The sequence below is a fragment of the Wolffia australiana genome, chromosome 3, assembly GCF_029677425.1.
Source record: "Wolffia australiana isolate 7733 chromosome 3, ASM2967742v1".
Lineage (NCBI taxonomy): Eukaryota > Viridiplantae > Streptophyta > Magnoliopsida > Alismatales > Araceae > Wolffia > Wolffia australiana.
The window spans coordinates 3,031,264-3,162,500 of record NC_135837.1 but is presented as its reverse complement, the minus strand read 5'-3'; the positions used below and the strand labels follow the sequence as shown (position 1 = coordinate 3,162,500).

The 131,237-nt window shown below is 38.0% G+C and overlaps 7 protein-coding genes across 10 annotated transcripts in view; 5 read left to right on the top strand and 2 right to left on the bottom strand.

The window, feature by feature from the left end:
• The first annotated feature begins 32,945 nt into the window (after nucleotides 1-32,945).
• Nucleotides 32,946-34,763, top strand: LOC144700636 (DGCR14-like protein). Its single transcript, XM_078572083.1, has one exon. It carries the CDS (start codon nucleotides 33,075-33,077, stop codon nucleotides 34,605-34,607), a length of 1,533 nt encoding a protein of 510 aa, XP_078428209.1. The 5' UTR covers nucleotides 32,946-33,074; the 3' UTR covers nucleotides 34,608-34,763.
• A 23,626-nt stretch (nucleotides 34,764-58,389) lies between these two features.
• GH9B15 (glycosyl hydrolase 9B15) lies at nucleotides 58,390-66,150 on the top strand. Its single transcript, XM_078572082.1, is given in 8 exon segments — nucleotides 58,390-58,848; nucleotides 59,407-59,614; nucleotides 60,509-60,709; nucleotides 61,829-61,906; nucleotides 61,994-62,146; nucleotides 63,889-63,997; nucleotides 64,137-64,294; nucleotides 65,246-66,150. Coding segments are annotated over 8 exon segments (1,479 nt in total). The 5' UTR covers nucleotides 58,390-58,591; the 3' UTR covers nucleotides 65,561-66,150.
• LOC144700634 (smr (Small MutS Related) domain-containing protein) lies at nucleotides 64,063-70,511 on the bottom strand. 3 transcript variants are annotated; one of them, XR_013580808.1, is made up of 12 exons: nucleotides 69,817-70,511; nucleotides 69,506-69,531; nucleotides 68,445-68,582; nucleotides 67,147-67,229; nucleotides 66,612-66,832; nucleotides 66,445-66,521; nucleotides 66,315-66,371; nucleotides 66,156-66,223; nucleotides 65,974-66,080; nucleotides 65,831-65,901; nucleotides 65,118-65,741; nucleotides 64,063-64,307 (listed from the first exon to the last, which is right to left on the bottom strand). XR_013580808.1 is itself a non-coding variant. In XM_078572081.1 (12 exons), exons 2-12 carry the CDS (start codon nucleotides 69,905-69,907, stop codon nucleotides 65,613-65,615), a joined length of 1,068 nt encoding a protein of 355 aa, XP_078428207.1. In that variant the 5' UTR covers nucleotides 69,908-69,963; nucleotides 70,154-70,294; the 3' UTR covers nucleotides 64,063-65,612. The 3 variants fall into 3 exon arrangements, 2 of the variants coding, with proteins under 2 accessions (XP_078428207.1, XP_078428206.1); XM_078572081.1 differs by having other exon boundaries at nucleotides 64,063-65,741; nucleotides 69,817-69,963; nucleotides 70,154-70,294; XM_078572080.1 differs by having other exon boundaries at nucleotides 64,063-65,741.
• A 1,770-nt stretch (nucleotides 70,512-72,281) lies between these two features.
• On the top strand, nucleotides 72,282-77,208 carry LOC144700633 (ATP binding microtubule motor family protein). The gene is made up of 12 exons (XM_078572078.1): nucleotides 72,282-72,470; nucleotides 72,567-72,758; nucleotides 73,252-73,437; nucleotides 73,735-73,842; nucleotides 74,008-74,085; nucleotides 74,176-74,257; nucleotides 74,328-74,487; nucleotides 74,567-74,869; nucleotides 75,043-75,261; nucleotides 75,870-76,242; nucleotides 76,337-76,402; nucleotides 76,893-77,208. The coding sequence occupies exons 1-12, from the start codon at nucleotides 72,333-72,335 to the stop codon at nucleotides 77,070-77,072; spliced, it is 2,085 nt and encodes a 694-aa protein (XP_078428204.1). The 5' UTR covers nucleotides 72,282-72,332; the 3' UTR covers nucleotides 77,073-77,208.
• A 10,924-nt stretch (nucleotides 77,209-88,132) lies between these two features.
• LOC144700631 (Pentatricopeptide repeat (PPR-like) superfamily protein) lies at nucleotides 88,133-93,125 on the top strand. 2 transcript variants are annotated; one of them, XR_013580807.1, is made up of 3 exons: nucleotides 88,133-88,862; nucleotides 88,965-91,675; nucleotides 91,812-93,125. XR_013580807.1 is itself a non-coding variant. In XM_078572076.1 (2 exons), exons 1-2 carry the CDS (start codon nucleotides 88,748-88,750, stop codon nucleotides 90,788-90,790), a joined length of 1,941 nt encoding a protein of 646 aa, XP_078428202.1. In that variant the 5' UTR covers nucleotides 88,133-88,747; the 3' UTR covers nucleotides 90,791-93,125. The 2 variants fall into 2 exon arrangements, 1 of the variants encoding a protein (XP_078428202.1); XM_078572076.1 differs by having other exon boundaries at nucleotides 88,965-93,125.
• On the bottom strand, nucleotides 90,901-94,124 carry LOC144700632 (AAA-type ATPase family protein / ankyrin repeat family protein). The gene is made up of 7 exons (XM_078572077.1): nucleotides 93,841-94,124; nucleotides 92,829-92,939; nucleotides 92,643-92,741; nucleotides 92,443-92,553; nucleotides 92,046-92,358; nucleotides 91,832-91,971; nucleotides 90,901-91,655 (listed from the first exon to the last, which is right to left on the bottom strand). Exons 1-7 carry the CDS (start codon nucleotides 93,976-93,978, stop codon nucleotides 91,122-91,124), a joined length of 1,446 nt encoding a protein of 481 aa, XP_078428203.1. The 5' UTR covers nucleotides 93,979-94,124; the 3' UTR covers nucleotides 90,901-91,121.
• A 33,498-nt stretch (nucleotides 94,125-127,622) lies between these two features.
• The window catches only part of LOC144700630 (proline-rich receptor-like protein kinase PERK15), a 6,240-nt gene continuing 2,625 nt past the window's right edge, over nucleotides 127,623-131,237 (top strand). The window contains exons 1-7 of the mRNA XM_078572075.1: nucleotides 127,623-127,644; nucleotides 127,798-128,508; nucleotides 129,523-130,047; nucleotides 130,130-130,216; nucleotides 130,329-130,399; nucleotides 130,583-130,659; nucleotides 131,036-131,183. Of these exons, the coding sequence (XP_078428201.1) occupies nucleotides 127,638-127,644; nucleotides 127,798-128,508; nucleotides 129,523-130,047; nucleotides 130,130-130,216; nucleotides 130,329-130,399; nucleotides 130,583-130,659; nucleotides 131,036-131,183 (1,626 nt within the window). The 5' untranslated portion in view covers nucleotides 127,623-127,637. The remainder of the gene's footprint in view (nucleotides 127,645-127,797; nucleotides 128,509-129,522; nucleotides 130,048-130,129; nucleotides 130,217-130,328; nucleotides 130,400-130,582; nucleotides 130,660-131,035; nucleotides 131,184-131,237) is intronic.

Here is a 131,237-nt window from a genome sequence, read left to right as displayed (position 1 = left end):
TTCAAATAAATGATAATTTTTTCTTTCATTTGCTTTGGGAGAACATAAAGTTTAATGCGAAGTAATATTAAATGAGAACGAAGCGAACAATCTTCATGCATTCTAAGCATCATGTCTTCTTCTGTAGTTTCATTATGGTGAGATTTCTGCATTTCCTCTCTACTCTTGTTCGTAAACTTAAATTTATTTTGAGACTAACATTTACCCCTTCTAACTAGGTGTTTGAATATCAGATACTTCCGATACCTCATTGGACCTAATTTGAAGCAAATCCAAGGTGATAAAACTGATTATCTCTACAAAATAATGATACACTCGTTCCAAAGTTTAATAAACAGGCTTGGAAAAAAGTGTACTGTTGACATTTCACCCTCCGTACATGTAACTTAAATTAAAATTATCTTAAAGACCCCTCTAATCAAAATGGTGAAATTTACAGTTGAAAATGAATAGTAAAGATAATTCAAATAATTAGTGCAATCCACATATTAAAGCCCATTCTGGTTAAATACGTAGTAAAATATAGCAAAAGGTTAGGTAGGTAGTGCAGACCCTCTGACTTCTACGAGCTTCCTCTGCCAGGCATCGAACATTCCTGTTATTTATGCTTTTGATTTGTGACTGCATAACATCATTCAGAACATAGTTTTGGAAATAAAACCTAGAGTTTGGAAGGCTCTTGCGACGAACGGCACCCTTTATAATTATGACAGAGTACATAAAGGATCTGAATGAAACGAGAGAATGAAAAATTGAATTTATTATAATTCAACTAAATGATAATAATTAATTTGGATTTGGAATAGGGTATTCGGAGAGTCACATATTTCAGGGTGATAGAGGACATTCTTAGGTTCATTCCGTAAGAGTTGTTATAGCCATTGGCCATTTTCTTTGACTGCATCCCAGCCTTCGGATTAAAAATAAAATCAGTTGCATAATAGTATAATCTGATTATTTTCAAAACTTCACCATCCTGTTTATGAGTTTATTTTTAAGGCGTTCGATATTTGTTATTATTGTTACATTCTTTATTTTATTTTATTCACAAAATATTGAGAATTTATCATAAAAATCTTGAAGTTTTGAATTGTAACATCGGTACGTATCATAACATCACAAATTTTGAAACTTCCTTGTCATGGAGAATAAAGTTCCCTAACTAATAATATCCTAGTCTGTATTGGGCTCCAATTATCTTTGCAAACTAATATTAAATTTAAAAAATTATGTAATGGGACATTCCTTGAGTTTTTGGCTATTTGTATGTCCACAGGGCGTCACAAATTCTTTTTCTTCATACTTTTACCATATAGTTTTATTGGCCTTTCTATTTAGTCTTTATATCACAATTTCTAGATACTTCTTTATTTTTTGGATGTAGAGTCAGCCACCTTTCTAACCTTTTGTTAAATCTGCAGAAAACATTTTTTAAGTGAGATAATCTATAAGTAAAAGTACGCTCGAACATATATGTAGAGGAACTAAGTTGATACTAGATTATATTATTAATTTCTATCGTTGATGCTCACAGGGAGGAAATGTACTAAGCTGGTAAGAGAGTCCTTCAAAATAGTTTATTTATAACATAAAATATTATTATCTAGTTGTGTAATTTATACTTTAATTTCTTTAAATCGCCTCAATCCCAAATCTAGCCGAAATAGAAAATCAACATAAACATGGATCTTATAATGTTGATCCTCTATATCTGTCAATAAAATGCATGGAAATCCAACTAAAAAGATCACGACTTTTTGATGCCACGTAATATTGGCTTTTATGTTATTTCATTTATATATTTATTCCATATCCATATCTCTATTTTATATCAAACTCATTCCAAGATTTGACTCTCATTATGCCCTAATTCTTAACTCTTCTTCGTTCAAAATTGAAATGAGCTATTCCACTTTTAATTTACTGATATAATAATTATAATTCCTTGTGTATCTAACAGTATATGATGAAGAAATAAATTTCAATAATTCTCTTTAATGTTTTTTATCAAAGTTTCTAAATATATGAACTTCACCACTTATTATATTTATATGTTAATATGGCAATTTAGTTAAGTGATTAAGTGCCAAAATTACTGGCATTTCCATGTCTATTTATTTTTACATCGTGTAAATATTAATAAATAAAAAAATATAGCTTAAACTAGGTAAATAAACCCAAAAGTATTTGTTCCGAATAATTTTTCACAGGATTGATTAGTACCAATTACAGTTCAGTAATTAATGTTTTTATTATTGATTGTTCCAGGATGGTCTAGGCACGTTCTCACGGGTTGCCATTATTTGAAAAGGGCCAAAAGGCATTGACAAAATGATGATAAGTGCATCTCGAAACTCAGCCAAGAAAGCTCTAACTTAAGCATTCATCACAACGTACACCTAGACCACTTAAGTCAATCAATCAGAGTTCATTCTTTAATATGGTCCTTTAATGAATTTAAAAGCCTTAAGGGATTTATTTCACCATCAATTATCAATACCATCTACTTCACCTGCATTTTTCTCACAGCTGTCCCGGTTTTTGATTGAAAGAAAACAGACAATCTGGGCTCCCACTCAGTAAGAGCCCCCTATTTTTAAGAAAAGGACTACTTCATATAACCTGAAGTGGCACTGCCTGCTAATCACATTTGGCAAAGATACATCTTGGGGTATTTCTCCTAGGAAAAATCTAGAGCACGGAGCAATGAAGTACTGGGCATTCAATCATGATCATCCACTTAATAGCAAAATCCGAGTGGGTGATGGGTTATTTTCTGCGCTTCTCATGCAGAGATGGGTTGGTGGAAGTAGAGGTTGTAAACAAAGTTTCTTCCCACTAAGATGGAAGCGAGAGGATACACATCCAGGTACCTCTGTATATTCTCCAGCCGATGCCCTCTGCACAAAGAAAGTCTCTGGTTCAGGGGATCGTGAGGAGTTAGAACAACCAAACCAATGCAAACAAATGACGCGATTAAAGAATGTTCGACAGGGTTTCTCAGGCGGTCACCTTCACAAGGAATTCATAAACTTGCATTTATTCAATAATGACCGTGAATACTATCTTCCGAGAGTGGACAGGGAATGATAAAAGGATTACTGGAGCCCACAAATCCGGGATTTGCTAAGGCTGCTTTGCTTCCTGGCAAAATCTATCAAAGGAACGTATCGATGTGAATCTGTATCGTAGTCTACGTCTCTATTCTTGCCCGGAGAGAGAGATACACAGAGAAAGAGAGAGAGGTTTAAAAATTAAAAGTAGGTAGGTGGTGCTTGAAAAAGTTGATATAGTATGCCGTAAGGAATGGGGAGAAAAGCGATGGAGATGGCAAGGTAGACAGCTGGAATAGGACGGAGGGATAAAGCTGTCCCAGGGGGCGTCGTAGTGGCCACGTTACGACATCTATAGGGAGAGAGAGATAATGAGAGAGAGACTGAGAGGGAAAGAGAGCGATAGGGAGAGATGCAGAGAGTTAGGGAGACAGAGAGACACAGAACGAAGGAGATTGAGAGAGACACGCTTAGGTAGAGAGGCATAGAGATTGGGAGAGAGGGAGAGATAGAGCGAGAGATAGGACGAGACAGAGAGTAGAGAGAGACTCATAGGGAGAGAGGGAGAGATAGAGCGAGACAGAGAGTAGAGAGAGACTCATAGGGAGAGAGACAGAGAGATAGGGCGAGAGGGAATGATAGAGAAAGAAAGAGAGAGCTAGAGAGAGAGAGGAGAGTGAGACTCATAGGGAGAGAAACAGAGAGATAGGGCGAGAGGGAGGGATATAGAAAGAAAGCGAGAGGGAGAGAGGAGAGAGAGACGCATAGGGAGAGAGACAGTGAGATAGGGAGATAGGGGGAGGTAGGGAGAGAGAGGCGCATAGGGAGATAGACAGAGATAGGGCGAGAGGGAGGGACATATAAAGAAAGCAAGAGAGAGAGAGAGGAGAGAGAGACGCATTGGGAGAGAGACAGCGAGATAGGGAGATAGGGGGAGATAGGGAATGAGAGAGAGAGAGAGAGAGAGAGAGAGAGAGAGAGAGAGAGAGAGAGAGAGACAGCGAGATAGGGAGATAGGGGGAGATAGGGAATGAGAGAGAGAGACAGCGAGATAGTGAGAGAGGCGGAGATAGGGGGAGCGAGAGAGGAGAGAGACTCATAGGGAGAGGACGATAGGGAGAGACAAAGAGAAATAGGGAGAGAGACATATGGAAAGAGAGAGAGAGAGAGAGAGAGAGAGAGAGAGAGAGAGAGAGGAGAGTAAGAATTGTAGGGGGAGAGAGAGAGGAGAGAGGGTCAGAAGAAGAGAGAGAAAGAGAGAGAGACGTAGAAGGAGCGGGAGATGTAGTTTTATCAATCGATTTAGTCTTACGTATTTACTTAAGTCATAATTGGTATGATCTGATTGACCAAAGGCCTACGAGCTGTTATCTAGTAAGGAAGTAAATGCAGTTTAAAGTAAACGAAGAAATTAGTGTAGAGACCATTTCAACAAGGTCTTAATCTTAAAATCAAACGTTAATCCAATGCACTTATCAAAATAAATATAAACTGCAGACTTCTGTGTCGACACCCTGGACATTACCATACTTTGATGGGCAGGATAGGAACTTAGGCATAAACGTAAGTAAGCCTTTTTGACGTGGGCTCAATGATGTTTCCATTGAAACCGGCTCTTATTTTATACACGAAGGGCGTCTGACCTGGATAGAAATAAATGTAACTTGTTAGATATAAATGTTACTAGTTGACTTCTAAAAGCTTAGCAATTAAACTACACGAGGGGAAAATTTGATTTTTCAAAAATCAATGTCTTAAGAATGGTTTCCCCTTTAACTTATCCACTTTAGTTTGTCAGAGATTCCCCAAAGTAGAACTTCCTAACTTCTCAATGCTATAGACTCTTGATCTCATGAAGATCAATTAGTCCCAATTATTGAAGGTAGTATGTGTGGCATATGTTTGAGGACATCTGCATTTTTTGCATGGTGGTCATGGTGTTAGTACAACAAAAATAACATTATTTAACATTTTTATTTTGACTTTGTTCCTCTTTAATTTTTACTAATCATCAATTGTGTTATTTGGTTTGAGTCAACAATAAAATCATTGGGAAATAATATCAAATTAGAAAAAAGTGAAATAACTACATGCATCCTAAGTATCGGCTTGTTCCGTAGTTTCTTTATGGTGAGATTTCTGTATTTCCTTTTTAAATTTCTTCCTAAAATAAAATTTATTTTGAGACAAACATTTACTCCTTTTATCTAGCCTTTTTAAGAAGGGATACTTTCTACACCTCATTGGGCCTTTTTAAAAAAAGCATATTCTAGGTGATATAACTGGTTATATCTACCAAAATATTGATACACTTGAGCCAATGTTTAATGAACAGGCTTGGAAAAATTGTACTCCGAAAATTGTCACTCTATGTTTAAATACTTGAAAAATATAACTATCATAGATATCGTTTTGATCCAATGGTGAAATTTACAGATGAAAGAAAAGTAAAAGATAACCTAAATGATTAGTTCAAACCACATAGTGAAGCTCATTATAGTTACATACATTGTGAAATATAATAAAAGTTAGGTAGGTAGTATAGACCCTCTAACTTCCAACCCCATGTGGTACAGCTCGGGCAAAGTGAATAAAGGGGAGCTCTGCAAGCTTCCTCTGCCAGGCACGACTTTAGGAGCAGAGAGAAGAAGGCATGGATCAAGAGTTCAACAATAAAAGACTAAAAAACTTCTTTTCTTCTGAATTGTTGTTTCTTTGCACTTTGAGATATCATCAAACATTTGTTTTATTCATCCTTTGCTTTGTGACTGACGAGCATCATTCAGAAGATTTGTTCTGAGATAGATGTTTAAGTTATGAGATAGATGTTTCCTTTTATTTATTATGAACTCATTTGTTTGGCTGATTCTTATGGTCTCTTGTATTTTTTTAAATGTAGACAGTGCATATTGAACTACCAATGGATAAAAATGTGATGCATAAATCAATACCGATAAGGTGGATTGAACCAACTCGTACCTCACTGAATTCATTAAAATTATAGGCTCCCACTATGGTCAATATTTTTATTTTTGTTTTATTGCAAAAGTAGATACTTTACCTTGACAAAGCTGAAAATTAAACATCGTTATCATTATTTCGTTCTGTGGCATCCTTAACCAAATAAATAAGATTTTAAATTGAATGTTTAATTATCCCTCTTATCTTTATGTTTCTACCATCTAACAAACTTTGCAAAAGTATCCATAAAAAATGATAACGATTTTCAACATAATATTATAAAAAATAATACACATACAAACTTTTAAAAGTGCAGAATTGTTTTTTGTAATAATGAAAATTTTCAATATAATATTCTACATATAACTTAATCATATTTCCACGACTGAAAATATGGCCATTTATTTATGTGATTAACATAAAATGGCTGTCATAAGGATTTCTATATAATTTTACATTATATAAACTTCAATACTGAACATAAGTAGACATTAAATTAGGTAAATAAACCTAATTATTTGACTCCAATAAATGTTAAAATATACATAGTTTCATTTTGTGTGAAAAGTAATCTAGAAGATTAAATGATCAATGTATTTAAATACTTAGGGTATAAAAACACTTGGAATATGACTATCATTGAAATTTCTGATATCATTATAATTATAAAGGTATGACATACCAAATATATTTCAGTCCAAAATGGTGTATTCTTATTTTTTTAAAATTCTAAGATGATCTTCATGTTCCTAAGGGTTTCCCTTATTTGAATAGATTCAATGGATTCGACAATGGTTAATTAGTCCATTTCAAACTTCAGGAAATAAAGCTCTAACTTTAGCATTCATCACAACATACACTTAGACCTCTAAAGTCAATCACTCAGAGGTCAATCCTGAATATGCCCCTCTTTTTGAATTAAAAAAACTTGAGGGATTTATTTCAACATGTAGTGTCAATACCATATACGCCATCTGTGTTTCCCCCACATTTATCTGTTCTTTGATTAGAAGAGAAAAGATAGTCCAGGCTCCCACTTAGTACTGTCAATGAGAACTCCCAACTTTTGCGAAAACAACTACTTCACATAGCACTACCTGCTAATCACATTTGGACATACGTATCTTGGGGTATTTCTGCTACGAAAAATCTAGAGCTTGGAGCGATGAAGTACTGAGTATTCAATCAGAATCATCCATTTAATAGAATACTTATAACAACAAAAGCAATTCATACAAATGATAGACTAAAAAATGTTAGACATGGTTTGTCAAGGCATTCCCTTCTTAGGGAATTATAAAGTTGCATTTATTTGATAAGGACCATGTATATTATCTTCTGCGAGTTGGCAGGGAATGAGAAAATATCACTAGACCCACACCTTTAGGATTTTCGGGCTATTCTATCTGACCGAGGCTGCCTTGTTTCTTGAAAAAATCTTTCTAAGGAACATACACATGAGTCTCTATATGGTTCTATAAGCTTTTATTGTTTGAAATAAATAGACACAAATAGAGAGAGGGAGAGAGAGACATACAGACATACAGTGAAAGATAGAGGGTTTTTTAAATTAAAACTAGGTAGCTAGTGGTCTAAAATGTTGAGATAGAATTCTGTAGGAGATGAGATGGAAAGCGATGGAGATGGTAAGGTAGCCAGCTGGAGTAGGACAGCGGGAAAATGATGCCCTAAGGGTTGTCGTAGTGGCCATATTAGGACACAGAGAGAGAGATAGATAGATAGTTAGATAGATAGATAGATAGATAGATAGATAGAGAGAGAGAGAGAGAGAGAGAGAGAGAGAGAGAGAGAGAGATTGGGAGATACATCAATAGGGTGAGAGACAGAGATGGGAAGAGAGGAGAGATGGAGAGAGAGACACAATAGGGTGATAGACAGACAGACAGACAGACAGACAGACAGAGAGACAGACATATAAAAGCTTTATATATAAGATAGATAGATATATAGGTAGATTAGATATATAGACAGACAGACAGACAGACAGACAGACAGATAGATAGATAGATAGATAGATAGATAGATAGATAGAATGATAGATAGATAGACAGATTGATTGATTGATAGAGACATGAGAGAGTATTGAGAAACGGGGAGTGGAGAATGATACAGGATGAATAAAAAGGATACTAGATGAGCAGCACAGAGAGGTAGAAGAAGACAGTGAGAGGAAACAAGATGAAACACTTTACAATCTGAGAGAACAGGTTCATCCTCTATTTATAGAGGACCATTCTGACAAGCATTAAAGGAATATGGAACATCTAGAGCCTGAAATGTCTTGTGTCTTTCATATCCCCACCAATAGGTGACAGAATTTTTTCAATATTCTTGAACGAGTTATCTTCAATAGTGAGAGAGAGAGAGAGGAGAGAGAGGCATAGGAAGAGAGAGAGATAGGGAGAGCAAGCTAAAGAACAATATGGAAGAGAGACGAATAGGGCGAGATGTATACGGATAGAGAGAGTGATAAATATGTATGGATAGAGGGAGGGAGAGAGGAGCTATATATATGGATAGAGAGAGAGTTAGATATACATGGATAGAGAGAGGGAGAAATATATATGGATAGAAGTAGAGAAGAGAGAGAGAGAGATGTCGCAATTTCTTATACCATCAGTTTTGCATATTTACTTAAGTCAAAATTGTATGATCTGATAGACTAAAGACCTCTGAGTTGATTTATGTTAATGAATTAAAGCCGGTTTAAATTATCTGAAGAAATTAGTGTAAATACCATTTGAGCATGGTATTAATCTGAAAATAAGATGTCAAGGGAATACAGTTATTTTTCAAACTGGCACATATTGAATCTAAGAAGCACATCAAAATAAATATACCACGTAAACTTCTAAAAGTAAAGACAAACTGTATGACGATTATATCTGATTTCAAAATTTTAGTATTTGAAAAAATTGTTTCCTTCTAACTTATCTACTTTGGCTGCCCATAGATTCCTCAAAAGAGCCTCATCATTAACTTATTTCTCAATGGTACACACTCTCGGTCCAATTAAGACCAATTAATTCAAATTCTTGGAGGTATCTTATTTGGCTTAAGCATGAATATGGTATTAGAATTTTTGGAATAGTGGTCATGGATTCAGTACACAGAGAAGAATAATGTTTTACTTTCTCCTCTTTTATTTGTCTCATTTCTAGATCCCTCATGCTTTGCTCTGCTTTTTTCGGGGCTACATAATAGGAATTAAGGTCATATGAAGGGACAAACTCTTCATTCATTCTAGGGTTTATTGGTATTATCCCCTAGTTTATACATTTAGATTTACACTTCTTTTATTATTTATCAACCTAAACTATTATATGTTTCAAATAACATTTACCCTTCACTGATAACCCTCATGGAAATGGGATAGTTCCAATACATCAACTAGGCCTAGTTTCAAGCATTTAAAACAATACCAATTTTTTTCGTTTACCATAGAAATATTTTTTAGATTTTATTTATGGAGATAAAACTCCACATGTTATTTGGATGAATTCGAAGTTAAAACAAATTATGGCTCTCAACATATTTGAGTTCCATCGTCCACACCATCATATAGCATGAGATAAAGCATTACATTTTATAAAATATATTCCTGTATTTTTATGTTCATTGCGTTTACAGAGTTGTTTCAACCTCCTCATATCAACTACTAGTTGATGCTCCGTGATTTTTGTATATATGGTATCCTTTGAACTGGTAATGGGGATTCCAAATAATAGTCACATATTATGCTGACACGTCTCATTTATCTCCCTTACATTGACTGAGAAACAAATGAATCTCTGGTAGATATTGTTTTCTCACCAATTACAACCTGTGGCAGGGATCTGCATTCAGGATATAATGCCTTTCTAATATCTCACTTAATTCCGTTACTCTTGATTTTAGAGACTTATGAATGATCTCATATTTCCATTGAGCACAAGAACATGCTTTGGCATGGCATAACTTTTTCATCAGATTCCTCTATTTGGAGTCCATAAACATCCAAAGGGGACAAAGAGACAAATTTCATTTTAAAGGGAAATGTATTTCCATCCATTTCAATCAAAATACCATAACTCTTTATGTTACTGTGCTTCATGCAGAGACATAGACCAAAACTTTCAGACAAATATCGGACCAATTTATTTTTACCATGTGAAAAAATTATAAACCTCCTCCATGAAGCCATCCATAGATCAGTTTCACTTTTAGCCTCTATCCCCCTCCTTTAGCCGGAAACATCTTGAAACATCATCTCCTCAACAACCCTCTTCACTGTCAATCATTTCTAGGATATTTTACTAAAAATCTACACTATCCCTATAGGTCTAGTTATATATATATATATGTAAACTAAATTTCAATCTTGACTATCCTCTTCATATGTTGATGATTTTTTTATATCTTAACTTCATCTAATTATTCAATTCAAATATAAAATATGTCATCCCATTTTAATCACAATCAGACATCAATGTTGATAATATTCTATAACTGAAAAATTAAACTCTCACAAATTTAACCCCAAAGGTCTCAAGCAACTTTGTTTCTCAATATTTCAGAGTTCCGATACTGATTATATAATAATTTAGTGTACTTTTGTTGATAGTTTCTTGAAAGATAACCAAATTATACTTAAAATAACTTCAAACATATAGCTGGAGGAGCTTATAGGAAGGGGATAAAATATGCCTAACTTCTAGGATATGGATCCATGAAGATTAAATCGATCAACCATGCCTATTGGGTATTTTATAAATCCATTTTAAGGAGTTAGAATACTAATTTTGTTTCAAAATGCACCAATGAAATAATAGTTATCATGTTCACCTTAAACACTTCTAAGTAATGCGTAAGGATTTAAAAAATGTGTTGCAATTTCTGGAAAAAATAGGAAACATATAGATTTTGAACAAGGAATGAAAAAGCTGAGAAAATGATAATCAAAATGATATTTTCTTGCCACATGCAGGTATGCACAGATAGAAATTATCGATTGTGTGTACAAACATGTCCACTTTACATTCAATGCACACACTTATGATGTACACATCTGTTGTGTGCATTGCATGCACATGCTGAACCCGTGCATTATATGGTTGATGTACTAAAACAGGCATACACTAAATTTTGTATTTGTTTCCACATTGGTTAGTCTACATATAATTAAGGCCAAGCAGGGGATCAAACCCCAGGGGGCGATGGGGTTGAGTGCTGAGCTGAGTTGGTTATGGAGAGGAACAAGATGATTAAGAGATCATAATGAAGATAAGAGAAATTTGCTTAAGTTTCCCTGAAATTTGGTTCCAGGCTCAGCTCCCTCCTTGGCCCTTTAGGTCTTGAAATCAGCTCCAAAATGGTTTATCTCATTCTTTTTTACATCATTAATTGATATTTAAATCAATACCTTGGTCATCAAGATCATTAAAATTCAAAATATTATTAGAAGCTACTCACTGGACTTAAAAAAAGTCAAATGGATTAGTAGATAATACACAGTAGTAGAAATAAAATCAAAATAATTAGGATAGTACATAATAAATGTACAAACATGTGCCAATACATCTATTGAATTATTAAGATATACTACATTCATGATCAAAATACTTGGTATAAATATATGACATCAGTATTTTTCGGCCATGATATCCAGTCACTCAATGGTGACATGAATTATACTGGATCTGCCATGATAAAAGTAAAAAAAAATGTCTCATATCAAAACATAAAAGTTAAGAAGACTCCTAGAATTTAAGATAAATTTTAAATTGTGTAATTGCATTCACGAAAATATCCTCCTTTAATTGGCACGGGTATGTGAGTCCAGAGTAGTTTGGACCCTAAAGAGTCAAAGCTATTGCAATAAAATCATGATGCTTAAACTATTTTACGTAATAAATAAAAAAGTATCCATTTTTCCAAAATCTATTCTGTATCATGCATAATAAAATTTAACTCACGAGCACACCTAATCAACTCAATATGCCTTATTGTTTTTTAAACTAAATTTCAACCTCCATAAATAAATTTCAAGCATCAATATGAATAGATCTTCATTCAGAATGAGGCTTACCTCTCAATAATCACAAACATTACTTACTAAAAAAAATTACTCCCTCATCTTTTATGTTTTACTTTTCATGCTCAATATAAATGTTCAATGTGAAATTTACAAGTAACAAATCAAATAAAAAGAAACATTCATGCCTAATAACTTTCAAATAGAGTCAAAATTAGACTTTAAATAGATGTAGTAAATGTTTATTCACATACTTGACCCATAAAAAATAAGAATATAATTTGGTTTAGAATGGAATTTACTCAATATATTTACAAAATCCATGAAATATACCAAATTAAAGGATAGAGTGGATAAATCTAAGATATGTTATAACTTATCCTATAATAGTGCACAAGTCTAACTGTGATATAGGTTACCATCTCGGAGTCATGTAAATGCACGGATGAGCTGGAAATTTGGGCATCACCTCAGGTCCTGGCTAAGTGATAACACACATTTTAGAAGGTTAATGTGACCGAATTTACATGTTTATTTTAATTAAATTGATTATATATGCATGTGATCAAGCCTAAATGATTACATACATTTATAGAATGATAGTTTGAATTTCATGAAATTATAAATATTTTTAATGATATTTGTGATTTAAAATTCTGAAAGAACATAATTTTTGGAGTCAGAATATAATGTTTACTAAACTTTTTGGCATTATATTTGGAGATGTATCATTTTTAAATTCAAATTAAACATTTCTAATATTTAATGAACTAGTGTTTATTTTTATTATTATTTAGTGAATTTTTTATTTTTCTGGACATCCAAAGTTGGATGAAAGAGAAATCAGAGGAGAGAGAAACTCAAAAGGTTGAGAATGATCCAAATTCAAATCATTATCGCTGATGATTCAGAAGAAGCTTCAGGCTGAAAGTTTGAGCGGAGTCTCCTTTTTCCACCTCTTTCAATCCATACAGTTGGATCTGTAAATAGATCCTTGGATTTTTGTAAAAACTACCTTTGAAATTAGTTCCTCCTAGAGAGGATGATTGAAAGAGATTGAGGGTTTTGAAGGTTCGTCGAGGTGTTCTTGTTATTTTGTGTGATTGGATAAGTGTAGAGGCTGATTTGCATTAGAAAGTGCCTTGATCATGAGGAAACATAGGAATCTCCATGTCTTCTTCTTCACGAGGAAGCATCCACACGATCACTCGGCCCTTGGACCTCCACATCTTCTTCTTCAACTCTTCTTGAAAATCTAGAAGATCTCCTCACCATGAAGACACTCTTCCTTGGATGAGTGGAGAACAGTGTGGATAAAGGGAGGGGCTCTCAAATCAGGCTCGCATGGGAGCTTAAAATGAGACCCCTTTCCCTCTTTATATTTCACTTAAGGTTTTTTTCTCAAAAACCCTCCAAAGTAAAATATATCCACCAATGCCTTTATGACCTTGTGCGTGTGACCCTCTAGGCCCATTTATCGTTTCTAGTTAATAAATTTAATAGCCCAATAACATTTATTGAATAACCTTATTAATTAACTATATCAACATCTAGATTAATTAAATAATGATCGATTTAACCCAATCGATAGGTTAAGTTTCCAGCCCGTGGGGTGCCAAGCTACACCTCATGCTCTAGAAGATACCGAGTAGCCTCGAACTCTCTCATGGAACCTTTACCATCATCGGTTATCATATATGTATAATCCATCATCTGCGTGATACTCTTGAACGACTTAGGGTACGATTTATCGTCAAACCCTAATCCGTCATTCGATTAGTACTGATGTGTAACAGGGATCATTTGAGAATGCCTTATCCAATATCCTCACTACCCTGGCCAGTGATTTTTCTACATCGTCTTCCTCGAGTCAATCTCCTCATATACTGAGGGCAGATGATCCCATCTTGACCACTCAATCATCTCCGTAAGCTTCTTACTACATCCTATCTATAACTTATTTGAATCCCATGATTAGAGACTCGTAAGTCATAGTCAAAACGTAGTCGTCCACTCACGAGATGTCCTTGGTGTCTCAGGTCAGAGAATCACTTATACAACTATGACTTGAATAAACCTAATTGATATTTATATATAATACCATTCAGGGATTCATACGAATCAATTCATTGAACTCTTTCTCCGAAGAGCACCCACTATCTGTCCTTACTAATAGCCATATGATCAGCTATACTTATCGTATAAGTAGGATTAGCTAGTGCTATTCTGTTTGGATAATTCGATGTCCGTCTTGACTATCCATCGAGTAGAAATATTTAGAATACATGTTTAAAGACTAGTGATCACTGTTTTATGATCTAATCATAATTCACTAAGTCATTCCACGTATTCATGGACTTCATCATAAATATCACACTAAATAATAATAAACGCAGATATTTTATTCAATGAACTTAAATAATCATGGTAGTGTGATTGGCTTAACGTCCACATAATATCCATCACTATATCCTTATTTTCATCATTGTTTCATTCTCATCACCATCTTCCATCATCTCACCCAACACAACCATCTCTGATCTTGATCTCATCAACTTCATCTCATATAAACAACCCAAAATCATATATTCCATCGTCCTCTTTTCCATCTCACAACCACCCATCCATTCTTCCATCACATCCATTAGTTTGATCATTATCATTTCTTCTTCCACCATTATATCTCAGCACCATCCATCCACATCCATTCACCTATTTCGTCATTATATCATACTATTCATCTTCTACATCCATCATCACTTCACATCTTCATCTATTTCACTCTCCCATTTCCATTTGATCTATCCACATCCTCCTTCCAATTCCTCATATTATTATTCACATGTTACTAATAAAATACTTATTATCACCCTCTCACCATCTTGGATTCATCACATCATAGTTTCCTATTTTATATGTATCTCTTCTCATCCCTCTTGAAGCATCATTGAAGGAGTATTTAAACCATAATATCCACTCCCTATGGAGATGACCCTTGCTCATCACTAACTAGTCAAATTATTATATGAGTAAAGGTTGATGAAAAATTGATTAACTCAAAAATCAATGAAAAATTAACATCCTAATTTTTGAGCTCATCATTACCGAGCTGGAATCTAGGATATTTCTATAAGAAGCCAAAAGTCTTAAGAAAATATCACTTAATTATCTTGCAAAATGATTTTGAGCAAAATGTTTGTGCTATTGATTCAAAAATTGATTTGAAACCCTCACCATCTACCTTAAAATATGCATCTCTAGGAGAGAAAAATGATTTTCCTGTTATTATATCATCATCTTTATCATCGCGTCAAGAAAGTAAATTGCTAACCATGCTTAGAAGTTATAAATATGCTATTGGTTAATGTATTTCATATATTAAGGGAATTCATTCATGTATATGTGTTCATAGAATCTTTACGGAAGATAATGCTAAGCCTACTAGAGAGTGCCAACAAAAATTAAATCCTATCATGCAAGAGGTAGTTAGAAAAGAGGTTTGGAAATGGTTGGAAGCAGGATTTATCTTATTCTATTTCAGATAGTCCTTGGGTTAGTCCAATGCATGTTGTTCCTAAGAAAACCGGGATAACCGTGACCAAGAATGAGCAAGGGGAAGAGATATAAACTAGATTACCAACTAGCTAGAGGATATGTATTGATTATCGGAAGCTGAAAGCGGTAAGAAATAAAGATCACTATCCCTTGCCCTTTCTTGATCAAATCTTAGAAAAATTAGCGGGTCAAAACTATTTCTGTTTTCTTGATGGATATTCAGGATATAATCAAATTGAAACTCACCCTCAGGACCAAGAGAAAACTAATTTTACATGCCTCTTTGGAACAGTTGCATTTAGGAGAATGCCATTTGGATTATGTAACACCCATGCCACTTTCAATGATGCATGACTGCTTTGTTTTCAGATCTAGTCGGTGATTATTTAGAGATTTTTATGGATGATTTCTTTATTTTTTTCAGGATTTTGATTCATATTTGTCTAATTTGGAAAAGGTATTACAGATATGAGTGGAGAAAAAGCTAGGGCTCAGTCGGGAAAAGTCCCATTTCATGGTTCAAGATGGAATATTTTTGGGACATCTAGTCAGAAACCATGGACTCAAAGTGGAAAAGGCCAAAGTGAAAGTGATCCAGAACCTTCCACTTCCCACCAACACCAAGGAACTTAGAGGATTCCTTGGCCACGCGGGTTTCTATACACGATTCATCAAAGATTTTGCTAAGTTGTCTAACCCGTTGACTAATTTATTAGTTAAAGATGTGATTTTTGAAATTAACGATGCAAGGAAGCAAGCTTTCTTTCAGATTAGGAGGCTCTAGTGCAAGCAATGATTCTACAAGCACCGGACTGAAGTCTTCCCTTTGAGTTGATGTGCGATACTTTCGACTTCGCGGTGGGTGCAGTTCTTGGTCAACGCATCAAAAAGAAGCTGGCAGTCATCCATTACGCTAGCAAAACTTAGTGGATGCCCAGGTAAATTACACCTGAAAAGGAATTTCTAGCTATTGTTTTTGCTTTAAATTAAGATCCTATTTACTATTTCTGAAATAGGATCTTAACACCGGAATACCTATTTCTGAAAATTTTCCTGATGAACACATATTTAGGATTAGCAGTAGAAGAATCCCTTGGTTTGCACACATAGTTAATTATCTCATTTCATAATGAACCCCCGACGATTGGGACAAGCAAGAGAAAAAGAGATTCCTTAGGTGTAGACCAAATATTAAGAAGATGTGTGCCAGAAGAAGAACATAGAAGTATCTTAGAATTTGTCATTCATCTTTTTGTGGTGGACATTTCTCTTCCAAGATTACAACATCTAAAGTTCTTCAATGTGGTTTCTTTGGCCAACTTTATTTAGAGATTCTTTTGAGTTTTGTAAGAATTACTTGAAATGCCAATCAATTGTGAATCTTAAGAAGAATGATGCTATGCCACTCAAACCTATTATTGAAATTGAAATATTTGATTTATGGGGCATGGATTTCATGGGACCCTTTCCACCATCACATGGGCACGAATATATTCTGATGGCGGTTGATTATGTGTCTAAGTTGGTTGAAGCAACTCCCACAAGGACAAGTGATCATAAAGTCGTACTTAAAATTTTAACTCAGAATATATTCTCCCGTTTTGGATGCCCTAGGGCAATCATGAGTGATGGTGGATCGCATTTCAATAATTGACATTTCAGGTCCCTCCTCAGGAAGTATGGGGTTCATCATAAGATGACAACTCCTTTCCATAAAAGCCAATGGCCAGGTTGAGGTTAGCAACGGTGAAATCAAAAAGATCCTTAAAAAGATCGTACGAAAGGATGATAAGGATTGAACCAAAAGATTACCTAATGCATTGTGGGCTTATAGGACAGCCTATAAGGGACCCATTGGGATGTCCCCTTAAAGACTTATATTTGGAAAAGCATGCCATCTTTCTGTTGAGATCAAACATCAAGCTTATTGGGCAATTAGAAAATTGAATCTTGCTATGGAAGATGCAGGGAAAAATCATATGTTGCAACTCCAAGAATTTCAAGAATTAAGAAACTAAGCCTACAAAAATTCTGTAAGTTAAAAAACCAAAATAAAAGTCTTTCACGATAGCAAATTAAATAGAAGAAATTTGCATGAGAATCAAAAAGTATGGCTTTACAATTCTTGATTGAAATTGTTTCCAGGAAAGTTTAGGAGCAGATGGGATGGTCTATTTATCATCATTAAACTGTTTGATTATGGAGTTGTTATGATTTCAGATCCAACGACAGGTAGAGAGTTTAAGGTGAATGAACAAAGGATGAAGCCATATTATGAGCTGGAACCCCAACCTATGGAAGCAACGATAGATCTTCTTGAACCAGGGGTTTAGTCTTGTATTATTATAGTTTGCTTATTTCCTAGATTTGGTTCATTAACCTTTTGACCTTTCCTTTATTAATTTTCCATTTTGATCTCTTTTAGCTATCTTTCTAGATAATTTTTGTTTTTAGGAAAATAAATTGTGAAGGCAACCATATCAAGCACAAGGATCCATGACAAGATAGGACATCAGTAGCACAAGATTCATGATTTGACAATCCCTTTCCTTACACTTTTAATTCTTGCATTAGGGACAATGCATATTTCAAGTGGGGGGGGGGAGAATTTGGTGCCAAAATATTTTTATTCCTTACATCCTTTCAAGTTGGGGGGTAGCATATAATTGTATGAATTTACTTATGCCCATCTTGGAGAATCACTCCCCCCTTGTCCTAGCAACATGAGTATAGAAGTTAGGCTCGTATAGCAGATCAAATACATCTCTTAATGGTATTGATGTCGGACGTCATCGAAGGCATCATCCGAAGGGTAAAATCACAAGGTGAATATAACTATATGATGCGATGTGACCTAGGAGGATGTACGTGCAGGCCCCGACTCGTGACAATTCGCTGAACTCCAAGCTCCGAAGTAGATGTCCGGTGACGGTGACGATGAACTTCTGACCCACGTCGGAGTGACGATGGCGACTACGGTGCCAAATGGAACAAGTCCGTAGGGGCTCACACGTAACAGGTGGGCTCAGCCCATGCCTAGAAAGATGCTCAACTCTTAGTTTTCTCAATAATCTCTCACCTAACCTAGTGTGAACGCGGTGGAGTGTAGTCAACAATACAATGTAGAAGGTAATATAACTGATGAGCAAGGGTAACGACGTACCTCGTCGGTGGTTGCGTTCGTCATCATGCAGATTCTTCGTTAGTTGCGGCAACTAGTGCAGGTGCAGTGGAGGGGAGTCGGAGAGGGACAACTAGTGCAGGAGCTTATATCCGGAGGAGGGGAAGAAAATGAAGGGGCAAAAAAAACCACTGAAGAGATAGTCGCCCAGCGTGGCGTGAGACGCCGGTAATGTCTTGAGGCCGCAACGTCCACAAGCAGAATTGTCAGTAGCCCTAGCAACGGCGTTCACTGCGGGCGGCAGCATCGGGCGTCACGGCGCTCACTGAGGGTAGAGCTAACTGGCCGGTTGTGGAACCATGCAGGCACTCCTTGAGATTGCAGACCCGATCAAACGACACGGTGGTGCTTGGTTAGGCAGTGAGAACCCTTCCGTTTTGGGGTGGAGGATTTGCTGTCCCAAACTGGGCCCCTCCACCGGCAACGCTGAAGGCGTCAATTCACGTCGATCGTCGAACAAGAGATCACACCACTATTGGTCCACGCTGGCGTTGATTGCAAGCGGGATGCCGTTCGCGTAACAACCCCGACGATTTAACCTGTTGAGCAGGGTTGGACCGTAGCACTGGGTTGGTAACTGAGGGCATCAAGGAGTCTCTATCTGCCTGAGGGCTAAGGGACTCATTGCGCGAGCGGTCTAACGCCCGTCGGATGGCATAGATTGTTGGCTGCCGGTGGGCAAACCACAACCTGACGTGGATTCAGCGTGCGCATCTGCGCAATTGAGCAACGGATCCGAGAGAAGGGTTGTGACACGATCTCTCGCAGCATATGACAGATCAGCACGATCCCAATCTTCACCTTCTCACTATACCTTCCCTTCCTCTTCTTCCTCCTTTCCTTCTTTCTTCCTCTTCTCCTTCTCCTCTCTACTTATCTTGTGAGACTTGGAATGTGTAACTGCCAAACAAAACAACCAGATCTGAAGACAGAACATGGGGCCATCATGGCCTTATATAGGGCCATGATGGGCCCCTTACGAAGGGTCCAACAAGGGCCCTAATAAGGACCCCATTTTACAAAATAATTAAAGAAACTAAGAAAGAAAACGATACAAAATTAAAATGATACGCACGTGTCACAACTGTTGGGTTCTAGAGGCCTAGATCTAGATGAACAAATCAAAACGATGCGCAGCGAAAGACTCTTTTGCGAATCGAACGGCATCAACACAGACATTGAAACGAGGTACCTTTGCACGAACCTCATTCGTGATTTCTTCGATCCCGGAGTGAGACGAGTCGAGCTGCTCAAGTGTGCAACCTCTAGACGTATCCACGCGGTCCTCGGCGCGTCGGATCTCCTCCTTCTCATTGACCAGCCCCGTTCTTTCTCCGTCGACGTCGTTACATCATCCTGATCACATCAGGGATGGAGAGGGGGTGTGGGGAGAGTGGAGAAGAAGGGGAAAGGCCCTTGAACAATTCTGGCCTGGGTGAATTTCTTTCAGGGCCTTCCCCTATTTATACTAAGTGGGTATTTTTCATAAAACCCCCAAAACTTAAGTATATCTTCCAACGTCCAAAAGACCATTTGCGTGTGACCCTCTAGGCCCATGTATCAGTCTAGTTAATGACTCCAATGGCCCAATAACCTTTATTGGCCTTCCCAATTAATTAACCATATCATCATATAGATTAATTAACATCGGATCGATTTAACCCAATCGATAGGTCGAGACTCTGACACGTGGGGTGCCAAGCTACACCTCGTGTCCTAGAAGATACAAAGGAGTGTGTATCGACTCACTCATGGAACCTGTTCATCATCAGTTACCGTGTATGTATAATCCCTCATCCACTTGATGCTCCTTGGATGACTTAGGGTATGGTCAACTGTCAAACCCTAATCGGTCATCCGAGTTAGTACTGATGCATTCGGAAATCATTGGAGAACTCTTCTTCGATATTTCACTGCCTTGGCCAAGGACTTAATCGCATCGTCTTCCTTGAGCTGCCACCTCTTATACCGAGGGTGGACGATTCCATCTTGACCACTCAATCGTCGTCGTGTACTTCTTGATGCACCCAAACTGAGACCGTTTAGAATCCCATGATTAGAGACTCGTTGGCCATAGCCAAAGTACAATCGTCCGTCCACAAGACGTCTTTGGTGTCTCAGGTCTAAGGACCACTTACACAACCGTGACGTGAATCAACCTGATTGACAGTTCGGTATAATACCATTCAGGGATTCGTACGGATCAATTCAGTGAACTCTTTCCACTAAAGAGCACCCACTATCTATCCTTAGTGTCGCCACACTAATGGCTATGGGACCGGGCATACTCATCATATGAGTGAGGATAGATAGTGCTATTCTATCCGGATACTTCGATGTCCTTCTCGTGTATCCTTCGAATAGGAATGTTTTGAACACATGCTTAAAGACTAGTGATCTCCGTATTACGATCTCATCATAATTCACTAAGTCTGATCATGTACTCATGGACTTCATTATACGCATCACACGTGCACTATAATGAATATTTTCTATTTAATGAATATGGAACGAGATGTGGAATGTGTGATTGGCTTGCCGGCCACATATATTTCCATCAACAACAACTAGGGGTACTCGTCGTGATGAACACAAAATCAGAGAATAAAACAACGAAAAATAGATAACAGAAGATGCGAATACATGCTCTACCCAGGGTACTTAAACCCGGGCGTCTTCATGGATGCTTTGGCATGCCGGTCGGGCTGGACACGGACTGACGGTGCTGTTGATGATGATGAAGATGGCTCCGCTGATGATTCATTGGCATTGTCGGGGTGCGCTCCATCAATCCTCCTAGGGTCAAAATAACTCAGCTTTGACAAGTTGGTGGTGGCGAATGGCAACGGTTGAAGAAGATTTGGTCGTAGGCGTCGTAGATCGTGCTACGTGATCCAAGAATCATCTGCGCTTGAGCATCCCCGCCAACGCACCAAGAACCTCCGCGATACCTCATTCCCTACATAGTTAATTACCTCTTGCAGTATATAATCGAATGACTCATGCCGATCAGGTGAAATGATCGAGGGAGTGGTCGCAGCAAACTCACTCACACTGAAGGGGTCTAGAAAGGCTGGGTCAGAGGGGAGAGAGGGGGCTCGGTACAGAGCCAGGTCCGCCATGTTAAACGTGGAGCTGATCCCCCACATAGGAGGGATTTCGACGACGTAGGCATTATCGCCCACCCTTTGAAGGATCGAGAAAGGGCTGACACTACGAGCATGTAGCTTAGTTGCCGTCATGGGAGAATATCTCTTTGGTCTAAGTCTCACCATCACACGGTCTCCCACATCAAACACTCTAGGTCGACGATGCAAGTCGGCAGCCTGCTTGTACAATGCATTTTGACTTGTGATTCTATCATGAATATGCTTATACAACGAAGAAACATACTAGGGGAATGCAAGACCGTCCTCAGAAACCCTAACATGAGAATCTATGGGTGCTAAGTAGAGGGGTCAACGAGGAGCTTGGCCATAAGCAATCTCGAAAGGACTCAACCCGGTGGTTTGATTCACCAAGGAATTGTACACGAACTCAGCAGGGGGAATAATCAAATTCCATGTCGTAAGGTGATCACCTACTAGAGACCGAAGTAGGTTACCCAAGCTTCGATTGACTACCTCCGTCTGACCATTGGTCTGAGGGTGATAAGCCGTCAAAAACTTGAGTTCATCACGAGGAGACTACACAAGGTTTTCTAGAAGTAGCTAGTGAAGCAGACATCTTGGTCAGAGGCGATCGAAGTGGGCAATCCATGTAGACACACAATTTCTCGGAAGAATAATTATGCAACCTGAGTTGCGTCAGATGTCTTCGTGCAAGGCATGAAGTGCGCCATCTTCGAGAACCTATCAATGACGACCATGATAGAGTCATGTTGTTGTACGGTCTGAGGCAACCCTAGGACAAAATCCATATTGACTTTGTCCTAGGGTTTCATGGGCACCGGTAGCGGGGTGTATAATACGGCGCTTTTCTTCACCTGTTTGACCAAGGCACATACGCGGCACTGGTCGACGATGTTGCCAACATCACGATTCAAACTCAGCCAGTAGAATTGATATTCTACTGCTGCTATGGTATTGTCGCGGCCAAAGTGACCTCTAAGCCTCGAGCGTGACATTCCCAAGTCAGGAAGTCACGTAGTGACGTGCGTGGCACGCACAACCTGTTTTAGAAGAACAGGTAACCGTCGGTGATGACATAGTCCCTAGGGAACGGCACGTCCGGGACGTGACACCCCGGACTTGATGGGACGGTGATGAATAGTGACGAACGGTGATGTGACAAACTGGTCGTCACGTCACCGTCACGTCACTCGTCCAAGGATTTTGAGGAAAATCGTCGCCGAACAGTCATTCGTCCGCAGACCATCATCACCGTCACGTCACCGTCATAGTGACGGCGTCACCATCACTATGACGGTATTTTTTAAAATTTTTATAGGTTACGTATTTTTATTCTTTTGGTCTTATGGACCATTTGATAATGTTTTTTAAATTTTCATTTTTTCCCCTTATTGCAAAGTTACAACTTACGATTCTCCCTCTCTCTCGCAAGTCTCAACTCCGCCAATCTCCCTCTCAACTCCGCCGATCTCCCTCTCCTTGTCCCTCTCGCTGGGTCGCTCCCTTAGTCCGTCTTCCACTTCTCTGAAGTTCGCTCCATCTCTTTCGCCCTCTTCTTCTCCCCTGCTCTCAACACAGCATGCTGCTGCCACCAATGTTCGAGTTTGGACGGCAATGATCTCTGGCCTCGGAGCTGGCCCTGTTTGAGGTGATGTTGGCCCTCTTTCGCCCTCTTCCGGAACTAATTCTGAATCCCAAATGGTTGCATTGATATGCTTTATTTTTTTTTCTTAATATCTTATATTTCACCTGCCTCCAAAAATTTCCCTGCTTTACGGATTGCAAATTTCCTCTCTTTATTTAAATCAGAGAAGTTTCTGATTATGTACTAAACCTTGGTGAACATCTAGGTTTGTGGTGACATACATGGCCAATTTTATGATGTGAAGGAGTTGTTCAAGGTTGGAGGCGACTGGCCCAGTACTAATTATTTGTTTCTTGGAGATTTTGTCGATCGGGGATTTTATTCAGTTGAAACATTCAGGTCAAGGTTTCATTTGGTACACAAATAGTAGATTCAAAGATAATATGCACTCGTTTCCTTGGTGGCCCATTGGATATCATGTTATTAGTCATTATTATTCGCGGGAGTGAGGGAGAGTGTTGGAAGTGGGAATAACCTAGTAATTATGTTGATCTTGGTAAGTTTCCCCACCGGAACTAACCGAGTTTTGCACATGTGAGGAGATGTATAGTGACCCTTCTCTCTGCCTGATGCAGCACAGTCAGTTCCCCGCCAAATGCAGCACGAGAACCTTCAAAAGACACTTCAAAAAAATTATGGTCTCAACCCTTCGTCCATACAGAGTTTTATAGCTGGTATCCTAACATATTTAACCAAAATATATTAAATAATACATACTTCCAACACTATATAAATTTATTACAATCCTCTAGTAAGATAATCCTTTTATTATTATCCCCATGTACATAAAATTTTACAAAATGTAACAACAAAACTTTTATTTTCAGTAGACTTTGCGTTTATGAGTCCATAATTTATCGGCCAATAAATTAATTGGTACAAACACATTCTTGCAGCCGCTGTCAAGCACTAAAGCCTCAACAAATTAGTTGTCAACTTGGATATAAAAAATATCTAAATGTCCCATTTTTCGGTGAATAAATATTTCATTAACTTCTTTAAAATTTCAATCAATAGCTTAAATTAAAAACTACCTACATGCGAAATAATAAGGCCATGATTTTATTATCATAAAATTTTAAAACATACATCTCATTTTAAACAATTGGATCATTACCAAATAATTACTATTATATTATTAAATTGTATGATAAAATCTGTCACGGACGTCACCGTGACGGAATCATCGTCACGTCACCATCATGTGACGCCCGTCACCGTCACCATCACGGGCTCCGCGTCACCGTCACCATCACGAGCCCTCAGATCCGCCACCGTCACCATCACGTCATCCGTCACGGGACCGTCACGGTGACGTGTGACGTGACAGATGACGACTGACGATCCCTAATAGTCCCTAAGCTTGCGGGACGGTCATCTCTGAATCTCTGTGATGATAGACCCGAAGAAAATCCGCACAACAGCACAAAACTGCACCGCATCGACCCATGTGCAATGTGCAAATATTGTGTGTGGTGCGATGTGCAAAATTTGCACTGCACCGCACAAACCCACTAAAGTGAACCACTGTCACGATTTGGACCTTCCCTACCTCATTCTCTTCTCTCTTTACACGTAGTTAGATAGAAGCCTCGACATACGTGATTCATTGATACACAATTGATATTTTGTTTTTATATGACATGTGAATAATGGCTATATCTTACTCTCAGGAGGGAGCAAACTTAGTGGGGAGCCATATGTAAGTGAGTGATGAGAGAAAGTGAGGGAAAGCATTACCTAGATTATAGTATCACCCAGTGAGAAGTAGGCTTCACTCCTCATGACCATCAGCTCTTTCCAAACTCACAAGGGAGTCTCTCATATGCATTCTAGCATTATATGGGTATAATCATACATAGAGGTGAAATTGATATCATAATTACTTCAAGCAGCATGTTGTTAGTACTATAAGGTGAATGTATCAACCAAGAGATTTTAAATGCCATTGCTAAGGGACTAGCAATGATTTAAGTTGGGGGGTTCTGATAACGTGCATTTTTGTACCTTATATGATTGTATTTAAATATTTATATGCATTAAATTACTCGTATTTGCATGTTATCAAGCTTAAAATGATTAAAACTATTTTTAGAATGAATTTCTGAATTTTCTACATTTTTCTGCATTTTTTGAGATTTTTCTAACAATAGATTAAAAAAGAATATAATTTTTGAGACATTATATGATTTTTCTTGAATTTTTTGACATTAAATTTAAATATATATGATTTTTTTTAGTCAAAATATAGTATTTTTGAAATTTTATTTAAATTAGTATCAATTTTTTTTTCATTCGTCCACATGTCGCCATTTGATTTGTCGAACGGCGACGAATTAGAATCAATTCTAATGATTGGCGATAGCTAATCATTTCAGCACACAATCATCACTTCGCGATTCACAAGCGATGATTGCAATTAATGTTAATGAACCGAGTTTGAAATTCTGATGCAGGAATGACGTGGACGAATGAAAAAAAATGATGGATTTTTTTGTAATAAATGCTGCAAAGATTGAGGCGAAGAGGACAAAATCCACTTTTCCCTCTCTCTCTCTCCTGTGATTCTGAAAGCGGTGATGTGGCGCACGCGCGTTCACCAAATATTTAGAAAAAAAGCCAAAGCACGCTGAAATGGTGCGCATTAACGCGTCGCCGTCGCGAATCTTCTCCCGATTTTTTATTTGTTTTTCTTTTTATTTTTCTTTCTTTTGTCTTTTGTCTCCTTCCTAGGTGCACGTGGCATGAAAAATGACAATCGCGCGCGGAAGACAAAGCGGCACAGAATCTGGAGCGATTAGAATATTTAATGGAAACGAAGACGAGGAAGATGATGAGGAGAGAGAAAATTTCAAGGGCTAGGATTTCTTCAACTTCAAATGGCCATAACTTTTGATCTACAACTCCGATTGAGCAGAAATTTTAAGTGTCACTTCGTCTTCCCCTCTTCTTTCTATCCATACCCTCTAATCAATAAATAGAGGCCTAGATCATTGTAAAATTCATCTTGAACTTGCTTCCTACTTGTGTAGGATGATTGAAAGATAGTGAGTTTTAAGCTCCATCAAGAGTGTTCTTGGTGTCCTGGGTGTGTGGGGAGAAGCATTGGAGAAGAGGGGGAGCTTACTGGCACTCGTAAATCACTGTGATCTTGGGGGAACGTAAGGATCTAAGGTAAGTGTCCTCGCATTATGTGGTCTCTTTCCCGACACCATAGTTAACATAATCAAGGTTTATCATCGTATCTTCACTCATATTTTATTCTCTTCTCTTGTTTCTCTATTCTCGCCATCGTACCACTCCACATCCAATCACTATCCTTGATCATATCTTCTTTCATCATCGTGTTTGTCACATTCACTTACTATTTTCTTTAAGTTAAAATAACATATAACTTACGTATTTTTAATTGGTATCAATAGCTCACATCCTCGAATCTTGTCTTCATCTATTTTTAGAGCAATTCATTTTATGAGTTGTGGTAGCAGTAACTAGAGCAGCTGAAGCATAAATTTGCAGCACCTGGAAGTTCCACAGGGGTGTGACAGTGGTGATGATTACGGTAGTGGTGGTTGGTGTTATAGCAGGGATGTATTTTATGAGGAATACGTAGTGAAATTTTTCAGGCCAAAACTCCTCATTTAACAAAGGAACATATCCATAAATTTTTTATATATTTAGAGGAATATTGGTTAAGGATACCAATGGAAGGACCCCTCCTTAAACATAGCTGTGATTTATGTACTGCTGATTACCTAAGGAGGGAGGTTGAATTAGGTAGTGTTATTTAAGTATTTTTTTCTTATTAATATTTGACTAATTCTGGGAAACACATTAGAGGATAACAATTACACCTAAATTTATCCATGTTAGGGAAGCAAAGCAACTACTGTGGGTCTTGTACCATTATTCTTATTCCTAGATCCTCACTTACCAATCATCTTAATTGTAGTCTAGTACCTGTAAAAACACGCTTCTACACTAACTCTTCAGTATTCTGACAAGGTTGACTCTCACATTTTGCTGGCAGTCATGACATCCATGGTTTTAGATCAGATACATGTCCTCTTGCTCGTAGCCCAGCATGCTCTCTGTCATTATTTAAAGGTCATGTCACTTCACCTACATCTCTTAGGCTTCCACAGTGATGGGCGCTTGTTGACTTCTTATTTCCTAAGTGTGCTGATGGGCTTTCTCATCTATATGACTGTGTGTTTAGTTTGTTACTCAAGGTGGTTATGAATATGGGATTCTCTTCTTGAATATTGATCATTTATGATATCTCCCTATCTTTTTCTGGAACTCTTGTTCTATCCACATTGAGCTCTGTAGTAATTAGAGTACTAGTCCTCAATTTCAAGTCAAAAGTTTAGTTCAAAGTGCACCGATAATATGTCATAAATCAAAGTCAATATTTAACCAATCAAATGAAGGATAGTTCTTTGATAATCGTAATAACATTTACCTTTCATCAATGGCCACCTGTACTTCAGCAGCCACAATGAAAAATATAGTAAAAAATGTTATTCTAATGTAGTGTGTACACATTACATCGGAATGGTAAAAATGATTTTTGACTCTTTTCAGATTGCAATATTTGAATAGTGATATCTTCCATCCTGGATATCATAATAAAAGATATAAATTTCAATGGAGAGCCCTTGATATTTAGAGAATTTATTTTGAATATTGCAGGACAGAAATCATGATTGCTTGAGAAAGGACTAGCCATTACTCCGAAGTGGTGGGTTTTAGTGCCTCCAACTTTAAATGATGATATGTTTCAACTGAGAACTTGTATAGGGCGGATATTGATGTCTATATATTTTCCTTCATGTTTATAAATGTAAAATATTTTTTGAGTTTAAGATTCACAACGACCAGATCACCAATATCTAAATAGTAGACAAGGTCCCTCAGTTTTTCTAGGGCTCATAAATTGATTTTCCAAAATGTTCCTTAATATGCCAACGAGTAGATCGAACATAGACCAAAAAATGGTCATATTTATGATCATGCTATTTTTGAAAAGCAAGGTACGAATTTACATAGGCATTACTCTCATTGGGATGTATGATCAATTTGATCAAACTTCAATTTTTTAATTCAGTCAAAACATGAAAGGGTGGTGTCTCAATATACTCATTTGTCAAACATCAATATACAATAGGGATGAAGGGTTGCTATGGCTTAGTATCAAAATTAAAATATGTCATTCGTTTTTACTACAACCTACTGATTGAACATACATATAAATAATATAGTTGATGCATGATATAATTATATATGACCTAAAAGTGAAATTCCTATTCATATAAAGACCAATGATATTCTTTATTATGCCCGCAAAATGCTTTTGATGAAATTCAAGGATTTATCCAATGATAAGTGAATCATGATGATATCAAATTATTATGATTACTTATCTTCAAAAAAATATTAAAAATTCATATTCCTAAGATATTTAATGATTACATTAAAATATCTATATGTGCTGGCACTATCTATGTGTGATCATAAGGGAAAGATGGATGATATTATAGCCATTTGTGTGAATAAACTAAACATAGATAGTATGTGCTGGAATAGGTACACTAAATTCATCTGGATGAGTCCCTGGATAGGTATATACCAAAATTTCAACTAAATCGATCTATGTCATGGTTTTGTATGTAGTCCTTAGACCTGAGAAACCAAGGATACCTTGTGGATCGAAAATTATTTTTTTTACTATGACCTACGAGTCCCTGACCAAAATATTCAAAAGAGGATAAGTTCAGATGCAAAAATAGGTCCACAAATGTGATAAAGTGGTTACAATGGGATTATGTCCTCTAGGTCTAATAGGATATAGCCAAAAGACAATGATGCAATGAACTACTTGACCAAGGTAGTGGAATTATTAGAAAATAAGTTTTTTTGATGATTTCCTAAATGAATCCTTGATAACTAGGATACGTGTTTGACTCTTGACCATACTGTATAGGACTCCAGGGCACAAGATCATGCTTATTTGACATTGTGCAGCTAAGCAAGACCATTCTTCATTGTCTCATATGTAAAAGTTTTTGTTGGAATTGAGTGATTTGGGTTATTCATTAAGTTCATTTCTTAAGTTCTAGTTCTCATTGGAAGTTTTTTTAATTCAACAAAACTGTGAACAAACTTGATTTAAGGTTTGGTCAACAACCCTTTCTCTTATCTCTTTGTCACTTCTTAGACCCTATTGAGCGACCTTTTTTGAGTAGTCAGGATTTTCAAGCCAATACATAAGTCAATGAAATACAATTCATCCAATGGATTGAACTTGTGCCTTGTATACCAAAAACTCAATTTTTGACTAGCAAAATTATAATTTTAATAAAAAATTATTCTTTGTTCGCAATTTTTCCGAACCATGAAAAATCTGAGAAACAATTTGTATTCTTGGAGTATTCCCTCCAAGTTGTTTGTCTGGAGAATCTCATGGTATTTATTTCTAGGAAGAATTATCAATAAAAATATTAGTTCCAACTTAATTAAGTAAATGGTAGTGAGCCATATCTTGAAGAGAGATAGTTTCTTATTTAAATAGTTAGCATCTAAGGTAAGATTATTATCTGTTGACAGAATGAGAATAATAATATATAATTGATATCTATATTTAAGAAACTTATAAATCTTATTTATAATACAATTTGGTTAAATATTTATAAGGAAAATTTTCATGAGATTAGTGTGGGGGTAATTATTAGAATTTATATAAATATTTCTTCAAAAATAGATAAAATAATATATAATTATAATATATTATAAAATAAATAAAATTAGACCTTCATGCATATCATAGTATTAAGTTCACGGGCTGGCATTCTGTTGTTATGGATATTAAGGTTAACAAGAGGAATTAGTTATATAGTTGAAGGCAATAAGGGATAAAGTGATAGAAAGAGACGATAATAAAATGTCAGAAGGTAGCTAATAAGTAGATAGAGGTAATTAGAGTAAAGTATACTTTAATAATATATAATAATAATATGTAGAGTTAGGGAGAACAAGATAATGTTAGATGTAAGATATTTATAAGACAGGATATTATCTATATCTATATTATGATTACTATTTTTATTGAGATTAGAAGTAGTGAATAAATGGGATCATGGAATTTATTTTTATTATTATAAGAAAGGGAGAGAGTAAGATAGGTAGTTCAAGAGTTATTTTAAAATTTTAGTTCGAGTATTCATTTAAAGAGATCAATAAAGAAAATATGAGTATTACTAGTATGCATATTTGTTTTATTTGATATTTAGGTATTAAGGTAGGAGAGTTAGATCTAGTTAAAGTAATGAATATTAAAATGTAGGTAGATGATGAATAGGTATAATTTTTTAGTAAAAAGATAAGAGGGATAATAAATAGGAAAGTGAAGGAGAATAAGGTAGATAGGAAGCAGAGATCAATTATTTATGTTTTTATAGATTGAGGAAGTGAAAGTAGATTATAGATATAGTATTGGAGTTTAAATTATAGAAGGATAAGAAAATTTATAATTTGATATTTGAATCATATGTAAAATAGGAGGGCCCCATAAAGTAAAGGAAGGATTACTAAGATGTAGGGATGTAGTGAATAGATGTATTCATTTTATTAAAAGATAAGAGGAATACGAAGGAGAAAGTGAATAAGTATAAGGTATATTGAAAGAAGCGATTAATATATATATAAATACATATATATATTATTAACCTAAATATAGCTTGTTGGGAGTGAAGCTAGATTATAGATATTTGGGAGGAGTTTATGATCTAGAAGGATGAGACAATTTATTTTAAGTTTTGTATGTGAATATAGGAAATTAGATAGAGAGAATGGAAAAATAGAATATATTAGAGTTTAATGAAGGTTAATTTATATTTAATTATTCATTATTAAATGTTTAGGGTATATATTATAATTATAATATACAGTTTGTATAAACTCAAATATTTAATAAGTAAATTTGGAATTTTATATTGTAAAATTGAAATAAAATACAAGAAAATCAGAGAAAATGTCAGATGCATGATACATGTTTGTTGAATTGCCACACAGAGAAATACTATTCAAAGTCCAACATTGCCCTCGATTTTAATGAAATAAATAAGTACAATATTCTCATGGAATATGATAATATACACATCTAATTTCTAACTATCACACATTTAAATTCACAAGAAACAACATTTTTAATTTTTTTCTTTTCTAAGTGAGGCAATTTTTATTTACCAAAAAATTCTGATATCTGAATATTAGGTTCTTATAGCCAGTACTGCCATCTGTCATCGGAAGTACCCTGTCAGCATCTGTCTTGATATAGGATATCTGGAAAATATCTTATATCCATCTTATATCAGTCTCATACCATCTTTATTTTCCTGGATATCAAATTGTCAGATATTAGATATCAGGATAGTATCTTGTTTCTCATTTCTCATTTCTCTCTATTATCTCTTTCTCTCATCTCTCTCTCTTGCATTATATTTCCTTTCAGATATATCTTGTCTCTCAATGCTCACTTATCTCTCATGCATTATATTTCCTTTCACATATCTCTTGTCTCTCAATGCTCATCTATCTTTCATCTCTCTCTCTCTCTCTTGTCTTATATTTCCTTTCACATATATCTTGTCTCTCATATACTCATCTCTCTCTCTTGCCTTATATTTCCTTTCACATATATCTTGTCTCTCAATGCTCATTTATCTCTCATGCATTATATTTCCTTTCACATATCTCTTGTCTCTCAATGCTCATCTATCTTTCATCTCTCTCTCTCTCTCTTGTCTTATATTTCCTTTCACATATATCTTGTCTCTCAATACTCATCTCTCTCTCTCACTCTTTCCTTATATTTCCTTTCACATATATCTTGTCTCTCAATGCTCATTTATCTTTCATGCATTATATTTCCTTTCACATATATCTTGTCACTCAATGCTCATTTATCTTTCATGCATTCTATTTCCTTTCACATATTTCTTGTCTCTCAATGCTCATCTATCTTTCATCTCTCTCTCTCTTGTCTTATATTTCCTTTCACATATATCTTGTCTCTCAATACTCATCTCTCTCTCTTGCCTTATATTTCCTTTCACATATATCTTGTCTCTCAATGCTCATCTCTCACTCTTGTCTTATATTTCCTTACACATATATTTTCTCAAAGCTCATCTCTCTCTCATCTTTCTTCACTTTCTCCTCCTTCCCATACAAGCCCATAAAAACAATCATTTCATAAAAACAATAAAAAAACAGAGAATTCGGGCGGTCTTGATCGGTGCGCGGTTCGGATTCCGCCCCAGGCGGGCGAACTTCTCCCCCCTTTCTATAAGAACAACGATCACCTCTCAAATCCCTAAATTTCCTCACTTCTCTTCTTCTTGTTCTTCTTCTTCTTCTTCTTCTTCTTCTTCTTCTTCTTCTTCTTCTTCCTTGTTCTTTCCTGTTCTTCCTTGTTCTTCGGATCGATCGATCCCTCTGCCATCTCGCAGAGATGTTGTTCTCTCCTGGGCACTCTCCTCGCCATGTCTCCGCTCCGCCATCGTCCTCCTCCGAGAAACCCTCTTCTTCAGAAGCCGGTGGAACCCCCATCAAGCGCCGGCGCGTCGTTCTCGACGAAGACAGCTACGTCGCCGCCATCGAGAAGATCATCGAGCGCGACTACTTCCCCGACATTCCCAAACTCCGCGACCGCCTCGATTGGCTCGAGGCCGTGCGCAGCGGCGACCCAATTGCCATCCGCGACGCCCAGTTGAAGATTCTTGAGCGGAGGTCCGGCCATGGCGCCAGGGTCCCTCCCGAAGGTTCTGCCAGAGCAGGTAGCGAAATGAGAACCCCTATCTCGAATTTCCGCTCGTTTTCCTCGTCTGCCACTCCTTTTGGTTTCGATGGCACGCCCTCCGTCGCCCCCAAAGCCCCTGGATTTCCCCTAGAGGGCGACCCATCTGTCGATACTTCGGTTTCTCTCGATGAATTCTTCACGAAATATACCAGCGAGGACAACGAGAGCTTCTCCAAGATCCTGGAGAAGGTGAATTTGAAGCGCAGGGAGAGGATTCCCCACCTGCTGGAGAGAGATGGGGAGGACCCATCAATGGCTTTGGAAGGGGAGAGAAGTAAGCAGATCACCGATGGATTTGGATCGTCCGGCCAGCCGGAGGACACGTTGGTGGGATGGAAGTACTCGGCGAAGAATCTCTTGATGTACTACCCTGCAGATCGAGGAGAATTGCCCTTAACTGATGCAGAAATGACTGAGAGAATCAAAGGCCTGAGCAAGGAAATTTCAATCTCAAACACCCGATTTCAATCCAAGTCTGCTCCAGAATCAAAATCTTCGGATTCCAAGATCGATAATGCTCCTGTTCTGTACTCTGCCGTGCTGAACAGCACTCCGGCCGGCGCGTCGTGGCCGTTTGCGGATCGAGATGCAGAGAAAACCAGAAAGTATGATCTTGAAGACCTGAAGAAGACACCCAATCAGTTCTATGACAATCAGTTCTATGTGGAGTCTGAGAAGGAGCCTGTGAAGGGATACAGCTTCGTGAAGACGCCGTCGCCTGCGCCGGGCGGCGACGAGTCGCCATTCATGACGTGGGGGGAGATTGAAGGAACTCCTTTGAGACTGGACATGGAAGAGGTGCCTACGGGGAGCGCCGACGGGCCTCGGTTCAGCATCCCTCTGCCGCCTACTCGCGACGTCAAAGCGCATTCGCTGTCAAGAGACGCCGCGAGGAAGCTCAGAGACAAGTCTAGGATGTATCAGAGACCGCCGCTGCCGTCTCCGGCGAGGTCCGGCAGTGCCAGCCCGAGCTTGCGGACGCTCTCGCCTGCGGCGCAGAAGTTTATGAGGAAGGCTTTCGCCAAGTCATCACGATCCATCGACGAAACGCTTCGCGCCAGCTACCGGGGATCGAGTCCAGTTGTGGGCACTCCCAGAGATAGAACAGCTGCAACTAGGTTCTCCAAGGAAGCTAGCTTGGGCTCGAGGTCGCCTTCTGCTTGTCAAGCCCCTCTGCCTCCTTGATCAAGGTAACAGCTTGATCTGAATTGTGTGTATGACTTCCTATACAAGAAATGCTTTCTGTAAAATCTCTATTTCTGATAATTCTCTAAATTCTTAGCCTCAGAAATGCTCTTTCTTATCTTCTCGCATATATATTTGGTTTAGCCATGTTAAGTACTTTACCTGTGAGAAAACTATTTGTTACAATACTCTGATGGGCAGAAGTTAGACAACTTCAAGTGATTCATTAATTCATGACACTCTTAGGCTATACTTTAAAGATACAAATCTTAAGCTTCTCATAATGTTCAACCAAAAAAATCCGAATAATTTATTCATCGAATTGAAGAGTCCATCCAGTTCTTCCTGCTTGAATCCCATAAAGTTATTGGTATTCCACTGCGTTCTATTTCTAAGAAATAACATGTAATATAATAGTCGAGTGATTTACAGAGTAAGAGTGACTTATGCTTCTTTTAAATTAGTAATTTTCTTATTTAGTAAGGGTTTTAGTTAACGATCATTGTACCAAAATTTACATGCATTTAGATCAATATAGGTCTTATAATGGGTGAATTTCACATATCTGTAAATTCTTGCGGTGACAAGTTCAACACTGTAGTTATCTTGTATCCTCAAGCATGTAGTTGTGTTTTGGTAATTGAAGGTGATTTTTGTATGCATGAATATGACTTGGACTTAGGGCCTAGGAAGATCCAAATCCATTAATTACTCGCTATGCATATCTTTATAATTCCCTGGTTCGTCATAGATATGCCTCATGTACTGCCAAGTGCTAATCCATTAATCTGATGTCCCTGAATTTACATCTCAATTATTTGTCTTATATTATACAGTTTCGTATTGGTCTGCCTCATGTACTGTCAAGTGCCATTTCAAATCTGGACTCTTGATTTCGCTTCACACTAATCATCTACCTAAAATGTGATAAAGTTCACTAACTTACGGGTCACTAAGGGCGCCATTACTTTGGAGGGCTTATATCCTTTTGTCTTTGGGAATATGCTCAAAAATCTTCATCATATGGAATCGTAAGAAACACGTAGAATGATATCTCTCAGTTATACTTTTATCATTTTTGTTTCCCTTGCGCGTTCTACTGAAATGGTGAAAATGACGCTGATCCAAATTTAGTATTAAATCAAAGTTTGATTTGATAATAAATGCCTTGAGACATTTTTCTTGAAGCAATATTTGTCGCGCTGAACATGTTCCTATGAACTCATATCTGATATTTTATATGACATAATTTCAACCCGCTTTTTGATATATTTGGTATTAAGAAGGGCAGCTTATTTACATCGTTCATGACTTGCCTAGAGAGGTTTTTGAATTATGAATATGTAGTTATGTGTTATTTTCATCGGAAATTATTTTATCCCTGCGTGTAGAATTTATTGTATGTTTGAAACTATATGATACTGTATGTAAAGGTGAAGGTTCAGATATTAATCACGGATTAAGAAGGTTTTTATAAATTATCAAAGATGCAGAAGGTTCTTAAGATCAGAATTGCAAAGCAAAAAAAACAGAGATTATGGACAGTGTTTTCAAGAAATTAGATGAGGGATAGAGTTTGCAAATTGAGATCAGAGTTATGAATATGATCACTAAAAATCAAGAACGGGGTTGCTGAAATCTCAAATTATAAATAGATTTTGATAAATCCAGATCAGAAATTGGCTTGAAATTTCGTTCAGAACATGAACAGAGTTTCAGAGAAATGATTGTGATGAAAGCTATCACGACCAAGAAATCTATTATTCGAAGAATGCATGTCAGAACGGAAAATATTACTGCAAATCAACGACAGAGATTATAAGAGCGTTTGTGGACGTGGAGGCTACATAAAATTACTAAATCTGCTTGATATTTACTTTATACGTTTGCCCAAACCTCTCTGAAAGACATCCTGTAACTACTCTTATATTTGGGGTGAGTCCTTTATCCATCAAGTTCCCTTGATGTTCTTAGTTGTCTCAAAGGCTGGAGTTGACTGAAAGGTTAGAGATATCACCCCAAATGAATTTCATAGATTGAAGTTAATTTTATGGTGTCTGATAAGTTAGAGATATTGACCCACATTTGTGTTTTTAACACCACAAAAAATGAGCTATCAAGTGGGTATGGAGAGAGAGATCTGATTGATAAAAGCGATAAACTTGAGTCATCATAAAACAAAGGAAAGATTGGCATGTGGATTTTTTGAAATTAACATCCCTTGATGAGCTCTAATGGCGATTACTGCAATATAGGATTCTCTGCTATTAAGAAAGAAGAATCAATTGCTTAATGCTGTTAATATCATCTGAAGTGGAAGGATATTAAATAAATTTCCAATATTAAACAAAATCTGGATAAACTGTATAAAATGTTTTAAAGCATTTTCTTACCTCTATGATGGTATCTATTTTATATGAAATCCAAAAACATTCTGAATTATATTTTCAACTTTTGAACTTATTTCTTCTATTTCCAAGCGGAAAGAGGCCCATGGAATTATAGGGAAGAAAACTATCTTACAATACAAAATAATAATATTTATTTACTCCCATTAAACATTGGAGTACACAATCATCAATTTTATCCATACCAAAACCTATGATATGGTGAAATCATGAAAATTTTGATTTTATTGATAGGAAATATGATTCAATGAATTTATGGTTTTCTTACAATTTGAAACCATTGTGTTTTAGTTATCTAGCTAAAATCATAATGTGCAACTAGTTCCATTCTTACTCTAAAAGATTCTTTTCAAGAAATTGAAAAAATCTCTCTATAATCAATGTTTTTCTCTTTGAATTATTCCTTCATAAAAAATACATGATTAATTCTCTCAATATTATCATTGAAGTCCCATTTGGGGTTTAAATATTCATTTAACATTCTATGAAAAATCTCGGCATTAAAGAATAAAAATCTTGTAAAAAATTCATAATTTTTTGATAATACCCTCCTTTCTTGTATATATCAATTTCAGGAAATATATTTCTAACCATATTATGAAGTATTCTCATTCTGAAAATACATTTAGATTTAAATTCCTCGTACTTCATAAAATATTTTATTAAATATTTATCACTTTTATACAAATCATCAAGTTGTGAAATTTTATTTTGAATCGATGCATAATCATTATGCCTACTTTTAGAATATTCATGCATTTGGCTATTATGAAAAGATTGAAGATGATGACTATAAGAAGTTTCATGATTTTTAAAATAACTAGGGACATCAATAAAATTTTATCGAGAGGATTGAAAATCAACATGAAAAGGTTCACGTAAATGTGGATCAAAATTTCTCACATATCTCCTCTCACGAAATTCATAATTTCGTTTAGGAAGATTTGAAATCATAATATGCTATCTAACACAAAATTATAAAAAGACATCTAAGAGTTATCTTCAGCATTAGGAAGAAAAATATTTCATACCTGAGAATGAGGATTTCTTCGTCCTTGGCATACTTAATTACCCTTAGAAGATATTAGTATACAGAAAAAAATCACTAGAAAGAAAATAAATCCCTAATGGCCACCGTTCCCCGGCAACGGTGCCAATTGATAATCTCAAATTTAGGGGTTTTAATTCGTCATTGCTAATTGAGGTTATTCAATAAAAATATATTTAGTTGTATTTACTTAAGAATATTTAGTTAGTGATGAGTATGAATTGTCTCCACAGGGAACGATGATTAAGGATTTAATTTTTTCACTATAATGATTATCGGTATGTGAAAAGATGAATATGAGGATAGAATAGGCAAGATAGTAATATCGAGGAAATATAAGTAGAATTATGCGAAGTGTTATGAGAATAAGGTAGACGGCCTGAACGATACAATAGTGACCAAATGCGTGAAGGTTATGATGGTAAAGATAGAGACAAGATAATGGGGACGTAATTAAGAGAAATCATAAATGAAAAGATGATAATAAACTATAATTATGATAACGACGATGTCGGGAGAGAAACAACATGAGGCAAGGAAACTTACATTAGATCCTTATGTTTCGCCGGGATCATGGCAATTTACGAGTGTGGGTAAGCTCCACCTCTTCTTTAATGCTTCTTCCCAAACACCCAAGACACCAAGAACACACTTGATGGATCTCAAAACTCTCTATCTTTCAATCAGCCCACACAAGTAGGAAGAAAGTTCAAAATGAATTTTACAATGATCCAGGCCTCTGTTTGTAGATCAGAGGGTATGGATGGAAAGAGGAGGGAAAGACAAAGAAATGCTGAAAATTTCAGCTCAATCGGGATTGTAGATCAAAAGTTTTGGCAGTTTGAAGTTGAGCTAATCCTAGCCCTTGATTTCCTTCTCTCTCCTCATCAGCGTCCTCATTTTCCATGTCCGTTAAGAGGTCAAAGCACTTGAGATTCTGGGCTTTTCTTATTCCACACGAGCACTTTTCATATTTCACGGCACATGTACCTGAAAAAGGACAAAGAAAAACAAAATAAAAAGCTTTAAAAAACTCTTTCTCGAGGTTGACATGGCGACGCGTCAGCGCACCACGTCACCCTCTTTCTTCTTTCTTCTCTTTTTTTTTCTTTTGTTTTAAATGAGTGGACACGAGCGTGCCACATCACCCTGCGCCAAGTAAAAATATAAAAAATGTTAGTTGTTATTGCAATCATCGTTTTGTGAATTGCAAAGTAATAATTGTTTGGTTAATGATTGGCTGATGCCAATCATTAACTTAGCAAATGATTGGATGACGTTAATCATCATCGAGCGCAATGATACGTCACCATTCGACGAATCGAAAGGCAACACGTGGTGGGGAGAATAAAAAAAGCCAAAAATACTTTAAAAATTCATATAAAATAAAATAGAAGCCCAAAAAATACGTATAATTATATATATTTTGACTTAGAAAAATCATATATTCCAAATTTAATGTCAAAAAATTCTAGAAAAATCATCTTCTATCTCAAAAATTATATTTTTTATAATCTATTGTCAAAAACTTCATAAAAAATACATAAAAATATAGAAAATTTAGAAATTCATTCTAGAAATAGATTTAATCATTTTAAGCTTGGTAACATGCAAATATGATTGATCTAATGCAAATAGACATGTAAATATGATCATATTAATGTACTCAATATGCATGTTATCAAGTAGGAAGCAAGCTCAAGATGAATTACAGTGATGTAGGTTTCTATTTATATATCAGAAGGTATGGATGGAAAGAGGAGGCGGAGATGTAGTGCTGAAAACATCTGATGTAACACGACCCGGGATTGAACGACTCGTGTTACACCACAGGAAGGGCGATGATAGTCATGTCATGTAGTGGACACGATTAATGTGGACGTAATGCAAGTGATGATGATGCAATGATGAAATCACTGAGAAGTAAAAATCTGTTGTTGACGGACACCAACGACTAGTAGGGTGCAGTAAGTGTGACCTAGGAATGCCACTAGGCTCCTGATGATCCAGACGTCGCGTTGAAGGCCGATGGTGCGAGCTCGGCTATAGCCACTTTTGCGCATGCCTTCGATGGTCTCAACCAAAGATGTACCAAATAAAATTCCTAATCCTCAGAACGTGAATCCTATCTATCACTAATCTAACCCCAGCGGTGGAGAAAACGTCTGGAGGCACTGAAAGAAATAATATAATGCCGAGAGGGAATTGATGAGCGTACCAGGAACAGTAGGCTTGAGCGGTGTCTGATTCCGCAATAGTGGAAGATGAGCAACACGTAGGCGGGATGACGACGCAGGTAGGTGCGGTGATGCAAGTAGGCGCGGTGGTGCAAGTGGGCGGCTATGCATGGAGACGGGCATGATGACGATGAGTTCGGTGGCAGTGGCCACGGCTAGCGTAGATCTAGATGGCCAAGCAATCTGCGACCCAATTGTCGGCCAACGGCTGCGACGGGCCGCTGCAACGATCACTAGGGTTCGTGTGGCCATGCCGGGCTCCGGCGGCTGCTAGGGCTACTGCAGGACCGAGCAGTCTGTAGGCCACTAGTGTTGCAGCGATTGCGGGCTCTTGCGATGGCCGCGGTGGGCGCAGCTGCGATGGCTTTGGCGGCTCTGGTGGCTCCGGCGGCCGCGGGCTGCTGCGGTGGCCTTGGGCGGCTGTGGCGGTTGCTTGTTGCTGTGGTGGCCGGGGATGGCTTCGTCGACCGCGGCAGCTGCGACGCGGTCACTGGTTGTCGTGGCAGCCGCGGGCTGTTGCAGCGGCCGCAAGCTACTACGGCGGCTTGCGGTCGCGGGCGATAGCTTGCCGCCGTGGGATGTGGCCTGCAGCTCGAGTGGCAACTTGCAACCTCGGGCAGCGGCTTGCGGCTGTGGCCTACGGCGGCTGCAGCTGCTATTGCGGGTGCGGCAAGTGGCTGAAAGGCCACAGTGGCAGCGCGGTTGGTCGCGAAGACGGCGCTCGTGGGCGGGAAGGACACCAATAGCGACGGCGGAGCCCCGACAAAGCTGAAGGCAACGGCGGTTTCTGGCGAACTCTAGGGTATTTTTTCTCCCTCTATTTTCACAGTGGCGTTTTCATAAATACGGTGAAAACTAAAAAAAAACTAAAAGAAATTAGGAATAATCACTAAAAATCACATTTTCTTCAATCTTTCTTCTCTCCTCTCCCTATGGGTGGGCCACACCTTCTATAGGGGCAAATATGGCCTCCCCCTTAGACATAAAGGGGAGAAGGCCCAATTAAGAGTAATTAGGGCCCCCTAATAGGAGAGAGAAACCCACTAACACACCACACAATGGCTCACACACGCGTAGACGTGTAGGTCCATACACTGGTCCAAACATGTGCGAACAAACAGAAAACAGACACATACGCGGTCGACATACAAGGTCTACTAAACAAAGAAAATATAAGAAAGATAACGTCAAACCTTTGTGGCCCGTTGACGTGGCGGGGTACGCCGAAGGTTGGGTCTCGTGCGTGAGCCATCGTCCGACGAACTGATTCGATTGGGTCTTCGAAGCTGGATGGTCCCCCATCAATATCAGCTCAACCAAAGTTGTAGATCATGAGATATCGCCGTTTGAAGTTGGAGCAATCCTACCCCTTGATTTTTTCTCTCTCCTCATCGTCGTCTCTAATGCTTCCTCTTTTTCTGTTTTCGGTTGAATTGTCAAATCCTTTAGATTCCTTGTCCTCTCGTCTTCTGCACTCGCACTTTCGGAGCTGCCACATGTACCTGTAGGGGGAAAAAGACAAGAGAAAGAGAGAGAAAAGAGGAAGAATACAAAATAGTATTTTGTCTTTTTCCTTTCTTTCTCCACAGAAAGAGAGAGAGAGAGAGAAGGCAACATAATTTTGTCTTTTTGCGTGTGCAAAATCTACTGCAAAAAAGGAGAGGATTTTTCTCATTGGTCCACGTCGCCAGAAAATTTAAAAATTCATATTAATACATTTAAATATATATTTTGACTTAGAAAAATCATATCTTGCCAAATTTAGTGTCGAAAAATCATATTATGACTCAAAAAATTGTATTCTTTTAGAATCTATGGTCAGAAAATCCCCAAAAATACATAAAGATGTAGAAAATTCATAAAATCATTTTAAAATTATATTTAATCATTTTGAGCTCTATAGCATGCATATATAATATATTTAATGCAAATAAGCATGTAAATATGGTTCCGTTAAGGTAAAAATGGATGTTATCAGCTATATCAAGTATACCATTATTAATGGGACCGTAAAACACATAAGAAGTTGATCTGTCAAGGTATCCAGAAAAAAATAAACTGTCCTAGAGTCAAGGTTTATTTCATTAGGCCTATAAGGTTTGCCTCAGTTGGGAAATCACAAATCCATAAATGTCTTATATTAAGTTTTCTACCAATCTAAAGCTATGAGGCGTTTGTTGAGTTCCTTTAATTACAACTCTATTTAGAATATAATGTCCCACTTTTAGGGTTTTTAAGAAAATGGATTAAGGTAATGAAGTTTATTTATACATACTTATTACCATGTCCTGCAGCATTATGTTTCATCTTTTGACAAGAACATTCATGCTAAGAGATCCTGGTATAGGGCATTGAAGGAAAATTAATATCTTCAAAAACTTGGCAGACAATCCTAGACACTGCTCACCTGATCAAATATTTATGCCATAGTATTCTCCACCACAATTGAATACAATTGGTTCTGATTTTTTCTCAAGGTGATTGTCAACTTCAGCTTGATAATTATGAACATTTCCTTTGCTTGTGACTTGTCATGGATGAGATGAAATTATTCATATATATGATAGGCATACTTGAAGTTGATGAATTATGACTATTCAAAGATCCTATAAGTAGAAATCCCCATCAATCCATATCTAAAAATTCTAAGACTTCCAACTATTAATGGGAACATGTTCTCCTTATGTTTTCTTTCATTTCCATTTATGGATTTGATAGGTGTAAAAGGCTTTCAAATCAAAGGATTCAATAGTTCTTCCTGACGTGGGCATTTCAGTTCCCTTAAAAGAAATATAACCTAACCTTTTGAGCCATCCAAATGATGGCTCAAATCACATTGAAAAAACAGACCATATGATCAATGAATGATCCGAATAATTTATAGTGAGAAGTAAATAAAATTAATCATAAGTGGCCAAACTTACATCATCTGCACAACAGAATTTTGAAACATACTAAATTTTTAATCTCCAAATGCACATCAGATGTTAAAAATTTTTTAAATTCAAGTAGAAGATGGCAACAGCCTTACCCTCCTTTGCATTTTCATCACCCTGATTGATGAATTCTTATCTTGATTTGGCTTGTGATGGTTGAAGCAGCCCTGGACTGATACATAGCTAGTAGCCCCTGAATATACCTACCTTGTGTATCTTCTTATTGAAGATATATTAATTTTTTACCAAAAAAGAGAGAAATACATATCTTATTATTGAACCAATAAATATATTTGGGACCATTTTTCTTCAAGTTCCTTCAACACCTACAAAAGAAAAAAAACCTATTTCTAATGTTATTTATTTAGTTGGACCTCCATAAACTTTTTCCTTCCCATTTACCCCTGAGCTTATCCTTGAAGTCATTATCAAGGTTAGCACTTTCATATTGCTCTAACTTCAATCTCTCCTCTTATTATACACAATTAGAAATGAGGTTGTTGAGGGACCAAAGGTCTCTCTGGCAGTTATATCTAACTTTAAACTGATTGAATCTTTTAGGTGTAGAGTTGAGAGCCTTGTAGAAAACAGCCTATTCAGATAACTCCAAACTTTTAGCCTTGGAATGAATGTGAGCAGTTTAAAAATGTACTATCTTATGCTGCCTCTACCTGAATATGTTATGATAGTTAGAAAATTCGTAAGGTACAGGTACTTTGTAGTACCTATTTTGCAGTTATTAATGGCGAACTTTCTCTTCAGTACCCTCTTCATGCACACCATTTCTCAAGAATTCAGGAATTGTGCACTTGATGACCATCAAACTTATGTGCTATGGTCTTTTCTATTTGTCATAATCACTCTTTTCATCAATCGAGGATGAGTTTGATGACTTAATGTTTATCATTTCTCATGACGTAAGAATAAAGTTTCATTAATTCCAACTATTGATTTAAAATTTGAGCCATTTAGCATCACAATCAACTTTACATTTATGCATGCATTAAAAACTGAACTTCATCATAAGTTTAGAATAAAAAATCATAAATAAGCATGGACTAAGTTAGGCATATATGAAATAATAGCACTATCCCTCTCAAGAGGTCTAGCACAACATTATATTCCTCTTAGAATTCTATATCACCTTGTATGTTATCCTCTTGGTGAAATAGACAAATTCAAAAACTAAGAAAACGATAAATAATGAGCCTTACGCTGAGCCAAGTCAATCTTGTCATTAATGTTTAATAATTTTCAAGTGTACTACCACTTATTTAAATGCTATTTAGATAAATACTTATTTTGTTTACAGAAAATGACTATCCACATACATAAAAACATATTACCATCCTGGATATTTAAATACAGAAAATTTAAGCATATGACAATATGAAAAAAACCAATTTTTTTTAGCTATGTATGCATTACATTTGGCCAAGAATTCATATTTCCTCTGTGCCAAAAAGTGTTCACATGAATCTACTACCCAAGAAAAGCTTAAAATAGATCCTATTCACTTATATGGGTAGCATGATATGAAATTTAAATTGAACAATCCCATAAAAAGTAAAATTAACCATAGAATGTGAATAAAATTATTACTATGTGAACTATAATTTTAAAATTTGCAAAAAAATTTCATTACAAAAATAATTTAAGAACTAACACAATTCAAATTTGTGTGTTGTGTTCAGCCACTGGACACACTGACATAGCCCTTTTAGTACCTTTTAGTGCATATGCGCTGCCGTGTAGTCTGGTTGGCTTAATAGGCCATTGTTTTACCTATGGCCTAGTGAAGAGCAGCTAATTTAAGCCATTATTAGCTGATATTAGACCACCTGGACGTTCTTGTCCATCTGGGTCATGGGTGCCCTTATTGAAGCAGTGATTATGAATGATCATTTACTTTCCCATTTATAAAAAATAGATCTAGCAACACTAAAGCACTTACCGTAACCCTCTACATAGAGGGACCTTTCGGGGCCATTGTTGCAGAACCATTAGTGTATTGATAATACACATTAGGTTAATATGACAATAAATTGCATTAAATTGGTTATTTGGATTATATATTTATATATTTATTTGAATTAAATTGAATATACTTGTATGTTATGAAGCCTAAAATGATTCAATTTAATTTTCCAATGATGTTTTGAACTTAATAATTCTTAATGCAAGCTTAATTTTTTTCCTCATGTCAAATTCTAATAGGAAATAATTTTTGAGTCGGAATGATTTTGATATTAAATTTATGAAGCCATAATTTTCGAAGTCAGAAAACATATTTATTTAGGTTTCTTGACATATATAAATAATTTTATATCAGTTTATGATGTTTTTTGGGTTGTATTACCATTGCATTTTGTGTCACCATTTGATTTGTCAAATGGAGACCAATATGATATTTTCACAATTATTGGTATGTTCAATCATTATGAAAGGTATCATTATGACATCATTAATCATGTTGCCATAATGGCTAATCATTAATTGATGTTCCCTTTACATGGATGAATAAAAAGGACCAATTAAATTATCAATAAATAGTATGTAAAGCCTGAGAAAAAAGGGATTAAAATATTAATTTCTTAAACTTTTGAAATATAAAATAAGCAGTTTTTACTTGTGGCCCCAAAGTGTAACACCTCGATTGGAGAAAAGGCAAGGCACGCTGATGTGGCGTGCAAAAATTATTACCACATCATATGTTTTAAGAAACAAAACCATTACATTATTTTTATTTATTTTGTAGTGGACATGTGGCAGCCTACCATTTGAGGGAAAGAAAAGATTCATAGATGTAGCACATATTGATATGATGACATGTGTAACATTTTTTTTGAATACTTTATCTATTTGTCCTTTTGGACACGATGACATGTGGTGTGACGTGAGCCATATAACAAGAATGATGTGTCGAAATTATTGAAGAGTCTTTCTAAATTTTAAGGAACAAACCCTGGATGCGATGGGGGGTGTCTGAAAGTCATCCCTTTTTGGGGCTTGACTTATGATGAACTGGAAGAAAATCAGCAGAAGAGAAGGTTTGGGGTACCTTCATCTTTCTCCTTTATCCATCCATATGGTTGGATCTACAAAGTGAGTGTCAATGTTTGCTAAAAGAATCTATTAAGCTCACTTCATCATATATATGCTATTTGAAACAGAGTGAGATTTCTAATGATCAATTTCCTTGGTCCCCTGAGTGTTGGGAGAAAGTCAGCAAAAGAGAGAGGAGGTTGCCTGCATGTGGAAATTGCCTTGATCGTAGCCCCACATGGATGTATGGTAAGTTCTCTTGCCCTAGATTTTTCATCAAAATATCTATCAGTTAGATCTACATCACCTCCTCCTTCCATATCACGTCATCATAATCCGGTGGGCTTCAATGCCCTTAGATCTTATTAGACCCTGCTATATTATTATTCTACCAAAGCCTAATTTTCCATTTATAGTGTACATTGCACGAATCCTTCTTACTAAACTTATAAAATATACCATTAGAGAACTCTATGAAAATAAAGTGGCTGTGCAATGGGAGAAACCTGCTCCCTGGGAGCAAAATCCGTATGGCAATAAACATTAAAATGACGAACTTACATGGGTTTCAATTTACCTTTTTATAGGAAGTTGAGAATGCTAAGTCCATTCCACTTATGAATTTCTTTCTCATTTCCAACAATAACAGATATCATTTGAAACTCTAAAACCTGATCTTTGCACCAAACCTCCATTGGCTGCTGCTGCTAGAAGTGCTGGCACATCACTTTCAAGAGGATGGGAAAACCACTCCAAGTCATTTCAAGAACGCGTGTAAATAGGAGTCCAATATAAGTAAAAAAAAGTTGAAGTTGATGTCTGGGCCCATTATCCTATCCTACCATTTTCCATCACATATATCTATCTCACCTTCACTTAACCATAAACCCTAACATACTTACTTCACGATCTTCTTCACTTATACATCATCTCATCCTACAAACATACCCTCACATATCTTCCTCTATCTACTCTCAGCCTCACTCTCATTTGATCTTTTTTTTAATTATTATTTTTTTAGCAAAAAACACAGTGTCGGGTACGGCCAAAAGTCTTATTCTTCTTCATCTCAGCCATATTATTGACCAAAACATGAGCAGATAGAAAGCCAATCACCCATTTGATATCTCATTCCATGTTCATTTCATAGAAGCAACATGTGATACTTCAAATGAAGTCCACTAATAGATGATCTCATGTGGTGAATTATGATGAGATAAGAATACAGGTATCTCTAGTATTTAAGCATGTGTTCTAGATATTCTTATTCAAAGGATAATCGATAAGGATATCAAAATGTTTGAATAGAATAACATTATCTAGTCTAACTCAAATGATGAGTATGGCCTTTCTTTGTAGCCATTAGCGTCGAGACACTAAGGATTGATAGTTGGAGCTCTATAGTGAAAATATTTTATCGAATTGATCTTTAAAATCTTAAATGATATTATACTCAACTCTCAATGAGGTTGATTCATGTCATAGTTGATGGATATTATGTGGTCATCAAGCCAGTCACACTGCCATGTTTATTTAAGTTCATTGAATAAAATATTTGTGTTCATTATTATTCCGTGCGATCTTTATAATGAAATCCATGAATACATACAATGACTTAGTGAATTATGATGATAACGTAATACAGCAATCACTAGTCTTTGAATGTGTATTCTAAATATTACTATTCGATGGATAGTCGAGACGGACATCGAATTATTCTGATGGAATAGCACCAGCTGATCCTACTTATATGATAAGTATAGCTGATCCTGTGGCTATTAGTGTGGCGACACTAAGGATAGATAATGGGTGCTCTTTGGAGAGAGAGTTCACTGAATTGATCCATTTGAATCCCTGAATGATATTATACCTAAACATCAATCAAGTTGATTCAAGTCACGATTGCATAAGTGATCCACTGTCTTGAGACACCAAGGACATCTCGTGAGTGGACGACTACGTTTTGACTATGATTTATGAGCCTCTAATCATGGGAATCACATAAGTTATATATCGGATGTAGTAAGAAGCTTACGGAGATGATTGAGTGGTCAAGATGGGATCATCTGCCCTCAGTATATGAGGAGATTGACTCGAGGAAGACGATGTAGAAAAATCACTAGCCAGGGTAGTGAGGATATTGGAGAAGGCATTCTCCAATGATCTCCGTTACACATCAGTACTAATCGAATGACAGATTAGGGTTTGACAATAAACCATACCATAAGTCATTTGAGAGTATCGTGCGGATGATGGATTATACATATACAATAACCGATGATGGTAAAGGTTCCATGAGAGAGTTAGAGACTACTCGGTATCTTCTAGAGCATGATGTGTAGCTTGGCACCCCACAAGCTGGAAACTTTACCTATCGATTGGGTTAAATCGATCCTTATTTAATTAATCTATATGTTGATATAGTTAATCAATAAGGTTGGTCAACAAATGTTATTAGGCCACTAAAGTTATTAACTAGAATGATACATGGGCCTAGGGGGGGTCACACGCATAATGTCATAAGGGCATTGGTGGATGTATTTTGCTTTGTAGGGTTTTTAAGAAAAACCTTGAGTGAAATGTAAAGAGGGAAAGGGGTCTCATTTTAAGCACCCATGCAAGCTTGATTTGAGATCCCCTCCCTTTATCCACACTCTTCTCCAGTCATCCAAGGAAGAGTGTCTTCATGGTGAGGAGATCTTCTAGATTTTCAAGAAGAGTTGAAGAAGACATGGAGATCCAAGCATCGAGTGATCACGTGGATACTTCTAGAGGCCAGACGTGTTAAATGCTTAAGAATGATCTCATAGCAGCAAAGTCAAGGGTGTAACGAGTTCCCCACAAGGTACATTCAATATGTTGATTTTAAAGATTGATTGTGAATCGATCTACAAGCTTCCGCATCCATGGAACGTGATTTCATGGACGAACCAAGGCATCGAACCCAACAATAACTGTGGATGGACACTTGTATTGGTTGTCCTTGGATCTTAGCCATCAAAGAAGTATTGTGTATGTATATTATTATACTTATTTATGTATAAGATGACACATCTTAAGGAAGGTGATGCGATGAAGTCCTTGGCCAAGGTAGTGGAATATAGAATAAGATTTCTTTGATGATTTTTTAATGCATTAGTTCCAACTCAAGTGACTGGTTAGGGTTTGAAAGTTGACCATCATAAGTCCTCCTAGGAGCATCAAATAGACAAGGCTATATGTACATCATAACTAATAATAGAAAGGTTTAATGAATGAGTTGATACACACTCCTTTGTATCTTCTTGACCACTAGGTGTAACTTGGTACCCCTAGGTTGGAGACTCAACCTACTAATTGTGTTAAATTCATATGTTATTAATCAAAATGTATGATAATAAAAGTTAATTAATCTAGAATGATAATAAAGTTTGAGCCACTAGATTCTTTAACTAGACTGATATATGGCCCTCGAGGGTCATATGCAAATGGTCTTTTGGACGTCAAAAGATATGCTTAAATTTTGGGAGTTTCTATGAAACATTTACACTTAGAATAAATACGATAAGGCCTTAAATTAAATTCACCCCTGCTTGAATTGTTCAAGGCTCTTTCCCTTATTTGATTCTCTCTATTTAGTTCCTTCACATTCTCGATGCAATTCGGATGGCGTGACGATGGCGATGGATCACCTGTAGACTTTGTCAAGATGGAGGACATTCGACATGAGAGGTATTAAGTGGATACATCTACAAGGCTGCACACTTTAGCAGCTCAACACGTCTCACTCAAGGATCCAATAAATCATAGATATAATCTATGCCTATTTGATTAGATCAATCATTTCGTAGATGCCATTTTGATTCAGTTGCATGTCTTATGCTGCAAGAGTCCCTTATAGTTGATTCAGATCAAGGCTATAAAACCCAACATTACATAGTTAATATCACCATCTCATCTCATCTCATCATTTTCATCACATCACTATCTACTATCCTATATGTATCACTTCTCATCTGTTTTGAATCACAATATAAAGAGTGTTAAATTTGGAAGATCCATTCCATGTGGAGAAGACACATACCCATTCAATGTCTAGATTTATTATGTAACACTATTTTTTCAGTTCTTTAGGTACCACTCCACTTGACGACATCTCCAAAACTTCAGTCAATCATGGAAGGATGCTTCAAATCTCTGGCACATTCTACCAATGTCAAAAGCTAATGATGCCCATTGAAGGGCTTTACAAAGACTGCCCAAAGACCCCATTTTTTGCCAAATATTTCATCATTGCCTGTTATTTTCAGAATTCTATTTTATAAAATATTTTCATAAAATATTTTACCCCATATCTAGATCCAAATATGTTTCCCCATTTGCAGTCAGTATTCTCAAGAGAATTCAGAATGACAATATCTCGATGCAAGGAATGAGGGTATCAACCCCATTGACTAAGGGATGCCTTGGCACAACATGCTTTGAACATTTATTAAAACACATCCATACTCATTTTCCCCTAAAATACACTGATCCTTAATTTATAAAAACCGAAATACCTTATCAGGTAAGATTTGAAATAGTATATTAGTTCAAAAAGATCTGACCTTAGTATTCGAGTGTAAAGAGATTCAAATGGCATAGGGTCACTCATTGATCAATGTTCCGCTAGTAGCTACCTCATCTAACTTGGAAAAATGACAATATCTTGGATTTCAAAATCAGTAACTTCCCGTGGCTCGATAATGCAATGGTTGAACTCATGCGGCTGAAATCCATGCTTGGGAATTTCACCTCAAGTTGAAGATCCCCTTTACTATGCCACAATATTGGAGCCACCTATCCCACTACCAATCCAGTTTTTTATGCTCAAATAATCCTGTCTATTTAGCTATCACTTCATTAGGGAACATCCAAGTATGAGACAAATTCAAGTTTTCTTTATTTCCACTAACAAGCAACGTCCATGTGTATTCATGAAGCCTTTATTTAACCTACTATTACAACAAAGAAACAAGATCAACATCATCGAGCCAATATTCAGTCTGTAGGAGGTTATAAAATACTTGAAGTAGCCTAGAAGCCCATTTTCTAAGGCCCATCAGCAACTGGTGGCCCAAGAAGGAAATCATTCTAGAAGCTGACAATATCTGTATAAAAGTACATAGAGCCCCACAAAATCTTCTCATTGATTCTTCTTTAACAGAATCCTCTAACAGATCCTTATTCTGCAACAATCCGCAGAACATTTTTGCTCCAGCTTGTCAGACCTAGAGATCTTATGTTTTTTCCTATCAGGATCTTCTTGAGCCACACAAATATCTTCTGATAGAATCTATAGGCCACAGAATTAGCATAATATCTCTATTTAGGCCTGTCAGATTTCTTATCCTCTGTTTTAGCTTTCTAGAGTTATTTTTCTAAATGTTTTAAGTTGTCCTTTCATGGGTAATGTCATTATGGATGACCCTGCACTTGTGTGGCCTATATAAAGCTCATATGTTCCCTTGAAGGATTATTTTTGAGGTTTATTGTTTCTTTAAAATTCTTTTTTCTCCCCTCTGAGTGTTCACTTAGTGATGCAGCGCCCAAGTGTCATCGACAACATGTCATCAGAGCCGCCTTCGTCGACATCAGCATCACCGACACTCTGTGTCCAGCCCGACCGGCACGCCAAAGTGTCCGTGAAGACGCCCGGGTTTAAATACCCCGGATAGAGCATGTTCGCGTTCATATCTTCGTATGTTCCATTACCTGTTTTTGTTGGTTTAATTTATGTTCCATGTTCATCACGATGAGTGCTCCTACTCGTCGTGACGCGTCTGTATCATTTTAATTTTGTATCATTTTTAATTTCCTAGTTTCTTTATTTATGTTCTAAAATGGGGTCTCTTATTGGGCCCCCTAGTTGGACTCTTTGTTAGGGGCCCATCATGTCCTTATATAGATGAGTCATGATGAGCCCAACATTCAAACTAGATCTGGATTTTGCATTTTGGCAGTTACAAGCCTCGTTCAGATCTCATGCTCAAGAAGAAGAGTCGAAGAGGAAGAAAGAGGGGGGAGGAGGAGGAAGGAAGAGAGGTAGGGAGGACTGCCATCGTGCATTGAGCCCGGTCGTTGATTCCCGGCGTCGGCCTCGCCCATCACCACTGGGCAGCAGCTTCGTGTCGCCTCAAACGATTGCTTCTCCATCTTATTGCTACACGCTCGGTGCAGACTCTTGTCGCGCCGCTGCATGACTGAACGTCCTCGCAGACGATTGCCGCACAGCCGCGTGGTCAACCCATGCACGCCTAGATTGATCCAGCAACAACAAATCACAGGGCGCGCTTGCCGTGTGGATGCTCGCGGTCGACCGTGGGCAGTTCACGCTTAGCGCATGCACACATTCGCAAAAATCGACTCCAGAATGCACAATCGACGCCCATAATTGACGTGTCTTGATTCGCGTTTGGCTCCCACAGCACCTCGCTGACCGCCACGATCGCACACCCAGCCATCAACCCGTCTCAAATTGCTCGCCACTGCCAGGTCATCCATGACCCACGGCATGTGGATCTATCTGTCTCCCGACGCGACACCCTGCGGAATCCCCTACAATGCATCATAGGGGCTTTATTCCACCCCAATCGATGCTTGGGCACAAGGTCATTCCTGCTCGGTCAGCCATTGCAGGCGTTTCCCTACGATGAATGACGCCTGCGATGGATCCGAGGTCCATATCTTCTTGGTGACAAAATTGTGAGCTACGGTATGTTGCTCTTGCTATAGAGCCACAGCTGTACGGTGAGGGATTTGTGATCGAGGAGTGACACTTCCACTTGGAGCCAAACTCTGCTCGGTGATATGATTGGTTGATTTAGGTGTGCCGAATCCTGCTAGAAGCCCAAGTCTGCTCAATTAAAGCATTGTCGACTACGTCATAGTCCTGCTTGACCACTATCTTGAAGCCTTGTGTGATCGATCTGCCTTGCACCCCACCATATTGTCGCCTGCCCAGGCCCCGTGTTGTCCTGGCCACTCGCCACCGTTGCTGGCCTCCGCCTGCGTCGCTCTACCATAAAGGAACACTGGTTTCACGTAGCCTTTTCTTGAACCGCTTCCCGCTGCCGCAGTCGTTCCGTTGCCTCTGCTCTCTGCTATTACGGTCATGCTTCGATTCATCGCAGCCAGTCGAGCCAACCGTACCCCTCTATGGCACACCTCTCCCTGCATCAATCCGCACCAGCACTTGCACCGACGGACATTCCAACGACGAGCGATGTCACCGATGAGCTATGCCGTCCCTTGCTCGTCCGTTATATTACTTTCTACAGTATATTTTTGGCCGCACTCCACCGCACTCGGGCTAGATTAGGTGAGGGAAATTATCAAGAAACTACATGTTGAGCGTCTTTCTAGATACGGGCCAAGCCCGTTCGTTACGTGCGAGCCCATACAGAATTACTTTATTCGGCGCCGGAGTTGCCATCATCGCCCCAACAAGGATCTGAAGGTCACTGTCACCGTCACCAGACGCCCGCTTTGGAGCTTGAAGTTTGGCAAATCACCACGAGCGGGGCCTGCACATACATTCTCCTAGGTTACATTGCATCACGTAGTTAGATTCACTTAGTGAATTGACCTGTCGGATGACGCCATTGACGACGTTTGACATCACTTAGCTATAGAGTGCCTTAGTGCTTGTGGATTCAAGCACAACCCCTTGTGGACTCAAGGCTTGGAGAAGCTAGTTCTATGAATTCAAAACTTAGGTGCTTCAATTAGAGCAAGGTTTGTGGATTCAAGTCATGTTCCTACATTGTTTGTGTTTTAAGGCTGCATAACTACTAACGAGGACAACTTCCATACCACGTGAGCATGAAGGAATACATAGCCATGTACAAGGCATCCAATCAAGGATTATGGCTGAAGAATTTTGTCAGTGGACTTAGGGTTTTGAGTGGGATTGAAAGATCTCTCAAGATACATTGTGACAATAAGTCAGTTGTGTTATTCTCCAATAACAATAGGAGCTTGACCAAGTCTAAGCATATAGACATCAAGTACCTGGTTGTTAAGGACAGAATTCAAAATAGATAGATGTCTACAGAGCATAGTGGGACAAACTCCATGATTGCAGATCGGCTTACCAAAGGCTTACTGTCTAAGGTATTTCTAGAGCACACTGTTTATATGGGAGTCCTCCCTTGTGAACAACTGCGAATTTAAGTGGGAGTTTGCATTTGATGCTTTTGAACGTAGTCGTGTAAATATTTCTGCAGAAATGAAGGTTGTTTTGAGCTTATCCATTTTGAGTATTGATCTCCATAAAGGACCAGTTGGAAATGTTCACTTTAAATCACATGTTGTGAAATTTCCTTGCTACACATCCATAGTTGATCTTTGTTATTTATCAAAAGAATATATGTGATTGTTTTGGCTTAGCTGCATGAAATTGTAGTAAAGCTGTTACAGTCCTATTTTCAATTTATAATGAATGAGATTGTTAGAATATGCCTTGCCATATAATAACCAATTTTGAGTTCATAAGGTTGTGATAAACAGTTATCCGGAGGATCATGTGTGTATTGCGCAAGTGGGAGATTGTTGGATCTCAATATGGGCGTACACCCAATGTACTGTATATCCATGGTTATTATAGAAACTATGTATCCCATTTAATGTGGTTTATAAGAACATGATTAAGGCATCATTTTGGATTGCTATGGTTGCATATATGTGTAGAAACCAGGTCAGTTACATAACCGTAATGGGCGATTTTGTAAACTGATATGCCCATGAAGGCCTATAAAACAATCATTGTGGTCCCTGGATCATGTAAGGATGTGAGACCCTCCAGCCCCCATTTGCAGAAGAGGATTTAGTCTCCACTACATTGATCTAGAAGATACACTCCAAGCCATCCAATAAGATGGACTGCGGTACACTTCCGTTGAACTAATCTCTAACAACCCCAACTAATGACCGTTTCACGAGCTAGTCTCAAGCCGACAAACTCATCAAAACAAATCCAAATACATCACATATCCACATCTAAGCCATACACACACTGAATTAACATATATGATACATCATCTAACAATAGAGGGAATAGACACATTAACTAGTAAAAGAAGGCCATCATTGGTCCTTCAAAATATACATCACTATAATGGGCAATTCTCAAATTTTTGAAATAATGGCATCAATGTTATTGATTTTTTCTCTTTGTGCATTCTCTCGTTTGTATCTTTTACTCTCTTTTGTCTTCGTAAGTTTACCCTAAAAGATCCCAAGACAGCTCATGTGAGTCTAGGGAACAAGGGCACCCACTGAGGGGTGAAGCCTAGACATATAGAGCAAAAATGAATATGAAGAGATAGATACAATCTAACAATGGCAATGAAAATGATGAAAAAAACAGTGATTCAACAAATTTGATTAATGGAGAAAGATGGATTGTGTTTTGAGACAAGGGCGGCCACAAATTTTTGTTATACAAAACTGTAACATAAAGGTCTCATGTTGAACTTCACTTTTGTGGTATGAATTTTGTTATGATATCATACCACAATGTTAGTTATTTATGAGTATGATGATTGATGTATCCAAATTGATGCATGTATATGATTCAGATTTTGGTATTAATACATTTACAATTTTTAATTATCTATATAATAGTTATATAATGTTTTAGGATTGTATTTAAATTGATTTATGTTTATGTTGACTTTAATGGAAAAAATGGATCCCATCCATGTAATTATGTGGATGGGTCTAAATTTACAGCTGGAGGAACCATTATAATTTAACTTATGAAGACAATTCAATTGTGTGAAAAATTTTCACAGTACAAAAAGAACATGAGAACGTCACATTCTCAAGTTAATAAAACCATCAAACAAGTGTAAAAGCTTGAGTCCCATATGCATGAGCTGCAGCATGGTTCACACTGCACCACACTGCACCGCCCCCACACATGGGTGTGGTGCTGTGCTGTGTGGCTACTCACCATGTGAAAGGGTGGCACTGTGTTAAAAGAAATACCTAGATTCTGAAAATCTGGACAAAGTCAATATTATGGTTTAGTATAAAGGTACTGTAGAATTCCATTCTATGCAACAAGAGAGAAGATCCTACAAGAGCTCTCAATACAAAGGAGTAACTGACTAAAGAAGGATAAACCAATTTAAGGGGAAGGGAAAATCCAAAGAGTGAGGGAGATAGAAGAAGAAAATGGGTGAACAAAGAAAGTACATCACCAAGGCATAAATCCCCCCCCCCCAAACTTTAGTTGGCTTAGGGCAAACAAGCGAATAAAACCTCACTCAACAAGACAAGCAGTAGCCCTGAAATGTGCCAATCAAAGAATGAAAACCCCAAGAAGGGAATAGGGAGGACTCACATATAGTTTACTAACAAGCACCAAGAGCAAACAAGTCAGCAACTTGAGTTTCTTCATCAGCCAAGTCAGCGATAAGGAGCATAATTTGGACCAATAAGATTTAACTTTAAGATTACCTAGTAAGCAATGAACATAATGTACCCTTTATATTAGTCATGAAATTAGCGGCTAGAATGAAATTTAGGAATGCACATAGATAGGATCAAAGATTGCTGATCAGGATAAAATCTAGATAGGAGACAACCATAGAATTTTATCTTGATGTAGCCATTACAGTTTGCTATAACGGCTAGGATTAACACGTAGATAACTTAGTACTATACGGTAATTTACATACAAATCTACATGTATAATTCTTAGTGTGGAATTAAAAAATCTTAACTATTTATCTCTCTCTCTCTCTCTACTTTCCATCTTTCCCCCTTGTAGTTCTTGAACTAGCATAATTCTCTACACCCAGTTCAGTATATCATCTTCCTCTCTTGTCCCTCAACTCTTGGGCTCTCAAAAATCGATTCTAATCAGAGGATGGGTCTTCCCCGTGTCATGAGAGACATCTGATTTACATCAATAAGATACCAAGGTTTGGAAGTATAATTCCACATCTATTTTGCTACCCTTTGAACCCCTTGTTCAGAAAAATCCACATCAGTCGTCTTCGTCATTGGGGCCGGGTCAAACGCAAGACGAGGTTCTACACGTCGTCAGCTACTGATGCGACGTGTAGAAAGAGAGCCCAGTCAAGTCTTTTTGTTTCCAGGTTGTGGGAGCGACGAGCTTAAAAATTCTCAGACTGAAGACGTCCGAATAACTTGTAGATAATTATGGCGATAAAAGAAGTGGGATGTCCCGTTCCTTCATCTCTTCTCGCGCAACGATGCTGCACACTTGGGGAAGATGAGGCGGAAGCGTGTGGGAAAGGAGGACGATTTCTGCACTAACGAGGTAAGCATCAGAGCACGACGAGAGAGAAACAAGTCTACAGAGACAGAGAGAGAGGGAAAGAGAAAGAGAAAGAGAGCGAGAGAGAGAGATGAGAAACGAGGGAGAAAGAGAGCGGGAGAGAGAGATGAGAAACGAGAGAGAAAGAGAGCGCGAGAGAGAGAGACGAGAAACGAGAGAGAAAGAGAGCGCGAGAGAGAGAGACGAGAAACGAGAGAGAAAGAGAGCGCGAGAGAGAGAGACGAGAAACGAGAGAGAAAGAGAGCGCGAGAGAGAGAGACGAGAAACGAGAGAGAAAGAGAGCGCGAGAGAGAGAGACGAGAAACGAGAGAGAAAGAGCGCGACAGAGAGAGACGAGAAAAGCGAGAAAGAGAGAGAGAGAGAGAGAGAGAGAGACGAGAAACCAGAGAGAGAGAGACGAGAAACGAGAGAGAAAGAGAGCGACACAGAGAGAGAGAAAGAGACAAAGAAAGAGAGAGAAAGACAGAGAGAGAGATAGACAAAGAAAGAGAGAGAAAGAGAGCGAGAGAGAGAGAGACAAAGAAAGAGACAGAAAGAGAGAGAGAGAGAGAGAGAGAGACAAAGAAAGAGAGAGAAAGAGAGCGATAGAGAGACAAAGAAAGAGAGAAAGAGAGCGATAGTAAGAGAGAGAGAGAGAGAAGAACGCAAACCATCGTGGAGAGATCTTCTCCCCGGTTCTCCAAACTCCATGAACCCAGTACGCCTCTCCTAACCCTCTATAAATGGCGCAAGCCGAAGCATTGTACTTCAACTATAGAGAGAGAGAGAGAGAGAGAGACGAGAAACCAGAGAGAAAGACAGAGAGAGGAGAGTGAGAGAGAGAGACGAGAAACGAGAGAGAAAGAGAGAGTAGAGATACGAAAGAGAAAAAGAGAGAGGGAGAGAGTCGAGACACAAGAGAGAGAGAGAGAGAGACAGAGTCGAGATACGATAGAAAAAAAGAGAGATAGAGATAGAGATAGAGAGAGAGAGAGAGAGATGTTATGTGCGAAGAAGATGAGTGCAGTAGCATGGATGATTTGCTTGATAGTTTGGGCGGGGCCTGCAACAGGCAAGACCCAAAAGGCCCGAGCGACGACGCAGTACGCTGACGCTCTGGGCAAGGCCATACTCTTCTTCGAAGGCCAGCGCTCCGGCAAGCTCCCTCCCAACCAGCGGGCGACCTGGCGCGGCGACTCCGCTCTCTCCGACGGCCGCCTCGCTCAATTTCTTCTTAGCTCTCTCTTTTGATCGAAGTTTTTTGGTTCGAAAAATATGGATAACTCCCAAGACATGATTTGGGTAACAAGAATGAATAAATCCATGCGGGCATTCCATATATTTAGGACTTATTGTAAAAAACCCGAAAAGAAACACATTAGAACATGTAATGATGAATCTCCCGTATGAGAGAGATAGCGAGAGAACGTAATAAACAAATGGTAGCATGTTTAAATAACGTGATTAAATGTATAGATAGATATACGGCTTATATCTTTTTAAAAAAAACCTGGATTTTGGTGCTCAGCTGCTCCATCTACATCATGTTTAAGAAAAAAAATTCACTGGCATCCTGTTAAGAGCATGTTAGATGCTGCAATTTTTAGTCATGGCTTGTGGGCAGTGAGGATCTTGAGACTTCTCGGAAGGGGATCGTTTACCATTGAATTTCTGAAGGGGGGATTGAGAGTGATGAATGGTAGGATGAGTTGTAAAAAGTACGCTACTTTTCGTTGAATTTCTTCTTCGCTTGCTCGTTCCATGGAAGGTTTTTTGGTTTAAAAAAGATGGATAATTGTGGAATCGCAGGTGAGTTTGGTGGGCGGGTACTACGACGCGGGGGACAATGTGAAGTTCGTGTGGCCGATGGCGTATAGCGTGGCCTTGTTGGGCATGGCGGCCGTGGAGTACGGGTCTCTTGTTTCCGCCGCCGGCGAGCTTGTCAACCTCCGAACGGCGATCCGCTGGGGCACGGATTTCATTTTACGTGCCCATACCTCTCCTACAACCTTGTACACTCAGGTGAAAGACTCTCTACTCTCTCACGCCATCTCTATCTATCTATCTCTCTATCTATCTATCTATCTATCTATCTATCTATCTATCTATCTTTCTATCTATCTTTCTATCTATCTTTCTATCTATCTATCTATCTATCTATCTATCTATCTTTCTATCTTTCTATCTATCTGTCTCTCTCTTTCTCTGTGGATATTTCTCTCTCACTCGGTGTGAATCTCTCTAGCTCTCCGTGGATCTTTCTCTCTCGTATCTCTACTCTCTCTGTATCATAACTCCAATTTCTCTCTCATATCTCTTCCCTCTCTCTCACTCTCAGACACTCTACTCCTCTCTGATATCAACTCTCCCTTTATGTCTTTCTCTCTCAAACTCTCAACTCTCTATCGGATATCAACTCTCTCTCTATCTCTCTCTCTCTCGGCTATCAACTCTGTCTCTCTCTCTCTCTCTGTCTCTTTCGCTCTTGCATCTCTACTCTCTATCTCTTTCTCGGATATCAACTTTCAATATCTCTTTCTCCATTGCATCTCTACTCTCTCTCTTTCGCTCTCGGACATCAATTCTCTCTATATCGTATCTCCATTGTATCTCTACTCTCTCTCGGATATCATCGCTCTCTCTATATATCTCTTTCTCTGTCGCATCTCTTCACACACTCTCTCTGCTTCGCTCTCTTTATCTCTATCTATCAAAATAGTTGTCTCCTGCCTATACAACTTGCTCGTCTTATCCCAGCCGTCTCTTTTTCTCTATTATTCCCTCTCTTTCTCTCACTCTCTTATCTACATATAAATATATCCGTCAATCTAAAAAGCTCTTTTCATCTCTACCCTCCTCACTCTCTGGAATGTTCTCTCTCTCTATAAAACTATACATCAATCTATATATATGTAGGTGGGAGATGGGAACGCAGACCATCAGTGCTGGGAGAGGCCAGAAGACATGGACACGCCGCGAACGCTGTACAAGATCACCGCCACTTCTTCTGGCTCCGAGCCCGCCGCCGACGCCGCTGCAGCGCTCGCCTCTGCTGCCATTGTTTTCAAATCTTCCGATCCCAAGTATTCTGCTCAACTCCTCGCCAAATCACGAACGGTGAGCTCGTATTCATTTTCACCATCATCATCATCATCATCATCTTATTATTATTATTATAATATTCTTCTTCGTCATCATCTGCGTATTCCTCCTCTTCTTGTTGTTCTTCTTCCAACTCTTCGTACTCGACTTCTTGATTTGTATCATTGTCTTTTTCTTCTTCTTCGTCTTTGTCTTCTTATTCTGATTCTTCTTCTTTTCTTCTTATTATGATTAGTCTTCTTCTTCATCATCATCTTCATATTCTTCATTTTCGTCTTCATCGTCATCATCTTCTTCTTCTTCTTACACTTAATCATGTTCGCCATATTTTTCTTCTTCTTCTTACGCTTCAGCATTTTCTTCTTCTTCTTCTTCTTCTTCTTCTTCTTCTTCTTCAATTATCGTCTTCTTCTTCTTCTTCTTCAATTATCGTCTTCTTCTTCTTCTTCTTCAATTATCGTCTTCTTCTTCTTCAGTTACCGTCTTCTTCTTCTTCTTCTTCTTCTTCAATTATCGTCTTCTTCTTCTTCTTCTTCAATTATCGTCTTCTTCTTCTTCAGTTACCGTCTTCTTCTTCTTCTTCTTCTTCTTCAGTTACCGTCTTCTTCTTCTTCTTCTTCTTCAGTTACCGTCTTCTTCTTCTTCTTCTTCTTCAGTTACCGTCTTCTTCTTCTTCTTCAGTTATCGTCTTCTTCTTCTTCTTCTTCTTCTTCTTCAGTTATCGTCTTCTTCTTCTTCTTCTTCTTCTTCTACTGCTTCCTGGTCTTCCTCTTACTCTCATCCTTATTACTATTATTATTATTAATCTTTCTCACCATGATCCTTATTATTATATTCTTACTCATTATTATTATTATTCTTCTTTCTCACCATGATCCTTATTATTATATTCTTACTCATTATTATTATTATTATTCTTACTCATCATCATCTTCTTCTGCATCGTCATAACCATTATTATTATTATTAGTCTGACTTATCATCATCTTCTTCAGGATCATCATCATCGTCATTGTTATTCTTACTCATCATCGTCATCCTCTTCTGCGTCATCATTCTTATTATTATTATTACTACTACTACTATTATTATTATTATTATTATTATTATTATTCCTCACGAGTTAGTTTTCAGCTCTTCGACTTCGCGAACAACTTCAGAAGCTCGTACCAGCAGTCCTGCCCGTTCTACTGCTCCTACTCTGGTTTTCAGGTAAGTGGTGTTACATGCGCGTTATGTGACTTTAAATTGCAAAGAAAAGAGGTGTCTGACTACGAGGAAGCGACTGAACACTCAAAGGACGAGCTTCTCTGGGCTGCTACTTGGCTGTACAAGGCGACGAACGAGTCCAAGTTTCTCGCTTTTCTCACTAATAACCAAGACTGGAGCTCCCCCGTCAACGAGTTTAGTTGGGACAACAAATACGCCGGCGTTCAGATCTTGCTCGCGAAGGTCTCTCTCTCTCTCTCTCTCTCTCTCTCTCTCCCCTGTCTCTATGTCTCCTCTCTCTCCCTCCCCTGTCTCTATGTCTCCTCTCTCTCTCTCCCCTGTCTCTATGTCTCCCTCTCTCTCTATCTCCCTATCTCGCTCTATTCCTGTCCCTGTCCCCTCTCCATATATATCTCTCTCTATCCCTCTCCTTGTCCCCTTTCCCCATATATATCTCTCTATCCCTCTCCCTGTCCCCTCTCCTTATATATCTCTCTCTATCCCTCTCCCTACATATATGCATCTCTCTCTCCCTCTCCCTCTCTCTCCCTCCCTCCCTATTTCTCTCTCTATCCCTCTCCCTCTCTCTCTCCCTCTCTTCGTGAATCTTCTTTCTCGATGTCTCTCTCTCTTGCTCCATATATATTATTGCATTCTCTCTTTCTCTCAATCTTCTACAAAAATCTCCTTATCTTCTACATCCAGCTTAGCCTCCATCTCGTGCTCTCTATCTTCTAGATACAGCAATCTCTCTCTCTCTATATGTCTCTCTCTTGCTCTCTATCTTGTATATCCAACTCTCTGTTTCTTGTAATATATCTTCTACATCCAACTCTCTCTCTCTTGAAATCTATTTCTACATCCATGACTTTCTCTCTCTTGCTCTCTATCTTCTACATCCAACTCTCTCTCTCTCTCTCTTGAAATCTATCTCTACATCCATATCTTTTTCTCTCTTGTTCCCTATCTTCTATATCCAATTTTCCATCTGGCTCTATATCTTGATATCAATCTCTCTCTCTTGCTCTGTCTTCTATATAGATTTATGTCTCTCTTCCTCCCTATCTTCTCTATAAATGGATCAATCTATCCATCCATCAATCAATCCATCCACCCATCCATGCATCCATCCATCAATGCCTCCACCCATCCATACATCCATGCTTCCATCTATCCAATAATTCATCAACCCTCACCCCATCCATGTATCACCCATCCATCCATGCATGCATGCACCCATGCATGCATCCATTCCATCCATCCCTCCATCTATCCATGCATCTATCTACCATCTCTCTCTCTCTCTCTCTCTCTCTCTCTCTCTCTCTCTCTCTCTCTCTCTCTCTCTCTCTCTCTCTCTCTCTCTCTCTCTCTCTCTCTCTCTCTCTCTCTCTCTCTCTCTCTCTCTCTCTCTCTGTATATATATATATATTGATCTGTCTATCTTTCTACCTCAATCGCTCAATCTCTCTCTGTATATATAGCCCTCCATCTCTATCAATCTCTCTCTCTCTTTATCAATATATATAGCCCTCCACCTGCGTTTCCTCCATTGCTCACAATATTCATATCTATCTCTCTCTTGATCTGTTTATGTAATCTCAATCTCTGTATCATAACCTCTCTCTCTCTCTCTCTCTCTCTCTCTCTCTCTCTCTCTCTCTCTCTCTCTCTCTCTCTCTCTCTCTCTCTCCCTCTCTCTCTCTCTCTCTCTCCCTCTCTCGTTCTCAATCACCTCATAATTTCTCTCCTATTTCTTAACCTGTCGTGCTCCCCATCTTCAATATCAAATCACTCTCTCTTGCTTTGCATATTTATCTCAGTTTCTTTACCACAATCTCTCTCTCTCTGGTTCTCTATCTCTCTCAACTATACCTCAATATCTCTTGCACTCTATCTTCCATCATAAACTGTGTCTTGTCGATGAACTTGCTTTCTCTCTCTCTGATATTGATGGTTTCAACCTCTTCCCAATTATCATACAGGAGTACATGGCAGGAAAGTCGGGCCTTGTCAAGTACAAGATGCATACAGACGCGTTCGTGTGCTCACTCATGCCCTCCAGCAACACCCGCCAGATTAGCACCACCCCAGGCATGCTAACTAACTTAACTGCCACTGTCGGAATTTGCATTGGAATACCTAAATTATGCCTAAACTAAACAAACAATCACAAATATTTTTATTAGCATTTCCGGAAGTGTTTACTTGCTTCACTTGGGGGGGTTCACAGGGGGGCTTCTTTTCACGCGAGACAGTGCCAATATCCAGTATGCCGCCGGAGCCGCCTTCCTCCTGTCCCTCCACTCCCGCACTGCCGCCGCTGATGGCGTCCGCTGTGGCTCGACGACGATCTCAGCCTCGCAGATCGCCAACTTTGCCAAATCTCAGGCATGAATTTCTGCTGCAATTTTTCACTTCCAACATCAAGAGTCTTACGTAGTCCTCGTCTTTTTCACTCTCATCATTCCCTTCATCAGGCATGAATTCATCTTCACTTTCTCATGTTTCTGCCATCATTGTCGTCGTCATCACACCCATTGTCACCATCCTCAACATGGCACAAATCCCTCTTCTGAGTTCTAAATCATATTTCTTCAGTATACTGTTGTTATCGTCATCATCATTATCATCACCATCACCATCACCATCATCATCATCATCATCATAGTCATCTTTTTCTTCATTGAGATCATCTCCCAACTGCATCCCTCACCTTTACAGTGCAGGGACGCGGACGGGATGATTTTTTTGTCCCGGGACTAAAATATCATCCCGTCCGAGGGTAAGGACGAATTTTGGGATGAAACTTCGTCCCGGGGACCACCGGACGGGATGGTTTTCGTCCCGTGGGATGAAAAAAGCATCCGTCCGGAGGTCTCCGGACAATGGACAGACGAATCTGGACGGAAAACCGCGGGACTCGCATCCGACGGTTGAGATGTTGCCACGTGGCCTCGCTAGGACAATTTATAATATATTATAATATATTAAATATATAAAATGTGTTTTTTCGTCCGGGACAAATTTCGGGACGAAAATTTGTCCCGGGAGGACTGGACGGGACCAAAATTCGTCCCGAGATTATTGGACGGGACGGTTTTTCTTTCGGTGGACAAAAAATCGTCCCGTCCTTCGTCCCCAAGCTAACATCTGTCATTACTCCATCGGACGTCCTTCATCCATGTCCGGGACGATCCGGAACTATACTCACCTTAGCCATGGATTCCTCTTCAATAGCTTCACTTACATCCATGAATTCCTATTTCCATTACTCCATCTGATCTTTTCAGCCATCTGTCATTACCATCTTCATCTTCATCTTCTTCGCGATTTGAGCAGGTGGACTACATCCTGGGGAAGAACCCTGAGGGGATGTCATACATGATGGGGTATGGCTCCAAGTACCCGACACGGGTCCATCACCGCGGCTCATCCATCCCCTCTATCAAGACGATCCCCGGAAAGATCAGTTGCCAGAACGGCCAGTCCTGGTTCAACTCTGCTGGGCCAAACTCCAACACCCACTCCGGTGCCATCGTTGGTGGCCCTGACTCCAACGACCGCTTTAACGACCAAAGATCAGACCATGCCCACCTTGAGCCTGCCACCTACATCAATGCCGCCTTCGTCGGTGCCGTTGCCCCCTTCATATGACCAACCATCCTCCAATTCTAATGTTAGTGTTTGCTCCTCCAATAATACAAGTCTAGTCAGTTCCGTCGTCACTGTCTACATCCATGAAACTGTACTTCTTCGATCTGTCGATTTCAATCACCAGCGTACCTGGATTTTCTTCGCTCCAAGGGATATCTTCTTTCCTCAGCAGTCCAGTAACCTAAGAAAAAATGAACCATTTTGTTTGACAGAAATTCTATCTAGAATCCATAGATGAACATTCTGATAGCATGAAGTTCGTTCTCGTACCGATTGCTTCAATCTTCCCTTGCCAATGCTGTGCGTGCCGTAGCCAGTGATGACTCTAAGGAACTTAATTGCTGGAGAGGTAGAAGCACATAGTTGGTCTACGATGATGAGGAATTTATGGAGAAGGTTTGGTTGAAACTTACAAGGAACATAGGCCAACAGCAAAAGGTGGACCTTCACGAGCTTCATCGCTTGCTTAACATGCTGCCCGTGTAGATCGATTGTCACTGCATTCCTTATGTCCTTGTTTCTGCAGACACCAGAAGTTGAATTGAAGTAATTATTTAATTGCATATGACATGGCTAGCGATTGATTAGTGCGCACCTGGCTTCAAAGATTGCCTGGCTAGCCTTCTCGTCAGCAGTTTGAGCAAGCTTTCTGAATCCATTTCCCTGGCGAAGGAATATCAATTTGTATCAGAAAATGGCATTCTATGATAAATATACAAGTTTGGATCTGAAAGTGAACCAGGAAGACTGTTACCTTTTCCGAAAGGTAACTGGCATGAGCTCGGTCACCTTTGGCATAGGCCACTGCAGCCTGTAGAAAAGCATTAAGGAATCTGAGTGAGTAATATTTTGATAGGTTTGTACATGATAAATTAGAGATATACCTGCTGATAGAAGGATTTCATTGCCTCCCGATGCTGGTCCGCAGCAGATCTAAAGCCTTTGTAGCCTTCTGCTTCATCTGGAACACAAAATACAACGTTTTTGTTAGGGGTTTACGAAAAGTAATACCACCTCCAACTGCTGAAATTATTTTTAGAATGTCGAGTACCTCTTTTGATACTGCTAGACGTTGGGTTATACTCAAAACCCTGAGCAAAGTACTCGACATTCTTCAGAGCTTTTTTCCAGTTCATGGAGCCAGATTCTTGCTTGGACATAATGGGGACGTTAAATAACGATTCAAGTACATCTTGTTGAAGATTCAATTTTCCTCTGCTATACTCCATCAAAAACTGCATTTCGGAAGATTCGTGACTTCTTGCATTGTCCCTACAAATCAAGAGACCCGATAATTTTATAAAGACCAAATCTGAAGACTAACAAGAGACAAAAATCATTTGAAACGGAATCTGAACTCGCAGGATTTATCCTGAATAGAAAATTTCCTGACACGTCTCGCAAGTTCAACTTGATAAGTGCCAAGTTTGTTCACATTCAGCACGTCTCACAAATCCATACTAACTTGATGATTGATGTGTAATATAGAAAAGACAAGATAGACAGTTTAGGTATCATTGCAACATGAAATATTTATAATGTGACACATGTATTATCATCAGTTAAAGGAAAATATGAGCAATCACCGGTCATCGTGGCCCATAGAGGGTTCATGCGCAGCTTTCATACCCGACGGGTACGATTGAGTAACTAAATGTCCACGCAATGGCTGCAACAAAAATGTATTCCTTAATTATTTGAAGATCTCAGCAAAAAAATAGAAAAGAGAATTCAAGATTAAGGACAAATGGTTTTGAGCGAATTTTCTTTGTAAAGAAAGACAAATTTTCTATACAAAATGGTGTCCGATTAGCCTTAAGCAGTGAAATTCATGCACATACCTTCAAAATACAGCTTGATAGCTAAGCTCAGTGTCTTAGAACAAAATGATAATCGTTAAGAAGTTACTGAGAACTCATCCACTTGAACCAATATAGAGAAGCTTATATGTTTCTGAAAAGAAAACTGATCGTATCCTGATCGGAACAACCTTAGGTCCTACCAGAACAAGCAATCCCAAAGGTGCAGGGAACTTAGAAGGGACCCAGTTGGACACATGCGAGGTCAAACGACTTTGAACCGCCGCAATCAAATCTTATATAAAGGAGGAAATTCCTGGTAAAATGGTATTTACTGAGATTTGAATTATTGCTGAGGTGGCTGGACTTCAGGAGATCTGCCCCAATCCAGAAAAGAGCAAGAAGCCGATTAGGTCCTCCCCTCTATTTCTCATTCTAATATTTTCATCTAATTCCACTATTCTGCATTTTCGTTGTTGAGACTGGACACCCCCATTTGAGGGAGAATGAGACCTTTTATCATTCGCCACCTCATGAAAGAGAAAGTGAATTCTATTGGCTTGTACATTCTATGCGGTAGATCCAGACATGATCTTATCATACCCCCAGTGTTACTATCAGGAGAACGAATTATCCAGATACCTTGAGGGAGCGGGAGAGAGATAGAGATATCACTCTGGGGAAATACCTTAACTTAAACTTAAAGTCTTTCTTTTTGGCTGCCCTCAAAAGGGGAGGGCGACATATATTTTAAGGGAAGACTACCCAAAGCATAACAGAACCAAATACCCCAAATGGGCAGAAGTGATAGAATTACTATTAAGTAGACTTGGGGATCGTACCAAAACATGCATATTTATTTGGTAATGAAATTTCATGCAGCTTTCCCTAGAGGTCTTCCTGCTGATTGCAAAAAAGAGCTACTATTTCAGCAGCTCATCTGAAGTGGACGTCACTTCTCAACATAAAGAAACAAATCAAAAAACAAAATAAGAATTCGTGCTGGGATTCCCTTACAAGTTGGGAGAGAAAAATCAGATTGAAACTCTACAGTAACCCATTCAATAGAACCAGTTGGCAAGTACCTTGTAATTGTTATTGCCCCCATTAAGCGTATCATGAATGGATCGCTCAGTTTGTGCTCTTTCTTCATGGTCACCATACATCTTTTTGGTGGATCTGTTGCTTGTTGAATCACACAAATCCAGTAACGCATCCAACGCCTGCAAGTCGAAAAAAGCTTAGCCAGAGGGAAATCATTTCCCTTCGTATAGAAACCGTAGAACAAAATGACAAAGTATATCATAACCAATAAAGTCGTACAATTAAACTCGTAAAAGTCACAGGCGCCCATTCACATGCAATACCAGCGCAAGAATAACCATAATTGCATTAAAAATATTTTTTGGGTTTCCAGCCTATTGCATGGATAATCGTTCTCAAACTAGATCAGCAGAGGGCTCTTAGATGTCTACCATAATATGATGCTGAGATGACGCACAATCAGAGAAACTACAAGAAATCTCTCCTCTGACAGGAAACCTCAATTGCCATTGGTGTCGTTGCTTGACAATCTTGATTTGATTGATCAAAATCATGAGTTGATTGATTGGATTGACAGACTATCAGATCATGATTTGGGTCAGCCATGTAGCAGAGTCTGACTGGACCGATTGGTCCAGTCCTCTTATTCTAAGATGTCAGACGATCTACCATTGGTTGGCCCTCTTACCCAATCAGATTAATGGGCCGATAATCATTCAGATATTCTAATCAATCAGTTTGGACTGATCAGATTAAGGTCAGGGTCGCTCAAATAATCAAAAGTATGATCAGGATCGATTGCCATCCCCAATTTCTTATGCCTTCTATGTATTACACAAGTATATCATGCCGTTTGATCATATTGAACAAAGATAAACTCATGGGTTTACGACAACGGTAAATTTACAGTTTCCCCAATTACTAGAGTCTCAAGATTCTCCATGATCTTGGAGAAATGATTTTCCAGTTTCCTTTTAATCCAAAAGGGAAAAATTGCCCATGAATCAAAAATAATCCCGAGAGCTATGTTTACTACATTTGAATGAGACTTTAAGGCAGAAAAAACATACTGGACACGAAAATTTTCTTGGTTTTGCCATACCTTTTCCACGTCATAACCAGAATGCCCTGCAGGATCAAATTTCTTATCATTCCTCAAGTCAAAGAAGAAGAAAAATCAATCAAAGCCGCTGTAATATTTCAACGAGATATGCGATGAAACGATTGGGTTCATAAGCGGCAGAAAGCTTATCTTACTAATTCCGAACTTCAAAATTCTAAAATGTATTTTGAAACGTTCAAATAGGCCAAAGACTTCAAAAAAAAAAACTTTCGTTCTTTCAAAAAAAAAGCTGAAATCCAACGAAGAATCTCTGATAATTCCGCAAGCAAATCGATATCTAGGTGACTAACCGAACACATCCTTGACCACAGCGGGATCTAGGTCACAGGACCCTCCCAACATAGAGCATAAAAACTCCTCCGCCTCCGCATCAGAATACATCGGATTCTGAGTGTCCTTTGGCCTAGCAAATTCACTAATCCTCTCCCTCCGTCCCCCTGAAAAACATCCACTATCCTCCTTATTAATCACATTAGAGACCAATCCCGTGCAAGCCACGACTTTCTTCTGCTTCATCGAAGACCGTCCTCTAGAAGATTCACGCATCGTCGAATCAGAAGATGAGGCTAGGAGCATCTCAGCAGTCCGGGCAGCATCGCCGTCGGCTTCCTGGTAAGCCAACTTCACCTTATCCAATGAATACGAAGAGAAAGCCTCGATCAACGAATTTAAAATCGTCTCCTTCTCATTCGATTCCCGCGCTTCCTCCTGTCGTTCCTTCGAACGCTGAGGCTTCGCCATGGCGTCGGTGCGAGAAAGAGGGCCAGCAGAAGTCCCTCGCTTCTGCTTCTTCCTCTTCTTCGCGGCAGCGGAATCCATGACAAAACTATGAAAATTTCCGAGATCCTTCTCCTGGCGACAACAATCAAGACGAAAATCAAGCTTCTTCGATTGCTCCTCGATCAACAATTTGAACGATTAATCTTCCCGCCGGAGAAGGCCGAGAAGATGAACAATCGCGATTTCTGCAACTACCTCCTAGCTTGTAATCCGGAAGCCGTATTTATACTCCTCAATCGTATGACGTGGATTCTCGACCAATCGGGTTAGAACTGGCCACGTGTAAAACTCTCATTGGTTGTTTGATCCTCGCGGCCCCCTGAAAACGGCAGTTATTGTAATTATCAACTTATGCTTATGGTCACAACATTATTAAATACGTTGAATGAGTCCTAAGTCTTAACCGGCGCTGACTTTTCGTATACGATGACTCTCCTAATCCGTCATCCGTCTTTCGTCATCCTGCCGAATCCGTCCAATGAATCTCTTGCTCAGTCATCCGTCCCAATCCGTTCTATTAACCTCTTATTCCGTCATCCGTCCTAATCCATCATCTGTCCCTCTTCGTCCACTAAACATCTTACTCCGTCATCCATCCGAGTCCGCCATCCGTCCCAATCCGTCCTATAAACATCTTACTCCGTCACCCGTCCGAGTCCGCCATCCATCCTAATCCATCCTATTAACATCTTACTCCGTCATCCGATCTGTTATCCGTCCCAATCCGTCCTATAAACATCTCATTCCATCATCCGTTATAATCCATCATCCGTCCCAATTCGTCCTATAAACATCTTACTCCATCATCCGTTATAATCCATCATCCGTCCCACTCTATCATCTGTGCTTATGCAACAACCCGTCCCAATCAGTCATCCGTTATAATCCGTCATCTATCCTACTCCGTCATCCGTTCTTATTCATCATCCTGTCCCAATTGATCATCCATTTTAATCCATCATCCATCTCAAATCCGTCATCCGTCTTTTTCTTCATCCGTCACAATCCGTCACCCATCTTTTTTTCATCTTCCGTCCCAATCAGTCATCCATCCTCCGTCATCCGTCTGTGATGATCATCCATCCTAATTCGTCATCTGGTATCGTCCACACCGGTGGGCAAGTAACTGTTTAAAGAAATTTCCATCATTAGCCATCAGTCTTCCATCATCGCCCACGTCATGGACGAATGACTGCATTCTGCGTTCTTCATCATTAGCCATCCGTAATCCGTCTGAGTGGACTGAACACGCGAGAAATGGTAGAAAGACGACCGAAGACGGAACATTGTTGGATACAGAGACGACGAAGAATGACAGGAAAAGAGAGTTTCCTCTTCACAAAGTGACGACTAACGATGGAATGGCGACGATGACGGATGACTGTTGGAGAACTTTACAGCTGGAGGGATTCATTTCCATCATTTCTGTAATTCATCAGAAACAAAAGACAGCAGTACATGGATGACGATACCGTGACGATGACGGATGACGTATGAAACAAAAACAGAAAATGTCCCTTCGCGTCATCTTTCAACCGTCATCCGTCCCTACAAACGGCTGCCGATAATAAAAGCGGAGGGCAACGGACGGACAAGATCGGTCGGTGCCGCCCCTCTTTAATCTCACCGCTAATCCCCTTCGATCGTTCAACGATGACCGCATACCGACCGTCCGATTTACCCCGCCTCAAGTAACCACCGTCCTCCTACGTGTCGCTTTGCATGGTTCCCATACGCGACAATCCCACGGGGCAAAGCCCTACGTGTGACGCCACCCTGGTCGTAGACTTCCGTGCATCGCGATGTGTACCAGGTCTACCGATTTACCGCCAGCTTGAAATTTGAACGGGTGGGACCCGTATGCACGTGCGGGATTCGTGGCGCTCGTGTGGCGGCGGCCCCACACACCGGCTAAACATTTTTCAAAAACTTTGGAATATTGCGGAGTATTTTATTTAAGTTCAGATGGAATGAATTAAACTAGTTTTGCCTGTCGCAGAGTTTGAGACTGAGGAAGAGAGGAGAGATGAACGCGGCGATCTTGGGAAGGAGGCAATCGAATCGTTCATCCTCGTCTGGATCTAGTCTTCAATCTCAGCGACAGTCCGTAGATAGCTTTGTTCTTGATCCGGTTGCTAGTTCTAACGGAATGTGGCTTCATCAGGTAGTTTTTTTTTGTATACATGATTGTTATGATGAATCTGGATTTTTCGAGTTTTTCCTAGATTTCTTGTTCAGGTTGGCTTTGATTTACATGTAGGCGGACGGTGGAAGGTTGTCGAGGCCTACGCAAGGGACTTCTAGCAGTGATTTCTTCTCCGCTGAGCCTGCTACACCACATAACTGGTTGCGCAATCCTGGAAGGCGGAAAAATGTCGAGCGTGCGTCGTGTAATGATCTCAGTCCCGGATTACTGGACATCCATTCTATTGATACGGAGCTTCTCCCGGAGGTAGTTCCGTGATAATTTTTTTTTATTGAGGAAAGTGCTTTTATATGAGTTGGTGTCTTGGTGTGCAATTCAAGGAACTAAATCACCAGTAAATTATTCCGGTGTCCATAATGGAATGGTTGTTAAAGATTTAAATGTGGCTAGAACTTTGCAGTCTGATTAGAATTCCAACTCATAACCACTTACCAAGCATCGTGGTGATTGTTTTGTTTTTTCAGGTGAAATTTTTTTGTATGAGCTGCCTCTGAGTGCAATATGATCAACTAACTCACAAATAAATTTTATCTCGGAATACCTATTATTAATCTTCAAAATTAGCAAAAAATGAACAGTCTTTTCGGATTATTCCGACATCCTGATTCTTTGAGAACCCTCGTGAGTTTTAGCTTGACCCGAACCTAATACTTATTCAGTACTGTTTCGATTTTTTCTCTCTATTTACGTGTATCAAAAGAATCTCCAGAGGTTAATCGATTTACAATTTTTCATGCAGAAATCACTTCCCGGGATAAGTGAAAGTGCAGCTTCGTTCGGTTATGCCCATGGCAGAGGCTTTGATGATTTTGACCCAAGTATGTATGGCAACAAATCTACGAACAAAAGCCGTATAATGCCAGAAAGTAATATTCCAAAGTTCCCGACCGTAGAAAAGAGTTCTGTCGCGAAGATAAAAGTTGTGGTATGTTTTCATTTGCTTTAAGGACGCACATCGTTCTGTTGTTTGGCGTCGGACTCAATCAAATTTTCTTTGATTTCGTACTTGAAAAGGGAAAATTACGAGTCAGGCACTCACAGATTATCTGATAGATTGTTGAAGTAACTGTATTCAATCAAATTTTCTTTGATTTCGTACTTGAAATGGGAAATTTACGAGTCAGGCACGCACAGATTATCTGATGGGTTCTTTAAGTAACTGGATTCATTCACGGATTATTTTCGATGACTGTATTTTATCCCAACGATTTGTGGGTTTCAGGTCCGGAAAAGACCGCTGAATAAAAAGGAATTATCCAAGAAAGAGGAGGACATTATATCGATAGAATCAAATTCAAATTCACTAGTTGTTCATGAGACCAAACTCAAGGTTATTTTTTCTCTTACCCAAATAATTTTGATTCGAGAATTTTCTGCGCTGCAGAATCTGTTTGCAGCTAAAAGTAATATTTATGAAAGAGTACGGGTCCTAGTCTTGATTGAATGTTCTCATAACGCATTTACTTCATTTTTCGCTGACAATTGTACATTGCAGGTTGACTTAACCGAGTATGTGGAAAAACATGAGTTTGTCTTTGATGCAGTTCTGGATGAGGATGTTTCCAATGATCAAGTGGGTACCGAGATAAATAATTTTATGAGGTCGTTTCTCTGACGGGTGCTTAGTTTGAACATTCTGTTTGTACTTTTTCATGGTATTCAGGTCTATCGTGAGACGGTGGAGCCTATTGTTCCCATAATATTTCATCGCACAAAGGCCACTTGTTTTGCCTACGGCCAGACCGGTAAGAAATTAAATAAAAGATTGTAATAATTTTAAAAATGACTATAGTTTTCTTCGTGTTTTATTTCCAGGCAGTGGAAAGACCTTCACTATGCAACCTCTGCCTCTCAGAGCATCATATGACATTCTCAGGCTGATGCACAACAAGTACCACAACCAAGGCTTCCAGCTCTTCGTCAGTTTCTTTGAGATCTACGGTGGCAAACTCTTTGATCTGCTCAATGATCGGAGGTCCGAGAATTGATAACCAATTTGGTTTTCATCTATCTCCAGCTTCAACCTTTTGATCTAATTTGTGTGTTCCATGCAGAAAGCTGTGCATGAGAGAAGACGGGAAGCAACAAGTCTGCATTGTTGGCTTGCTGGAGTACCGTGTTGCTGATGTGGACATCATCAGGGAGCTCATAGAAAAGGGAAATGCAACAAGAAGTACTGGCACAACTGGCGCCAACGAGGAATCCTCCCGCTCCCATGCCATCCTCCAACTCGCCATCAAGAAATCGGTCAACGGTGCTGAGTCAAAACCCGCAAGACTTGTCGGCAAGCTCTCCTTTATTGACCTTGCCGGTAGTGAGCGCGGTGCCGACACTACCGACAATGACAAGCAGACGAGGTTTGTCTAAATTCTTTTGAGTTTTTAATAATTTAAACATTGCTGGTTTAAAAAAGATCAATTTTTTTATGGTTCGCTTGAAATGCTAGTTGATGATTGTTACCTCAAGAGCAGGAAAACAAAATGCAAGTGTTGACCTTTTTATTACTGATGGGCTTGATGGTTGACTTCAGGATAGAGGGGGCTGAGATAAACAAGAGCTTGCTGGCGCTGAAGGAGTGCATCAGGGCGCTGGACAACGACCAAACCCACATTCCCTTCAGGGGGAGCAAGCTGACCGAGGTTCTGCGAGATTCCTTCATCGGGGACTCACGAACGGTCATGATCTCCTGCATCTCCCCCAATGCAGGATCCTGCGAGCACACCTTGAATACCCTGCGATATGCTGACAGGTGGCACAAACCCACTTCATCATCTCTCATACTCGTACCTAGAGAGAGCAAACTGATCTGACCAATCAAATTGCCAATCCAATCGACCGATCAATTGATCAATATGAAAGATCAATATTAGTCAATCTTGATCAATTGAGATGGTTGATAAAGTCTGTCTGATCAGATAATCGGTTCAGATCATCTGATCAGTGGGCCGTACTGTGAAGTAAAATGTTCATGAATTAGGGAGAAAGACAGTGTCTCTTTCTATGTGTCCTTGACACCTGGCAGGGTGATACATTGACATGTGGCATATACTATAACGGTCATTGTACTCAGCTATTGGATCAATCAGATCAAATATTTTGGTCTGATTGACAATTAAGGACCAAACAACTGGCTGGATTGGATCTACGCTTGAGCCGGATCATTTCTTCAAAAAAAAAAAAAGCTTGAGCTGGATCAAGATCTAGACAACTGGCTGGATCCATCCAATCACTCCACTGGATCAACTTCTTGGCTGACTTTTTGATAAACGGCAATCCAATCTGATCCGATCAGATCGCTGTTCTTGTGTCATTGGTCACTCTTTCCTACCCACCTCACTGTTTTTTCTGTGGTCTCAGGGTCAAGAGCTTGTCAAAGGGGAATAACCCAAGAAAGGACACTCCTGCAGCAGCCAGCCTGAGAGAGTCAACTGTGATCTCCTCAGCTGCCACGGGTAGCGTTGACTTTGTATGGCCCAGGCAGGCCCAAGGAGAGCTGATTCAGAGGGAGGAGTTATTCTCCTCTGCGGATCAAGTCCCGTCAACTGTCAACTCTAAGGTCAATAACGATTACGATTATCCCGCATCCACAAGAGAGGTAAAACCCGAGAAAAATTCTGGCCCTGTGCTTTCAAACATGGAGGATAGAGGTCAGAGGAAGAAGATGGATCAAATGGCTTTCTTAGATCGTAGTGGGCAGAGCTCAGATGATGACCTCAATGCTTTGCTGAAGGTGAGTTTCTCTGAAAATCAAAAACAGCATTTTTATCTCCAAATGTTATATCCTTTTTTCATATTCTGGAAGATGATCTCCGGTGAATTTGCAGGAAGAGGAAGATCTGGTCACTGCCCATCGGCGTCAAGTGGAGGAGACCATTGACATGGTCCGAGAGGTCAGCTTATCTTTGATTAGTCTATATGTTTATATATTTATTTGTCTACGCATGCATCTCTCAATCTTTCTCTATTTGTCTTTGTCTGTTGCTCTGCTCTTTGACATCCCTATCTTATCCACTGACTATCTGTCTGTGCAACTATCTCTCTAAATTTATATTTATCAATCTATCTATCACTCTTGGAGGTTTAACAATATAAACATATCCACCTATCTGTCTGTCTAATCATATGTATGCCTACATCTACTTTATTCATCTCTCCCTCAATCTTCTATCCATTTACCATCTGTTTGTCAGTCTACCTGTCTCTTTAATTTTTCATTTGTTGATCTATAGATTGATCATTATATCTTTGCAACGATATATCCATCTATCCCGCTGTCTTCATCTATCTATTTATATATCTCTCTACGTAGCTATTCATCAGTCTGCCAATCTATCTAACTAATTAGTCTAGAAAATCTAATTTTATTTATTATTACTAAAGGAAATGAAGCTGTTGGTGGAAGCGGATCAGCCAGGGAACCAGCTGGACAGTTACATATCACAGTTAAACTCAATTCTATCGCGGAAGGCCGCCGGGATCTTGAATTTGCAGACGTGCTTGGCCAACTTCCAGCGTCGCCTCACCGAGCACGATGTCCTCACCTCCTCTCACGCCCCTTGATTTGATGATGTAATCTACACTGGCAATCATTGCGCCCCCCCCCCCCTCTTGGGCTCTCTTATTTTTAATCAGGGTAATTTGACAGAGATTTTCCTTTTGATTAGAGGCTTATTTCTTTAATTTTCCTTTCTCCTCTGATCATGGCCTTAATGTTTTAATTGTAAAATAAGTATCCCCCCTTCTTCTCACCCAAATGAATACATGATTATGGATAATAAATTTATTTTTGTTAATCTCAAACCAGAGAATCTGAAGGGGGGCTTGTGTTGACTTGCAAATAATGAAATATGAATGCAGATATCATAAACCACATACTTGTGTCCATCACTTCAAGAATGCAAAGTGAAGAACATTTCATTGCAACTAAGGGCGGGCCTTGAGTCGATATGAGATGAAGGGCCGCAGTCTCTAGAGAAATGATATCCCAAAGAGAATCAGTGCCATCATGACCTAGGACTAGCCATCTTAATGGGAAAGGAGATAATCGTCCCTAGTCTAGTCCAATATTTTATCATAATCTCAATTAGGACAGGCTTTGCCTCTACAGATTATTATCTGATACTCACATTGTCATCATGTTTCTCACAGTAAACGGGATTAAAAGATAGCATATGATGTGGGAAAGCAAACTATGAAAGTTTACATAGGATAGTTGTGAAAAAATTTTCCTCTCCCTCCAACTTGCATCCAGCCTAATAAAGAAGACACCCTTAGATGGGATCGACTAGTGAAAAGACATAACAGTCCAGATATGTTTCTGGACAGATGATGCAGAACATACTACGGACAAAATGACATTTTGGTAAGTCATATGTTTTTGCACTTTCATGTTTACGTCTGAGGGCTAGACAGAATTAGTGCCTGAATAAAAAATGACATTTCAAAACATAAACAAGTCACCAACACAAGATGATGGAAAATGATGCGATGAAATAAAGTGTGAAATATAAAGGATTTCATCCTCTCTCTCTTCCAATATTAGGAATGATGACTGTTGAGGGTAAGGGACATCAACATATGATGGCCTCAAAGACAATGGCACACTCCACGTTTCATTTAGCATTTTTTAATACAAAATATATTGATCATTATGCTGATGTGATACTGATAATGAAGTCTAAGAACATATGCAATCATTAGTGAAGTATAATGACATCATAATAAGATGATCAAGTATTTGTAAGTATATTTTATAAACCAGAATTTGGATTAAATAAGTCGTTTTAAGGCTCTGATTTATGTAACAATATTTATAAAATTTTCCACAAGGAGCAGGTAATGACAGACTAAATTCCATTTAAAATAATTATTTTATGTGATTTTATATTTTTTCCTATATTTTAAGTACTTTCTAAATTGAAAAATCAATGAAATAAATGAAAACTAATCAAAACTATTTTAAATAAATGAAATGCATATGTATTCTGTTTTAGAGAAGTTATAATAATTTAATTTAATTTTTATAGAAATTTTTGCAGAATATATAGGGCGAGATATTAGATTTAACATTGGAGAAAACCTTCAAATGCAATTTGTGGGCGATGGCACTCCGCCAACAGTTAGTAGACTGAAAATGCTGTAAATTTGCTACACGAGGAATTTTTTAGTGTTGTTTGATGCATTGGAAAATTTGAAATCTAGGCTATACACTGGAATTTTTACCATGAGAAAATTCAAATGAAACATTCAAGATATCGCACGAACCTTATTGTCCCTTCTCCCAAGGGTCAAGTGGTGCTATTTCTCCAAGAATCTTGATCACTTTTGAAATCTCTCTCCCACACTCTTGTAGAACGAGAATGGATCAAAGAAATTCGGTGCACTTGGCTTACAACAAGTTGGGAGCAGAAATCCAAGATGAGACACAAAGAGAGGAGCGAAGAGAATAAATAGAAGTGCCCTAACTCTCCCAGCCATTGGAATTAATTCCAAGGGATTGGAGGTCTAGGATTTATTGATTTCCAGCCTGGACCCACGTTCCCTCCTTCCCAAATTTGAAAAATAGGCCTTTCAAATTCAAATTGTGGGTTAGTTATACAATTATTGTCTTTAGTTGTCTTTAAGGAGGTCTGAATGGACATCTAGACTAGGCTTCTTGTATATTGGGCGTCCTCTTATTTATCTATTAGATGGCTTTGGTTTCTAATTTCCTCCTATTTGTATCTCAAATTCACAATTGTATTTACCTAAGTCATGTTTTTCAAATAAAACTCCAAGAAGATGTGAGAAATCCACTTGACTCAAAGGAGTCAAGTGGGGTTAGCCCTTTTAAAATTTATGAATTATTCGTAAATAAAAGTAGAGCTTAGAAACATAATTCATAAATTTCTCATTTTATCCTTAAATGGTGAATAATGCTAGTGTGAATTGAAAAATATGTGGAAAAAATAAGTATAAAAGCATAGTTTTATTGATCTAATTTGATGTTATCGTTATTCTAAACATTCTCATCCATAGGAAATTTTAAAAGGGCTACATAATGTTTAAATAAAATACCAATATATATCCTATTAGTTTGATAAATATGGTTAATTTCCCAATCATTATTATGATATGTACGAATAAATAGATTTTTTTACAGACCTGATTATCTAGTGGTGGAATTATATGTGTCAGGCAAGGAAGTCTCACATTCCAGCTGTTGTTACATGTTCATTAACACAATGTATTCCTTATAGTTCAAGTTTGACGCTTACAATAAAGACCATGCATTCATGATCCGGCTTAGTAAATTTTGATGAGATCATAACATAGAGACCATTAAGTCGTTAAGCATATGTTCTGAATATGTCCATTCCAAGGATACTACAGGAGGACAACAAAGTATGCGAATTGAATTTTATTAACTAGTTCTACTCATGTGATGGGTATGGTCAATCCTATACTCATTAGTCATCGGCATAAGAGGGGAAAAATCAAGGAAGAGGATGCTATGAAGTTCTTGGCCAAGACTGAAAAATTGGAGAAGATTTCTCTAATAATTTCCAAACACCTCAGTTCTATCTTAGAGGACTGATTAGGGTTTGAAGAAGTTGACAAACAGTTCTATGCTTGGGTTTGACAAATGACCATACACTGATTTGTATCTTGAAAAGATTGAGGTATAGTTTGGCACCGCGTTAGAAACACAACCTATAGCATCGTCCAATTGCATATGTTGGTCTGGTCAATAATTTCAACGGCCAAGCAAGCAGATGGACAGATCTGCCCTTAGTTTTTTGATCTATATGGTAAATGGTCCAATGGCTGCGATAAACTTGTAGCACTGGACCTAACATAATTCGGTGCACCAGATTTACCACATTAGCCATCCTCGTCAGCCCCTCAGCATTCGCCCTCCTGATTTATCCCTTGAGGGTCCCTCCGTCCTCGTGAGTTGCTGCAGCCAATCAGAGACCGAGGAAAAGGAATAATAATAAAAACAAAGGGTTAAATACAGTGTGGACTGTCAGATCTTCCTCGGCAATCCCATATTGGAAAAATCAAAAATAGTTTTTGTTATATAGATGAAATTAAAGACTGTCAGTTGAAATAAAATACCCCATACCTCGTGTCTGTGTAGGGGCTGTATTCTTGACTTTAGCTCATTGATGATGGACCAACTATATGGGCATACTATGGGACTTGCGGGCGCGACCTGTGATGGCCCTATCATGCACTGCTTACGTGCCAGCGCTCGCCAACCATGGACTGGCTTAAGCTCTCTACACACATTGGCCTACCATGGGCTTGAGCTTTGGCTCGCCTGTCACAGCCACATATGCCTCACTTTAAAACCATTTTTCATGTTTTATAATTCTTATATCTCTATCTTTTTATTCATGTCATCAACTTTAGCTTCATCCTAGCAAAATATAAACTGACATAATACGTCGAAGATTTAAACTCATTAGCTCTAACAATGTTTTAGGCACATTTTGAATATTAATGGGCTTGTTGAGTATGTACAAATTACATAAAAAAGTGTTGTTTTAACAACATGGTCCATTCAATGCATGAAATGAACATCCATATAACAATGAAGATAATAACACTAAAATGATCCAAAAATGATCTTAAAGTGAGTGCGGTTTCATGAGTCAAGTTGAGTTCATCAATGATCCAACTATCACACATGGAAACAAATATTTTTATGAAGTTTCGTGGAAGATGTTTGTGTTCAGTTGAGGCTCAACCAGGTTATTATTCAAGTCCAAAACTCTTGAGTATTATGATATGGTACAGTATTCTTGTATTACTTCAATAATCACATTTTAGAGTTGTGATTTAAGATGGTGCTATCAATAGATGGATATGACATGGGGTCGGTGGTGGTCTGGTAAAGATGATAACCAGGTGGGTGACAACAGTTCAAAACTAAGTGGGACAATGGGCCTTATGTGACTTCTCATTTGTTTCCTCTCACCAAGTCCAGATAGTCAACATGAGTTGTAAGTTACTTGACTCCTTTTATCATTCTTATCTTGAGAATGCTAGACACCAAAAATAAAATAAAATACAATGACACAGGGAAGAAATCCTTACCCATTTCACTTGCCGTAACCTGGACATATAAGTCATCCTCTTCACCATCATACAAGGCTCGAACATCATCAAAGATCTCCATGCCAAATCAGGAATGGAGGAGTTAGTAAACTTAAAATAAGGTTCCGGAATAGGTCTTGACTCTTCAAAACAATTCTTCAAGAGTCAAGTTTCCTTTCATTAGGCTTATAAGGTTGTGTTTCTAATTGGACAACCCCAAATCCTTAAATGCTTTTGACTTGGTTTTCTACCTGTTCAAAACTCATACGGGGTCTTTTTAAGTTTAATGCCCATTAACAATGTATTCACATGTCACCTTCAAAAACATAAAAGGATTACCATTTACTATTTTAAGTGTTACTGCAACATGTGGTAAAACTTAAAGTACTATATTGAACCTTTCTATGTTAAAGAACTTTATCATTGACTTGTAGTGTAGGCTTCTAAGGCACATTTATGGTGAATTTTAATTACAATATGTTCTCATGTTTGTGGTTATTTTTGCATTTAGTGCATATTATTTGAGCAACTTTATAATGTATTTACATGCCCCTGTGTCCATAAAAGTATTCAAGTTTAGTTATGGTAAAATGGATGCAACACAAGAGTACATGATTTCACATTTGACTAGAGCATTCAAAAATTGGCCTCAAGCTTAATTATGATAAAAATAGGAGAGACTAGATAAAATTTCTGAAAGCCATGAAAATACATTTAAATTTTAAAGTAACCAGTAATATATGTTACAACTTAAAAAATCATTTCCCCTAAATTTGATTTAAGACAAATAAATATAAGATGCCAAAAATTTAAAAAAGTAGTGTATCATTATATAAATGTATTCATCCATTTTGAGGTTGATAACACACATGTTGCATTAAATAAGGTAATTTAACTCCTAATATTTTTGTGAAATCAGTGATTAGAATTTTGGGTTGGATGTGAGGGGAAACGTGTGGCCATTTTTAGACAGAAATGTATAGAATTATATTCTATACATTCTGACCGTGAATGACTATAGAAGGATGAACACCCTAATGACATTTAAGCGTTCAAATGTTTATAGAGTCGGGGAAAGCAAGCAATTGATCATGTCTCTAGGTTACGCTAATTCCATCTCCATTAGAAGGGTGACCTAAAATAAAGGAGTAAAACTAAGTTCAAAATAGAGCATGAGGCATGTAGTATATGAAAGACTAACAATGATTTATCTGTAAGCTATATGTTATCACATATTAATGATGGATATTATGTGGTCATGAAGCCAATCACACTTCCATGTTATTTTAATTCATCAAAATAAATATTTATTCATTAATATTTTTGTGTGATGTTCATAACAAAGTCCCAAAATATGTGCAATGACTTAGTGAAATTTGATGATACCATAATATAATTATCATTACTCTCCAAACATGTATTCCCATTCAATGAATACTCTAAAGAGTCTTTGATCTATTCACAAATAATTGCACTATCTAATCATAATTATACAATAACTTTGGTTTGATAGAGATATATGTGGACGACAAGCCAATCGCACATTCCAAATCTCGTTCCATGTTCATTAATAGAACATATTCATTATAGTGCACGTGTGATGCTTATGATGAAGTCCATGAATATATGATCAGACTTAGTGAAATATGATGAGATCGTAATATGGAGATTACTGGTCTTTAAGCATGTGTTCTATATATTCCTATTTAAAGGATACACGAGAAGGATATCAAAGTTTTCGAATAGAATAACATTATCAAGCCTCACTCATATGATGAGTATGGCCATTCCGTAATCATTAGTGTGGAGACACTAAGGATAGAGAGTGGGTGCTCTTTAGTGGAAAGAGTTCACTGAATTGATCCGCACGAATCCCTAAATGGTATTATACCAAACTGTCAATCAGGTTGATTCACATCACGATTGTATAAGTGGTCCTTAGACCTGAGACACCAAAGACGTCTTTTGGACGAACGATTATACTTTGACTATGGCTTATGAGTCTCTAATCATGGGATTCTAAACGATCTTAGTTGGGATACATCAAGAAATTCCAGAAGATGATTCAGTGGTCAAGATGGGATCATCCACCCTCGCTATAAGAGGTGACAACTCAAGAAAAATGATGCGATGAAGTCCTTGGTCAAGGCAGTGAAATATCAGAGAAGAGTTCTTTGATGATTTCTGAATGCATCAATACTAACTCGGATGATCGATTAGGTTTTGACAGTTGACCATACCCTAAGTCATTCAAGATGCGTCAAGTGGATGATAGATTATATGTACACGGTAACCAATGACGAATAAGTTCTATGAATGAGACAATACACACTCCTTTGTATCTTCTAAAGCACGAGGTGTAATTGGGCACCCAACGTATTCAAGACTCAACCTATCAATTGGGTTAAATTGATCTGACGTTAATTAATATATATGATGATATAGTTAATTAATTTGGAAGGCCAATAATATTGGGCTGTTGGAGTCATTAACTAGATTAACAGATGGGCCTAGAGGGTCACACACAAAAGGTCTTTTGGACATCGGAAGATATACTTAAGCTTTGGGGATTTTTATGAAAACTACCCACTAGTATAAATAGGGGAAGGCCTTGAAGGAAATTCACGTAGGCCAGAATTTTTCAGGGGGGCCTTCCCCTTCTTCTCCCTTACCCCATGACTTCTCTCCACTCCCGATGTGATTGAGACGGTGTAACAACGACGACAGAGGTTGAACAGGGCTCGTCAATGAGAAGGAGGAGATCTAACGTGCCGAGGACCGCGTGGATACGTTTGGAGGCTGCGCACTTGAGCAGCTCAACTCATCTTGCTCTGGAATCCAAGAAATCACGGATGTGATCCGTACATAGGTCCTTCAATTCAATAATTTTATGACGTCGTTTGATTCCGTTATGAGTCTTATAGTGCATGGAATCCTCGCCTTTATCCAGATCTAGGCCTCTTGAACCCAACATGGTTAACCTTGTGGCCATTTGAGTAGTGACACCAAGAACATATGATGGATGCTATTTAGAGCTCAAAGAATTTATCCCTATGAATTCTCTAATCCAATTGTATCTAAATCACAATAAGGTTTATTTGGATCATAGTCGTAAAGTGGCCCTTTGACTTGATAAACCAAAGACACACTTTACATGGATGAATATTTTTTTAGAATGGATTGTAATCGCCTAATCAGGAGATTTAAATAATTCTTAGATTGGATATCTCAAGGAGTACACAAAGATGATTCAGTTGTCCAGAAGTGATCTTCTTCTCTTGGTTGACTCGAGGAATAAGGTGCATAAAATCTTTGCCCAATGTAAGATATTGGATAATGTATTCTACAATGTTTATTTAAGTTCAGTTGGGAGTACAAAAGTGGAGAACTTTACATCTACGATAACCAATGACAATAAAGATTCGATGAGAGAGTTTATTTAATACTCTATAACATCTAGAGTATGATGTGTAAATCAGCACCCCATAGACTAGAAATGGACTAGAAATAGACTAGAAATAACATTTTGGAAGATATCTTGATAAAAGGTTTTAGCACTAGTGTCTCCTATATGTACTCAAGTTTATTCAAAGTAACACATATGTTTAAAGCCGTTAACTTATTGGGAAACTTTGATCGCTTGTTTTGGAGAAATATGTAGCTCACAAGGAATGGAAAGAAACACTCTATATTTGATCTCGAAGTCCTCATATAACACTTCTTCCAGTCATATCACTTGTGGGAATGACATAGTGCTCATCCATGTTCCACATGGCCAAGGAAGCATCTTCTTTTAATCTCCTCTAGAAGAGATTCTTTCATGGTTACTATTGATGGATATTATCTGGCTGTCAAGCCAATCACACTACCATGTTTATTTAAGTTCATTGAATAAAATATTTGCGTTCATTATTATTCCGTGTGATATTTATAATGAAGCCCATGAATACATGCAATGACTTATGGAATTATGATGAGATCATAATACAATGATCACTAGTCTTTAAAAATGTATTCTAGATATTCTTATTTGATGGATAGTCGAGACGAATATCAAATTATCCTAATATAATAACACTAGTTGATCCTACTTATACGATAAGTATAGTTGATCATGTGGCTATTAGTGTGGCCACATTAAGGACAGATAGTGGGTGCTCTTTAGAGAAAGAGTTCACTGAATTGATCTGTACGAATCTCTAAATGGTATTATACCTCAACGTCAATCAGATTTATTAAAGTCATAGTTGTATAAGTGATCCATTGACTTGAGACACCAAGGACATCTTGTGAGTGGACGACTACGTTTTGACTATGACTTACAAGCCTCTAATCATGTGATTCAAATAAGTTATAGATCGGATGTAGTAAGAAGCTTACAGAGATGATTGAGTGGTCAAGACGGGATCATCCGCCCTCGCTATAAGAGGAGATTGACTCGAGGAAGACGATGCAGAAAAATCCTTGGCCAGGGTAGTGAGGATATTAGAGAAGGCATTCTCCAATGATCCCCATTACACTTCAGTACTAATCGAATGACGGATTAGGGTTTGACAATAAACCATACCCTAAGTCATTCGAGAGTCTCACATGGATGATGGATTATACATATACGGTAACCAATGACGGTAAAGGTCCTATGAGAGAGTTCGAGATTACTCGATATCTTCTAGAGCACAAGGTGTAGCTTGGCACTCCACGAGCTGGAAACTTAACCTATCGATTGGGTTAAATAAATTATTATTTAATTAATCTATATGTTGATATAGTTAATTAATAATGTTAGTCAATAAATGTTATTGGGCCATTAAATTTATTAACTAGAACGATAAATGGGCCTAGAGGGTTACCCGCACAAGGTCATAAGGGCGTTGGTGGATATATTTTACTTTGTAAGTTTTTTGAGAAAAACCTTGAGTGAAATGTAAAGAGAGAAAGGGGTCTCATTTTAAGCACCCATGCAAGCCTGCTTTGAGAGCCCCTCCCTTTCTCCACTCTCTTCTCCGATCATCCAAGGAAGAGTGTCTTCATGGTGAGGAGATCTTCAAGATTCTCAAGAAGAGTTGAAGAAGAAGACGCGGAGATCGAAGCGCCGAGTGATCGGGTGGATACTTCTAGAGGCGGACGCATTAACGACTTCAGAACGATCTCGGAGCGGCAAAGTCAAGGGTGGAATGAGTTTTCCGAAAGGTACTTTAAAGTTTTCATTTTAAAGATCGATTGTGAATCGGGCGACACACTTCCACATCCATGGAATGTGTTTTCCATGGCTGGACCAAGGCACCGAACCCAATAACTACTTGGTAAGAAATATATTCCTTTTTAAAATTAACCCACAGTGGGAAAAGTATAACATATCAATTGTGTTAAATTGATCATTAATTAAATAAATCTATATGTAGATAAGTGACCAATAAATATTATTGTGGCATTTAATATATTAACTAGTATGATAGATGGGTATAGAGGATTACACATAGAAGATCTATATACATTCTTGGATATACTTAAAGTTTTTATTTATGTACATTATTGGATATAGTTAAAGTTATAAGAACATTTTTGATTTTTTTTCAAATAAAGAGTACATAGAATTGGGGCACCCATTTCAGGTGCCCATGCCAACCAGACCTGCCCTCGCTTTCTTCAATTATTCCTATTCCAAGCTCTCCAGCATGGGACTTCATGGTACGGAGATCTACTTGATGTGCAAGAAGAGAGAACATCGCCGCATCGATCATGTTGATATGTCTAGAGGTCAGAGCTATGAACACCTTGAAGAAACTCTTTCAACGAGTTACACAAAAGGAGATAAAATCACAAGTGAGGTTTTGAGTTCAACCATTGTTTATTTATTTTGATTCTACTGTTTTTCAACTTTGAATGATCAATCACGCGCTAGGAAACCCAACATTTTTTGCTCAATTATCAATTGTTGGGTTTTCTTAGTGCTTCATTTATCAAGTGCATGTGCATCACTTATGGTCATTTTTCAATTTAGAATGAAGGGAAACAGATAGGCCAAAGCATAATGGGCAAAGAATCTTAGCCAAAGCCAAACGATCTTTTCCCTTGAAAATAAATTCCCCAGTTTGCCTCATGAATAAGTGGCAATAATATATCATTGACAAATAGTAGTCAAAATAATACAAAAAAAATTATATTTAATCACTTTTGTATATCATCCTTAGTGAGATGTTGAATGCCACAAAAGGGTAACTTTGGTACCAATCAAAATGGAAATCTCAAATAAAACTCTTTTCTCAAAGTACATTAACAATATCCACTCTCGAATATCGACATCCGATATAGTCGGCACCTTATATCAGAACCAATACCCGTTATGGTGACAATATCTGGATCGATACGTGGCATCTAGATCCATCCTTATTTTTCGGATATCAGACATCGGTACGAATACCGAGGTGAACCCTAGTCCCTGCCCAGATGTGTAACACAAGCCAAGATCCTACAGAACCCTAAATTCTCCTGTTAACATGTCTGGTCCCCAAGAGATATATACCAAGTTAATTTGAACCTTCAAGTATAGTGCCGGGACAAAATTCGGGATGAAAATTCATCCTGGGGACCACCGGACGGGACGGTTTTCGTCCCATGGGATGAAAAAACCATCCGTCCAGAGGTCTCGGACGATGGACAAACAAATCTGGATGAAGAACCGCCAGATTCACATCCGTCGGTTGAGATGTAACCACGTGGCCTCACTATGATAATTTGCATCAAAGTCCCTGTATTTTTACGCGCGTGTAAATTGACGCCGCTCAGAAATAATTGTACATATGTCCCTTCGCATTCTCTCTCCTCAGTATTTCCCTAAAAACTTAGAAAAATCTATATTAATATATAGATTAATATATATCAATATATATTGATATATATTGAGGGACGGGACGGTTTTCTTCCTAGACGGGACGAAAATTCGTTCCGGGAGGACTGGACGGGACGGTTTTAGTACTGTCAGACGAAAACTCGTCCCGTCCTTTGTCCTTGAACTGAAGATGCGTCCCGTCCCGTCCATAGTCCACGTCCGGGACGATCCGGAACTATACTGCTTCAAGGCCCAAAAAGCCCACTTTGATCTTCCTATAAATACTGCTCCCAAGTTGTAGAGAAGGAGAGCTCCATCTGCCATGGCTGTCGCGGTCAGACAGTTCAATTGCTCAATCTCCCGCCGAAGCTTGATCTTCATTCTCTCCAAACCCTTCTCAGCATCGCCTCGATTACACCGAAGAATCCCTCAAACAGGTACGAACTCCAATTTCCCTCTCAACATCTCAATCAAGATCAAATTTTCGATTCCCGTTGCTTTCGCAATCTGATTTTTTTTCGCGGTTTTTGGGGTTGCAGAGAACGAAATCGTGAAGATGTTCAAGCTTCCCAGGGTTTCCTCCAATGGCGACGGCAGATCGGCGATCCGACTCAACGTTCCTGCAAGAGCGCTCGACGAGCGGTTCCTGAGGATTCTGAAGATCTTCCGATGGGGTCCTGACGCCGAGAAAGCGCTCGAAGTGATGATGTTGAGAGTGGATCGTCGCCTCGTTCTTGAAATCCTCGCCGCCGATGTTGATATTTCCACGAAGCTTCAGTTCTTCCGTTGGGTTGGAAAACGGAAGCAGTTCCAGCACGACGCGAGCACGTACATGGCTTTAATCCGCTGCCTGGAAGAGGCCAGATCAGTCGGAGAGCTCTGGAACGTTGTTCAAGCCATGGTTAGAAGCCCTTGCTCGATCAGTTCATCTGAATTATCAGAAATTGTCAAGATCCTCGGCGGAGCGAAGATGGTGGATAAAGCCTGCTCGATTTTCTACCAGATCAAAGCCCGGAAATGCCAACCCAGTACCAAAGCCTACAACGCCATGATTTCCGTCTTGATTCAAGAAGGCCATCTCGAGAAAGTTCATGAGATTTACAGTGAAATGCTCGGCGAAGGAGATGATTGCCTCCCTGACACGGTAACTTATGAAACCCTAATCGCTGCGTTCTTCAAGCTTGGCCGCCGGGATGCCGCACTGAGATTGTTTGAAGAGATGAAGGAGAATCAACTGCAGGCTACTCCGAAGATCTACAATACTTTGATCAACTTGTTCTTCAAATCTGGGGAAGTTGGCAGAGCTTTGGAACTATTCTACGAGATGAGAGATTTGGGGTGTTCTCCGAATGTTTTCACCTACACGGAGCTGATCAAAGGACTCGGCAAAGAAGGAAGAACAGAGGATGCCTACAAGCTGTTTGAAGAAATGCGCAAGAGCGGGTGCAATCCGGATATTGTCCTCTTCAATAATTTGATCAATATCTTGTGCAAAGGAAACAAGCTGGAAGAAGCCCTCGCGCTCTTCGACAAGATGGAAGCTCTTCGATGCCCCCCGAACGTCGTCACCTACAACACCATCATCAAAGCTTTGTTCGACTCGCCGCCGGAGGCGGCGGCGAGAGCTTCGCAGTGGCTGGAGAAGATGAAGGAGAAGGAAATCCTCCCCAGTGCTTACACCTACTCCATCCTCATCAACGGCTTTTGCAAGACGAACCGCGTCGAGGCTGCACTGCAACTGCTCGAGGAAATGGAGGAGCAGGGATTCCCGCCTTGCCCGGCCGCCTACTGCAGCCTGATCAACGCGCTTGGCAAGGCCAAGCGCTACGAGGCCGCATCGGAGCTCTTCCAAGAATTGAGAGAAAACTACGGCCTCTCGAGCTCTAGAGTGTACGCCGTGATGATCAAGCATCTGGGCAAGTGTGGCAGACTAGACCATGCCATGGATCTCTTCTCAGAAATGAAAAAGCTGGGCTGCGCCCCCGACGTGTTCGCCTACAACGCGATGATGGCCGGCATGGTGAGGGCAGGTCAGATCGACGAAGCGTACTCAATTCTAAGATCAATGCAGGAGAATGGCTGCGCCCCGGACCTCAATTCCCACAACATAATTCTCAATGGGCTGGGCAAGGTGGGGGGCCCGAAGCCGGCCATGGAGATGCTCATGAGGATGAAGAGCTCTGCGGTCAAGCCCGACGCCATCTCCTACAACACTGTCCTTGGTAGTCTCAGCCGGGCCGGCATGTTTGAGGAGGCAGCCAGGCTGATGAAGGAGATGAAGTCCCAGGGCTTCGAATACGACCTCATCACTTATTCCTCCATTCTGGAGGCTGTGGGGAAGATCGACGACGGGCCCCCGCTATAAGTGTCTGTTACGAACCTAGTTGGTTCGTATCGGGAGAAGACGAGAAGGGAGAGAGAGGGCGCCGGGATGGACTATGGCAGGTGGGGTCCGGCGGAATGGACGTCGGCACATTCTTGATGGTACTTCTTGGCTGGCTGCCCTCCTCAAGCGAGGGCTGCTCTATTTAAAGGAATTACAAAGAGGTCCAAATGACCTAAATGCCCCTATTGAGCATAGTGCTGGGAGTGAACCTTGCTGCTGACACTGAATTTTTTTTTTTTTTTTACAGAGTTCAAATTTTGTTTCCGAACAATCGATTTTCAAACTTACAGAAGGCAAGCAGGGATCAAGCTTATTGGCGGGAGATGAGGCGGAGGCCGGCGCGCAGGTCTTCCATGGTGATGGTGAGCAGTTCGTCTGGGTCAACGCAGTCGAAGCCGAGGCGCTGATCTAGACATTCCCGGGCGTTGACGAGCATGGGCTCCACCAGCCCGCCATTCATCTCCTTCCTCTGCGCCTCCGTGGTCTCCGATTTGATCAGCGCCGCCACGGCCTCCATTGTACAGGCCGGGTGGAGCTTGAAGCCGCAGAGAGCGCCACTGCCCTCGGCTACCTTCAGCCTTAGGATCTGGGCCAGCTCGTCAGTGCTGAAATCCTTGAAGTGGAAGAACTTGGTCACTCGCCGGCAGAACCCCTCGTTGGAGGCGATCACCCGCTTCATCGGCTCCTCGTAACCAGCAAAGATCACCACGATCTTCCCGGCATCCATCACCGCCATGATCTCCTCCAGCGCCTCCAACCCGTAATCCTTGTCATCTGACTTCTGGTTTGGCACCAGCCTGTACGCCTCATCCACAAACAGCACGCCACCGGCCGCATCCTCCAACTGCATCAATCATCATGAAGGTCAGGATCCTTGATTGCGATATCACGGATGACGAGTATTGCTTATGCTAAGTTTTTCCTAAATGCAACTCATAACTCTCACTATCTATCTATTATCTACAATCATCATCTTTGTCTACCATGACTACTATGACAGGCGGCTGTTTTCTTTCTCACCTTTCGTCGGGTTTTGGGTCCAGTATGGCCCACAAACTCTCCAACAAGATCCGTTCTTTGCACTTCGGTCACCTTGTCTGTTGGCAGGAAACCCACCATGTGCAGAAGCTTCCCCAGCAGCCGTGCAACCATCGTTTTCCCTGCGAAGCAAAACAATGATCAGAGAAAGAATCAGCGGGTGTGTCTGAGTTCTTCTTCGTCGGGTTTTTCGTACCGGTTCCGGGGCTGCCAAGGAAGGCCATGTGAGGGGCGCGGCGGGGGGCGATGGTGAGACCGAGGGCGCGCCGGCGCTCATCCATGAACATGCCCTTGGCCCAGCGGCGGAGCTGGCCCTTGATCTCGTCCATGCCGATGATGCTGGCCATGGCGAGCTCGAACTCCGCCATCTTGCCCGCCGTCTCTTGGCATGCCGCAAGAGCTTTCTGCCTCCGCTGCTCGTCCACATGCCATCGGAGAACCTTCTCAAGCTTCTCCACCTTGGCCCCCTTGGGTCCCTTGGCCACCAACTGCAGTGGCGTCAACCCGTCCTGCAAAACAAAGCTCATAGCTCAGCCAATTGCGGCGCCAGACTCTCCAGAGCAGAGACGAGAGACGGCGGCTCGACGACGTACCTCGTCGATGGCGGCGCAGTCAGCGTTGTGGTTCAGCAAGGCAATGACAGTGCTTGGATTGTCATCCTGGAGCGCGTGCCACACCGCAAGGTGAAGCGGCGTCATTCCATTCTGCAAGCCCGAGGATTGATCATGATGTGAATTTTGTTTTTTTTTGGTTGTGTTCTAAGTGCAGGATTAGTGAGGGGAAGGATTTTTACGTTGGCCCGGGCCTCGATCATGGCGCCATGCTGGATCAGGAGCTCCGCCACTTGGGTGCTCCCGTTCTTCGCTGCCATGTGGAGTGGAGTTTCCCCATACTGCGTGCACAATTGCAACGTTAGATCTAGTCTTAGAAGTAGATTTGGAGACAGGCTCCAGACTTTGAAGTTGGTGGTGGTAATTACCATGTTCTTGGCTTCCATCTCCACTTTCTCCGATCCGTTCCAGGAGAGGAGCAGCATGGCGATGGCGGTGTTGTTGTGGCCAGCCGCCAGGTGAAGAGGCGTCTGCACCATCTGTAATAAAAAAATAACGTTCGCCAGGATTGATCAGTAAAAAGAATTGTGGTGATTGCTTCTTCCATCAGATTTGAGCAGCAAAAGGAAGAAATTGGAGAGATTTTTGAAGTTTCAGGAATGTTTGTAATTCTATTCCTGTTTTTCAACGATCAGTGAAAATTTTCGTTTTGATTATTTTCCCAACAGATTTGAGCAGCGGAGGGATGAAATTCAAGATAATTTAAATATCCAGACAGTGAATTTGAAACTTTAGCCCTATCTCCGTTGATCAGTAGAAAAAGTCGCGATGATTATTTCTTTGCCGTCAGACTGGAGCGCCGGAAGGAAGAAATTCGAGAGGATTTGAGTTTCAGGAGTGCAAAAATCGGTGATTAATTTTTCTGAGAGATTAAACTCGAGATAATTTTTTTGCAGCGGAGCGATGAAATTCGAGATAAGTTAAATTTCCGGAGGGGTATATTTGTAGCGATAGCCTTATTTTCCATAAATCAGAGAAAAAGATCGGGTAGTTTATTGTTTCTTACTGGCTTGAGCAGCGGAGCGATAAAATACGAGGTAATTAATTTTCCGGACAGTATATTTGTAACTATAACCTTATTTTCCGTAATTCAAAAAAAAATCGCCTAGATTACTCTTTCCGACGGATTTGACCAGCAGAGGAGACGAAATTCTTAAGTATTCAAGTTTCCGTACCGTACGTTCCTAGAAAAATTGCAACGATCAAGTGGATTCCTAGCAAAATATCGGACGAAAACAGAAAAACATTTTTCTATCAGCATTTCAGTTTTCCAACAGCTCGCTCGACAAATCAAAATCACGCGCGGAAAAAGCTCAAAAAACAGAGGATTCTAGAAGAAAAAAACCACCAAAACGAAAGCAAATAGAAGCCGAAACTCACGATTTCATTCTTCAAATTCAGAAGTGAAGGATTCTCGACGAGCTTCTTCTGAAGACCAGCGAGATCTCCCTGCTGAACGTAGCCATGGACTGTCATCGGCCTGGCAGCTCCAGCGCGGTGATCCAAACCCGGCGGCATGTCTTCTCCTACCAGCAAAGCTAGATCTGAGGCCGATCGCCTTCTCTTCACTATTTATAGTCGATTAGTAACAACCCGATCCGACGGCTCCTATCCTCCTCTTCCTTCGATCGACGGCTGCGATGAAGTCTTAGATCTCCAACGGTGTGCTCTTTCTCCCTCTTCCCGCTGCCTTTTAAAGGCGCGCGAAGAAGGTGGGCCCACCCGCCTTCCCGTGAACCTTCGCCAGTGTGTTGTGCTGTCCACGTCACCACATCACCACGTGGCATATTTTCCACTCGCCACGTGGATTGCCCTAGATATTATATCCGAAATGGACTTGGACGGATGACGGAAATGACAGCAGTCAGCTGTCCCGGTTGTTACCTGAACCGGACTGATGACGGAGTGGTGACGATGACGAAATGAGGACGGATGAATGGATGACTAAATGATTTCACCGTCACTCGTCATCTGTCCCGTCTTCGCCACGTGGCTTTGTCATACCACTGCTTTTAGCTGACGGGTTTCGCAGACAGGAGCTGAGCCTGCCCCACTTGGTTTGAATGTGACGAATGACTGAATGGGACTGATGGCAAATGGGGACGGATGAATGGATGATAGGGGAACCGTCATTCGTCATCGGTCATCCGCCCCACTTGACGGGCCACGTGGCCTTGTCTAACCAACACGTTTAGCCGACGGGTTTGGAGGACAGGAACGAAGCCCGGCTCGCGTATTCTGACCGTTAAGTCTTTCCCTAGGTTGGGTGCGATGTCCACCTCAGCCCTATGAGCTGGCCCGTGGGTCCAATTGACACGTGGCATTTTCTCATTCGACAGGGGCTCAATTCGGCCCACGAATTCTGACCGTTGAGGCTCTTATCGGGTGGGCCCAACGATGGTGAAGTTCTACCGAGCTCGGGCCCACCAAGATTCGCGTTGACTTTGGTCTGCGTTGACACGTGTTTGACTCGGTTTCTCAAGAGAAGCGTCGGGGGAAAGTTCATTGGGCCCATTTTGTAATATTTTATTGTTTATGACGTCAGCCCACGCTAATTTCAAACGCGTTATCGTTGACCGGAGGTTATGCCACGTGTAAGCTTCTCATTGGTGAATCTGACGTGTGAGGTCCACTGTCGGCTTTGACCAGATTCTACCTCTCACGACAAGAAACTGTGGTGAAAATTGAATATTTTTATTTTCTTGAGAAAAAGAGAATCTCTGGACGCTACTATCTATTTCCGCGGAAAAATAGAATCTTTAAATGACAGGAAACTACGGTAAAAAAATGAATATTCTTTTGCCTTGAGAAAAACGAATCATTGAGTATTTTAAGGAACCTCGTTCCTTTCCTATAATATCTCTCTTTTTTTTCATTCTAGTGTATTTTTCTTTCTGTTTTAATGATAGCCTGATGTTTGTAATAATTATACTTTTTTTATAAGTTGTTTTAAGTCATTCCCTCTTTCCTTCTTCCCGATAGAAACATAACTGCTAGTGTTTTGGTCTTTTCTTAATTGATCTCAGTGTTAAAAAATGCATGTTTTAAATGTATGTTTGACATGAGCTTGTTCTTGCGTTCATTCATCGACCGGCCTTCTTTCAAATCTTGTACCTAACAGCTTTTGTCATCTTCCTCATAAAACAGTAGTTTTCTAATCCAGAAATAAATTGCATTGAAAGATAAGGTTGAAAGGTTGTTCCATTCCTACACTTAAACAGTAACCATGTTCTTATGTTCATCCATGACAACTTACATTAAGATTAACTTTCTGCTTCAAATCCATTGTATTTTAAAGTCTAATTTCTAGCAGGGAAGTAATGTAAGGTTACAGGATGGTGAGCTAGTATGTCATTATTTTTTCCTCAATTTTTTTCTGACACTCTTAGACATCAATTTAAATTACAATGTCTTCATATGTTTCCTGTCTACATCTCATCACTTTTTTGTTTATTTGTTCTTGTTGGCATCATGTTTCAAAACTTCTCACCGTTATTTCAATTTTCAAGTTTTTCAATGTTCTTTTCCCTTGTGAAGTCTATTCACAAGATTCTGAAACATGGACTATTCATGTCCATGCATGGTCTGTAAGCTCACTCAACTTTCTCATGAGAATGAACCATCAAAAACTTTTAAGATGTTTATATGCTACCAAGTAAATGTAGATATTCTATGATGAACATCTTGTTAAATTTTTATGATATTCCCCATTTATTTATGATTTCATTATCTGATGTCTTTAAAATTGCAGAACTAAATTTGCTTATGAATAATAGATGCATGTTACTGGGTGCTGATTCAGACCTCTAAGAATATGGCTACATAGGTACAAATATTATCTTCTCTCTACTTGAATCAAAAGTTGATGCCAACGCGAAAGTCAAAAAGTTCATTTTATTGCAATCTAAGTTTCCTCTCAATTGGAGAGTTATGATCAAGATGATGATCATATTTCATTTTACATTTGCCTTCACATGACATTATTATTGACCTTTCATCAAAATCACACGTTTGTGGAGCATCCTATTTTTTTATTTTGAATATTCTACTTGGACTTTGATTCGGAATAGTCAATGCGACTTGATTAGGACCAGCCGAGGACGGCACTTGATACCCGATGAAAAATTTGAAGTTCAAGGGTTTCAATATAATTGATTGTTCACTATTCAAGGTTCAATACCCGTACATAGAACACGCATAAAAATTTTCCCTAGGGTGTCATTACTTCATGTTCTTTTATTGAGTGTCCTCACCATCTCCGAGTGCATGAAATAGTGAAAATATCTTCGATGATCTCTGACTTTGCCGTTTGAGAAAAAAATGAGGAGATGTGATAAACCAAGGACTGTGCGGTTATATCTAGAGGCCAAGAAACACTTAAAGCCTTGAAAGTTCATTGAAAGAGTCATCTTATTTTGGATGTGAATCTTGGAAGGTGATTAGATCATCACTAATTATCTGAGGCCCCTTTGAATTTGGTTTTATCTTGTGTTGTGTAAATCATTTCGTACCATTAATCGTGGAATGAAACCTAATAATTTATTTATATTCATAATCAATGATCATTTGAGAAGATGAATTTGATATGGAAATATATTGAATTAAAAGATATTTACATGAAGTATAAGAATCCATTTCTTGCCATAGCAATAACTTTCCAAAACAGAGTTATATTCAAAAGAGTTAAATCATCTTTGTAATTAGTTTTATTTTACTTGGTGGGAATACCTAACGGATGTTCCTCTTGCTCACTGCAACATCATTGCATCCCTAATAGGAAGAAAGCAAAAAATCTAAGGATTTTATTGATCAATATTACTTTCAAGGGTCAATCAGGGTTAGTAGTACAAAACTATCATAATAATCACTATCCATGATCATTATAAACCCATTTAAAATTATACACAGTTGTAGGTAGTGCTTGGAGAACTTGAGGATTTTATTGATGTTGTTTGATGAAAGAAGTCTTTAGTAAGATTATCACTAAGTCATTTGATAAATAAGAGAGGCAAGATTTAATCATATAATATTTTCAGAGGGAATAGAAATTGAGTGTCTAATTAGTTATACCATTTTTTTCCAAATTACTGTTTAAATTATAGTATTCATGGTAGTGTAATATATGTGAAAATATATCAAGTATGGAATGAGACACTATCAAATAAAATAATTTTTGGATAAGCTTTTATCATGCTCCAAGTATGAATTCAACATATATACGGTATTCCATTCTCAAATTCATAAAAATGCACAAATCCCAAATTCATGAAATGAAAAATTACAAAAATACTAATAATAGAGTAACACAGGCTGTTGGGGTTTGGAAATCAATGATAAGAAACAATGGCATCAATCTTCATCTATTGAGGCAAATAAGGAAATTAATCTTTTGAATCCACTTTTGACTGTTATTATATTTGATTTAATATGTTTTTAGCACTTGATAAAGCCGCATTCATGAAAAATAGACATGCGGACCTTCAAATATATGTTTCTTTATTACTATTTTATTTATGTTCCAATTTCTTATCCCAGTTTAAAATATTTCTCAATAAAAATATGCTCCAGCTGGAGAGAATGGAGACAAGGAACAGTAGAGAGAGAAATAAAGGGATCAGAGTGAGGAAGATGGAGTTAGAGGGAACGGATGAGAGGGAGGTAGAGAGAGAATTAGTGGGTGTGTATGTGTGTGTGAGAAAAAGAGAGAGTCAGTGTGTGTGTCAGTGTGTGTGTATGCAAGAGAGGAAGAGTCAATGTGTGTGTGTATGAGAGAGAGTCAGTGTGTGTGAGAGAGAGAGAGAGAGAGTCAGTGTGTGTTAGAGAGAAAGAGAGATAGAGATAGAGAGAGAGTGAGAGGGTGAGAGGGTGAGAGGGATAGGGAGAGGGAGAGAGAGAGAGTGAGAGAGTAAGAGAGAGAGAGAGAGGAAAATAGGGATGCAAAGAGGAAGGGAAAGGCAGTGATGATCATAAACTTAAAATTAGGGATGTTATTGTCATCATTTGTTTTTAAGCCTATCTATTTGTATATATAAAACCTTCAATCACTGGAATATAAATAGTTAGGGATGAGTAAGGTTTATCTACATATGGAATGGTGATCAGGAATTTAGTACTCATTAAGTGGAGATTAAAGATGTGAGAAGTGATACTTCAGGTAAGAGATATATAGAAGAGGAAAATTAGGAGGTGGGAAGATTTTATATGTAGTGACAAAATGAGAAGCAAATATGAAGGGGAATAGAGATACATGACTAAAATATGTGTGCATATTGAGGCTTTGGGGTGACAAGGGATGATGATATGGAAAGGTTTACAAAGTGGAGAATATTTCGGATGTGATGTGACTTAAGAAACGGATGGTTCGAATCTAGACATTTTTTTATTGGAAAAAACACTGTTCCGGGTATGACTAACCCAAGGGTTGTGCCTGCAGACTGATCCAGCCATGCCTTGGATGCCATCCATGGAGGTTTTATATATATTATGTGAAGTGTTTATTAGCGTTTATAGGTGTGGAGTGAGCGTAAATGTTCCAATTTCACCCATATCCTACTCGCCCACGCCCATGATGCAAAAAAGAAAAAGATACAAAGGTGATACCGATGCAGCTCTTGGAGAAAGCTTCAGGCACCCATAGCGTGCTCGTATCCTGCGGAGATGGTGATGCATGGAGTATAAGCGGTCCTCACACCATCATTAGAAAGCATCATGGAGGTGTGCAGAGGGTACGACATTTAAGCGAGAGATGGCGCACTCCCACCTCTAGTGCTCCATGGAATACGCCACTCGCGAGGGCCATCATTTAATAAGATGCAGCGTGCGTAGAGAGCGGGCAAGGCAAGACTCTCAGTGCAATGGCGGCCGCGAGCCGCCTAAGGAAGGTCCTACCATGTGATGTATAGGGAGGGGGTGTGAGAGCATACTTTATAGTTGGCAAGGGCATCTGTTGTCTGGTTTTCCTCACGCAACTAATGACAAATGCTGACCAAGTGTGTGCGACATCGCATGATGTCTTCCAAACTCTCTAGAAATGCCACTAAGAACATGAGCCTACATAGAGCATATTGGCCGACAACTGTAAGTATGATTCTAGGATGGTACTGTGAAGGTTTTGCTCTTTGTAGAGGAGCAAGCCATCATGTATCGCGTTTTCTTCGATTGATGTATTAGTCTGCACTCCATGGAAATATGATAAAGCAAAAATGATACTCCATGTGTGGTCTCGTGGGATACCACCTCCAATTGTTGGGACAGGGTTCCCTTTGAACGCACCATCTTCATTGAGTTTTAAAAAGCCTATTGGCAGTGGATGCCATTGGACAATCTGTAGCCAAGTGGTGATGGAGGTCAAAGCCGTCAAGATTCTGGCAGTGCGAAGTATATTGCATGTAAGTGGGAAGCATCATGCAATGGGCAGTACAACATGGTGTATTCCCCGTAGCCATTGCTTGATGCATTGCATGACATCTAGTGCTCTCATGGTAGACCCTGAAAAATGAGAAGAATTTGCTTTCCGTAGCTCCCATAACAAGTATGCTATGACGATGTGTAGATAAGGGCTAGGTTTAGAGCATGTTGACGAGATAAAGATCTTGTCAAAATACTCTGTCAGTATCTGCATAGTATGGGTGCGTAAGAGCGAACACCAATGGTGAGTAAATTGGCACCAACAGTCTATAAACAATCTCACTATTGAAGAAAAGGTATTCCATAGTCTCAACCTAAGGAGAGATTAGGCAACAATGGCAGCGCGAAATAAGTGAGTGGCCAATACAGGTCACCCGATCATCAATAGGGAGGCCTTAGTGCATGAATCTCAAAAGAAAAATGAGACGTGAGTAATAATCGCTGTATGCTATAGGCATCCACCCCAAGTATGTGTAGGGAATTTCTCTCAAAAGTGATCCCAAGAGGACCGACATGAGAAATTCCCATCAAGCGTGAGTGTCAAATCTAGATATTGTTGATGAAGAATATAACAATTTAAAGCACGGATGCAATCCTTTGGTCATTATATTCCACCAGGACCTTGGAGGTTTATAGATGCAGATGAGGTCATCCTATTTTATGTTGTCTTGCTTCAATCAACCAAGAATAATAAGAAAACTTTGATGGGTCTTCAACTCAGTCTCATTCAGAAATCATTAATAAACGTGGGAAAGAGGATTTTTGAAAACTTTTGGAGCATTAAATATGCCCCCTTATAGATTAGAGTGCTTATATGGTCAAAGGGGGAGAAATGTGAAGCTTCTCTGAAAACTTGAGCTCATTTTGCCATATGGAATGTCAGATATTAAGGGTTGAACTCAGCACAATTGAGGCCATTAATTTCTTTGTACTTTCTTTATGATTTTTAGCACATTTCCCAGATCAATTTAGTGTTTCATTACCTCAATCTTCTCAAATATTTATTCTCACGATGTGCTCTCCCTGCCCTAAAATAAATAATGAGACATTAAATCCTCATTTCATGTGTGATATGGCAACATGTTTTTATAATGAAGCTTTGATGCATTTTCCTTTCTTATTAAAAACTTTAAGGATGGGTTCCTGTAATTTTTTAATAATGAGAATTTCAGTAGTGTGACAACTTTGTGATGACACATATCCAGCTTTCAAGAAAATTCATTGAATTTTGATAATCAAATTATTTTCCTCAAGCCACATTTCAGATTAGTTCTACAAAATGTTTTCTGATTTAGATATTTAATGTCTATACAAGTTTGAAACCAGTGAATTCAAACAAATATATTCTGAATAAAAAAATACACTCCTCACATATGATGTCAATAAATCAGGAGAAGAAAAAAATAAAATTTTCTATTATTCAAAAAATATTCCAAAATAGATTTAACCATTTTAAGTTTGATAACATAGGTATATAACCATTTCAATGCATTTAAATCTGAATTTTTTATGGTTGAGGTGGAAATTTTCCCAAGGTGGGTGAAAATTAGACCAGCCCAAATGCACAGGGCCATGCAAGGGGAGATTTTTGGGCAGGAATTCAATCACCAATGCCTCAAAATATCCCAAATGAAACTTTTTTTATTTTCAAAATTAAAATAATTGATTACCATTTTAAAAAATAATTTATAATAATATGTGCATTTTTTATTTAAATAATTAATGAAGCAACGGCAATGATGCCACATTCCAGTTGATAATGGCTATCTTTAGAAGTAGCCATGAAAATGATGACATTCTACTCCTTATCAATGATCATGATGTCAGTAATGATGTAACATCTTAAAAGATGACAATGATAACAAATGATAATGACACCTTCCAAATATGACGAAGCACAATGAAGATGGTTTATAATGACAATCAAATATTATGACTATTGGTCAACATTAAAAATGAGGATGATGAGAACCATCTTTATTGCATACCAATCAGGATGACCAAAAAATGAATGATGATGACTTCATAGATGACGACTAGAATGGCGTGATCAGATTGATTGTGAAATATTATGGTTCAATAATCTCTGATCAAGTATCTTGATCAATTAAGGATCAATGATTAAATCAGGATCACCCCTCCTTGATCAGTCCATTGATCTGGTTGATAGAGGGCTTGCGAACTGATTGAGGGGATGATTGTGATGGGAAGCCATCACCATCATTTTTCCAAACTGATCATGAACCTACCATGACTCACTTTGTATCAGAAGAAAGAAACATACATAGGAAAATTTTGATTAGTTTTCAACATTAAATTTGAAAAACTTTGGCATTTGAAGATTATTGATCTCATCAGATACATTACACTTATATTGAAAAATTTTGAATTGTAATATAGAACATATGGAATACTCTGTATCCTCATTAAGTTATGGTAACCAAAATTTCATAGTTTGACATTAAGAACTTATACGTTGTCTTCTCCCAGAGAATTGAAATTACATTAATTTCTTTATGATCTATACTTCAAATGAATCAACTTGGGGAAACCCAAAATAGAAGATGGACATTATAATCAAACATTAAATTTATATTTATTCCTATTGCATAAATACATAATGAATTAAACTAAGAATTCATCATTTTAATTTAGATATGTTTTGAGGTACACAACTTAAAATGTACTGACAAAATCATACACGATTGTGGGAGGGAAACAAAATTTATTTTTTCAAATAATAAAGAGTAAATGAGAGCGATATATTTTATCTCAGAAAACATAACTCACATTAATAAAAATGAGAATTTGAAATTCTGAAGCATAAATAAATGTTATGTATTATATTATCTGAATGAATTTATATTAAAACCATATTGTCAACAGTAAATCAAACTCATATATTTACTTAAATTCATTATGGTAAGCAAATTAAAGAATTGAAGTTATGATGAAAATAGAAAGTCAATTATTACACTTTTTATGTTAGTTGAAAATTAAACTTACATACGAATAGTCAATCAAAAAAATTATTTTCATGTAAAAACCTGTAGTGGTGAAAATCTTGATAATTGAAATTATGAAGCACATATAAAATTTTCAGATTTAATAATCTAAGTTATTGAAATTCAAAGCAAATTATAAATTCTAGTTGAAGTTCATATATTCAAGGCACAAAATATAATAGGTTACTATAATGTAAACAGCTGAAACTGTAACAAAAAGTAACATATTTTCATATCAAGTTATATATTGTGTTATGTAACAGTTTGAATAAATATAACATGCCAGCGACCTTTGGACATCAAATGATATGATTAAAATTTAGGGTATTTATGATAAAATTCCATTAAGTATAAATAAGAGAAGGCTTTAAATGAGTTTCAACCAACTCAGAAGTGCTCAGGTGCCCCACCCTTTTTCTCGCTCCCCCTCTAGCTCCTCTCCGCTCCTGATGTGATCGCAATGACATAATGATGATGTTGGAGAGACAAGTGGGATCATTAAGGTGAAGGAGACTCAACATGCCTGAGAACGTGTGGATATGTCTAGTGGCTGGTAACATATACAGCTAATCTTGTTTCACTGAAGGAACTGAGAATGATGTATCCAATCAATGAGTAGGTGCTTTGTCTCTCAATTTTGAAAGGTCTATTATGATTTTTTATTCATCTTTCACTGCATGAATCATCAAGTTTTGTCTAAATCAAGTGTCTATAACCCAATACAAGTAAATAATATGTAGTCCCATAACTATTCCCATGAATGCTTCTAGAGTCAGTCAGATATCCTATAAAACAAACAGACATAAGAATTAACTGTTAGAAATATCAACCACGAAGCATTATAGGATACATTTTGAAGAAAATTAGACATCAGCATTGAAATGGCATTTCTTTCTACTTTTCTCTAGATTTAACAAGGAAAATGAGGATGAGAAAGGGAATCTACTTTTCTCTAGATCTGATTCAATCAATTAGAGTTGCTTCACAGTTATCAATGCATAGGAGAGTCACGTCTCCCAAGGAAATGGGCACTCTCTCTCAATAGATTGCTACTTGATGCTTGATGCATTCACTACTTTTCTTCCCAAGTATTTTCAGATTGGATACTTTTGATCCCCTAGTGAGCGAAATATCTTATTTGGTGGCCAATCAAGAAAGGTGGTGATGATATGACTAAATGTGATAGGGACAGGTCAGGAAAATGAGGACGAGAGAAGAAATCTACTTTTCTCTATCGATAAGAGTCACCTTGCATTTCTCAATGCATAGGAGGGTGTCACATTGCTCAAGGAAATAGGCACCTCTCTCAATGGATTGCAACTTGATGCTAGATATATTCACTACCTTTTCCCAAGTATTTTTAGATTGAATACTTTTTCATCTCGTAGTGAGCACAATATCTTATGTGGTGGCCAATGAAGCAAGGTGGTCATGATATGATTAAATTTGGTAGTCACAAGTAAGGTGAGAAGAGAAGATGTATGGCTTCAAATAAATGTGAACGGGAAAAGATGAAATGTCTAGAGGACAATTACTTATATATCTTAGTCCCAATATTTAACACAAAAGAGAGGAGGTAAAAATCATTAGATAAGGAAAATAGTATGGATCATTATCACAAAACTATTTGAAACATGTCCACCACATTGGATGAAGGGACATGATACCATATATATAACAAAAACCATTCATACAAGTTTTGTATTTTGAAAATTATTTTTACTGTTTTCTTATTCATTTTTCAAATATTTTTTTCAAAGGGGTACAAAAAAATGATGATGAGATGCTTAAGAAATTCCCAACATCAAACTTGAATGCATAGAATATATGCATTCCCACCAAATATATTTTGCTAGTCATAATGAAATGTGCTAAAAAAAAGAAAAGTGAGGTTGAAAAGTGAGGTGATTGGTCCAAATTTAGGGGGTTTATGTCATTGTTTCAATTCAGATTTAATGAAAAATATTAATGAAACTTTCCACTTAAATACTCTATAATTAATATAGGCAAAGTAAAGGGTCGATCCACAGAGAAGCAGAAATTTAATTTCAGAATTTTACATAAACTTGAAATGAACAAAATCAGTTTAAAAATGCAAGATTTATTTTTGAGATTTTTAATTAATTTATATAATTTTCAGGAATACAAGGAGAAACACTAAAAATATTTTACACTAATTTTTCTAATTTTACTTAACAACAGAAATAAAAAATAATTATTTTAAGAATTTTCGGGAATTTAATTTACACCCAAAACCACTCAAAATATTAAAAACAAGATTTAGAGATTTTTTAATATTTTTTTTAAGATATTCAGATATCTATAAATTGATTATAATAATTTGAGGGATTTATCCAGATATTGTGTGGAATTGTTTCAATGCAGAAAATAAAATTTCCTAATTTTTTGGGAATTTTCAAGTGGTAAAAAATATAATTTTAACCTTTCTGGTGATCGCTAGCGGCAGCGGAGCAGTGGCAGAGTGGTTTTTTAAGGATTTTTTTAAACCCAAAAAGATATATATTTTTTTCTATTTTAAAGGGCCAATTTGACCCGGATGGACCGGTTCGACCTGGTCAACCCCTCGTGGACTTAACCAATTTTTGGTTAAGTTCTTAGAGAGAGCGCTGCAACACCAAGCGGGCACAGTTGCAGTGCACATGCGACTGACAGAAAAATGCGCTCGCTGGTGCACGCACACTGCCATGCAGCTCAGGCCATCACACAAGGACCGCGGAAGTGGATAAAAAACTTTGATTTTGAAGGTTGAAAAGTGATTTTTTGGCAATGTTTTTGGGATTTGAAATAGAAATTGATGGGGAATCTAGAGAGAGGTAGGGAGAGATTTTAGAGATAAAGAAAAGGGTTTAGAGAGAGAAAATGGCTGAAATGAAGAGGTAGAGAGAGAAAATGAAGAGAGAGTGTAGCAGGTGTTTGAGATGGAATTTGAAGGTGCAACTAAAGGATATTTTTACAAAAATTTTAGGGGATGAACTAGGGATATGGATGAAGGTCTAGAAAGATAAATAATCGATTATAAAGAGAAAGTAGGGAAAATGAATGTTTAGATGGCGAAAGTGATGATTGTCAAGGGAAAATAGATGGATAATGATGCAAAGATGTAAGTTTAGGTTCCTAAAACATCAATGCAAGTTAAATGAGCCCCCAATGCTTCCACTCAATTCTGGATCCTTATATTTTTCCAGGATCAGGCATTTTTCAATGCAAAAAAGAGATGATATTTAATAAACTTACATCAAGCAGGTTAAACTTACATTGATGTTACATTGATGTTTAACAGAGAAATTTAATAAACTAAATCAATCAGGTTGAACAATCTGGATTCTGAAAAATGCCTTGTCCTGCTAGCGTGCCACATACTAGAGTATGTCCAGAATGAGGGAAAATGAGGGAGAAAAAGATTATTTATACATAGGAAGAATTACTAAAATTTCTATTTTCTATTCTCTATTCTCTTAGGCATGTCATTCGGGCATTTTCTATTCTCTTTTCTTAACATTTTGCCTCTTTTTCTCCATTAGTTGAGAGCTTTGTCTTGTAATTTCCAGCATTGGGAACCTTGATGTCCACAACATCTGGTGGAATACTCCCTAAGAGAAAATTTAAAAGAAAAGGACAAGATATCACAAAAACTCATTCTCATCCTTAAACTTGCTTCCTACTCATTTGGGCTGATTGAAAGATAGTGAGTTTTTTAGATCTGTTCCATTAAGTCTGTTCTTGGTATCCTAGGTGTGTGGAAACAGGCAACATAAAGGTCTACTGTAAGTATCTTCACCTTAAAGATCTACTGTAAGTATCTACTGTAAGTATCTTCACCTTAAATTGTTCTTTCTTGACCTGGTTGTTAGCTTAGATTGATTTCACCATCGTGTCTCGCCATCGCATCGCTTCTGTACACTCTCAAATCATTTCTAACCACCTTCACATCACCATCTTGCCATTAACTTACTCATCATATGGCTCATTCTTACCTCGTTGTCATCACTCCTCACCTCATCATCTCTTCATTATCGCCCTCAATCGAACTTATTAAATCAAAATTTTTACCAACTACTAACTACTATTATCATTTAATTATAGTACTAATTTTCACTATATCGCCTCGCATTTTCTGGCCACTCGACTCCGTATTATATATGTATCTCCCTATAGAAATCGCTATTTTAAGAATATTGAATCCTTTATCACCATTCCTTATAGAGACAATCTGCACTCATCACAAACTAAATATACTATGTGAGTGCAAGTTTCTATTTTTATTGAATAATCTCAAAAATATCAATGGAAAATTAAAACCCTAATTTTTTAGATAAAGTGATCGATAGAGAGAGTGTTTGTGTGAAGTCCATCAATATTGCTATTGGTGTCCTATATGTTTGACGATATGCAATAGAGAACAGGATGAGGCTCCTGAACCTGGAAACAACCATGATCCTGATGAAATGTAACCATCAAGGTAATTGACCTTGCCTTAAATTATTCATTTTCATCACCATTAATTTTTTTAACACAAGCATGTATCCCATCACATCATGGCTTTCCACATTCTATCAAAATTTGTGCATTTTCTACCAGAGTGTCATCACCATATATATGCCTTCAAAGTCTCGATAAAACTTCTTGCCATCATCCTGATTAGTTTATATATAATTTCCCTTATCTTAACATTACAATACAACATTGCATTATTGCTATGCTGGGCTCTTCATTATCTCTACATCCTCCTCACTCCTTTTTATTTTATCAAATATTCTTATTTGCTAAGAAGAATATCAAATCCATAACTATCATACCGTGCTAATAAATCTGTAATCTCTGCTAGCTATATTCAATTCCATGCTTGCAAGTTTTATGAATTTATTTATTTAACTAAAATGTAAATAATGATGGCTTCAAATCTGAATTTTCTAAATTTATGTGTAAGCACCACGAGGCCGGTTCAGCATGTGAGGACCAAGTGAGTATGATCTTTGTCTTTCTTGAACTAACATGTTTATCTTTTTCCTAGTTTATTGTCGTCAATAGCCTAGGTTTTCATCCTTACTCTTGTCAAGGTGTATTTTCCTCCATCTCTGTCACAACAAATGAGGGTAAAATTTGTTAGTCACCTTCACATATTTTCTCCCATCTCTACTGCAATCCATGACGATAAAACTCATCTACTTAGAACATGCACCACTAATGATTACCACCCAGCTCAGTATAATGTCTTCATATATAATTAATTAAGATTTCTTTTCAAAAAATTCTCAAAAAATTCCTTCAACTATTATATTAATGCTGAGAAATCAGGTTAGTTCGGATAAATGTTTTCAATGGATCCCATAATTTTTTGGAAATAGTTTTAATTTGTTTTCTCTCATCAAATCATATTCAATTACTAAAAATTATGAAAATATTAAATAATATGAGTTAAGTTTGAAACTCACTTAATCATAATTGGGTTTCTTTGGATTCATATCATAGTGGTCTATGAGTGAAGAAAAAATAAGAATGTAGTTGTATCAATTAAAAGCCTGAAAGGATGTAGATTATCATACTTTACAGTGATTCCAATGGCATTGTTCTCAGGGAGTAGGTGCCATTTATTAAGTTCATTTTTCTTATAATTATTCATTTTCATATTTTTTAGTACAAAATTGATGTAATGGAGGATTGTGGAGGTGTATTTTCTCACTTTATGATTTTGTTAGTTTCTTATCATGCAACAGTTTCATATTTATCTGAAACAAATTAAAAATATCATGATCTTGAAACTAGTCGGAATGGTTATTCTTATGAGTCATCTAAACACCACCATTCTAAGAGACATTTTTATTGATTTTTTAAGTCATGTTTTTGAAAACTATTACGAGGATAGTTCTCATGATTTTTCCTCCCATTTGGATTTAACTTAAAATGTAATTTCTTGTTTTCATGATTCTCTTGAATGATCGACTATTATAAGAGTATTTCAGAGTAAGCCCAAAAGATTAAGTATCATTTTCCTTCTACAATCCAAACACTTAATTTTTTTTCTAAATAATATATTAAAAGTTATACTGGTAAACAGGAATGAAGTGGGACATGACCACTATAGCTAAAACAAAAGCCTTTTAAAGTACACTCATGGTTCTTTTTATTGCCCTATTTGTTAACAATGATCACACAGCCAAAGATTTCACATTCTCACCATATTCTAATGAAGATTGTTAATCCGTTTTTCAACAAATAGCATGTGATTTACAACTTGATCTAGCACAAAAACAGTAATATGAATTAAAAAATGACTACACTGCAGGTTAAGCCTGCAATCTTCCTTCCATTGATCCTGAATGAATAATACATCCAACTCATGCCTAGAGTAATACTTTCAAAAGAATTATCTGCTCTTTCTAAGAAATATTCGGACAATAGAGATCAAGGAGATGAAAATGAGTATCCATGACTACAACATCATCATTTCAAAATTCCAACAATCTTCACTCTGAATTTAAAAATAATAAATCTTTGGAGGATAAAATTATCTCAAATATTTGTTTTTTCTTTATACAAAAGCCTTATGACATTCTTTTAAACATTCATCTGTCATTTATGAATGAAGGAAATAATGGACAAAGTAGATAAATATTATGTTAATTGTTATGAAATTATTCCTCACTTCTCGATGGATAATGAGGGTTTTTTATGAAAATTTTATTTTGAGTACTGATAGGTAGAATCTCTAACATTTTCAATCAACGATCTTATGTTTTGTGGACTATTTTTACTAAGAAAAAGCCTTCACCAATGTCAATTGGAATAAGTTTAAATGAAATATTTGGTACGAAGCAATAAATATGCAATTCGAGATGCTGTGTGAGTTTTAAAAGCTTCCTCTTTCTATCCAATGAGTAAGATGAAATGGCTGGTTGTTTCCTTCATCTGAAATTAAGGGAGCTAAACTTAGGCGGTTCAGTCTTGGACAAGTGAGGCATAATTGCACCATGTTTCCTACCATCTCTTTACTAGCTGATCTTTCTTGACTCTTGTAGTGAGCAAGCAAATAGGTCAAGTTTGGATGGATTGGATCAAAGGAAGTGGACTCACTCCTTGAGGTCCAACCAAAAATACGGGTTTTCCTCTCCCTTAACTCAGTTGTATTCCACTATTTTATTTATTTCATATGAAGCCTAACATATTATGAACATGGCTACAAATTAAATATTATTCAATGAAGTTAACTTGGAAAAATAGATAATGCAGATAAGTAGACAGACTAGCTTCCGGATCAGCTTTTGTAATGGGGAAATTAGGTACGAGATTATGAGCAGAAGTGACACATTATGGAGTGAGGTTAGAAAGTAAATCATGATTTTTTTCTACTTTAAAGGTTCCAAAGTGGCAAAATGAATTAATAACTGAAATAAAACCTCCAAGTTCGGCAAGAAAAAAGTATCAATGACACAGTTTAAAGACTTTTGTCTTGGGCTGAATGAACTATATCATATCCCTTTGGGATGATCATTTATTCAATTTACATATGCATAATAATTTTATTCTAAGTCTACTGATTATTCGAAGTTTCGTAAGAATCTAAAAAATTCCTTTTACTGGTTTGTCCAATCGTTTGATAGAAATACATTTGTGGTTCAACAAAAGAAGGTATGTATCATGTCATGGTATGTCTTTCCTATTAAAAAGCTAAAGTTTTCAAGATGGTTGTGCCCCTAAAAGAAATATTTCTTCATTATTTGTCTAATTCTCCATATCTTTGTTCCTGCATTTCAAAATAATTGAGAAGGATATTCTTTGGGAAAATTTTTCATATAAATTTGTTCATATGGATACTGACCAACTCTTACATTTTTTTTACAAACTATCAGTTATGCTTTTGATTCGAGGATTGTCCTTAAATCATTGTTTAATAAATCAGGTAGCTAAAGTTTCTGTTTATTTCCTTATTTTTTTCCCTATATTTCCCTGGTGTTATCTTTGTTTTTTTATGTAATTTAAGTTTACAATAAGAGAAATTTAGTAGGATGATAAGAGACAATCAAAACAGGAGCATTATATACGAAGGGGAAGATCTTCTGTTTTGAATTCTATTTTGTGTTAGGGGGGCTTATTTCTATAAACTGTTGTATTTTATCTTAAAATAAGGCATCAATGTATGTTGTTGTGAGGTGTAAACAAAAATTAATGAAAATCAGTAATATGATATGCCAACTTTAGAAATCTACTTGCTTTTAAGAATGGGAGTGTATTGTGAAGTTATGCTCCTAGAGAGGATGATTAATATGTTTTATAAATGGTAAAAACTATGCTATATGTAATAGGCGGATGATTCCCAAATGGTGAGGGTATATGTTAGGGTGATACTATTGAAATAAAAAACAAAGGGTAGAGATAATATAATCTGGAGTGGCTTGTGTGAACCCCAACTTCATGACCACCTTTGATGAGGTAATCCTATTGTCTCCTTCTTATTGCTAAGTTGATTTTCTTCTACATGTTATAGATCTATTTTTCTATTTTTTCTTGTTCTCTCTAGCATAGGATGAATTTTACAAGACCTTTATATTTCATCAGTACTTCAACATTTTCTTAGAATAGTGATAATCTCAAATTTAGGGGATTTAATTCGTCATTGAGAATTGAGATTATTAAATAAAAACGTATTTAACTGTACTTAAGAATATTTAATTAATGATGAGTACGGATCATCTCCACAGGGAATGATGATTAAGAATTTAATTTTCTTACTATAGTGATTATCGGTACGAGAAGAGATAAATACGAGAATAGAATAGGTGAGATAGTGATATCGATAAAATATAAGTAGAATTACACGAAGTGTTATGAGAATAAGGTAGAGGACGTGAACAATACGATAGTGATTGAATGCACGAGCGGTATGATGGTAAAGATAGAGATGAGATAATGGGGACGTAAGTAAGTGAAATGAAAAATGAAAAAATGATAAAAAACTATAAATATGATAATGATGATGTCGAGAGAGATGCAACGTAAGGTGAGGACACTTACCCTAGATCCTTACGTTCTGCTAGGATCGCGGCGATTTGAGAGTGCCTATAAGCTCCCCCTCTTCTCTAATGCTTCTTCCCACACACTCAAGACACCAAGAACACACTTGATGGATCTTAAAACTCACTATCTTTCAATCAGCCCACACAAGTAGGAAGCAAGTTATAAATGAATTTCATAGTGATCTAGGCATCTATTGATATATCAGAGTGTATGGATGGAAAGAAAAGGGGGATAAAAAGCAGTGCTGAAAATTTCAGCTCAATCGGAGTTGTAGATCAAAAGATATGGTCGTTTGAAGTTGGAGAAATCCTAGCCCTTGATTATTTCTCTCTCCACATCATCGTTTGTGGCGCGTCCTCGTTTTCTTTTTTGGTTGAACTGTCAAATCACTTGAAATTCAGTGTCTTCTCATCTTCCACGCACATGCTTTTTGGAGTCACCACATGTACCTGTCGAAAGAAAAAGACAAAAGATAACAATAATACTATTATTTTAATATCTCTCTTATTTTTCTCCCAGCTTTTGTGGCATGGCATCAATGTGAGCCACATCAGCGACGGTCCCCAAAAAACACATCGTCCATGCCATGTGTACACGCGGACGCCATGTGTACACGTGGCACCATGCCATTGTGCTACATTGCACGGCAGCGTTTATTGGTTTTCAAGGAAAAAGTGTTTTTTGTCTTTTTGCTTTCTCTATCCACACATGCATTTATTGCAAAAAAGGAGGCTTTTTTTATTCGTCCACGTCATCCCTGAGCAGAAAAGTCAAATTTTTTAGTTAAATACCATTATGGTATCACTTTTCCCGATGCCATAATAGCATGGCCAAATGATTGGATGTCGCCAATCATTCTCTGTAATTCTAATTTGCTGTCGTTCAACGAATCAAACGGTGGCACATGGGGGCACCCAAGAAAATATTTTACAAATTTATAAATTCATATTAAATAAAATGAAAGCCCAAAAATACATATAAAAATATATTTTGACTTAGCAAAATCATATCTTTCCAAATTTACTGTCAAACAGTTCTAAAAAATCATATTCTTTCTCAGAAATTATATTCTCTCACAATCTATTGTTAGAAAAGTCTCCAAAAAATGTAGAAAATTAAAAAAATCATTCTAAAAATAGATTTCATCAGTTTAAGCTTGATAACATGCAAATATTAGTGATTTAATGCAAATAGACATGTAAATATGATCATATTAAAGTTATACCTCTAGACATGAAAATATGCGGCTTCCATTTTGTTGTATATACCTCTAGACAAAAAATTAAAGTTAATAAAAAAATAAAACAAATATTGTGGTTTGGAAGGTTATGGTGGTTTGGAAGGTTTAGGTTGACACATTCTGTACAACCTTCTGGTATATTATACTCATTCATCTGTTATTCACAATAAGCAATCTAATTATCATGTTTGTCCACAAAAGTTGTGTAACTAATAACATCCCATTTCCCCATATTTAAATATCAATTTTATATACTTTTAATGTATTAAATACTTATAATTGGTATGTGGTACTATAGTATTATCATTTTTTTGCTTCATCATGCCAATTCATTCAACTCAACATTTTACATTAAATTAGAGTTAATTGAGCATTATCAAAGTTTGAATTTTTAAGTTCAAATACAAGAGAATTAAATCCTAAAACTTGAAATTATAAAGAAACTTAGCACACTTAATAACCTAACCCATTTTGTTATTATTTTTAATTAATTAGTAATTATTCAAGGCTTTCTTGCGAGAAGTCAAAAAAAGAAAGCAAATAAAGGAAAGAAATTTTCGGTTTGGCTTTTAAAGCTAAAATTTGCACAGTTTATAACCTAACCCATTTATTTTATTTTATTCTGAGTTTTAATTAATTACAAATTTATTAAAATTAGCAAATAATAGCAAAATTGTATATTGAAATGATTTATAGCTCAAGTTATGAACTTTTGCAGTTCAAGGATTTTATGGATTTAATTTGTATTGTTTCAGAGTTATTTCTTGTTAAAACTGATTTTTAGGGGATCCAAAGTATGTTAAGCCCTGTGATATGCATGTTGAGGTGGAATAACTAGCCCAGGCCAGTAAGCTAGTGAACTAGCATGTTCATCTTCGTGCAAACGCAGCAAGAGAGGACATCAGTGTGGCACTTAGCATGCTTGATGCACAAGAGGTACTAGGTGCAAATGATTAAATCAATGGTCTCAGATCTATTGGTTTATATTTATGATTGCTGACCATAATAAGTGAAGATTGATTGTCGGATATGATCAGAAGACAAAGATAATCACAAATGGAAATGAGTCAAGATCGGAAGAAAGGCACACCAAAGGATACAAATTTGATGCCTTTTCCTCTTTTGCAGGCAATTAATGGTGCAGTATGTGTCACTATATGAGGCTGCCTGATCATGTTAAGACTCCAATGATGGCCCAGATTTAATCCTCATATTTTCTGTTTATTTTCAATTTCACTAATGTTTGTGCCATTACATGGTGTGAGATGAGTTGTCTATCTTTATAAAAGGGTACCCATAAATCCCCATTTTGAGTCAAAATTTCACCATTCTTGCAGTGCAGTGATCCTTTGTACCTTTGATTATATTTTGAGAGAGATTCCCTCAATAAAATGTAAATCAAATCTCAAGATTTATGTGCGTGGAAGGTATCACTGTTTGATAATGTTTCTGTTATCATTGTATACCTGGCAGCCATGATCCAAGATGTGTCTGAATACTTGTATATCATTTATTAGTACCCTAATTTTCTGAGGATTCAGCTTAGACTGTCCATTTTAGTTTTTTTAATCACATCACATGATGGATTTGTATTTTATTTTTTATCCTTAAATAACCACACAAGAACATGTTTTTCACTACCCTAACACTTTGTCTCGAGCTATTCTCCCTTCTCTTCTTTCCTCACCCATAGATGGATACTCGTCAACCATGTGTCATTCAACATTTAATATTAAGTGCTTAGACAAGAGGGCAAGAATGTGTATTTCATATTTTCAGTTAGGAGGGAGTTAAGGGGGATGCCAAACACTAAGTAGTGTCCACCCATCACAGATTGATTGTCCTTGAGAAAGGTGTGAGGCCCATCATTTCAATATGTGAAGTGGGTGAAACACAAGGCTATAGTATCATAGCTGGAGAAAGGTAGGCCTTATTTAGGATGGCCAGATCTTCCAAAACAAAGTGGAGTTGTTCCACGCATTCCTGAGAAGGCTAGAGTCTATATTGTTATAAGAACTCTCCATGCTTAGTATGTGATTGATAATGAAACACTTGATGTACATGTTTTCTTTTGTTTCCAGATAAATGAATGACTTCACGATAATTCATTAGGATTTATCTAAATTTATATGGTAAAATATTTTGGCATGATATAATAAATTTTCTCATTTATAAAATTCAATAAAGCCCTTTCCAAATATCGTTTTTGTTTTCTCAGGGACAAGCTTACCATTGTCCGCGCTGTCGATGTTCTTGCGGGGGGTATTAAGGAGTTTTACTCACCACGTCAGCAAGTGACGGCCAGTAGGACTTAACATAAGAGTACACAAGTTATAAACAAACACGTACCCTATACTTGTTAAGAGATTTAGTGGCTAGGATTAAATATAGGAAAAGATAGAGGGTTTGGGTCAAACATAGATATGAAATGATAGACTGTTAGGATTTAATCCGATATAGCCATTACAGATTGTTATAACGGCCATGATTAAATCAAACAAACTAGTGTATATTGTTATCACATATAGTACTATAAATACGACCACCTTCGTTATGAGTTCGCGATTATTTTTTACCCTGATAACCAAAAGCTTACCCCCATGATAAAAAACAGGTTTTTATCGTGATGAATAAACATTATATAATTATCTCTGAAAGAAATCTTACAACTTGAGCTTGAAAAGTTAATTCATCTTCAATTTCATGTTTTTTTCATCACATATATTTCGGGTTCTTGAAGGAGATATAAATCTGGACGATCCGAACAAGGGTTGCTCTCTGGGCAGAGATACTTGTTTAGTCACCGTGCAGAATCTGACAGAAGGCAATACAGCGAGGATATGAGGGGGTATAGAAATTTGGCACTAGAAATATGGACAAACCACATGAGTGATGGAGATACCCAGAAACCCAGGAAGGGATAGTGGAGGATTAAGTGGATCTTCATAAGTTGTAAGCTTCCATTACTTGCCCTTCTTTCTTCCATCTCATATTTTACCTATAGACATATTTGTCTCTATCTTCCTTTCTCCCTAAGATTTACTTCCTCCCTCTTGTGAATGGTTTGGGGCCATCACTGAACATGCACATACCGGAATCTTACAGTTACTGGTATCTATAGGAATTCTTAATAGATAATATTGTGATATTCTCTTTCTATACCCCAGACATGCCCGTCGTCAGCTGGAGAACCACTACTGGTGCAGTGGCTGATAATTGTCATGTGAATCTCTCTTTTTCTAGGACATACATCATTTGCATTGTTCCTCATATGTCTGAAATTCTTAGTGGAGGAGGACATGAGACGTAAGGAATATGTTTTAATTGTTGGATGAATTGATGGTATACTGTAACATATCATTCCCAAATGTTTAGTCTTTCATGATTGTTTAGTGGTCATTATCACTGTATTCCTTCAACAAACAGATTAATAAATTCCTTCAACACTCAATCATGGAGGTGATTGAGTGGTGATATGAAAAGAAGTAAAATATGATAGAAAAGTGGAAAGGATTGAAAATGGTGGTGATGATTTTTTAAATGTAACAATGACGAGGAAACAAAATTTTATAAGGCACAGAAAATTATGAGAGACTCCAAGAAAAAACTTGATGGATTTCAAAAAGTCACCATCTTTTAATCATCCCACGAATTTAGGATAAATGTTTTAGGCTGAGTTTTATAAAGATACATGCCTTAATGAATACATCCCAGGCATAGATGGAAAGAGGGGTAGAAAGACACATCTGCTTATAAATTTCAGCTAAATCAGCCTCGTATATCCCCAAATATCAAACTTTGAAGTTGGAGAAATCCGAGATGTCCATTTGATTAAATATTATCTCTTTATCAAAACCGTTGTCGATTCATCTTTCTTCATTGATGGTTCAAATCCCAGAATGTCCTCTTTTGTAATGATTAGTATTTTTCCTCATTTTCAGCCATCAATGGCTTCGGGAGTGACATGTATCATCTACGAAATATGATAATGAAAAGGTACATATCAATAGTTATTATACATGTGATGTGTAGACGGGCGGCTGTGTGCCGTGAGAAAATATTTTTGCTTTTATTTAATAACATGAACATATGTCATTTTCATTGTATAAAAGATGCATGTTATGAGTCTCCAAAATGACATGGCAATACATATTCTGGCATGACACCATATAAGTGTGACACAATTTTTGATTTTTTAATCATTTAATCATGAATAAAAATAATCATTTTTTCTTATTCTCTACAGTAATGTTTGATATTACAATTGCGCCTTGTTTTATTAGTCAGTGTCAACCTTCAGATTAGAAAATTCAATTTCCTTCAGTAAATCATTGGTCACTATAGCACCATTTTGCACTGATTGGTTGTTTTAATCATTGCCAAAAATTGTGATTGGTTGCCATTCGATCGAATCAAATAGTGTCATATGACAGGATAGGGATTTTCTCAGTAAATAATAATAGATTACATTAAATATGTAATAAAATAATATAATTATAGATTTTGACTTAGTTAATTAATACGTTCCAGAATTTAAAGTCAAAACTTTCATAAAGATATATTGTGAATCAGAATAATAATTTCATGAAGAATATGATGTCAGAAAATCCTTAAATGTGCTGATAAATCATTTTAGGCTTTATAAGATACGTATATAATTATTTTTTTATAGAAAAATATGTAAATTTCATGATATTTTCCTGATAGTTAATACAGTGGTTTCAGTGGTATTCCATCATTCATATTATCTTGAAATGCCAGAGTAGAAAAAGCCATATTTTGAATAAGCAACTCACTTCACTAAGCATAATTAGCTAATCACCAATGGTACCTTCTTTATGAGGATAAGAGGGTTTATTTAGGTATCCAAGATGATGGATGGATAGAGGAAGTTACAACGGTACAATCTGTAAGATTACAGCCCAAAAATTATTATGATCTTTAATTTATATATCACCATTTCAAATTTACTAATATTAAAATCTTTCAAAACACAGATGCATGTGTTTTCCACAAGCAACAACGCGTGAACATGAAACATTTGCCAATATGAATAAGTAGTCAAGGTCAATCTTGGCCCCAACTAAATTGGATCAGATTCGGAAAGCTGGTAGAATTTAATAAATACATCAAAATCCCTGAAAACATTCAAATAAATCCATAAATATGTATTAAAACGTATAAAATTATTTTATTTACCAATTTAAAGTCAATATTTTCAATAAAAGCACCAACAAATGTGAAACCATTATATAATTCCAAAAATATATTAAGATCCTAAAAATATTAAGATAATTGCAAATTATGTATTTTCAGACTTATCAAATTATTTTATATATGAAATTGATGTCATAAAAATCTGAATAAAACTATAAAAATTTAGAAAAATCAGAACTACGTTATAAAATGTTTTAAATAATTGAAAGACTTAATAGCATGCATTTATGATCATTTCACTAAAATAAAAGCATAAAACACATGAAGTTACTATTGAAAATATCATGTTACTTGGGATTATCATTGTTGCATCCCTACAATCATCCAAAACTCAAATGGCACACAGTACCCAAAAATTCAATTTTCAATGGACTATCTACCTCCCCTATTAGCTCATGAATTGTGTACGCTGACCAAAATCATCATGCTCTATAAGCTCCTAATTTTAATATAATTTTATAATATATTTGATAATATGAAATAAATAAAATAAAATACATCGTCTAAAAGGTTCGGCCCCTTACCCTAGACTCCTACAGAGAAGGTTACATAAGTATCACTGAAAAAAGGATGAAGAATGTAGATTCAAAAACAGACAATATTGCACTACCATCATCGTCATGTGCCAAACAGGCTGCCTGGTGTTTTATTCACATGTATTAACAATATTCATTGCTCCTTAATTCTTTATATTGAATTAAATAATTGGCTAACAATATTTTGAATGAGAAATGCTAAGTTAAACCTAATTACAGATAAAAACTAAGGCTAACTTTTTTACACAGATGGGGGAGGTCTACGTATGGTTCAGAGATCATGAAAAAATAGATGACAAAAATATAGATCAACCCTAAGAATTGTATCCCAAAAAATCCTGAATTTTAAGATATTATGTCATTAAGCTGGAGAATTCTGGATCATGGATTATTTCTCTTTTCATGTTGAGCTTGGCCATGGAATGTATGGGTGGTGGCCAAATTTTCAGGTTTCCCAAAGTCTATTGGGTCAAAATCCATTCTTGATATTTCTCCTCACAGTTTCCAAAAAATTACCTATCATTAGTGCAAACATTTGTCTTTCAAGTATGCTTTATTCCACTTCTAACAAGCATCCTCAAAGTTTCAGAAAAAGCCTCAATCATTTGCGCAAAAACCAAGTGGACCTGAAAAATGAATAAATTAAGAGGCATTCACTCCGTTATATACCTTCTCAAATTGCATCTCACTGCATACTCCGTGCAAACTAAAGCAATGATTTTAAACCACCCTCCGCGTGTCTGGCACAATATTCTAAATTTATTTCCATTTATACCATGTCTTTGTTTTCCACGTTTGTATGTTTATCAAGTTAAAGTGTTGCAATTATCAGTCCTTGACCAACAAAAATTAATCACTCACCAAATCCAATCACTGGTTGCATCCAAAATGATTTGATTTATAAAATTGAGGTTATTGATAAATAAAAAATTGAGGGATTTAGTCATTTTTTATTTATACTTTAAAAAAGAATGTTCTTATTTTGTACTTTATAAACCTAAAATAAATATAGGGAAGAAAGTGGTCCATTCATGTGGAGGTAGAAATTCAAATTTAGAATTTTATAGGCCCAAAATGGTAGATGGAGTTATCAAAGATTTTCAAATATTTTAATAGAAAACATTACACATAAACTTTTAATATTATTAAATATATAAGTATACAATTAAAATATGGGAATCATCCTCATACTACTCTGGGAGCTATGGTTATTGATCTTATGAAGCCTGGCTAAAGGCTCGGGCCATATTTTTGGGAGAGGGAGATTTTTCCTTTGATGTCTGGTATCAATTTTTTACTTGATAAACCTAAAAGGAAAATGTGGAAGAAATTGGTCCATTCGCGGGGAGCTAGTAATTCATATTTGGAATTTTATAGGCCCAAAAATGGGAAAATTGGATTTATAAAAAATAAATATAGCTTTCTGGATTTTTCAAGATTTTCTATACTTTTGAGATTTTTTTACCAGGAAATTTTAAATATTATTAAATATATACTTATTATACTCCTTCAACTATGGTTATTAATTTCATGATGCTGCCCAATGGCTGAGGCCATATTTTAGAGAGTGGGTGATTTGCTTTTGTATTTCTATGTAAATCTCTAATGCACCCACAATTCCCAGTAGTTTGTCATCCTCATATCTTACTTTCAAAAGGTTTCTCATGTCCAACTTTTGATTAAAGTGTTCTCTCCCGTAGAATTCATCGTTTGGTGTTTATGAGGAATGTGGGACAAAGGAGGCTTGATGGTTTTTTTGAGGAAGGCAGAAAGGTTATAATTGAAGGCGCATAACGAGAAAATTAAGACGAGAGCTTTCTGGTCGCCCTCAGACCTAAGATTACTTTTAGGGGGGGATGTGCCATGAATGTTACCTAATGAATATTACCTTTAGGGATTGCATGTCTCGATACTGGTATTGGACTACGTTATCGGTACAGATGCTGTACTGGATACCGAAAATCAAATTTTTGGTATCCATTTTTTCCGATATCCAGATATCGGATATCGACATCGGATATCGATATCGGATATCGGTTGCTACAGTACCGATATCCGATATCGGTATCTGTCTCGATGTCGTCATCCGCCTCCATCTCTCAGGGAGGATGACGATATCGGATATCCGACTTGGATATCGGATTTCAATATCGGACTTGGATATCGGATTTGGATATTGGATTTCGACATCCAACTTAGAAAGGTTGTGTATAAATATATTTAATCCTCACAATGACAGTTCAGAGAGGATATATGTGGGCCAGCGATTTAGCTGTGGGCGTTCTAAATTACAAACTAGCGCGTTTAATATATATACCTCTCTAACTTTTGTTTTCTTCCATATGGGACAATAGGATTCGGAGTTTAACATTAAACTCTGAATCCTATTGTCCCATATGGAAGAAAACATAAATTTTGAGCTTTATTTATTGAACGAGATAGTAATATATTAAATATATATATTCCTATTACTATTAAATGAGGTAATAATATAGTAATAATTTATTAAAATGTTATTGAATTATTTAATATATATCATACATCGTTCTATATATACAGCTAAAAATTTTCTGTTTTCTTCCATATGGGACGATAGGATTCAGAGTTTAATGTTAAACTCCAAATCCTGTTATCCCACATGGAAGAAAACAAAAAGTTTGAAAGTCATATATTAAACGAGTTAGAATACATATCAAAAACATGTCGTGTAAACGTAAGTCATCTAAAATATTGAACGATACAAATTTTTTATGTGGACACCTGATATCGATATCCGGGTACTGATAACTTGCAAACTATAATGTTAACTTGATGAATATTACATTACATTTATGTGTTTTATTGGTCGTATCTGCTTGTTATCATACATAAATGGACATAAATGACTTGTACTATGATTTTATGATTGTTTTTAATTTTTTAGTATTTTTACATGGCATTTAACCTCATTGCATTGAAGAAATATTTTTTTTAGGGCATAAAGTATTTGGCTAGAGGTATTTATGGGTTTTATTGATTTTTTCTGGAATTTTCCATATTTTTTATAATTTTCTGACCATTATTTAGCCAAGAAATGATTTTTAGAATTAAAAGAATATATTTTATTGTTTATTTAGTTTATTAAAATATGATAATTTTGGTGTCCACAGCATTCGCCCAAAAATTTGGGCAAATGATTGGAAGCGCCAAAATAAGCCGTTTATAGGCTCATTATGGCATTGCAATACGAGACATCATAATGAGTGAATCATGGGTCTTTTCTTAGAGCGGGCGGCGAGGAAAAGGTAAAGTTTGTCTTTTTTGTTTATTGATTTTTCTTAGTGCAATAAATGCACGCGGAGAATCGATCTCTTGAGATCTAGCAGTCTGATTGCATTTAAATGTTGAGGGTAGCTTTGTCTTTTCACCTTCTACGATCCAGACAGTTGGATTTTTAAATAGAGGTCATGAAGAAGGAGAAATTCACTTTTGGAAGCTCTCCCCCAAGAAATTGGCCAGGAAGGACACAGGTGCTTCTTCTGAAGTCAACAAATCTTGGTTCATTCTTCAAAGTTGTAAGTTTCTTCTTGAATGCTTGAACTTCTTCTTCAATGAATCTAAGTCACCAAGGAATGGGCAAAATGTACATGCCCTTGAAGTTGATTTTAATGGGGATTAGCACTGCAATTTGATTTTGATTCAAGATCTGACTCTTAATCCTTAGTTCTACATTGATTTTCATCTCACATTACATCTTAGATCTCTAGATTAGGGTCAAATTTCATCTTAAATTCATTTTCCCCTAAATTCTTCTACTTTCTCTCTCCAGGCTAATTCGTCTAGTTTCTCTCTCAAGATCGAGAAAATGATTGTTTGAAAATTCAATTAAATATATAAAAAACCGAAATAAAAATTTCATCCAAAAATGTGTCCATCTTCAAGTCCAATTTTAAAAAACCCTTTCTTGCTTATTAATTCCCAATTTTAATGCATAAAAATTGCCTTCATAAATTATCTTGATTGCAATATTTGTAATTCAAATTAATCTGATATAAGAATCAAAATTGTCCTATCTAGAATATCTTGACCGAAAATGTTAAGATCAAAATTAAGCATTTGCTAAATTTTGATTAATTACAAAATAAAATTAAACATAATTAAGGCCCGTTAAATGAAAAATTAGTTTATTCTTGAATTAATTCATTTGAAATAGGTAAAAAATCTTGCAGAGTGCCTCCCTGTGGTTCGACCCCTTGCTTGCTCTATACATAGTATGAAGTGATTAAGGGCTATTATAAATTTTATTGCATAAGTCTAAAAGCCAAAACAACGACATATTTTACATACCAATTTTAGGCTTATCAAATACCAGTACTGATATCCGGATATCGAAATCCGATATCCATCTCGTCCTCACCCATCAGATATCCACCTTCGATATCCGTCTACTCCTAAAGGACAGATATCGTCTGATATCTGATATCAGACATCATCCCATTTTTTTTGGATATCGGATATCGGATGTCCGATACCGAATATCAGACGGATATCGAGCGGACAATCCCTAATTACCTTAGCCCAGGCATCAGCACATGGTAGTGGTTATTAGCATGATTCAGGGAATGAGTGTCAGTTCAGGGGGCATCGTGGAGGTTATTTGACTAAGTTAGCTGGTTAAATTCAGCCTGTCCAGATGGTTCAATAATAAATTGGCCTATTCCATACAAAGTCCCCAAATTTTGTTCCAAGAGTTGGCTCAAAAAGGGGCATTCCTAAGGTACTAGTGATAACATCAAATTAAGTTAATAAAAATGTACCTTTCTACTTCCATTTTGTATCTCATATTCAGGTTTGCACATGCATTATTATTATTATTTTGCACATGCATTGTGCACCATTTAAAGTTAAAAGAACATCTAAACTATTTTACTGAGTTTTATTATTATGTATTTTATTGGTTTCTAAGACTAGCCCTAGTTCATCCATAGAGTTAAGAGGAAATTTTGCTCGTCTTCATAAAGTTTGAATTTAAAGTCATGATTAAGGTGAATTAAATGGTGATTTTTATGAAAATGTGAGAAATAGAGAAGCCCAAGTCATGTTTTGGACCAGAAAAAAACCCATGTCCTTCATTCTTCAAGCTTATTTATACCCAAGCCATGTCCTGGATCAAAAGATTACAGTTTCATTCTTCAAGCTGATTTATGCCCTTTTAACAATCAGGTCAAATAAAGGCAATATTTGTGGAACTTGGTCAAATAAAAATGATATAAAGATCCATGAAAGTTTATTTTTTAGATCCCCTCCTCCCTCACTCTTTGGGCATCTTTCCCTATCAGCTTCGTTAGAACAACCTGAATATATTTTTTGGATCAATGGTAGTGCTTACTGAGTAGAAGATGAGCATCCAGTACCAGGTGGATACATCAAAAGCCAAGACATTTGTGTGGCTTGAAATGTCTCATTCAAGGAGCCAAATGATAGCGAAAGTCACAAGGGGAGATGATCTTTTAGATAATTTTATTTCCTATTAAAGGTTTGAGTCAATTCATTTTGTGTGTCAAACATCATCCTTAAATCATCAATCATACCCATCAAACCCACCACTATATGTTTTTAATCACGGCGACTATATGAATTATCACAACAAAAGATTTAATGTTTCACAACAAAAGATTTAATGAGTCATACCAAAAAGTATCTAAGAAAGCAAATCAGCATCTCAATATGATAAACACTTCCCTTTTGCTGGAAAAAATGGCGACGGGGATCCAAATTGAAGAATAAAGAAAACATACTGAATAAAAGTACCAATGGCCAACAAAGTACATGAAATATGAGCGTGGAAAGAACCTTTGAGCTTCAACATTATATATTTTGATGGCATCATCTGCATTTTAACCTCAAACCTCAGAACTTGTTCTTTCTAGGCACAAACTGTTGCAGAGTTATATGGAAAAATAAATAATTTTGGGTAAACATTTTATGAGTAGAGAGGTATTTTGCTTGAAGGACTACATACAAAGATCACTAGACTCATCCGTTTGTTTATTTCTTTAGACGGGTCCACCACTGTTTATTTTTCGCAGGGGTGTAAAATTTGGAAATGATAGACTCATGGTCACAGTGAAAGATATGTTCATAAAAATTCTGAAAGGTATCCACAAATAGTGGATAAGAGGCTTATGAGGTTATGATTTAATTCTTTCATAAGCTTGTTCTTCAGCATGTTCCTCTGAATTGACAGCATAGCACCAAGGTATTCTTATAACTGATTTCTCAAGACATAGGCGCAAGTTTGCAGGCAAGACCAGATGGGTGCCCAACTTTAGGATGAGATATATAAAAAAAATTAAATGGTTTGTAAAGAAATGAATGCAAACAACTTGTGTAACAAGGGATGGGTTAAACGGTGTAGATTCAAGAGAAAAAAATTAATTCATTTGGATTCTGTAGGTTTGTGTTGAAATTATCTTCATTCTTTCAAGGATAAAACGTGAGTCTATGGTTCTGATATATATACCGTGTGGGTTCCTGATAAGAATTACGAATCATGGAATATCACCTTCTTGCTAAGTAGAAACAATTTTTTAAGTGACTTAGCATGCGTGTCAAGTGGTCTGAAGGTTATGGATTAAATCAGATGGTGCCAAACAAGGATCAAGCAAATTATGGAAGTAATTAAATACATTTAATGGTAAATGGTATGTGATAATAACACAAAAACCTAAAAACATGAATATGTATACTGAAAACAGTACATAACGACAATTATCATTTAGACGACTGTTTGACTATAGAAAGTTTCTTGGTTGACAATAGTTCATTCATTTGGAATGTTGTTTCTGGTTCTGGGAGATGCATATAAGTTGTGGTCTCCATTAGTTGTGGATTCCAAAGCCTTAGCAAGCCTAGAAAAAACTAAAAAACCATGCAAGAAGGATCCTTTGTCGTTCATGAATCACTTGTAAAAACCATGTTTCATTCCTATATTATCTGGTATTGTCATTGCTTCTTAATTCCAAAAATGCCTGCCCAGTGCCCAGATACCTCTATGAAATAGAGAAGGATTTTGTTGGCTTCAAAGAAAGATATTATAAAAAAACAAAGAAGAATGGTTAAAACCCAAGTCCTTGTTCATTTTCTTCACTGGCGGCCACCAATATGAGAGGTCATTTTGCTCTTCTCTTCGTTCTAAAAAAAACAAGAGGAGATGCATGGCAGAGGAGTCTCCGACACGTGTAAGGCCACGAGAATAATTAAATATCCAAGTCCACCAATAAATAAAGATTATTCCTGTTCCTCCCTTTGCGTAAAGTACTAACCATAGAAATATAAAAGAAGTATAGTCAAACATGAAAATTTCTACGGTCGATAACATTTCTATCATTCTCTCTCTATCTCTATCTCTGATTGGTCAGATCCAACACGAATAAGGTTAGGCTGCCAGCCACCCCACGCGGAATAACAGCTGTCCTGTTCACGACGCGGGAAATTAAATGATGGAATGTTATAAAAAATGAGCTTTTTCTACCGCTTCTTCTAGAGAGAGAATGAATGTGGACAACGGACTGCTAGCAGATGACGGATGATGGGTCGTCATCCGTTATCTGTCAGACATGTGAGTAGATGACTTGACAAAGTCATTTCCGTCATTAGTCATCTGTCATCTGTCCGAGACGAAGGAGATGAGAGAGAATTGGGTTATCAAGCTGGCTAATAGATGATTGGGCGACGTCATTTCAGTCATTAGTCATCAGTCTTCCGTCCGGCACGAAGGAGATGAGAGAGAATTGGGTTATCATGCCGGCGGATAGATGACTGGGCGACGTCATTTCAGTCATCAGTCATCGGTCATCCGTCCGAGACGAAGGAATTGAGAGAGAATTGGGTTTTCATGCGGGGCGGATAGATGACTGGGCAACGTCATTTCAGTCATCAGTCATCGGTAATCCGTCTGAGACGAAGGAAATGAGAGAGAATTGGGTTATCATGCCGGCGGATAGATGACTGGGCGACATCATTTCAGTCATCAGTCATCGGTCATCCGTTTGAGACGAAGGAAATGAGAGAGAATTAGGTTATCATGCCGGCGGATAGATGACTGGGCAACGTCATTTCAGTCATCAGTCATCAGTCATCTGTCCAAGACGAAGCAGATGAGAGAGAATCAGGTCTTCAAGCAGGCAGATAGACGCCTAGACGAAGCCAATTTAGTCATTGGTCATCAGTCCTCCGTCCGAGACGAAGAGGATGAGAGAGAATTGGGTCGTCAAGTCGGCAGATAGATGCCTGTACTAAGCCATTTTAGTCATCAGTGATCCTTCCTAGGCGAAGGAAATGAGAGAAAATCAGGCCTTCAAGCAGGCAGATGACTGGACGAAGCCATTTCTGTCAGTAGTGATCAGTCATCCGTCTCATTTAGAGGACGAGAGAGAGAGGAGAGAATTTGGGCGTCAAGCCGGCCGATATATGACTGGACAAAGCCATTTCAACCATCAGTCATCCGTCAAGACAAATGACACGAGAGAGAATTGGGTAGTCATCAGTCATCACTCGTGACGCGGTCTTCAACACGGCATCCGTCCAGGGTGGGCAAGGCGTGGAGATGTATAATGCAGGGATGCGGACGGGATGGAAAAATCATCCCGTCCGCGAGATTGGACGTAAACCGGGACTGAATTTCGTCCGGGGACGAGCGGACGGGACGGTTTTCCTATCGTCGGACGAAAAAGCGATCCTGTCAGGAGGTCTCGGACGATGGACGGTAAGGGATGGACAAATTTTTGCCACCTAAAAGTAATTGTACATATGTCCATCTGCTTTCTCTCTCCTCCGTACTTTCCTTAAAAACTTAGAAAAATCCATATTAAAAGTATATTCAAACTTTTAAAACGTGATTTTTCTCGTCCGGGACAAGGGACAGGACGGGACGGGCTTTCTCCGGAGAGGACAAACTGGCAATCTCGGGACGCGGACGATTCTTTTCTTCAATGGGCGAATCCCTGGACGGGACGGTTCATCCGTCGTCCACGTCGGGACGATCCAGAACTATACTGGAGACGGCGATCCGTTGACGAAGAAGTCGTCGTCGTCGTCCAGGTGGGGCCCAGCAGGATGACCTGGCCCTCTCTTATATCTCCAAATCTGAAATTGGTAAACAGTCTCATCTCCATTATTGAAGCTTCTCGCCGTCCAGCAATGTCGCTGCCGCCGGCAACAGCACCGCCGCCGCCGCCGCCGGCGGCGCCAGCTCCGGTATCTCCGCCGCCGCCGCCGACGGCTCCAGCTCCGGTATCTCCACCGCCGCCGACGGAATCTCCGCCGCCGCCAATAGCTCCGGTGACGTCACCGCCGCCGCCGCCCGGTGGCTCGCTGACGTCGCCGCCGCCGCCGCCAGCTCGGATCTTGAACGCTCCGCCGCCGCCGCCGCCGCCGCCGTCGAATACGACTTCCTCGGAATCTTCCAGTTCGATTTCCACCGGCGCGATCGTCGGAATCGCTGCTGGCGTCGTCGGCGTCGTCGCCGTCCTCGCTGTTCTTTGTTTCTGCCTCTGCAGAAAGAAGAGGCGGAGAGAGTCCCCCCGTTATGATTACCACGGACGGCCTCCGATTCCCCCTCCTCCCGCCGGTATGGATTCTGATTTGATTGTGTTTGTTTTCCTCTTCTCGTAGTAAAATTTTACCTGGGTTTTGTAGATTTTCGGCCGAAGATCTTCTTTTTCTTTCCGAAATGCTTGATGAATATCCGTTGACTGTGATTTTTGCATATCCTTTTGTTGCTCTTTGGAAAGCTTTGTTTTCGTTTCCTGTAGAATTTTTAGAATGTGGGTGTTTAGTTATGATCTGGGCTTCAGACATTACGGAATGTATACTCGGATCAATCGTTTTTACCGTAACCAATCTAAATATATTGTAAATTTCTGCAGTTGGATTTCCGTCTTAGATTTCAAATGTTTGTCAATTTTCCTCTTGTATTTCAAACGTCGCTTTTTCTTTTTAAGCGGGGACATTATGATGACGACCGTCTTTTATTAGATCGTGCCTGTTGATATTTCACAAATCTGCATGGTTCTCTGTCTGATGAATCTGTATCCTTTTGTATTCTGTGTCATTTTCTTGATGGGGAATTATGATTTTTTTTTTATTTCCTTGTTCATTTGGGACGCATCATGGATAATATGTTATGATGCATTTCTATCCCACATTCTGCGTTAATTGTCTTTATTGTGCTATTCTGTCTTTATTTAAGGGGGCCCTTCACTAGGGGGGCTAATCAGAAACGTATATCCTGCAATTTTGGTCCAGAAGAGTATGCTTGTCTGGGAGAGAGTTTTCTGAAGAAGCATTTTCGTTGTTCGCATTATTCATTGTTAAACTCAGCCTAATCACACCATTTGACCAGTGAATGTTCTACAATTTTGTTTGATATCAGTATTTTAGTTTCAATGTCTGTCAATCAACTATTGTGCTGCCTAAAACACCCCAGACAAACAATTTAATTTTGCTCACATTACAGAGGAAATTTAGTGTCGATCTCGTGTAATGGCGTCAAAACTTTATTCGCGTATATTCATTTGCTGTCTTCCAAATGTAGAACGTTTCAAGCAATTAGTCAGTCTTACTTTAGTCGATTCTCTTGCAGATAGGTATGAAGCGCAACCACAAGAGTGGCAACAGAGTACACCCCCACCAGCTCAACATGTTATGAAGATTCCCCCAACTTCTTTACCTTCACGACCGCCAGTCTCACCGCAACGTCCTCTTTCTACGTCAGTCGGAACCGGAACTGTTGGATCTTCATTAGGCTCTCAAGACCCACGCCTCTTTGGACCATTCTCTGCTGCTTCCTTGGGCTCATCTAGAAGCACCTTTACTTATGAGGAGTTAGTGGCTGCAACAGATGATTTTTCAGCTGCCAATCTCCTTGGGCAGGGTGGCTTTGGATACGTTCACCGGGGAATTCTTCCTAATGGTAAAGAAGTTGCTGTCAAGCAGTTAAAAGTAGGAAGTGGGCAGGGAGAACGTGAATTCCAGGCAGAGGTTGAGATCATCAGTCGTGTGCATCATAAACACTTGGTTTCACTCGTGGGTTACTGCATTATTGGAGAGAGAAGGCTGCTTGTCTACGAATATGTTCCAAATAACACATTGGAGTTCCATTTGCATGGTGATCTATGATGCTACCTTCTCTAGTTTTAGGTAATAATCATATGAATTATGATTTAAAATGAAGATTTATATTTAAACAGGAAAAGGACGGCCAGCGCTGGAGTGGTCCATCAGAATGAGGATTGCTCTTGGTTCAGCAAAGGGACTGGCTTACCTCCATGAGGACTGTGAGTTCTGCACTCCAATCTTCCTTCCGCTTTTGCTGCATTTGTCTGTTTATTAGAGATAAATGAAACACACGATAGTGAGTATGATTTTATCGATCTTGGTTCATTGTAGGCCATCCTAGGATTATCCATAGAGATATCAAGGCATCAAATATTCTTCTCGACTATAAGTTTGAGGCAAAGGTATATTTTTATCAATCAATGCTATTTCATGTTTCATTTGAAATAAAAATTTCTTCCATTCGTGATAAGATTTCCCTGAAAATTGTACCTTGCGAATTGAATTTTTCAGCATAAGTATCAGAGACATTGTATATTTAACTCTTTTAGATTGTGCGCTGAATTTGATCAATTGACCTTCTTCAGGTTGCCGATTTTGGGCTGGCAAAGAGTGCTTCAGAGGCTAACACCCACGTTTCCACTCGAGTTATGGGGACTTTTGGGTAGATGATCTCATCCTTGGTTTTCTTCCTGGACTGTTTGATGTCATTGAGATTCTGTCTGCCGAACTGTCTTCATCTCTTCTGTCGGATCTATTGCTTGTTGATGCTTATCAGTGCATAATAAATGTTTGCAAGTTGATGCTCATCCCTGTTTCATCTCATCGCCTTATGTAATATATGGATGAAACTAACTTGAATGAGTCTACACGTATCAAGTGGATTTAAGTGTCTTTCTCACTCGCTTTACTTAGACTTTGAATCATCAAACGACTTCTCATTCGGGTAATAATTCATGAGTGTAATAATTGACTAGCTTTTCATGTTTCCTGGTCTGCCAATTCTTTCTTCACCTACAAAACACCGCTACCTCTTGCAGATACCTGGCGCCAGAGTATGCCGCTAGTGGAAAACTCACTGACAAGTCCGATGTGTTCTCTTTTGGAGTGATGCTCTTGGAGCTGATCACTGGGCGTCGGCCAATAGACAACACCAACACATTTATGGAGGATAGCCTTGTTGATTGGGTCAGTCTTATCGGTATTCTAATCAGTGTTGATTACATTACGTAAACTCAATCA

Coding starts and splice junctions, on each gene's coding strand:
- LOC144700633 (XM_078572078.1), top strand. CDS start 72,333: ATGAACGCGGCGATCTTGGGAAGGAGGCAATCGAATCGTTCATCCTCG. Junction 72,471..72,566: donor ACGGAATGTGGCTTCATCAG/GTAGTTTTTTTT, acceptor ATTTACATGTAG/GCGGACGGTGGAAGGTTGTC. Junction 73,843..74,007: donor TTCATGAGACCAAACTCAAG/GTTATTTTTTCT, acceptor TGTACATTGCAG/GTTGACTTAACCGAGTATGT.
- LOC144700634 (XM_078572080.1), bottom strand. CDS start 70,345: ATGGATTCCGCTGCCGCGAAGAAGAGGAAGAAGCAGAAGCGAGGGACT. Junction 68,583..69,505: donor CTGGTTATGACGTGGAAAAG/GTATGGCAAAAC, acceptor TTCGACTTGCAG/GCGTTGGATGCGTTACTGGA. Junction 66,372..66,444: donor TGAAATCCTTCTATCAGCAG/GTATATCTCTAA, acceptor GCTTTTCTACAG/GCTGCAGTGGCCTATGCCAA.
- LOC144700631 (XM_078572076.1), top strand. CDS start 88,748: ATGGCTGTCGCGGTCAGACAGTTCAATTGCTCAATCTCCCGCCGAAGC. Junction 88,863..88,964: donor CCGAAGAATCCCTCAAACAG/GTACGAACTCCA, acceptor TTGGGGTTGCAG/AGAACGAAATCGTGAAGATG.
- LOC144700636 (XM_078572083.1), top strand. CDS start 33,075: ATGTTGTTCTCTCCTGGGCACTCTCCTCGCCATGTCTCCGCTCCGCCA.
- LOC144700632 (XM_078572077.1), bottom strand. CDS start 93,978: ATGCCGCCGGGTTTGGATCACCGCGCTGGAGCTGCCAGGCCGATGACA. Junction 92,359..92,442: donor ACTGCGCCGCCATCGACGAG/GTACGTCGTCGA, acceptor TTTGTTTTGCAG/GACGGGTTGACGCCACTGCA. Junction 91,656..91,831: donor GACCCAAAACCCGACGAAAG/GTGAGAAAGAAA, acceptor TGATTGATGCAG/TTGGAGGATGCGGCCGGTGG.